The 142,156-nt window shown below is 47.2% G+C and overlaps 1 protein-coding gene and 1 non-coding gene across 3 annotated transcripts; both read left to right on the forward strand.

Moving 5' to 3' along the window:
- Window positions 1–10,841: 10,841 nt before the first annotated feature.
- Window positions 10,842–89,985, forward strand: WNT6 (Wnt family member 6). 2 transcript variants are annotated; one of them, XM_030209345.1, is made up of 4 exons: window positions 10,842–10,995; window positions 55,530–55,750; window positions 79,427–79,722; window positions 88,905–89,985. In XM_030209345.1, the coding sequence occupies exons 1-4, from the start codon at window positions 10,919–10,921 to the stop codon at window positions 89,364–89,366; spliced, it is 1,056 nt and encodes a 351-aa protein (XP_030065205.1). In that variant the 5' UTR covers window positions 10,842–10,918; the 3' UTR covers window positions 89,367–89,985. The 2 variants fall into 2 exon arrangements, with proteins under 2 accessions (XP_030065205.1, XP_030065206.1); XM_030209346.1 differs by having other exon boundaries at window positions 55,535–55,750.
- LOC115475209 lies at window positions 48,922–49,106 on the forward strand. Its single transcript, XR_003942988.1, has one exon. It is a non-coding gene; the product is annotated as a U2 spliceosomal RNA (small nuclear RNA).
- Window positions 89,986–142,156: the final 52,171 nt, after the last annotated feature.

Raw genomic sequence — 142,156 nt, forward strand, 5'->3', positions numbered from 1 at the left:
TGGTGGATGGAGGGGGGAGCGGCAGCGGTGACCTCGGGGGGGGGGGGGGGGGGGGGGAAGGGGGAGCGGCGGTGACCTCAGGGGGGTGGAGGGGGGAGTGACGGTGGTGACCTCAGGGGGAAGGGGGGAGCGGCGGTGGTGACCTCGGGGGAAGAGGGAGTGGCGGTGCTGACCTCGGGGGGGGAAGGGGGAGTGACGGCAGTGACCTTGGGGGGAAGGGGGAGCAGCGGTGGTGACCTCAGGGGGGGGTGGAGGGGGGAGCAGCGGTGATGACCTCAGGGGGGGTGGGGGGGGGAGCGGCGGCGGTGACCTCGGGGGGTGGAGGGGGGAGCAGCGGTGGTGACCTCGGGGGGGAAGAGGGAGTGGCGGTGCTGACCTCGGGGGGGAAGGGGGAGTGACGGCAGTGACCTTGGGGGGAAGGGGGAGCAGCGGTGGTGACCTCAGGGGGGGTGGAGGGGGGAGCAGCGGTGGTGACCTCAGGGGGGGTGGAGGGGGGAGTGGCGGCGGTGACCTCAGGGGGGGTGGAGGGGGGAGCGGCGGTGGTGACCTCGGGGGGGAAGAGGGAGTGGCGGTGCTGACCTCAGGGGGGGAAGGGGGAGTGACGGCAGTGACCTCGGGGGGAAGGGAGAGCGGCGGTGGTGACCTCAGGGGGGGTGGAGGGGGGAGTGGCGATGGTGACCTCAAGGGGGAGAAGGGGGGAGTGGCGGCGGTGACCTCAGGGGGGGGTGGAGGGGGGAGTGGCGGTGGTGACCTGGGGGGAAGGGGGAGTGGCAGTGGTGACCTCGGGGGGGGGGGGGGCGGCCCAGCGGCCCCGAATTGAAGCACCAAAACATCAGGTGCACTGACAGTGTAGTATAACAGGACCCAGGCACCCAGGTTCCTGTACAGAATGGGCCAAAAGTGTAGCCAGACAGCCAATTTAGGGCAGGCTCCAGATCAAAGTGGGTGGGCCAAAAGTTCCTAGCGCCACTGCCTGCCCAAACCAAAACCCAAATTTGACTTCCACCCACCTTTTCAGTGCGCCCTCCCTCCCACCCAAAGTAAATGAAATACCTGCGTTTGTGGGGATCCTAAAACCTGGCCAGCTGAAGACCTTCCTGCCAAACGAGCTTGCAAACACTGTCCCCGAACTGCTGATGCCAGATGCCAGCCTCCGCCTATGCTCAATTTTGCGCATACGTATGGCAGAGGGGCCTGCAGCTAGCAGCAATGCCTTGGGGACAGTGTTTGCAGCTGCCCATTTGGCGGGAAGGAGGTCTTCGGCTGGCGAGGCTTAGAGATGCCCGCCAGCCACACAAAGGGAGGTGAAAGTTTAGGTGGGCCTGAGCCCAAATTGGGTGGGCCCCAGCCCACCCAGGGCCACCATGGCTATTCCACATGCCCTTGGGGTTCCCAAACTCAGGCACCTAGTTCTAGAACTGCCCTCTTTGCCCCCATTCTATAATTGGACCAAACGTTAGGTGCCAGTTTGATACATTGCTTCTGCCTTATATGTTTAATGCTACTGGACTTTAAAAAAACAAAACAGGCATATTCACATTTGACAGCGGTACAATATTGAATATTAGGCCCCTTGGATTTGAAAATTTATTTAATTAGATTTTGCTCACACCTTTTTCAGTAGTAGCTCAAGGTGAGTTACATTCAGGTATTCTGGATATTTCTCTGTCCCAGGAGGGCTCACAACCTAAGTTTGTACCTGGCAATGGAGGGTTAAGTGACTTGCCCAAGATCACAAGGAGCAGCATTGGGATTTGAACTGGCCACCTCTGGATTGCAAGACTGGTGCTCTAACCACTAGGCCACTCCTCCACTAGCAACATTCCATGTAGAAGCCTGCCTTTGCAGATCACAACAGGGCTGCACAGGCTTCTGTTTCTGTGAGTCTGACGTCCTGCACATACGTATGTGCAGGACGTCAGTCTCACAGAAACAGAAGCCTGCACGGCCGCATTGCTAGATCTGCAAGGGCAGGCTTCTACATGGAATGTTGCTAGTGGAATAGCAACATTAACATTCCATGTAGAATCTTTTGCTCACACCTTTTTCAGTAGTAGCTCAAGGTGAGTTACATTCAGGTACTCTGGATATTTCTCTGTCCCAGGAAGGCTCACAACATGCCCAAGATCACAAGGAGCAGCAGTGGGATTTGACCCGACTACCTCTGGATTGCAAGACCGGTACTCTAACCACTAGGCCACTCCACTGCAGGCTTCAAAGTCACAAGTACCTTTACATTGCGGTGCCATGCTAAAAATGTCCCCTCTTATGGGATGCCAAATTCCAATGACTCTGGCCCAGCCTTGGATTTCTGTAGAGGTGCTTTTCCTGCTCCTGTTCGACCCAGCCAGAAGAAAACAGGCGTCCCTGTAGGTCAGGAGTAAAAGATGGCGCAGTCCATAGTCCTTTCCCACAGCAGAGGAAGGAACCTGTTTGCCAAGGAAAAAAGCATATGGACTAGACTAGCAGGAACACACAGATGTAACCGGTTGAGACTGTGCAAGAAAGCTCTTATTCTCTCCCTCAATGTAGAGGAGTGTGGTAGCCGTGTTAGTCCACTCTTAAAGGTTATCAATAGAAATCAAACAAAATAAAACATGGAAAAGAAAATAAGATGATCCCTTTTTTATTGGACATAACTTAATACATTTCTTGATTAGCTTTCGAAGGTTGCCCTTCTTCCTCAGATCGGAAATAAGCAAATGTGCTAGCTGACAGTGTATATAAGTGAAAACATTCAAGCATTACTATGACAGTAAAATAGATACCATTGGAGATTCTACATGGAATGTTGCTACTATTGGACATTCTACATGGAATGTTGCTACTCTTTGAGATTCTACATGGAATGTTGCTACTATTGGACATTCTACATGGAATGTTGCTATTCCACTAGCAACATTCCTGCGCAGGCTTCTGTTTCTGTGAGTCTGACGTCCTGCACGTACGTGCAGGACGTCAGACTCACAGAAGCAGAAGCCTGCGCGGCCACATTGGTGATCTACAAGGGCCGACTTCTACATGGAATGTTGCTAGTGGAATAGCAACATTCCATGTAGAATCTATAGAAATCAAACAAAATAAAACATGGAAAAGAAAATAAGATGATCCCTTTTTTATTGGACATAACTTAATACATTTCTTGATTAGCTTTCGAAGGTTGCCCTTCTTCCTCAGATCGGAAATAAGCAAATGTGCTAGCTGACAGTGTATATAAGTGAAAACATTCAAGCATTACTATGACAGTAAAATAGATACCATTGGAGATTCTACATGGAATGTTGCTACTATTGGACATTCTACATGGAATGTTGCTACTGTTGGTGATTCTACATGGAATGTTGCTACTATTGGAGATTCTACATGGAATGTTGCTACTATTGGACATTCTACATGGAATGTTGCTATTCCACTAGCAACATTCCTGCGCAGGCTTCTGTTTCTGTGAGTCTGACGTCCTGCACGTACGTGCAGGACGTCAGACTCACAGAAGCAGAAGCCTGCGCGGCCACATTGGTGATCTACAAGGGCCGACTTCTACATGGAATGTTGCTAGTGGAATAGCAACATTCCATGTAGAATCTATAGAAATCAAACAAAATAAAACATGGAAAAGAAAATAAGATGATCCCTTTTTTATTGGACATAACTTAATACATTTCTTGATTAGCTTTCCAAGGTTGCCCTTCTTTCTCAGATCGGAAAAATCTCTCCCTCAATGAACATCAATCCCCCATCCCCCCACAGTAAAAATATCAAAGAGCAGTAACCCCCCCCCCCCCCTCACTAGAGTTGATCCACTAGAGACACCCTCAGGCGTGCAGAGATACAGAAAGCAAACAGCTCCAATCACATCCCCTTAACTATATTTACCAAGATTAGAGAGAAGCTCTTGAGACTTTCCCCAGCCAGCTTGCTGCAGTTTGGATAACCTGTCTCAGGGGTGACTGAACTTCGGCACTGTTTGCTCCCCTAGGAAGCCTGGTGCTTCAAAGGCTCAAAGAGATGCTGTCTGTCTCAGCCAAAAGAAACTACCAGCAGGTCCTCACCCTATCCAGAGGGCACCAATAGCCAGGACATGAACCTTCTAGAGGGCACCTGAAGCAGGTCACTGCTCTGTTCCGAGGCCACCAACAGGGCTGCCGAGGGGGGGGCAGGGGGGACAAAAGGGGGGCCTGGTGCCGGGGCAGGCTGCCAGCGCTGCAGTTCCCATTCTCACCTGCCTGCCTCCTTGGCTCCAGGCCCCCTGCATTCGAAGCGGCAGTCACAGATTGCCTCCCTTCAGGCCTTCCCTCCCTGTGTCCCGTCCTCACGGAAACCGGAAGTTACATCAGACGAGAGCGGGACACAGGGAGGGAAGGCCAGAAGAGAGGCGATCTGCGACTGCTGCCTTGAATGCAGGGGCCCCGGAGCCGTGGAGGCAGGCAGGTGAGACTGCGGACTGCAGCAGCGGGGGGAGCGGCGGGGGGGGGGGGGGGGGGGGGGTGGAGGTGGGGCTGCCTTGCCCCGGGCCCGGCCTAGTCTCGGCGGCCCTGGCCACCAATAGCCAGGATATGCACTATTGATATGGCATATTAACTATGGCATATGATATTAACTAAATTGGTAATTTTCCAATGCAGAGGAGGTGATTACTCAAGGCTGATTAAAGCAAGAACTGGAATTAGGACTGGGCACCAGAAGTCCCTGCCCTGGGCACTGAATACCTTGCCTAATGAGCAGCCTGGTTTTGCTTGTTTTATGGACACCGTTCTCTGATCTCTGGGAAGAAACCAGCCTTCCCACTGCTCTCGGGTCATGCCTGCAAGTATAAACATCTTAAACCAGTCCCCGGTTAAAGCAGTCGTTTTTAAAGTTGGTTGTGGGACACTGTTTTTTGTGACCAGAAACCACCATCATTTCCCTGTCTGCAAGTGGGTCCCCCCCCCCCCCCCCCCCACCCCTCCATTCTCTCTTCTTCTCCCTCCCTCTGTCTGGATCACTCTGCTGTTTTCTCTCCTGGTTAAGCCTCTGTGTCTCTGGGTCCTGCTGCTCTTCTCTCTGCTGTCATTCTGGAGAAGCTTTATTTCACATCCCGGGCCCCCTCCCCATACTCCCCTGCTTCCTTCTCGATTCTTAAATGCTTTTTTTTTTCTAAAATAATATTAACAATAATCCCTAAATGTTTCACTTTGTCTGTCTGCAACTGTTGTGTTTCTCAACGCATTCAAACTACAGCAATCATATTTTCAAAGTAAGTAGATCTAAATAAAAGTTAGAAACTGAAATGTTTTTCAAGATGACAACTTAGGAATCAGCCCAAAAGTGAACAAACAGGGCAGGGCACATTTAGAGTGTAACACAACAGCAAAATTTCCCTGGCACTGTTTGTGTTGGACACTTTGTGGTAACAGTGTTTGACGAAGTGTCTTACTGGGGCAACAGGATATGTGTGGCTGGGGTGGGAGGTGTACATGTGTATTTGTGTATGTTAGCAGTATGCATGTGTGTATGTATGTGTGTTGGGGTGGTGTGGCATGGTTGAAGGGATGGTTGTGGGAGTAGATATGCATGATGCAGGGTGAGGGGTATGTGTGTGTGTGAGTGTTTAGGGTGTATTATGTGTGGGTGTCAGAGGCTGTGTGTGTTGGGATTGTGTGTGTGTGTGTTGGAGTGGTTTGGCTGTGTGGGTGGCTGGAATGGCATGCTTCATTCTGTGCACATTGAGAAATACAATTTTTAAATCGGTCACGATGCCCAAATGCCAACCCATTCTAAACCAAACACGATCCAAACACACGCACAATTCCCTCGCAGTCAAAGCAATACACACTTTTTCTTGGAGGCTGTGGTCTTGGCAAGATCCAGAGCAATTCAAATTGTGTCCACCTAGGGCAATCTTAGGTTTGCTGTTCAACACCAGAAGGATTCAAAGTGCCAGTGGCCACCTCAAAACTTCGGCCATGATGGGCTGCGGCCAGATGTGTTGATGTGTTGGCGTGTTGGCTTTGAAAGCCTTATTGAGGTTGATCCCAAGCCAACCCGCTATTGCAGATTCCAGCTACAGCACCATGTTGACCCCTTCACTACCTTTGGGGATGCAGAGTATATTTATATTGTGGCGGTGGTTCCTATTTGCCATTTCTTCACTTCATCCTGTTTGCAGTTTCTTTTTGATCTCAGATACGCAGTCGCAGTTCGAAATGTCTTAGTCCCTTTTGAAGAATCACTAATTCTAGAATCCTTTAAGAACCTCAGGTTTTGTGTCCTTCGTATGAAGGAAACTCCGGCAATTCTTTAAAGTCTGCTAGAATGGCATATTCCAGAAAGTTGGCAGCATCGTTAATCATTGGAGCCAGGACCCGTTCGACCCAGCATACCCCCCCTCCCCCCCCAATTACCTTTGCTTCCCCCCATACCTCATCGCTCAATAACTCTTCTGCACACAATTGTGGGATAACCATAGGCCGCAGCTTGATTTATTAACATTTAAACTTTTAATTAACATCAGTAAAGGATGACCCCACCCCCGAGCTACAGTTGTCAAAGCATAACATCAACAGCTGCCCCACCTCCGCCGCTCGCCATGATAGCAAAGCAGCAACTTCCGCTTCCTGTTGTCAGCGGAACTCTTCCTCTTCTCGGCTCTGCCCTAACAGCAAGAGCCCTGTCCCATGTGGACCTCCACACTTTTATTTCGGGTCGCCCGACCCGCCTTTAATGACCTGGCTGATCCCCATGAGCCATTGCTCCTGTAGCTTGTGTTTTTGCCGCTGCAACAACTCCAACGCCATTCACCTGAAAAACCAATTCCACAACACAACAAAGGAAGCCTCGCCCCCTCAAATTCAATGTGAGGGCGGGAGGGAGGGCAAAGCCGCCTCCGAGGATCAGGAAACGCCCTGAGCCTCGGAGGAATCCCAGCCTTTACTCCCTCCCAATTGCCCCGCCCCCCCGGCAACCTCTCCATCAATCAGAAGCCAAAATCGGGCTCAAGGACTGGCCGGCTTCTTTTAAGCCAACCAATCAGGCCAGCCCTCACTGTGAAGGCCCGACGATGAGGAGAAGGAGAATGGAGATTTACTTCGTTTACAAGCAGGGCAGATGCGAGGCGCTGCCTGCCACGCCGCTTCACACCTTTTTCTTTAAAGGCAGGTGGCAGGAGACGAGGGCTGTCCTCTCTGGACGAAGCTGGTGGTCGGGTCGGGGGCTCAGATGGGAGAAGGGGGGTGGGGAGGGGGTTTCAGATGGGAGAAGGTGGGTGGGGAGGGGGCTTCTCAGATGGGAGTGGAGCTGAAACGTGGGCTGAAAAGGGGGGCAGGTGGGAGATGTGGGCTGGGGCTAGAACTAGGGGCAGGTGGGATAAGGGGGCTGGAACTGGGGGCTGAAAAAAGGTGCAGAGAGAGAGAGAGAGGGGACAGATCTTGGATGGATGGATGGATAGATGGGGGGGGGAGAGGGATAGCAAATGGTGGATTGAAGGGGCAGAGAGAAAGGGCAGACAGTGGATGGAAGGGGGAGAGAGAGAGGGCAGATGGGCAGATGGTGGATGGAAGGGGCAGAGATAGAGAGCAGATGTGCATGGAAGGGGCAGGGAGAGAGGGCAGACATTGGATGGAGGGGACAGCAGAGATGGCAGAGAAAGAACGAAGACAGATGGTGGATGGAAGGAAGCCAATGAAAAGAAGATGAGGAAAGCAGAAGCCAGAGACAACAAACTGTAAATAAAATATACATTTTTATTTTTTTTTTTGCTTTAGGATAAAGTAGTATTGTAGCTGTGTTAATAAATGTTTATAATAGAACATGTAAATAAGGTAAGTTAAGAGGACAGATAGCAGCAGAATCAGATACTGGGCCAGCATGATCAGAAAAACAAAGTCACCAGACAACAAAGGTAGAAAAATCATTTTATTTTCATTATAGTGTTTGGAATATGTCCATTTTGATAATCAGGTGCTCAGCAAAAGTTTATATTTATTTACTTACTTATTTATGGCATTTTATGCTAGACGGGAGGGGGAGGGAGGGGGGCACCAACTGATAGTCTGCAGGGGAGCACCAGAGACCCTAAGCACGGCCCTGCTTCCTCCCCAGCACTGCTCTCTGTCACCTGTTCCCTCTTCCCCCCCCCCCCCCCTCTCATCTTGGCTCTTTTCTTTCCTCTCCCACACCAGCACTGCTCATTTACCCCACCTGGCAAGAAGTGCTGGGTGCTTTATGAGTACCATAGTACTTAGGTGAGCATTAATCTCCACTAGTCATACCCTCCTAGCGATATACAAATACAATTTTAAATCATGTACACCCAGAAATAATATATGGTTTCATGTATCCAAAACTTAAATCAGCAAAACTCTATATAAACGAAGCTAATATGACGTATATATTTCTTACAGTCTCCCCTTTCCCCAAATCTTAAGTAACCCCATTCCTCCCGAGTCCAGATAAGGGAAGTTCCAGATCCCGAGAAAACCGCAGTGGAACCTTATTCCCAGTGACGTCATAATATACTGTTCTAGATCGCCCCGGGGTGGTTCTAGATTCTCTGGCGCCCCTTACTGGCCGTGGCTCTGAGGGAGCTGAGTCTATTTTCTCATCTGCCATCGGTATTTCCCTCCTGGTTGTCGGCTCACGATCCGTCACCGCTCCACAGTTTTAACTCCAGCTGTTCTCCAGGTAGTTCCGGCTCCAGACTTTCCCTCCCTCTCCCCTCCCCCTTCCACCAGCGATGCTGACTCCAAATTCTTAGGGGTGTGACCCTCCCGTCCCGCTGTTGGTTCTGGCATCCTCAGTAGTATGAACCTCACCTTACCTGCTCCACCCCCCCCCCCCCCCACCTCCCCAGTGTTTCTGGTACCGGAATCCTTCAGTGGACCTAATTGCGAATTCCTTTGAGAAGTGTTGACCTCCTGGATGCCGGAATCGGATTCCTCCGGATTCACTCAGAAAGTGATCTTTCGGTTGAAGGCTCCGGATTCTCCCTTGATATGATCCTCTTGGCTCTCTGCCAAGTTTTCAGAGTGATTGGGGGGGGGGGGGGGGTGTCTGCCCAAAGTAAAGGCATTTGCTCAATACTGGAGGTTCTCAAGCACCCACAGAGCTGACAGCTATGGTTCTGGGTTCCCGCGGGCCCTAGCTTCGGTTTCGCCTACCCTGGACCCCGCCCCCTTCTGCTCTGGATGCCCCAGTGCCATGCTGATTTCCATCCTACTTGCTTTTGGATTTCCCTGCTTGTGACTTCCCTCCCCAATGTCTGTCCTGCTCCGGATTCTCCCGAGATGTGACCCTCCCCGCTGCCTGCAAGGATTTCCCTGCCTGCTCAGTGTTCCCTTGCCTTGGTGTGACACTCCTTCACCTGCTTCGGATTTCCCCGCCTGTGACCCTCTCGTGCTGCCTGATCCGGATTCCTCTGCCTGTGATACTCTTCAGGTTGCCTGCTCTGGATTGTCTAGCCTGTGACCCTCTCCCAATTTCTGCTTCAGATTCCTCTGCTGTGATACTACTTGGCTTGTTCAGGATTCCCCAGCATGTGACCCTTTCCTGTCTCCTACTGCCTGCTCTAGATTCCTCTGGTGTGACACTTTTTGACCTGATCCGGATTCCCCCACCTGTGACCCTCCCCTGCTGCCTGCTTCCGATTCCCCTGGTCTGTGGTGTGACACTCCCTGACCCGCCGCGGATCCCCCCCCCCCCCCCCGCCTGTGACTCCCCTGCTGTCACCCTCCCTTGCTGTCTGTTCCGGATTCCCCCACCTGTGACATTCGCTGACCTGCTCCAGCAATTCCTCACCTGTGACCCTCCCCCTGCTATCTGTTCTGGATATCTCTAGTCAGTGTGACACTCCGTCTTGCTCCGGATTCTCCTGCCTGTGACCCTCCCCTGCTATCTGTTCCGGATATCTCTAGTGTGACACTCCGACTTGCTCCGGATTCTCCTGCCTGTGACCCTCCCCGATGCCTGTTCTGGATTTTCCCTAGTGTGACATTTCGACTTGCTCCGGATTCCCCTACCTGTGACCCTCCCCTGCTATCTGTTCCGGATTTCCCTAGTGTGACACTTCGACTTGCTCCGGATTCTCCTGCCTGTGACCCTCCCCGATGCCTGTTCTGGATTTCCCCTAGTGTGACTTGCTCCGGATTCCCCTGCCTGTGACCCTCCTCTGCTATCTGTTCCTGATATCTCTAGTGTGACTCTCCGACTTGCTCCGGATTCTCCTGCCTATGACCCTCCCCTGCTATCTGTTCCGGATTTCCCTAGTGTGACACTTCGACTTGCTCCGGATTCTCCTGCCTGTGACCCTCCCCGATGCCTGTTCTGGATTTCCCCTAGTGTGACTTGCTCCGGATTCCCCTGCCTGTGACCCTCCTCTGCTATCTGTTCCTGATATCTCTAGTGTGACTCTCCGACTTGCTCCGGATTCTCCTGCCTGTGACCCTCCCCTGCTATCTGTTCCGGATTTCCCTAGTGTGACACTTCGACTTGCTCCGGATTCTCCTGCCTGTGACCCTCCCCGATGCCTGTTCTGGATTTCCCCTAGTGTGACTTGCTCCGGATTCTCCTGCCTGTGACCCTCCCCGATGCCTGTTCTGGCTTTCCCCTAGTGTGACTTGCTCCGGATTCCCCTGCCTGTGACCCTCCCCCATGCCTGTTCTGGATTTCCCCTAGTGTGACTTGCTCCGGATTCTCCTGCCTGTGACCCTCCCCGATGCCTGTCTGACCCTCCCTTTCAGTCTGCTCCAGATTCCCCTGGTGTGACACTCCCTGACCTGCTCCGGATTCCCCCTCCCCCGCAGGCGGCGCTTCCCCGCCTCCTCCTCCTCTCTCCTACCCGCCTCGACCGCTTCCTCCCCCGCCTGTGCTGCAGCTGCGGCCGGGCTGCGGCTCCTGCGCCCGCCCCGGGGCTCTGCCTGCTCACTGCTCGGCTCTCAGAGACACCATGCTGCCCCCCTCCCGTGCTCAGCTCGGGCTCTTCTTCATCCTCCTCTTCCCGGCTAACATCATCGGGCTCTGGTGGTAAGTGGCAGCGACCCCCCCCCCAATCGAAAACTGGACCTGCTTATCTACCTGTAGCTTTTTTACCGGCAGCCGCTGCATCCACCTATAGGTGCAGTCCAAGCTGTATCAGCTGCACCTATAGAATGATTGTGCCTCTCATGGGCTCCTATATCTGCATAGGGGGCATAGGGCCCCCCCCCTCTCTTGGAGTCTGCAGAAGTTCTTACCTGCGTCCAGAAAACCAGTTGGGAGCAACACGTGTGGGGTTTGGAGCTCCCCCCCCCCCCCCCCCATCACTAGGGCCAGATGTGTTTGAAGAGAGGGATTGAATGTTCTGCACATCTGGCTGCTGGACTTTTTCTTGGCGATTTCAGGTTTTACCTGGGCTGGATGTGGATGGAAGGGAGGTGGTGGTGGGGGGGGGGGGGGGTGCTGGCTTTTCTCTACTTTCCTTTTCCAGGTTCAGGGCATTTGTAGTGTATGTACTATGTAAGTGTGTGTGTGTGTGTGTGTATGAATATGTGTGCCTGTGTTTCTGGGTGTATGTATGAATTTCGGGGGTGGGGGGCATTGTCTGCAAATGGGTTCGTTCTGGGCGGGGGAGGGGGGAGTAAGGAACCTAACTCCTAAACCAGGTATGTGCAGTATGATTTCAGTTTCTCAAATATAGTGTGTGTGTGTGTGTGTGTGTGTGTGTGTGTGCCCCCCCCTCTGTATGAACATGTGTGTCTCTATGTCTCTGTGTGTGTGGTGTGTGTTTCTCTGTGTGTGGTGTGTGTTTCTCTGTATGTGGTGGTGTGTGTGTTCTCCTAATTCATGAAATCTGGCAGTTGTTGAAAAACCAGAACAATTGAGTTCTGAAAATCATAAGAAGTCCGTGGGGGGGGGGGGGGGGGGGGGGGGTGAAAGAGACGTTCACAAGGCTTGAAATGTCTAGTATTGCATGAGTAACTGCTGTAAAAAAAAATCCTCCAAAGTTAGGTAGACGTCTGTCTTTACACCGCGCGAATTGTAAAAATAGAAAAGATTGGGGGGGGGGGGGGGGGGGGAGGAGGGGGCTTTCTGGAAGAGAAGACGTCCTTCCGTGCAGCTCTGCTGTAGGTAGGGCTAAACAGTACGTGTGGGATTTCGTAGGAGGCAGAACTGAACTCCTGGCCCAGTCCCTTCACAGGTATCTGTCCAAACATGAAACTCCCAAGCAAAAGCTCCTTTATCCGTTTTAAGCAGCTGGATTAAGGCTCCTGCCTGCGATCCGACAGCCAGCGATTCCACCGACCTTTCTGAAGTCAATTTAAGCTCCTTCTTACACCTGAAACCCCTGTGATCCCAAAATGATTTCTCTGAACTGCGCTTTCTTTCGAGCTTCCCAGAGCACCTGGAAGATGCACCAACCACCCACCCATCAGGTCAAAACGGGGACAGAAAGACCTCCTGGGGGGGGGGGGGGGCACGAAATAATGTTTTACCCCTGCGCAATTCGGAACACCAACTTTTTATCTTGTTGGGCAGACTGGATGGACCGTACAGGGCTTTCTCTGCCGTCATCTACTATGTTGCTAATGTAACAAAGAAATCTCTTCATTGGGGTCGACAGAAATTGCGATCTTTCTTCACAGACCCTGCTTTTTATATAAGCGGGCGATTTTTAATATTATAAACGCACTTAAACCCAGCAGCATTAATAGTGAAGAAAGGAAAGGCTTATGAGACTGCGCGGGGGGGGGGGGGGGGGGGGGGGGGGGGGAATATATTTATTACACAATAACATAAAGCTAATTTGAAACATGTTCAGAAATAGTCACGTTCGATGCATTTTCTTTGCCACCCTGTGGACTTAGACGGGTGTAAACCCGTGAAGCCAGTTGTGATGAAGGTCCTGCACCAGTCGGTACAGCACACTCCAGCCCTCCTGAAAAGTACATTTTCTGATAAGAGGGATGGTGAACAAGAAAGAAAGGGAAGAGAGGCATTGTGAGAGAAAGAGAGAGGGCTGGTGAGCGATCAGCAAAACTGATACCGGGGGACAAAGTGTAAACACACATTTGCATCTTAGGCTTCACTTTTTCACTGCCTTTTATTCTCTTTCTTGCTGTTCCCTGTCTTGGTTTTGCCTGTTTTGTTTCTCTCTTTGCCCTCTTCTGTCTCTTTTCCCCCGCTGTCCCTGGGGCTATTTCTTCTAGCTTCCTTTCTCTCTCTATATTTATTTACTTTATTTATTTATTGGGATTTATTAATCGCCTTTATGAACAGATTGGTTTGCATCACCGTGTCCTCTCTCTGGTGCACATTTTCAGTAAGATTATTTACTGTCCAGGCTTCAGAGGTCACACAGAGCTGTGCAATAATAGAGATGGTTATAGTTTCTTTTTCTCCCAGCTGGAGAAAGCCAGATAGAAAAAGAGGACAAAGAACAACCAGACCTGAAAAATAATTTGACCCAAGACAATACTGAACATCATTAGAACCAGGAAGTCTCTTTCTTCTTTCTTCGCTTAGTAATTCTTTCCCTTTAGCAATGTCTTTCATTTGGCTTCAAAGACACAAAGTGCCAGTCCAAGGAAGGTTCTCCAATCCTGAATGGAAAGAAAACTTTGTATTCTGATTTATGCAAAAGTCTGCTGTATCGCATGTCTTAATATCCGATTAATATTCCACTGTAGAGGTTAGATCTAGACTCACCCATACTGTCTCCCCTCAATCCACATTAAAGAACTTACAAACTCTTCCAAATTCTGCCATTCGCCTCCTCTGTCACGCCAATGGAACTGATCGAGCCTCACCCATGTTGAAGGACCATCACCGGTTACCGATTCCCTTCCGGATCCGGTATAAAATTCTCTTGCTGGCTTTTAAAGCATTTCAACCATCTCTGACCTCATGTGCAACTTTCTTTTAAATCAGTCACCTACTTTCGAAGTTTTCCTACTTTCTTACCTATCTATATGTTCCATCTTTGCTTTACCCTTCACCATCAATTAAAATGTTCTATTACGTATTGTGTTGACATTGTAAGTAGTATACTGTGCCATACTCTGTATTGTTAATACTTTGTATTGTTATTTGAATATTTTTTACTGCTGTAATTGTCTATTGCTCATATTTGATCACCAGCTTGAGTGAATTCCTTCAAAAAAGGTGGTAAATAAATCCTAATAAATAAACACCATACCTTAGCACTCTCATGATACCATGCATGTCTTCATTGCACGCTTCGCTCTCTGAAAGATCATCGGATAGTCCTCCCAGGTCCAAGACAGGCCCAACACAAACACACTAGGCATTTTGTTATTCTTCGCCATCCCTGTTCTTTGGAATAGTTTTCCCCTTAAAATTTGGAGTGAATGATCCAGTTTTATTAGGGGGTTTCCTCTCCTGCCTATCGGAGCGTGTGTCTAGGCAACCTGCATGCTAAAAAGTTACATCAAAATAGTTTAGCATATATATGTTGACAATACAGGGAGCGAGAGGGAAGGAGGGGTAGAACTACAATATCCATATAGGAGAGGGGGTGGGGGGAAAAGAAAAGGGAAGGGTGCATTAAACTGTGCTGTCAGCTAGGTTCATTCTCCATGATCACTGAATAGAGGGATATAAGCAGGGCTTTTTTTTGGAGGGGTGCTTGGGGGTACCGTCACCTTTTCTATTGTCTGCTAAAATTGACCCATGGACCCCAAGTTTTAATGAAAGAGCTCAGGCTCTACACACCAATTCTGCCTTGTCATAGATTCTGTGACTGGTTGCAGAGGGCCTGGCTATTGTGGGGTGGGTCCCTCCGTGATCACCCCACCCCTGAAGGGTGGCCTGACATTTGAGTACAGGCATCTTTTTCGCTAGCAAAAAACATACTGTTCTTTAGGATTCTAGAATCTTGCTATTCTTTGGGGTTCTATATGGAATGTTGCTACTCTTTGAAATTCCGCATGGAATCTTGTCACTCTTTAGCAGGGCTTTTCTTGAGGGGGTACTTGGGGGTACTGAGTGCCGGCACCCTTTCCATTGTCTGCTAAAAATGACCCATGGACCCCAAGTTTTAAATGAAAGAGCTCAGGCTCTACACACCAATTCTGCCCTGTCATAGATTCTGTGACTGGTTGCAGGGGGCCTGGCTATTGTGGGGTGGGTCCCTCCGTGATCACCCCCACCCCTGAAGGGTGGCCTAGCATTTGAGTACCGGCACCTTTTTTATTAGAAAAATCACACTGGATATAAGCATAGATGGAAGATTAGGAAAATGCATCTAGGAGATGACCGAAGAGGTCTTATAGGCGAGAGAGGTAGGGCAGTCACCAGATTGATGGGTCTTATATACTAGCAACGGAGTTGTACAGATAATACGATGCCAAAAAGAAGAAGCAGGCCAAACCCTCCGCAGAACAGCAAAGAAAAGCCACAGAGGAGCAGAGGGCGACAAACTGACTTCCAGCCTGGGGGAGAATGTTCAAAGGTTCAGCAGAGAAATGGCCCTACGACACAGGTCCATGTTTTGGTGGTTGCAGCTGCCTGCCTCAGGGGTCACAAGAAACATGAATGTAGATTTCTGGATAAAAGACTGCCCTGGATATACAGTATGCAAACTGTCAAAACAGCTCTCAATCCACAGCCTTCCCCTACCCTTTCTATCCTCCACCCTCCCTCCTTTCTGTAACCACCATGCTTTCCCCTCCCCTCCCCTTTATGCCTTCCACCTTCCCTCCTTTCTGTGATCATCAGGCTTTCCCTTCCTACCCTTTCTGTGACCGCCACACTCTCCCTTCCCCTACCCTATCCTCCACCCTCCCTCCTTTCCATGACCCCCATGGTCTCCCTTCCCCTACTGTTTCAGTCTTGCACCCTCCCTCCTTTCCCACCTTTCCCTTAAAACTGAAAGACTTAGAGGTTTGATCGTTTGTATGCTTGTTCTTACCTGTCTAATTTTATTGTAGTTTTTTTTCAACTGGATTTTAGTCTGTAAACCACGTTGCTCTGCGTGACAGTTAAGGCTGTATAGGACATACAAATAAAGGATAAAGAATATTATGTAGCAGGTAATAGTTGCACAATCTATTACATTAGTAAGGTGGCCTGAGGAGAACGGGATGGGATAGAAGAAGCAGAGACCATCAGAGCTGATGCAAGAGTATTAGGCGTCTTAGATGAACCTTCAGCATCGTGGTTGCCCATCCTTGATTTTGACAAAGACAAGAATCATGATCACCCAACACTGCCCCTCCCAGAACAATCATGTGAAAGTGCATAATTGGTCACCATTCTTTTAAGCATTAACCCTTTGTACTCTATACAGAATATAGGCATAATTTATTTATTTAGATTTTACTCACACCTTTTTCAGTAGTAGCTGAAGGTGAGTTACATTCAGGTACTCTGGATATTTCTCTGTCCCAGGTGGGCTCACAGTCTAAATTTGTACCTGAGGCAATGGAGGGTTAAGTGACTTGCCCAAGATCACAAGGAGCAGCAGTGGGATTTGAACCCACTCTGGATTGCAAGACTGGTGCTCTAACCACTAGGCCACTCCTCCACTCTGAAGAATCTTGTTACTCTTTGGGGTTCTACATGGAATGTTGCTACACTTTGAAATTCTGCATGGAATCTTGTTATTTTTTGGAATTCTAGAATCTTTATTTATTTATTTAGATTTTGCTCACACCTTTTTCAGTAGTAGCTCAAGGTGAGTTACATTCAGGTACTCTGGATATTTCTCTGTCCCAGGAGGGCTCACAATCTAAGTTTGTACCTTGGAGGGTGAAGTGACTTGCCCAAGATCACAAGGAGCAGCAGTGGGATTTGAACCAGCCACCTCTGGATTGCAAGACTGGTGCTCTAACCACTAGGCCACTCCTCCACTAGCAACAGTCCCTGTAGAAGCCTGCCTTTGCAGATCAGAAACAGAAGCCTGCGCGGCTGCTGCATTGCTGATCTGCAAGGACAGGCTTCTACATGGAATGTTGCTAACGGAATAGCAACATTAACATTCCATGTAGAATCTCAAATAGTAGCAACAGAATCTCAAATAGTAGCAACATTCCATGTAGAATCTTTTGCTGACACCTTTTTCAGTAGTAGCTCAAGGTGAGTTACATTCAGGTACTCTGGATATTTCTCTGTCCCAGGAGGGCTCACAATCTAAGTTTGTACCTGAGGCAATGGAGGGTTAAGTGACTTGCCCAAGATCACAAGGAGTAGCAGTGGTTTTTGAACTGGCCACCTCTGGATTGTAAGACCAGTGCTCTAACCACTAGGCCACTCCTCCACTCCTCAGTTGGTAAATTCCATATGCAGGAGTGAATTGTTGTTTATCTGAGTAAATGGACTATTTGCACATTGTCCACCCTGCCTACCTGTAAAATTATGCACTGAGGCCCCAATGCTCAAAAGTAAACCCGGGGAGTTAGAAGCCATTAGTGTCCGCATTTTTACCTGCGCAGAACGTTCTGAGGGGTCTAGAGCGAGAAACAACGAGCACGCCAGGCACTAGCGCAGATAGCGTGCAAATGTAGTCAAGCTCATGTAAATAAGGTCATTTTGTATTGCTCAGAAAAGAGCCCCTGAAACAAAACTGCCTTACCACTGCCAGGTCCGAGCAGGCATTAGGGTGCTGGAAGAGAGGATTTCCCAGGCTTCTCTCATCAATCTTTCTGCAAAATCTGCTGGTTTTGATTGCTTTTGGAATTAGAAGGAAGCTTGTGCGAGCCTTTAAGCACTGCTCATGAGAAACAGCAGACCCGAACGTGAAGCAAACATTGGTGTCTGTTTCCTGTGTCTAAATTTATTTATTTGTTACATTTGTATCCCACATTTTCCCACATATTGTAGGCTCAATGTGGCTTACATAGTACCGGAGAGGCGTTTGCCGGCTCCGGTGAGAACAAATACAAAGTGATGTTGTGGTAGGATAAAGGTCATGTGGCACAACCACAATTAGGGAATCGTAGAACGGAAGAGTTGAGTTATGTCCATTACGTACTTTAGTTTTGTTGTGTCACAGAGATCAGACGTCAGATTCAGAAAAGGTAGGCAACGGCGACGGCGGGTTGGCGGCGGGAGGGGGGGTTCGAGAGGGTCATCAGCAGGGGGGTCCAGGGCCAAATCTATGGGGGCCCAGGCTCCCATGGCCCCACATAGCTACGCCAGTGGTCCTGCCAGCCCTGGATTAACCATTAAGCAAAATAAGGGCACCCAGGGAAGGGGGGCACCACAGAGTTTCTCCCTGTAGCTATCACGCCCTTAACTCTTTCACTGCCGTCTGCCACACTCATTATCCAACAAGTATTATATGAAGGAACGGAGGCACCTCGAATAGGATCCTGGTTATAGAATTATCCCCCAAGTGGGTCATAATGTTCAGATTCTGAAACTTTGAACTGGGTTCCAAGGCCTTTACACTGACGATGTCTATTGAACAATAAAATTATCCAATCTTTTGTATTTCTGATTTTTGGTTTTATTGTTCAGCGTTTCTCTCTCTGTGTTTTCTTGCTCTCTGGTCTCATCTGTTCCTTTGGCTTTTCTCTCTCATGTTGTCCTCCTTTTTCATTTCATTTTCAGCTCCATCTTTTCCTTCGTTGTCTCTTTCCTTCACCAGTGGGTATTTGAATACTTTGTCTCTTCTCTATGGATGTTTCTACCCCTTTCTCATGATGCTTTCCCCATTTCCTATCTTTCCTGCTCTCCTTCCCATTCCTTCTCTCTCTCTTCTCAGGAATTCTCTCTTCTCTTCCACTTCTTCCAACATTTGAATCCCATTTTCTTCACTCCTCTTATGGGCATTCTTCTTCCTTTATACTTTCTCTCCATCCTGAATCACTCTCAATCTATCCTCTCTTCTTCCAGTCCAGCCTTTCCACCTCTCTCCCTCCTCCCCTTCCATTCCAGCATCTCCATTTCTTTTCACTTCCCTCTGACCAGTCCAGAATCTCCACTTCTCTCTTCCCACTTCCAACCCACTTCTAGTCCAGCATCCTGACCATTCTCTCCCACTCTCTCTCTTCTTTCCCTTCCTCTTTCCTGTCCAGTGTCTCCAACCTTCGTGTCCTCTCCCCTCCTACTTCCAGCCCAGCATCTCCACTCTCTCTCTCTTGTGTCCTCTCCCCTCCTCCTTCTAGCCCAGTACCTCCACTTCTTTCCAGTCCCTTCTCTGCTTCAGTCCAGCATCTCCTCCCATCTCTGCACTCCCTTCTCCCTTCTGCATTTTCATTCCAGTATCTCCCCCTCTCCCTTTTCAGTCCAGCATCTCCACTTCTCTGTCAACTGCACATACTTCCTGTTTGCTTGGAGGCGGGATGCTGGCAGAGCCCCATTGAATGCAGGCACCGGAAGCCTTCACAGGGCATCTTAATGTTTTTCTTTAGCACTGTTTATCTTGCTGCCACAGCCTGGCTAGGTAAAGGAGCACCTTGGGGAGGGAGTTTTGAAGAGAGAACTAGCAGCACAGGGGGGAGACCATGATAAAGGGATAAAAAGGTGAACTGGGGAAAGGAAGCACCTATCATCCTTGGAATCAGGGGCATGGAGTCAAAATCAGGGACAGTCCCTGAAAATTGAGATCTTGCGCCAGATGCACTAAACTTAACGAGCCATTAACGAGCAAGTAGTAAACCCTGGCATGCACTAAAGACTTTTTTCCCACGACGGTAGCAGCTAACGAAACCCTATTGTAATGAGATGCACTAACCGTTTCCGATTGCCTTAACGCTGGAAAATCTAACGAGAGGGATTGAAAAACTGCTACAAAAGTAACAAAAACAAAAAATCGGGGGAAAAAAGTCAAGTGCTCGTCAGGGACGTCCTTTATGGACGTCCTTCACTCAAAAACAAACAAAAAATAGTGCTCCGCTTCAAAAAAGACGTTTATTTTGGCCGTCATCCCCCCCCCCCCGAAGACACCGCGCTGCTCACCCCTCCGATGCGGCTCGATCCAGAGGACAGTGCAGTTGAAGACGCCCATCCAAAAAAACCCCGTCCATTTTGGCCGTCATTCCTCCCCCCCCCCCCCCCCGCAAAAATAAAAATGTCTTTTTTGGCCTTGCTTCACTCAGCTGAGAGACCTGGAAGTCTCTGAGCCAATCACAACGCGCTGTGATTGGCTCAGAGACTTCCAGGTCTCTCAGCTGATTGAAGCACGGCCAAAAGGGACGTTTTTATTATTGCGGGGGGGGGGGGGGGGGGGATGACGGCCAAAATGGACGGTTTTTTTTTATGGGCATCCTCAACTGTACTGATCGAGCTGCATCGGAGGGGTGAGCGGTGCGGCGTCTTCAGGCGGCACAGGGAGGTGTAATCGGCATGCGCAGAGCAGCCAGCATAACATTTGGCTGCTCTGCGTATGCTTGACTGGCTGATTGGCCGACTGTTTAACGATGGAATAGAGAATGCAAGTGAACTACAAGGAGCAGCTCATTTGCATTCCCTTAATGCATGCCCGTTCCTTACCGATTCGCTAAGGGAATCGATAAGGGAAGGGCTCTAACGACTGTTTAGTGCATCTGGCCCCTTCTTGTAACTTTAGTCTAAAACTAAGATAATCAGCCTGTAAATGAATTTCTAGTGTCAGTTGGCTCCAAAGCACAGGGGCAGCAGAAGGTTTAAGGGCAACAGAAATCCGACATTTACAGTTAGTTCAGAATACCGCTATCAAGTTAATCACAGGAAAGAAGAAATTTGACCATGTCACTCCTCTTCTCAAAGAAGCTAATTGGCTCTCTTTATCCCGTCGTATAATCTTTAAGATTCTTCTTTTGGTTTTTAAGGTTTGCCATTCAGGTGAGCCACCATGTATCTCTCCCGCTTACTGATCCCCTATTCCACATCACGGATTTTATGCTCATCATTTCAAAATGGAGGAGTGGCCTAGTGGTTAGGGTGGTGGACTTTGGTCCTGAGGAATTGAGTTCGATTCCCACTTCAAGCACAGGCAGCTCCTTGTGACTCTGGGCAAGTCTCTTAACCCTCCATTGCCCCATGTAAGTCGCATTGAGCCTGCCATGAGTGGGAAAGCGCGGGGTACAAATGTAACAAAAATAAAATAGATACTATTGGAGATTCTACTTGGAATGTTGCTACTATTGGAGATTCTACATGGAATGTTGCTATTCCACTAGCAACATTCCATGTAGAAGGCTGCGCAGGTTTCTGTTTCTGTGAGTCTGACGTCCTGCACGTACGTGCAAGACGTCAGACTCACAGAAGCAGAAGCCTGCGCGGCCACATTGGTGACCTGCAAGGGCCGACTTCTACATGGAATGTTGCTAGTGGAATAGCAACATTCCATGTAGAATCTCAAATAGTAGCAACAGTGGAGGAGTGGCCTAGTGGTTAGGGTGGTGGACTTTGGTCCTGAGGAACTGAGTTCCATTCCCACTTCAGCACAGGCAGCTCCTTGTGACTCTGGGCAAGTCACTTAACCCTCCATTGCCCCATGTAAGCCGCATTGAGCCTGCCATGAGTGGGAAAGTGCGGGGTACAAATGTAACAAAAAAAAAAAAAAGATTTGTGACACCCTCATTTCGCAAAATTATCCATGAACACACCAGAGAGACGATGTTCTCTGTCCAAGGTCCAGAACATTGGAACAAATGACAGCAATCACTCTGCTCCCAAACAACTTTACAAACATTCAAGCCTGAACTTAAAAACTTTTCTATTTTTAGACGCGTATTCTTAGGTGTCCGATATTCTGTGCAGTAGCTTGACCTGTTTGACCGGATAGTTCGAGCAAACCTTCCTTCCCAATTACCCCCTTTTCTTTTCTATTTTAAATTTCTTTCCTCAATTATATTTTGTTATTTCTCCTTTCTATGTGTTTTAGACTGTAAGCCGCTCAGATGTTTTTATGACGGGCGGGCTAGTAAATCCCTCATAAACCTTGAACATTTCCTTTGGCCTGCAGATGTGAAGCCTCGTTTTATAAAGAATGTAGAGATCAGATTCAGACCCAGAGCCTTTTCTACAAGCCTGCAAGAGTGCACATACTTGACAGCATGTGCAACCAGAGCAGTGATTTCACGAGGGCAAAATGAAAGGCACAGACCTGGCAGCTTCCACGTGGAGGTGTCAGCTCTTGCACGTGTGTCAGTGCGGTCAATTAAGTAGTGATGCTGCAAACTGGAACCCGAGTTCATTTTGGAGGTGGATAAAACTACAAGAGATTGACTCCCTTAAGCCCTCATGTAAAGATCTGGCTGAAATGAGCACGTTTTAAACCTATATATTTCTATGTAGAAATCGTGAATACGGCTTCTAAAGATAATCCCCTTAACCTCTTTCAAGGATGCTGTAACTTGACAATAGCTTCTGAGTTGAGATTGCAAACCTACCCAGACAATACCAGCCCAGAACACCTGCAACATCTGGCAGGGGCTGCCTGTCCCACTAACTGGAGAGGTGGAGTAGCCTAGTAGTTAGTGCAGCAGACTTTGACCCTGGCAAACTGGGTTCAATTCCCACTGCAGCTCCCTGTGACTCTAGACAAGTCAGTTAACCCTTTAAGTTATGTAAACTCCTTTGAATGTAGTTGCAAAAACCACAGAAAGGCAGTATATCAAATCTCATTTCCCGCGTTAGGAGTTACGGATCAAGAAAGGGATCTGGGTGTCGTCGTCGATGATACGCTGAAACCTTCTGCTCAGTGTGCTGCTGCGGCTAGGAAAGCGAATAGAATGTTGGGTGTTATTAGGAAAGGTATGGAGTCCAGGTGTGCGGATGTTATAATGCCGTTGTATCGCTCCATGGTGCGACCGCACCTGGAGTATTGTGTTCAGTACTGGTCTCCGTATCTCAAAAAAGATATAGTAGAATTGGAAAAGGTACAGCGAAGGGCGACGAAAATGATAGTGGGGATGGGACGACTTTCCTATGAAGAGAGGCTGAGAAGGCTAGGGCTTTTCAGCTTGGAGAAGAGACGGCTGAGGGGAGATATGATAGAAGTGTATAAAATAATGAGTGGAATGGATCGGGTGGATGTGAAGCGACTGTTCACGCTATCCAAAAATACTAGGACTAGAGGGCATGAGTTGAAGCTACAGTGTGGTAAATTTAAAACGAATCGGAGAAAATTTTTCTTCACCCAACGTGTAATTAGACTCTGGAATTCGTTGCCGGAGAACGTGGTACGGGCGGTTAGCTTGACGGAGTTTAAAAAGGGGTTAGATAGATTCCTAAAGGACAAGTCCATAGACCGCTATTAAATGGACTTGGAAAAATTCCGCATTTTTAGGTATAACTTGTCTGGAATGTTTTTACGTTTGGGGAGCGTGCCAGGTGCCCTTGACCTGGATTGGCCACTGTCGGTGACAGGATGCTGGGCTAGATGGACCTTTGGTCTTTCCCAGTATGGCACTACTTATGTACTTATGTACTTATTTGAGATTCTACATGTAGAAGAGTAGCCTAGTGGTTAGTGCGGTGGACTTTGCTCCTGGGGTTCAATTCCCACTGCAGCTCTTTGTGACTGTAGTTAAGTTACTTAACCCTCTATTGCCCCAGGTACAAACAAGTATCTGTATATACTATGCTAACCACTTTGAATGTAGTTGCAGACTATAAAGGGAAATGGGACTTGATCTACTGCCTTTCTGAGGTTTTTGCAACTACATTCAAAGTGGTTTACATATATTCAGGTACTTATTTTGTACCAGGGGCAATGGAGGGTTAAGTGACTTGCCCAGAGTCACAAGGAGCTGCAGTGGGAATCGAACCCAGTTCCCCAGAAACAGAGTCCACTGCACTAACCACTAGGCTACTCCTCCACTCATGCCACCAATAAGAGCCAACCTCATCAGTGATGTCACAATGGCTTGATTGCCCGATACTTGGCTCACTTTGATATTGTGATGTCATAAGGGAAAGGGGGAAAGGGAAATGGGACTTGATATACTGCCTTTCTGAGGTTTTTGCAACTACATTCAAAGCAGTTTACATATATTCAGGTACTTATTTTGTACCAGGGGCAATGGAGGGTTAAGTGACTTGCCCAGAGTCACAAGGAGCTGCAGTGGGAATCGAACTCAGTTCCCCAGGATCAAAGTCCACTGCACTAACTACTAGGCTACTCCTCCACTCATTCCACCAATAAGAGCCAACCTCATCAGTGATGTCACAATGGCTTGATTGCCCAATACTTGGCTCACTTCTGATATTGTGATGTCATAAGGGAAAGGGAAATGGGACTTAATATACCGCATTTCTGAGGTTTTTGCAACTACATTCAAAGTGGTTTACATATATTCAAGTACTTATTTTGTACCAGGGGCAACGGAGGGTTAAGTGACTTACCCAAAGTCACAAGCAGCTGCAGTGGGAATTGAAGCCAGTTCCCCAGAATCAGAGTCTGCTGCACTAACCACTAGGCTTCTCCTCCACTAGCAAAATTCCCTATAGAAGCCTGCCCTTGCAGATCACCAATGTGGTCGCGCAGGCTTCTATTTCTGTGAGTCTGACGGCCGCGTTGCTGATCTGCAAGGGCAGGCTTCTACATGGAATGTTGCTAATGGAATAGCAACATTCCATGTAGAATCTCAAATAGGGAAAAGGGACTTGACATACTGCCTTTCTGAGGTTTTTGCAACTACATTCAAAGCGGTTTACATATATTCAGGTACTTATTTTGTACCTGGGGCAATGGAGGGTTAAGTGACTTGCCCAGGCTCACAAGGAGCTGCAGTGGGAATCGAACCCAGTTCCCCAGAATCAGAGTCCGCTGCACTAACCACTAGGCTTCTCCTCCACTAGCAAAATTCCCTATAGAAGCCTGCCCTTGCAGATCACCAATGTGGTCGCGCAGGCTTCTATTTCTGTGAGTCTGACGGCCGCGTTGCTGATCTGCAAGGGCAGGCTTCTACATGGAATGTTGCTAGTGGAATAGCAACATTCCATGTAGAATCTCAAACGGTAGCAACAGAATCTCAATAGTAGCAACATTCCATGTAGAATGTCAAATAGGGAAAAGGGACTTGATATACCACCTTTTTGAGGTTTTTGCAACTACATTCAAAGCAGTTTACATATATTCAAGTTCTTATTTTGTACCAGGGGCAATGGAGGGTTAAGTGACTTGCCCAGACTCACAAGGAGCTGCAATGGGAATCGAACCCAGTTCCCCAGAATCAGAGTCCACTGCACTAACCACTAGGCTACGCTAGAGAGATGTGTTAGCTCACTTTTAAAGGTAATCAATAGAAATAGAATAAGATAAAACATAGAAATTAAGATGATACCTTTTTTATTGGATTAACAATACATTTTTTTGATTAGCAAAATCCACAGAAAGGCAGAATATCACTTCTCTTTCCTATACAGAGCAACTTAAACTGTATCCTATAGGAGCATCTCTCTGGATACCACCTGAATTGCAGTACTTGTAATCAACACCTGTTTGTTTGAGAGATTCAGCTGTGAAGACTTGCAAGAACTGATATCACATTCAAATCCAAGGCGGAGAGCTAAGGATGCAGATGGTCTGCTGTCCAAAGCTTCAGAGAGGTCTGCCTGGCAGTAGGTTCTGAGTGTAATGGAAAGCTCAAACTTTTTGCCAGGTTTTCTAAAGGATGAAGCATGTTGTTGAGCCCCACATGAGCCAGAGAAATTCTCCCTCACCCCAAAGACTTCAAACATAGTTTGCTCAGTCTCATCATCTCTAGAAAGGCTACGAGGCACCAACTGAACATAGCAACCGATTTTAGGTGACCTGAGTCCAATGGACAGTAAAGCTGAAAATTCAATAATAAAAAAAGAATAAAATTCACATAACAATGAAAAGATATTCCAAATGAAGGGAAGTGGAGGACAGGGAAGATCCTTGTGGGACCCCTTTACTTCAAGGCCTTGGCTTAGAAAAAGAATCCTCTCAGTTCATTCTCTGTTCTGGTCGAAAGCTCAGGCACCTTCCAGGAAGAATGTCAGAAAGAAGGGTGTGGAAGGCTGCTGAGAGATCAGGAAGCCCAGGGACCCAGGAAAGCCTTTGATCATGAGCCACTTAAGCCAGGGAGGGACTGAACTCTGACTTCAATGAGCTATACACTGTATCCTATCCATGAGTACCAGGCAAAGTTAGCAACGGAGGGACATGTCTGTTGGTTTACTTAGAAAACGTACTTTCACATCAGGGCACAAGCTGTCCTGCGCATTCATATGAGATTAATATGTAGCATTCTATAATGGTGACAACTGCTGAATGGGATGAGTCCCTGGACTAAGGAGCTTACAGGCTAAGGGATACTGAAGCAATGGGATACAAATTGGATATAATCTGTGGCTAAGCGTTAGGACAATGTTCATTCCAGTAATCCCAGGATAGCTGGACCTCTGCTTCCAGCCTGTCAGGAGCTGCCTGTCCCAGTAACTCCTGGGGAACTGTATCCCTGCTTCCCAGTGAATCAGGAGCTGCCTGTCCCAGTAACTCCTGGGGAACTGTATCCCTGCTTCCCAGTGAATCAGGAGCTGCCTGTCCCAGTAACTCCTGGGGAACTGTATCCCTGCTTCCCAGTGAATCAGGAGCTGCCTGTCCCAGTAACTCCTGGGGAACTGTATCCCTGCTTCCCAGTGAGTCAGGAGCTGCCTGTCCCAGTAACCCTGGGTAGCTGTATCCCTGCTTCCCAGTGAATCAGGAGCTGCCTGTCCCAGTAACTCCTGGGGAACTGTATCCCTGCTTCCCAGTGAGTCAGGAGCTGCCTGTCCCAGTAACTCCTGGGGAACTGTATCCCTGCTTCCCAGTGAGTCAGGAGCTGCCTGTCCCAGTAACTCCTGGGGAACTGTATCCCTGCTTCCCAGTGAATCAGGAGCTGCCTGTCCCAGTAACTCCTGGGGAACTGTATCCCTGCTTCCCAGTGAGTCAGGAGCTGCCTGTCCCAGTAACTCCTGGGGAACTGTATCCCTGCTTCCCAGTGAATCAGGAGCTGCCTGTCCCAGTAACTCCTGGGGAACTGTATCCCTGCTTCCCAGTGAGTCAGGAGCTGCCTGTCCCAGTAACCCCTGGGTAGCTGTATCCCTGCTTCCCAGTGAATCAGGAGCTGCCTGTCCCAGTAACTCCTGGGGAACTGTATCCCTGCTTCCCAGTGAGTCAGGAGCTGCCTGTCCCAGTAACTCCTGGGGAACTGTATCCCTGCTTCCCAGTGAGTCAGGAGCTGCCTGTCCCAGTAACTCCTGGGTAGCTGTATCCCTGCTTCCCAGTGAATCAGGAGCTGCCTGTCCCAGTAACTCCTGGGGAACTGTATCCCTGCTTCCCAGTGAGTCAGGAGCTGCCTGTCCCAGTAACCCCTGGGTAGCTGTATCCCTGCTTCCCAGTGAATCAGGAGCTGCCTGTCCCAGTAACTCCTGGGGAACTGTATCCCTGCTTCCCAGTGAAACAGGAGCTGCCTGTCCCAGTAACTCCTGGGGAACTGTATCCCTGCTTCCCAGTGAATCAGGAGCTGCCTGTCCCAGTAACTCCTGGGGAACTGTATCCCTGCTTCCCAGTGAGTCAGGAGCTGCCTGTCCCAGTAACTCCTGGGGAACTGTATCCCTGCTTCCCAGTGAGTCAGGAGCTCTCTGTCTCAGTAATCCCTTTGGAAAACTATATCTTTCCATGGATGGCAGATTAAGGTTCAGGCAGGCTGGACCAGGACAGACAGTGGGTGTCTTTGTTCTTGAGTGCAATTCTGCGAGGTATTGCAGTTCAATTTTAGCCAGATTGTACTCGCTGTGCTGTCGCAGCTCCCAACAGTGCGTCACGGCTGAAGAAATTCAGCGAAGCTGATATTTTCTGAAGCCTCGGCTGTTTCTGACTTTCAAGTATTTGCCCAGGCTGCCTCTTGTCTGACGGAATAGCCAGGGAAAGGCACTATGGAATGTACCAGAGAGCTACTTGACATTCTATCGAAACCCAGACTTCAGTCCCTAAGATATTGTCTGTGATGTCATAATACCTTGAAGTGTGATGTCACAATACCTCAGAGGTTTGACCTAACCTCATGCCTTATTTGCTGGTATCAATGGGTTGCTGCCGTTTCCTGTGTCACCCCTGGAGTATCTGGTGGCTTCACCACACTCCTGTCTGCTGTAGCGTGTAAAGGGGGAGTGGGGGGAGGGCAGAAGGAGAGCCTATTTATTTATTTCATATCATTTGATATATCACCTTTCAAATAAAAATATATCTCAAGGCCATTTACAATATAAGAACATACTTGTTCTGAGAAAAAAAAAACCCATAAAAACAAGAAGGTAACTAAGACAACACAAGCCACATAAGCACAAGAGTAGACCATGCAAGATACAATCAGCTCTTCCATGACTCTTCGGGCTTCAGAACAGTTTCTCATTTCAGATCACCTTTTAGTACTCATTTTTATTTTATGTATGCATGCTTGTATCCCTCTATTATCCAAAAACAAATTTTGGTTCAAAGTGGGTTACAATTTACATTTTGGTGGAGTTACGATAGTGTGCAATGTTGAGAGGGCATCTGTAGTTCGAAGAGGAAAAGGTAGTGTTCAGTTGTCGTGTTTTGGTGGTGTTTATTCACACAGTTTTTGAAGAGGTAGATTTGAAAGGAAGGCGACGATATCTTTGTGATTAGCTGTAGAATTTTTTGAAGAGGTAGGTTTTCATTTCTTTTCTGAATTGAAGGAGAATAATTAACCATTCAATCCAGCGGTTTCCTTCTGATCCTTTGAGCTTCCAGCTCAGTCAGACCTAGGGCTGGGTTCTGGTGCCATGAGCCCTCGTTCTCCATCACCTGGGGATTGTCCCGTATGTTATATCCTATTCCAGCTGAGCCCACTCAATGTAGCAGTACAGTGGCATATCCAGAGGGCCACTTCTGGGTAGGCCTGAGCCCAAAATGAGTGGGCTTGAAACTTTCTCTGTGCCCCTCTACTTCCCGTGGTCCGGCATCTTTCCCTCTCTCTTCCACTCCTCAACCCGCCCTCCGAATCATCATCTCTCCCCATCTCTCAACCCTCCCCCCCCCCCCCCTCCCCAGGCACCTTTTAAAACTTTCAGAGGTCACTGGCAGTGAGCAACGATTTACTGCTCACGCGGGCCCCAGAGTCTTCTCTCTGACACGATTCCGCCTAAGCAGAAACAGGAAGTTGCATCAGAGGGAAGGCTGAGCAGTATGTGATTCACTGCTGGTGATCTCTGGAAGTGAAGAGAAGTTTTAAAAGGTACACAGGTGGGGGTGGGGGATGAGAGTCAGGCATAGGAGCCAACTTTTCAAAATTACTGGGGGTGCTAAGCCCAATGGAAATAACCCCTCCCTGGACACATACAAGGAATTTTCTCAATATTGGGGGTGCTCAAGCACCCACAGCACCCACAGAGTCAGCTCCAATGGAGTCAGGGATTGTCAGTGAGGAGAAGGGAGCGAGAGATGCCAATCTGTCCAAAATTCCGCCGCACGTCTTATCTACCGCGTGAACCGTTACTCTCACATCACCCCTCTCCTCAAGTCGCTTCACTGGCTCCCAATCCGCTACCGTATACAGTTCAAGCTTCTCCTATTGACCTTCAAGTGCACTCAATCTGCAGCCCCCCATTACCTCTCTACCTTCCTGTCCCCCTATGTTCCCACCCTTAACCTCCGCTCTCAGGACAAATCACTCCTATCTGTACCCTTCTCCACCACCGCTAACTCCAGACTCCGCCCCTTCTGCCTCGCATCACCTTATGCCTGGAACAGACTTCCCGAGCCCATACGCCATGCGCCCTCCCTGCCCATCTTCAAGTCCTTACTCAAAGCCCATCTCTTCTCCCTTGCTTTTGGCGCCTAACCACCTTCCCCATTCATGATACCTACACTGACTACATAGTTTGTTACCTTTAGATTGTAAGCTCTCCAGAGCAGGGACTGTCCTTCCCCTTGTGAAACTTGTACAGCGCTGCGTAACCCTGGCAGCGCTATAGAAATGCTAAGTAGTAGTAGTAGTAGTAGATGCCAGGAGTTTTCAGCTGGCGAAAGCTACTGAGCAGCAGTCCTCAGCCAGGATTGATTGGAGCTTTGGGCTGGAAATCAGTGTTCAAAACCCACTTCTCCCATGAACACTCCTGACCTTGTTCTCTCAGTTGTCCACATGGATTTTAACCTTTCTGGAACAGGGACATATCGTACCTGAAAAAAAAAAAGTAAACAGCCATGATCTAAAACTGGAAATGTGGATTAGAAATATAGGGAGTCCTTTTACTAAACTGAGGGGCTGTTTTCCTCACACACCAGGGTCCTTTTTTCTGCAGCCGGTAAAAGCCCCCCCCCCCTAAAAAATGACCATGCGGTGGGGAGCCCTTACCACTACCATTTCCAAGGGGAAGAGAAAACCCGGCAGCCTCGTTGGGACAGTGGTAAAGAAAAGGGGCCCTATAAAAACAAGGGACCTCTCACTCCTTCTGGAATTCTGTAATCGTGTGCCCTAAAGTTGACCACTAGATGCCACTATTGCCCAATGCATATGACTCCCTTCTCCCCTCCCAAGGGCTGTGAATGCTCTCTCTGCAGAATCCCCCACCTAGCCCAGGGTACAAAAGAGCAGACCTTGAATCTAATTCAAGTTCTCCACCTAGCAGTGCCATGAATCTACTGGGCTGATCCCCCCCCCCCCCCCCCCCCAAGTCACTTTTTCTTATCTGCATGCAGAACAGAGGGAGTCCCTTGGTGCAAATCTCATTCTGTCCCCTGCAGTTGGTTTCTAGTGATCCTACTGGTCCTGCAGAAGACTGGACCATTTTCAGACTTCTAACCAGAGCAGCATGAGAACTATGCAGAGATGCTGGGATCACACAGAGCTTGTCTGCAGCTCTATTTCCTTCAAAGTTATCTGAAAGCCAACTATTTAACAAAAGACAGCAAATTAAAACTGAAAAGAATGTTATTCTTAGACCTCAAATTACAGTGTACTAAGAAAGAGCCCACAGGCCAGTGTTACCCAAGCTGAGTGGAATCTGCTGCCTGCAGCCTCAGGTTTAGCTGCTGCCCTGTCATGTTAAAAGGCCTCTGATGATGTTTCTCAAGGCCAGAGGCGCACAAGCCTGGCCAAGGGCCACAAACAGACCAGTTTTCCCAGCTAAACAAGCTTTGCAAATTACCCTCCTTGTCTGCTAATATAAATATTTATTATGGCTAACCTGAAAACTGGACTTGGCTGCAGCCCTCTTAGACTGGAATAGCCTTCATGAGAAATGGATTTGGAAGTACAGGCTGTGTAGAAATGGATTTGGAAGTACAGGCTGTGTTCTTCCTTGACTGTCTTGTGCTATGATGAAAGAGTCCCTGGGCAGTTGGACCTGGGGGATAATTCTAGAATCACACGCCTGCTCAGCAGAACCAGCTCCGATTCTGGGCATCACACAAGTCTTAAATAGTGGAACCAATACCTCAATTCTTCTTACACTCAAATTATATATATGCATAAGGAGCAAAAAAAACCCCACAAAAAAACAAACAAACAAAACAATAAACAAAACATTAGGAACATATCAAATTTTATTGTAATAATACATTTCGAAACAGAGGGAAAAAGACCTCAGCTGGTTGTGATCATTCCTTGATGGTTTGATGGCCGGTCCAACATGAAGATCCAGCCGCTTTTTATACACAGCGTCCAGTCTCAATCATTGGTCAAAACCCTGCTTCAAAAGTATTTTAATTCTTTAACTTTTAATGCTCACAGCGGACATTGATTTGGAAGCATCGGCAGGGTGCAAGAATCCCCTGAAGAAGCCTGGGAGGTGAAACGGGTTCCTGTAGGGATCCGCTCCCGATGCCAAAGCTAAGTTTTTCCTGATTTACAAATGAGATGTGATCTTATTCAACAAGCACAGCACTATATAATATAAAAGTACACTGGAATAGAGACAATATTACTGTACTAGTAAACAAAGGCCCGTTTCCGAGCGCAATGAAACGGGCGCTCGCAAGGGGTTCATGGCTGCATGGCTCGTCGTGGTTTTACCTGGTTCGTGGCGTGCACCGCTGCTGTTTCCGTTGTAGCTCTGTGTGGGTGGCGGTTTTCGTGCCTCGCCCTCGACGTCATCGCGTTTTGACTTGAGGGCGGAGCAGAGCTACAGTGTGGAAATCCGGAGTTTGTGGCCTGAGTAGATCATTGGAGGTGAGAATCTGCTCCACCCTCAATGTCATAACGTTTGACGCGAGGGCGGAGCCCAGAGACTGTGATTTTCGTGGCTTCAGAGCTTCGAACATACGAACCTTGGCTTCAGTGACGTCAGCAGACAATAGAACGTTGAGGGTGAGTTTTATATATATAGATGAGTGAGCATTAAAAGTTGAAGAATTAAAATATTTTTGAAGGAGGTTTTTGACCAATGATCACAGCCAGCTGAGATCTTTTTTCCTCCATTTTTAAATTTATTACAATGAAAATTTGATTTGTTTCTAAAGGTTTTTTGCTCCTTATACATATATATAATTTGAGTTTAAGAAGAAGTGAGGTATTGGTTCCACTATTTAAGACTTGTATTTACATAATATAGTGGTTTTTCTCTATTTTTGAATTTTACTTTTTTTTGTATCACAGGAATCTTACCACACCTCGGCCAAATGTCCCCATAGCCCCTCACTGGGATCAGCGGCTTCTGACTCACAATTCTTAGTGACTCTTCATGACTTGGCAAGCTTCCTCCGACTCCTTGCCCTGTGCCCTCCTCTGTACCCATAGGCCATCCCTGGAAAATATCCCCACCCCCATGTCACAGTGTCAGCCTCTCTGAGCTGCAATGTGCCCCTGAAACCCACCTAGTCTTGCTAGTCTCAGTGAATGTCTTTACTCCCTGAGCAGAAAAGAAAGTTTGATGCTCTCAGCCTCTGGAACTAATCCCCTTGCCAAAACAGTAGCAAGCTGGCAAGTACCCCCCCTTCCTTCACCATCCTGAATGAAACCTGAAGGCAGTCATTGCCAGCTGGCATTTACGGCTTCCAGGAGCAAGTGGAAGTTAATAACCTGCTTTTTCCTCTTTTTTTAACTTTTAAATAACTTTCTCGGGCAAAATTTCTGTCAATAATTTCAGTAATTGAACTTCTCTGCTCTCCGAACGATGGCGATTTCTGCCGTAGCTTCTAGTGTTCCCTGGACTTCTATGGGCTTATTATGTGGAAGTGGGCAAAATGCCCAGCCTGGGAAGAAGCAGATAATATAAATCCAACACTAATCTGTGCTGAGAAGGCTGAAGCGTAGGGGTCTGTAAATTCGAGCCCCCCTCCCACTCCTCCAGTAAGGCATTTTTAGCGTATAGGTCATGCTCACTGATCATAGGCTGTGTGGTTCTTTCACCCACATATTCTCTCCTTTGTGCTGTGTGTCACATGATGCTGTGACATCAGACTTTGGGGCTCATTTTCAAAGACTTACAAAGTTCCGTAGGTTACCATGGGGTCCTTACACTAAGGTGCGCTGAAAAATGGCCTGCGCTAGTGTAGGCGTGCCTTTTGGACACGCGCAGATCCACTTTTCAGCGCGCCTGTAAAAAAAGGCGCTTTTTTTGGCCGAAAACGGACGTGCGGCAAAATAAAAATTGGCGCGCGTCTATTTTGGGCCTTACCGCCGTCCATTCACTTAGCGGTAAAGTCTCATGCATTAACCGGGCAATAATCGTCAGCACTCGCACAATCCCGGTTAGCGCAGCACATTACAAAATAAAAAGTATTTTTGGGAGCGCATAGCGGATGCGCATAAAAAATAGAATTACCACCTGGGCCACGCGGTACCCGGCAGTATTTCCCAATTGACGCATGTTGTACATGCGTAAGCAGCTATGCAGCTTAGTGAAAGGACCCCCTAAGTAACATTGTAAGTCTAAGGGGCCCCTTTTACTAAAGGGTTGGTGCGTTGCCAATCCGAAAGTACAGCCGAGATACCGCTGAAGCCTGGCGGTAGTTCGGCCCCCCCCCAGCGCGCCCCATTTCCGTCGCTAGAAAAGTATTTTCTATTTTTGTAGTGCCGGTGTTTACCAGATGGTAATCGGGCAGTGCCACATATGATACAGATATTAAAATATCAGAAAGGTATTAATCCGCAAACAAACCTTTTCCGCAGACGCGAAGGTGATAGAACTAGAGGACATGAATTGAGGTTGAAGGGGGGCAGACTCAAGAAAAATGTCATGAAGTATTTTTTCACGGAGAGAGTGGTGGATACTTGGAACGCCCTCCCGAGGGAGGTGGTGGAAATGAAAACGGCAACAGAATTCAAACATGCGTGGGATAAACATAAATGGAATCCTGTTCAGAAGGAATGGATCCTAAGGAGCTTAGCCAAGATTGGGTAGCAGAGCCGGTGGCGGGAGGCGGGGATAGTGCTGGGCAGACTTATACAGTCTGTGCCAGAGCCGGTGGTGGGAGGCGGGGCTGGTGGTTGGAAGGCGGGGATAGTGCTGGGCAGACTTATACGGTCTGTGCCAGAGCCGGTGGTGGGAGGCGGGGCTGGTGGTTGGCAGGCGGGGCTAGTGCTGGGCAGACTTCTATGGTCTGTGCCCTGAAAATGGCAGATAAAAATCAAGGTAAGGTATACACAAAAAGTAGCACATATGAGTTTATCTTGTTGGGCAGACTGGATGGACCGTACAGGTCTTTCTCTGCCGTCATCTACCATGTTACTCATGTTACATGCTGCCTGGTTACTGCCGGGTTAGCACAGGAGCCCTTACTGCCACCTCAATGGGTGGCAGTAAGTGTTCCCCCCGAAATGGCCACACGGTAAGCGGTTCACTTACCGCACAACCATTTCTTTCTTTTTTTTTTTTTTTTAAAGAGACTCTGTTACCCACTGTGGTAAAAGGGGGTCTCACTGCTTGTTAAAAAAAACATGCACTGACACTAGCAAAGGCAGACCTTAGTGCTTGGAAAATATACCTCCACATCACGTGGTATAATTAGACCATTCTCCAGCTTATAATTGAAAAAGAAAAACGCCTATATTGCGACCCAAATCGGGAGATGGACGTTTATCTCACAAAAACGAATAAAGCGGTATAATCGAAAGCCGAATTTGGACGTTTTCAACTGCACTCCGTCGCGGATGCGGACATAGTTGATGGGGGCGTGTCGAAGGCGGAACTGGGGCGTGGTTATCGGGCGATCAGAGATAGGCGCCTTTCGCCGATAATGGAAAAAAATATGCGTTTTTAGCGAGAATTTAGGGCACTTTTCCTGGACCCTGTTTTTCCACTAATAGGGCCCCAAAAAGTGCCCTAAATGACCAGATGACCACTGGAGGGAGTCGGGGATGACCTCCCCTGACTTCCCCAGTGGTCACAAACCCCCTCCTACCACAAAAATATGCCGTTTCACAACTTTTTATGTTCACCCTCAAATGTCATACCCACCTCCCTGGCAGCAGTATGCAGGTCCCTGGAGCAGTTGTTAGGGGGTGCAGTGGACTTCAGGCAGGTGGACCCAGGCCCATCCCTCCCCTACCTGTTACAATTGTGCTGCTTAATGCTTATTAGTCGTCCAACCCCCCAAACCCACTGTACCCACATGTAGGTGCCCCCCTTCACCCCTTAGGGCTATAGTAATGGTGTAGTGTTATGGGCAGTGGGTTTTGAGGGGGATTTGTGGGGGCTCAACACACAAGGGAAGGGTGCTATGCACCTGGGAGCTCTTTTACCTTTTTTTTTGTTTTTGTAAAAGTGCCCTCTAGGGTGCCCGGTTGGTGTCCTGGCATGTGAGGGGGACCAGTGCACTACGAATCCTCCCACGAACAAATGCCTTGGATTTATTCGTTTTTGAGCTGGGCGCTTTCATTTTCCATTATCACTGAAAAACAAAAACGCCCAGCTCACAAATTGTCGAATAAAACATGGACGTCTATTTTTTCCCAAAATATGGTTCGGTCCGCCCCTTCACGGACCCGTTCTTGGAGATAAACGCCCATGGAGATAGACGTTTTCGTTCGATTATGCCCCTTACTAATATCACTACAGAATGCTCTATGCTATTATTACATGACATATATTAGTATGCGTTAGCATCCATGTTATTTTAATGTTCTAATGTGTGTCTGTTGAGGTGTTTCATTTCTTAGTGAGTCTCATATCTGTGTTATATTTATTTATTAATTAGGATTTATTTACCGCCTTTTTGAAGGAATTCACTCAAGACGGTGTACAGTAAGAATAAATCAAACATGAGCAATAGACAATTACAGCAGTAAAAATATTCAAATAACAATACAAAGTATGGCATAGTTACTACTTACAATGTCAACACAATACGTAATAGAACATTTTAATAGACAGCGTAGGGTATAAGCAAAGAATGAACATATAGACAGGTAAGAGTAAGAGATGTTAGAAAGTAAGGTGACTAATTTAAAGAAAGTTGCACATGAGGTCAGAGAGATGGTTAAATATAATCTCAGCTAGGGTAGGAGTGGATAAACATGTCCCCCTGCAGTATGTGCAGCCCGAGTCAATCCTTGTGTGTGTGAGTGAGACTAACAAGTTAGTTACTTCTTCCATTAAAGGCCTGGTTGAAGAGCCAAGCTTTCACCTGCTTCCTGAAGTAGAGATAGTCTTGTGTTAAGCGGAGCCTTTCAGGCAATTCATTCAGAGTGTGGGGGCTACTCCGGAGAAGGCTCGCTTGCAGGTATCACATCGTATAATGTCTTTTGGAAAGGGTATGGTTAGTGATAGTCCTTGAGAGGACCTTAGTGTCCTTGGCGGTGTGTGGAGGATCATCCTGTTCTTCAGATACTCGGGGCCATGTCCTTTCAGGGCCTTGAACATCAGACATAGAGTTTTAAATTTAGCCCTGTATTGTACCTTTAGCCAATGAAGTTTTTGCAAAAGTGGTGTGATGTGGTCACGTCGCTTGCAACCTTCTATGAGTCTTGCTGCTGCATTCTGAATCAACTGGAGCTGGTGCAGGCCCTTTGTAGTCAGACCGTTGTAAAGTGCATTACAGTAATCCAGTTTTGATGTCTCATGGCATGCGCAACTGGGATATGAATGTTCTGTTATGGTATTATTATGTTTCTGTTATGTCAGTGGCATAGGAAGGGGGGCAGTGGGGCAGTCCGCCCCGGGTGCACGCCGCTGGGGGGTGTCGGCTCCACTGGTTCCCTGCTCCCTCTGCCCCGGAACAGGTCCTGTTCCGGGGCAGAGAGAGCAGGGAACCAGCGGAGCCGACGCAGCTCCCAGCGACATGCACTGGGGGCGAATCGGCCCTTCCGCCCGTCCCTCGCCGCTTTCTGATGTAAGTACGCGCTCGAGGAGGGGAGGTGCGCTCCGGAGGGGTGAGGGTGCACCGCGCTGCACCCGGGGGGGGGGGGGGGCGCAGCGGCGACCCCGCCCCGGGTGTCAGCTGCCCTCGCTATGGCACTGTGTTATGTGATTGTTCTGCAGTGCTGTTAAATGTTTATATAATATGATTTGTATCACACTAGTCCAATTACTAGGTTTCAATTTGTAGTCTTCCAAGTTTACCTCGTTAACAGGCTCTTTTACACAGCGACAGTAAGCCCAACACAGGCTTACTGCTTGCTCTTCCAGGACACTGGCAATAATCCTGCCCTGAGCACGTGCCATTTCCAGGAAATAAAGAAAACTCCTGAAAATGGTTTGCTTGGCAATAACCCGGCAGTAATCGGGCATCAGGTTACCGCCGGGTTAGCGTGGGAGCCCTTTTCGCCACCTCAATGTATGACGGTAAGAGTTTTTCACCGCATGGCCATTTTTGTGTGTGTGTGTGTGTGTGTGGGGAGGGCTTTTACCGGCTACCATAGGGACCTTTTTCCTACAGCTGTTAACAACATTGTAGATTTTATGACAGGCTGTACCTGCTGTACACCATGTGGGGTGAATCTCTTCATAAAGACAGTTAAATCCTAAGAAATATATCAATCAGTAAATATTTTGTTGTTATTCCATCACATTGCATCATGACATCATGGTGCCTCATGTGATACTTTTTAATTCATGTTTTTCGTTTATACAGATGGCAATGTTATGCAAGCTGGGTTTCACAGGGTGTTACATGATGATTGAATGATGGTGAATTGTTATGTGAGGGAGGTTTTGTATGTAGCTGTTTGTTTTAAATTTGTTTTTATTGTATTATGTATTTGAAGAATTGTAATCTGCCTAGAACATTTGCGATAGTGCAGAATAACATTTTTTTAAATAAATCAATAAATCCTTTGATCACACACTACCATGCCGGCTGTATAACACTATCCTGCTTATTTTCGAAAGAGTAGGGCGCCCATCTTCCGACACAAATCGGGAGATGGGCGCCCTTCTCTCAGGTGCGGCCAAATCGGCATAATCGAAAGCCGATTTTGGCCGCCCTCAACTGCAGTCCGTCGCAGGAGCGGCAAAAGTTTAAGGGGACGTGTTGGAAGCGTAGCGAAGGTGGGACGGGGGGGCGTTGTTAAGAGATGGCCATCCTCGGCCGATAATTGAAAAAAGAAGGGCAGCCCTGACGAGCATCTGGCTGACTTTACTTGGTCCATTTTTTTTCAGGACCAAACCTCAAAAAGGTGTCTGAATTGATCAGATGACCACCGGAGGGAATCGGGGATGACCTCCCCGTACTCCCCCAGTGGTCACCAACCCCCTCCAAACTAAAAAAAATTTTAAAAACATTTTCTGGCCAGCCTCTATGCCAGCCTAAAATGTCATACCCAGCTCCATGACAGCAGTATGCAGGTCCCTGGAGCAGTTTTTAGTGAGTACTGCAGTGCACTTCAGGCAGGCGGACCCAGGCCCACCCCCTCCTACCTGTTACACTTGTGGTGGTAAATGGGAGCCCTCCAAAACCCACCAGAAACTCACTGTACCCACATGTAGGTGCCCCCCTTTACCCTTTAAGGGCTATGGTAGTGTTGTACAGTTGTGGGTAGTGGGTTTTGGGGGGTTTGGGGGGAGGGGTGAGGGGGGCTCAGCACCCAAGGTAAGGGAGCTATGCACCTGGGAGCAATTTCTTAGGTCCACTGCAGTGCCCCCTAGGGTGTCCGGTTGGTGTCCTGGCATGTGAGGGGGACCAGTGCACTACAAATGCTGGCTCCTCCCATGACCAAATGACTTGGATTTGGCCGGTTTTGAGATGGCCGGCTTCGCTTTCCATTACCGGTGAAAACCGAGGCCGGCCATCTCTAAGTCCGTCAATCTCAACATTTAGGTCGACCATTTCTAAGGTTGACCTAAATGTTGAGATTTGGCCGGCCCCGACCTTATTATCAAAACGAAAGATGGCTGCCCATCTTGTTCGATAATGCGGTTGGCTCCGCCCCTTCCCGGGGCCGTCCCCGGAAATGGGCGCCCCTGTTTGATTATGCCCCTCCACGGTGCTTATTGCATGGCATCCAAATACGAATTTTATTAAGGCAGGACATGGATGTCTAAAACTACTGTACATCCATATGGCAAGGGGGAGTGGTCTGGGTGTGTTTTGGGTGGGACTAGGGAAGGATAGACTCATAAGTAACCTCTGGAAATACTTCTTTATGGAAAGGGTGGGGAATTTGTGGAACGGCCTCCTGCTGGAAGTGGTGGAGACAAAAACAGTATTTGAATTCAAGAGAGCTTGGGGACAAGTACATAGGATCTCTACGGGAGTGATAGGGAGAGGGGATGGCATGGACGGGCAGACTGGAAAGGGCATATGGGACTAGATTCTATATAACATGGCAAACAAATTGGCGCCAAAACGAAATACGCCTAGGCGTATTATATAAAGTATGCATACTTTATAGAATAAGACTAAATTTCCATGCGGTTTATAGAATACGTCGAGTGCCCGTCTGCATGACTACATTTAGTCACGGGTAGTTACGCTAAGTAAAACTTGGTTATAACTGCCAACACCCAGGGCCGCCGAGAGACTGGGCTGGGCCTGGGGCAAGTCCGCCCCCAGGCCCCCCGAGGTCGCCGCCCCCCCCAGGCTGCCGCGCCACAGTCCCTACCCACCCCCTCCATCCGCCTCGCTCCGTGACTGAAAGCGCAGCAGCAGCAGATCGGATTCGCCTCCCTTCGGGCCTTCCCTCCCTGTGTCCCGCCCTCGCGAAAGTTACATCAGACGAGGGCGGGACACAGGGAGGGAAGGCCCGAAGGGATGCAAATCCGATCTGCCGCTGCTGCATTTTCAGTCACGGAGGTGACAGGTGAGGCGCTGTGATGATTTTAATGCTGGGGGCCCGGACGGTCGATGGAGCCGAGGGCGGGTGAGATCAGGGACAGCAGCACTGGACCCCCCTTGAATGCCCGGGCCTGGGGAATTTTGTCCCCCCCTGCCCCCCCCTGTCGGCGGCCCTGCCGACACCTAAATTACGTGCAGACCAGGCGTATTCTATAACAATACGCATAGATTTTAGAAATGCCCACAACCTGCTCATTCTACGCCCATGGCCACGCCCCCTTTTCAACTATGCGACTTACAATTTACGCGCATCATGTTATAGAATACGCTTAGACAATTCTGCGCGTAAATTCTAATTAATGCACTGATTGACTTGTTAGGTAATTAAGTTGTGCTCACAGCATAAGTCACTCTATATAGAATTCGGGAGATGGTCTTTATCTGCCATCATTTCGTTGTTTCTTTAGCACTATATCTCTCCATCAGCTCTCTGTCTGTATAGCAGTATAGCTCACAAGCAGACCTGTATCTCTTTAAACCCTTTTAGTAAATCTGTTTCTGTAGCACTATATCACTCCATCAGATTTGTACTTTTGTAGAAATATACTTTGCTACGGCTGTTTCTTTATAACATTATATGCACTGTTTCTGTAGCACTATTCTCCTCCCAGAGATCTGTGTCTCCGAAGCACTCACCAGTAGGTGTAAGTCTGCATAACACTAAGCCCTGCCACTTCTTCTGGGTTTCTGTGGCACTATAGCCTACCACGAAATCTGTGTCTGTATGTCTTGTTCTACAAAGAAAACCGCATCCTGTCTGTAGATGAAAGTCCTTCTAGGCATGGACGTGGTTTTTTCATTGTAAAATGTAAGTGGATTGTACTTTTCAAAATCCTTTCTGTAAAAGTTCAGGCCTGGAACAAACAATGAGGGGAGAAGTTATCAAGGATAGCTTCCTGATGAGAGCTGACTAGAAAGGAACCGGGGAAAGAGGCTGCATGGTGAGAGCCAGGTGGAAGAGAGACAGAAGAGATTTCCTGATGAGTGCTGGATGCAAAGAAGTAGCTGGTCGTTTACTAGTGATGAATGTCCTGATGAGAGTCAGATGAGAGGATGTAAACAGAGGTACCACCAGGAAAGAAAAAGCAGCGTCTAGAACTGTAAGGTTGGACTGGTGGAGGCTGAGGCTCTTTTCTCCTCACCTCACCTGCTCGGCTGCCCTTGTTCTGAGCCCCTCTCAACTCCTCACTTTTTCCACTGCTCTTGTGCTCAGTCTCTCTCCTCCCCATTGCCTCTTGTGCTGCCCTTTCCCCCCTCTCTTCCATATGATGGAATGAGATTGATTAGAGAGAGCTGTTGGGGGAAGCTACAGATGGTACTGCTATACACACTTACTGGAAATATTAATGCAGCGCACACTCTGGTGTTACACACTGCGAAGGGAGTGTTAATGCAGTGCACACTCTGGTGTTACACACTTACTGGAAATATTAATGCAGTGCATGCTCTGGTGTTACACACTGCGAAGGGACTGTTAATGCAGTGCACACTCTGGTGTTACACATGCTAGGAGTGTTACTCTGACATTACACATTGTGACGAGAGTGTTAAGACAGTGCACACTCTAGTGTTACATACTGCGAAGGGAGTGTTAATGCAGCGCACACTCTGGTGTTACACACTGCGAAGGGACTGTTAATGCAGTGCACACTCTGGTGTTACACATGCTAGGAGTGTTACTCTGACGTTACACATTGTGACGAGAGTGTTAAGACAGTGCACACTCTGGTGTTACACACTGCGAAGGGAGTGTTAATGCAGTGCACACTCTGGTGTTACACATGCTAGGAGTGTTACTCTGATGTTACACATTGTGACGAGAGTGTTAAGACAGTGCACACTCTAGTGTTACATACTGCGAAGGGAGTGTTAATGCAGTGCACACTCTGGTGTTACACACTTACTGGAAATATTAATGCAGCACACACTCTGGTGTTATACACTGCAAAGGGAGTGTTAATGCAGTGCACACTCTGCTGTTACACATGCTAGGAGTGTTACTCTGATGTTACACATTGTGACGAGAGTGTTAGTGCACACTCTAGTGTTACATACTGTGAAGGGAGTGTTACTGCAGTGAACACTTTGGTGTTACACATGCTAGAAGTGTTACTCTGACATTACACATTGTGACGAGAGTGTTAAGACAGTGCACACTCTGGTGTTACATACTGTGAAGGGAGTGTTACTGCAGTGAACACTCTGGTGTTACACATGCTAGGAGTGTTACTCTGACGTTACACATTGTGACGAGAGTGTTAAGATAGTGCACACTAGTGTTACATGTTGTGATAGAATGAGCACTGCCTGAACACTCTTGGTGTTCAGAAGGGAGTGTTAAGGCACCTGCAGTTTGCATATTTAGGATGCTCTGAGATAGTATCACACATTCTCCCCCCCCCCCCCCCCCAGAGTGTGGTATTTGGGCCTGGAGAGCCTGTCTCTATTACAGCTGTTGGTAGTGAGGTACTGGAGAGAGAGCAGGAGGCCAGGGCAGGGGGATGTAAAGAGGGTCCGAATAGCATTGGCACACTTTATCTCTGGGCTGGGCAGGGTGGAATTCCTGGGCATTCAGCCCTCACTGACCTGCTGCTTCCGCTCTGCTCTGCTACAATTTATTGTTTTCATTTTAGAAGTCAGAAACTTATTAACAGATTTATGCGGGGGGGGGGGGGGGGGGGCAGGAGGAGGGCTCAGGCATCTCTTTTCACTCTGGGTTGGCTCCAGGTGATGGTTTTGTTTCTAGGGCCTTGCTACATGAGGGGGAGGGAGCTCTGCTTGGGAGTGAATGGCAAAGCCGGCTACACAGGGACCTGGAAAGTGTCCCAGAGGCCTTTGGGCTTTTATCTTTTACAAGGTCATTCATACCGTTCTCATCCAGCCATTCCTCCATTGCTTCCCCCCCCCCCCCCTACTTTCTACTTTCCAAGGCATGAAGAATATGCCCTTTGCAGAAACCTGGCAGGAGCGGAGCTTCTGTTTGGCTGTTCCTTCATCTCTTCCTAATTCATCAGTGTGGGTCAGACGATGCTGGTGCTGTTCCTTGTATGAAGGTGCCCTCGATAGACAGGCCCAGGGCTTTTTTTGAGGGGGTACTTGGGGGTACTGATTACCTGCACCTTTTCTACTGTCTGCTAAAATTGACCCATGGACCCCTAGTTTTAATGAAAGAGCTCAGGCTCTACACACCAATTCTGCCTTGTCATAGATTCTGTGACTGGTTGCAGGGGGCCTGGTTAGTGTGGGGTGGGTCCCTCCGTGATCACCCCACCCCTGAAGGGTGGCCTGACATTTGAGTACAGGCATCTTTTTCGCTAGAAAAAAACATACTGTTCTTTAGGATTCTAGAATCTTGCTATTCTTTGGGGTTCTATATGGAATGTTGCTACTCTTTGAAATTCCGCATGGAATCTTGTCACTCTTTAGCAGGGCTTTTCTTGAGGGGGTACTTGGGGGTACTGAGTGCCGGCACCCTTTCCATTGTCTGCTAAAAATGACCCATGGACCCCAAGTTTTAAATGAAAGAGCTCAGGCTCTACACACCAATTTTGCCTTGTCATAGATTCTGTGACTGGTTGCAGGGGGCCTGGCTATTGTGGGGTGGGTCCCTCCGTGATCACCCCACCCCTGAAGGGTGGCCTGGCATTTGAGTACCAGCACTTTTTTTGCTAGAAAAAACATACTGTTCTTTAGGATTTCAGAATCTTGCTATTCTTTGAGATTCTGCATGGAATCTTGTCACTCTTTAGGATTCTAGAATCTTGCTATTCTTTGGGGTTCTATATGGAATGTTGCTACTCTTTGAAATTCCGCATGGAATCTTGTCATTCTTTAGCAGGGCTTTTCTTGAGGGGGTACTTGGGGGTACTGAGTGCTGGCACCCTTTCCATTGTCTGCTAAAATTGACCCATGGACCCCAAGTTTTAAATGAAAGAGCTCAGGCTCTACACACCAATTCTGCCCTGTCATAGATTCTGTGACTGGTTGCAGGGGGCCTGGCTATTGTGGGGTGGGTCCCTCAGTGATCACCCCACCCCTGAAGGGTGGCCTGACATTTGAGTACCGGCACCTTTTTTGCTAGAAAAAAATTACTGTTCTTTAGGATTCTAGAATCTTGCTATTCTTTGGGGTTCTATATGGAATGTTGCTACTCTTTGAAATTCCGCATGGAATCTTGTCACTCTTTAGCAGGGCTTTTTTTGAGGGGGTACTTGGGGGTACTGAGTACCTGCACCTTTTCTACTGTCTTCTAAAATTGACCCATGGTCCCTGAGTTTTAATGGAAGAGCTCAGGCTCTACACACCAATTCTGCCTTGTCATAGATTCTGTGACTGGTTGCAGGGGGCCTGGCTATTGTGGGGTGGTGGGTCCCTCAGTAATCACATCACTCCTGAGTACCGGCACCTTTTTTACTAGAAAAAAGTGCACTGGACAGGCCTGAGGCTGGAGTTCTGGTCTCACCGGAGATGTGATCTTCCACAGACAGACATCTGAAACCCATACACCTGTCCTGAGAAACAAGAAACCTTTTGGCTGTATGGGCAAGACATTCTGCCAGTTAAAGCTGGCTTTGGTTCCTAATGCTTGTATGAACTTAAAGCCACAATCATTCTGACAGCTGTGATGATGCCTTTAATAATGGAAGTGGCAGATGTATTAGAATATTGGCTACCATTCTGGAGACACATCTTCAGAAAGTTATTAACAGGATGGAGTCGATCCAGAGGATGGCTACTAAAATGGTCAGTGGTCTTCCTTCAAAAAGGCGGTAAATACATCCTAATAAATAAATAAATAAAAACATATGATGACAGATTTAAAGCTCTCAATATGTCTACTTTGGAAGAAAGGTGGGAGAGGAGAGATATGATAGAGACTTTTACCTACATGACCTAAATGCAGAGAAGATGAGTCTCTTTTTATTGAGAAGGCTTCATAGGATGAAGGTGAAAGGGGACAGACTCAGAAGTAAATACTTCTTCACGGAAAGGGTGGTGAATTCATGGAACGGCCTCCTGGTGGAAGTGGTGGAGACGAAAACAGTATCTGAATTCAAGAGAGCTTGGGACAAGTCCATAGGATCTCTAAGGGAGTGATAAGGAGACTAGATGATATGGATGGGCAGACTGGATAGGTCAGATGGTCTTTGTCTGCCTACATTTTTCTCTGTTTCTTATTTTTATACAGGGACCTCAAAACCGCAGCCCATGTCTGGGAGGTCCTAGGGTAAGGGGCAGGTGCCATCCACCTGAGTATTCTTTAAGCCTTGGCTGGGCTTGTCCAGAGCATCGGAGAGGTGATCCATCAAAACACCGGTTGGAGAGCCCTATCACTGCACCCCGGCGCTGCTCATGACTTTTGCCACTAAGCCACTCCATCATCTTCCAATTTTAGTACTTATGCTGCTGGGGCACTAACCACCTTATAATCGAAAGAGAAAAACGCCTATATTCCGACCTAAATCGGGAGATGGACGTCTTTCTCTCGCGGGTGCCCAAATCGGTATAATCGAAAGCCGATTTTGGGTGTCTTCAATGGCACTCCGTCGCGGGAACGAATAAAGTTGATGGGGGCGTGTCGGAGGCGTGGTGAAGGCGGGACTGGGGTGTGGTTATCGGCCGAGCAGAGATGGGCGTCTTTAGGTGATAATCAAAAAAAAAAAGGCGTTTTTACCGCGATTTTGGGTCACTTTTTTTGGACCTTTTTTTCATGAACAAGTCCCAAAAAAGTGCCCCAATTGACCAGATGACCACTGGAGGGAATCGGGGATCACCTGCCCTGACTCCCCCAGTGGTCACTAACCCCCTCCCACCAAAAGAAACCCACTTTACAAACTTTTTTTGCCAGCCTGTATGCCAGACTCAAATTTCATACCCACCTCCATGACAGCAGAATGTGTTCTATCCTCTGATAGCCTTTCCCTGGTTCTAATGTGGGTCGCGGGTGAATATGGCACCTTTTCTGTTAAGGGCACTGCAGAGTCACATCAGCAATGCATTGTGGTGGGTGTAGGGTATTGGGCTCCGTGATTCCACTAGTTTGTGTTAAATGCTCACAATGTTGGTAGTTGGTAGGCTCTACTCCCATGGTGCTTTTCCCTCTGCTTACTGGGTCAGAATGTGCCCTGTTTTGTTTCCGGTAGTCCATGAGGTAGTGGCCATTTGTGTAAGCCAGTGTTAGATCTCTTTCATGTGTTAGCCACGTTACAGCACTTAGTTCTTCCCTTGAATGTTGCTGAAAGAGGGCATTGTACACCATTCTGCCAGCTGGGACCTACTGCTAATCTCAGTACCAGGGAGACTCGTTGCCAGTGGGGCACAACCTCTGATCTGCAGTTAACTGTGAGTAAACGTGTTTATTCAAATAAAGGACTTTTTTCAAAGAGATTAGTCTTCAGGTGTCAACTGGTGTGCCAAGGTTCTACAGCAGCAACAAGTCCTAGAGGCCTGCGTGTATGCAGGTCCCTGGAGCACTTTTAGTGGGTACCGCAGTGCACTTCAGGTAGGCGGCCCCAGGCCCATCCCCCCTACCTGTAACACTTGTGCTGGTAAATGGGAGGCCTCCAAAATCCACTGTACCCACATGTAGGTGCCCCCTTCACCCCTAAGAGCTATGGTAGTGTTGTACATTTGTGAGTAGTGGGTTTTGGGGGAGGGGGTGCTCAGCACCCGTGGTAAGGGACCTATGCATGTGGGAGCGTTGTCTGAAGTCCACCGCACTGACCTCTAGGGTGTCCAGTTGGTGTCCTGGCTTGTCAGGGGGGCGAGTGTACTACGAATCCTGGCCCCTCCCACGACCAAATGGCTTGGATTGGGACGTTTTTGAGCTGGGCGTTTTTAGTTTCCATTATCGCAAAAAAAAACAAACCGCCCAGCTCAGAAAGGACCAAATCCATGGGCATTTGGTCCGTTCAAACCGTATTTTCAAAACAAAAGATGGACGCCCATTTTTTTTGAAAATACGGTCTGTCCCGCTTCTTCACGTACCCGTTTTCGGACATAGACGCCCATGGAGATGGGCGTTCGCGTTCGATTATGCCCCTCCACTCCATCATCTGCTTCTGGCTGTAAAGCTCTGTATCCCAACAACCTCCAAAATGGGAGAAAATCCAGAAATACAAACACAAATCCCTATTTCTCAGTAGATACTGGGGTTTATTGTGATGGGCAGAAGCATGCAGCACCCCTCAGTCTCCTATTCTCTGTCAGCGGAAGAGCCGAAGGTGGAGGGATGTGGGCAGAGAGGATGGACAGGAGCCGGGCCAGTCACAAATTCTGTAGAACTAGGACAAAATGAGAATGTTATAATGCCTTTGTATCGCTCTATGGTGTGACCGTACCTCGAATACTGTGCGCAATTCTGGTCACCGCATCTCAAAAGAGATATAGCAGAATCAGAAAAGGTACAGAGAAGGGTGATGAAAGGCTAAAGTGGCTAGGGCTCTTCAGCTTGGAGAAAAGATGACTGAGGGAAGATATGATAGAGGTCTATAAAATACTGAGTGGAGTAGAACGGGTAGACGTGGATCGCTTGTTTACTCTTTCCAAAAATACTAGGACTAGGGGGCACAAAACAAATCTACTAAGTAGCAAATTTAAAACAAACCGGAGATAATGTTTCTTCCTTCACTCAACATGTAATTAAACTCTGGAATTTGTTGCCAGAGAATGTGGTAAAATGAGTTAGCTTAGCAGGGTTTAAAAAAGTTTTGGCTAACTTCTTAAAAGAATAGCTCATAAGCCATTATTAAGGTGGACTTGGGAAAAATCCACTGCTTATTTCTAGGATAAGCAGCATAAAATCTGTTTTTCTTCTTTTGGGATCTTGCCAGGTACTTGTGACCTGAACTGGCCACTGTTGGAAACAGGATACTGGGCTTGATGGACCTTCGATCTCTCTCAGTATGGCAACACTTACGTTCTTATTTAATTCTGAATGGTGAATGTCAGTCACTTATATCATTTCTTTCTTTATGTAATGTCTGCTGCTTTTTCTGAATTGAATCAAAGTGGCTCACGGAAATACAAGAAATAGTATAAGGATAAATATTTAACTGGTGACGGTCAGTGCTTCTTTATTTATTCGGATTTATTAACCGCCTTTTTGAAGAGATTCACCCAAGGTGGTGTACAGCAGGCACAGTTTAACATATAATTTTGTTAACAGCATAACAATAGTAAAATAACCAAGAATAAAGATACAGGAGGGCTATAATTATGTCTGACTGATGAAAACGACTGTCGTTGTTCGTATCTCTTGTATGGATGCTTCGTTTGTGCTATCCTATCAGAAAATGGATTTCCTAGTTTAAATTATATACTTTGTTACTGTATGTTTTTTTTTTGAAGTGTAAAACCATTCTGATTTGCAATGCAATAAGTGATGGTGTAGTAAACAAATAAACGATAAACATAATAAATGAGGTAGACTTGAAAAAAAGTAGAGAGAAACCTAATAATAGAACAGAATCCAAAATCTACACATTTAACAGCACTGGAATTCAAATCAGTGGCGTAGCTACGTGGGGCCTGAGGGGGCCGTGGCCCCCGCAGATTCACCCCAGGACCCCCCTCCCGGCGAACCCGCCCCCGCCTACCTTTACTTTTGCTGGCGGGCTAAAATGTGCCCCCTCCCCCCGGGCTCTGGACCCCTCTCCCACGGAAGGCTGGCTACGCCCCTGATTCAAATACCAGAGATATAATACAATGTCAGCATAATACTAATGAGATACCCTGATCAGGAAAGTGGTTCTCCCAGGGTGAGGCTCATCCATTGCCCTCCGGCTGGGTTGACCCTTGCGATTTCCGCAAATGTGGGAAACCTCGACTGCATAATTTCTGGCTTTTTGGCTAAGATGTAGTATCTGTTCCTATCAGTTTAATATCTGATACGTTCCTTATCTAGGGACCATATATTAAATTGATTTTTGGAACAGGGGGCTGGAATAGGAGCTTGCTTCATCCACTCCACGCATCAACCTGGTATTGCAGCAGCTCCAGGAATGGTGCACCCCCCCCCTCCATACCGCAGTATGGGGCCATTTTACAATGGTGCACCAAAAAGTGGACGCGTGTATTAGACATACGCTGGACCAATTCTCCACCATGTCTGGAAAAAAGGGGTTTTTTTGAGGGGGAGGGGGGCTGGGAAATGGACGTGTGGCAAAATGAAAACCAGCGGGCCTGAGCCCTTAACGCTACCCATTGACTTAGCAGTAAGGGTTGACGCATTACCCAAGGGGTAACCATCCAGCGTGTGCCAACTGCCGATTACCGCCAGGAACGCCCCCATAGTGGAAAATTATTTTCTACCGCAGGTTTTTGGCACACGCCAAACTCGAAATTACCACCAGGTGCAGGTGCTGGCTGGGTGGTAATTGCCAATTTGATGCGTGCTGCACGTGCATAGGCCATTATGCGCCATTGTAAAAGGGCCCCCTATAAAACAGACGATTGCATTTGCTGTAGTTATTTTATTCGTGTTTGGCGATCAGCGGCTAATCAATGCCAAGGGTCATGTCCAGGCAATAATACTGACCAGGGGCGTAGCTACGTGGGGCCATGGGGGCGTGGGCCCCCGTAGATTTGGCCCTGGCCCCCCTGCCGCCAACCCCTTTGACCCGCCACCCGCCGCCAACCCTCCCCCGCCATCGGGTACTTTTGCTGGTGGGGGTCCCCAACCCCCGCCAGCCAAAGTCCTCTTCTCTGGCGCAGCTGCGTTGCTGATCTGCAGGACGTCAGACTCACAGAAACAGAAGCCTGCCCTTGCAGATCAGCAACGCGGCCGCGCTGGAGAAGATCAGCGATGTGGCCGCGTCGGAGAAGAGGACTTTGGCTGGTGGGGTTGGGGACCCCCACCAGCAAAGGTACCTGATGGTGGTGGGGGGAAGAGGGGGTCGAAAGGGTTGGCGCTGGGGGGCAGTCAAAGGTGGTGGTGGTGGCGGCGGGGAGGTCAAAAATGGCGGGGGGGGGGCTAAAATATGCCCCCTCACCTCAGGCTCTGGACCCCCCCTCCCGCCGAAGTCTGGCTACACCCCTGAAACTGACTATCCGTTTATGAGCAGCTGGCTTATCGTTTACTGTTTATCTGGTTATATATCATATTTAGCAGTTAACCCCTTAAACAAAATCAGATAAAGACAGGACTGTGTTTTATGCGTCCAATATGTCTGGTTAACTTAGGGTCTCGTTAACCAAACTACAGTAAAATGTGGCTTTTGTGCATTTTTACACGGGCTATTCCCGTGTGTTACCGCTGGGGTAAAATGGCCAATGTTTCAATTTTCACCATTAATGACCATGTGCTAATTTTTCTATCATGCGTGGCAATTAGCTCATGAGCCCTTACAACCACCCAGTATGTAGGTGGTAAGGGCTTATGCATTAAGCACGTGTTAATCAATTAGCGTGCAGCAATTTGGCTGCACTAAATCAATTAGCGCAGAACACGCCCACTGTCCGCCCCAGATCTAGGTGCAGCATTTAAACCAGTCTATAGCTGATGTAGAGGGTTGGGCCTAAATATTTTACACGCTTAAATGTGCGCACCAGGGGATAGCGTGTAATTCTATGGAGGTGGAGTGTGGGAGGGGCATGGGTGGGGCTTTCAGTTATCTAGGTAACTTAGGGAATACTGTAACTGATTCGTGCCCTGGGTGCAGTTACAGCAGGTCCATGATTGGTATAACTGTGGGCACCTGTGTATGTAAGCCATGTCAATACCAGGCTACAGTAAGGCTGCCAACTGGATCCAGATTCACAGGACAGGGGTGATCCAGTCCTGGGTTCACCCCAGAGCATGCTGGGACTTGTAGTCTTGCTTTTCTTAGGGAATGCAATAGGGGGAGATCAAAATTACAAGTCCCTGCATGCAATGGGGTAAACCCAAGACTGGATCAACCCTGGATCCAGTTGGCAGCCTTACGCTACATTAATATTCTATAATGGAGAGTGAGCACTGGCAGGCACTCTGCTGGACCGCCAGCCCCCCCCCCCCTCGCTTGCTGGGAGGGGGGGGGGGGTTGGCCGGCGGCCACTGGACCACCAGGGACCATTTTTCAGGGGTTTGGGGGGGGGGCTGGAGACCCACCGGATCTCCAGCCCTCCCGGAACCTGGAGGGGTCGTTGGGGGGGGTCTGGAGGTCCGCTGGACCTCCAGCCCCCTGTTGGCAGGTTTGCTTTGGTGGGGGAACGGGAGCCTGCCAGCATGCAACTGCATGCTGGACAGGGCTCACCATTCCTCTCCAATGATCTGCAAACCCTAACGCCAGCTTGGAGCTGGCGTAGGGTTTGCCGCGGCCAGCAACCCAAATTTTGGCGCGCTGACCGCTGATCATCGGCGATGAATGCGCTAAGCCCTGTTTAGCATGCATTAGCATGCTACTTGCGCAAAGAGCCCTCACGCGCGTTGTTTCACGCGCTCGAGGGCTCTGATCATAGGTCGGTAGCAAACGCCGCTGGCGCTAACAGCCTCTAGCGCCGGCGTTTACTTTTGATCAACTGCCTGTGGGTGCCTAAAAGGAGATGCCCACCTATGTAATTATTTCCTTTGTTCTCAGTGAACACTTGGCCACTCCAAGCAGCTTTCCAGGACCCTGTCTGCTTATGGTCTGCCCCAAAATATTTATGACCCTGGTTCTTGAAGCTGCAGCCCCACCTCACTCTGCAGAGGTCAGGAAACGGTGATGCACGGTGGAGGCTGTCCACCCCCTGGATGCATTGTTCCCACAGTGACTTTCTTTTGCACTTAACTTGGTCTGTAATTGTTTCAGCTCCTTGTTCCCTGTTATTTTCTGAAGCTTCAAAGGCTGCCTAATATTTCAAAGCTTTCCCACTCAACTTCTTTGTTCTGTGTCTGTCATCTGGCACAGCAGAGAGACGGCCACCCTCAGGGGAGACTTACTGCAACATGCAGTTAGCACAACTTTTCCACTGTCAAGTTGTCAAGTCGCACAAGGAGGAGAGGGGTGGAGGAGGGACGAGGGAGGGAAAGGTGAGGCTGTGAGAAGATTAGGGAGGGAGGGAAACGGATAAGAAACTGATGAGAGAAGGTAGAGGTGAAAAGGGGAAGGTGAGAGAAGCCAGGCGGTGGGGAAGAGGGAGCTGAAAAAGAGATGTCAAAAGATTGAAGAAAGGCCAAGTGAAGAGAGAGAAAAAGATCAGAGACTGGTCTGAAGGAGAAAGCCCAAAGCTGTGAGAGGCAGCCAAGGACAAAAATGCAGAACTAAAGAAAAGATCATGGAGGAAATAACGGGGGAAGGGATTTGGATTTAGCTCTCCCCTTTCTCAGCAGTAGCTCAGGTAAGGTAGGTATTTCCCCGTCTCTGGAGGGCTCAAAGTGAGACAACGTAGGGTTAAAAGAGCAGTTTTGTAACTGGGATGTTGGGTGAACAGAATGTTGCTAGTTTCACATTAACGGTACACTTAAACGCATAAGTGTTGGCAGGGTGTCTACGCACTATTCTGTAGGGTCACGTGTAAGCGGCATAGGGTGTAAATGCAAGAGGCACCCCCCCCCCCCCCCCGGGCAGAGCATGGGCAGGCACAGGGCAGGGTAACTTACAGAATCCTGTCACTTACATATGTCCCTGGTGCATTTATGTGCTTGCACTTGTGCCAGCTCTATAAGGTCTGTGGTCACCTAAATGTAAAGAGCACCGATACTAGGATCCGAGGCATCCAGGTTCCATTATACAATAGAATCTCCTCACGTGTCCTCTGGGTGCCTAAATGGAGACACCCACTTATAGAATTGCACCCTATGCCCCGATGATCAGAAGCAAACACGGGAGCTAGAGGCTATTAGTGCCATACTAGCGCCCGCGTTTGCTCCGGCCCCATGATCAGAGCTGGTGAGCGCGTGAAACAATGAGCTCGCTGGCTCTGACCGCAAATAGTATGCAAGTGCATGCTAAACAGGGCATTAACTCTTCCTCCCCAATGCTCAGTAGGTAGCGTGCCAAACAAGGGCACTGCTGCTGTGGCAGAGCATTGGGGAGGACGCACTGGGCAGCAAAGGATGCCACCGTTTTTGAGGTGGCACTGGAATCAGGGAGTGCTAATCCCTTTTCCGTCTTCAAGTTACGGGGGTGGGGGCTTCAGGGGGTGCTAGACCATCAGGAAGGGGGCTGGAGATCCGATGGACCTCCAGTCCTCTAGCCCTCTCTGTCCAGGGTGGGGTTGGGGGCCGCTAGACCACCGGGGGGGGGAGCTGGAGGGCTGGGGACAAACAGTGCTGTGAAATTAGCACCAGAACAGTGCGGGGGGGGGGGGGGGGGGGGGGGGGGGGAGGGGGGAACACCACTATGGTCAAAGCTAATAGCATGCAAATTATGTGTGCTATTAGCTTTGATCCTGGGGGTACTTTTGCAAAAGGATTGTGCCTGGGCATGCACCAAGGTCCAGGATGGAGAAACTCCCTTATAGGGTTGGGAAGCCCAGCCCATCCTAGGATGCACTGGACAGGGCAGGACGCCTGCATTTTGGAGGCAGTGCTGGAAGGAGGAGTGGGGAGGGTTCAGGGGCGCTAAACCACGAGGAAGGGTGGAGGACCCTCTAGCCCAGTGATGGCGAACCTTTCGGAGACTGAGTGCCCAAACAGGAACCCAAAATCTAATTATTTATCGCAAAGTGCCATTCCCTCTTCCCCTCCATCATCCCCCTCCCTCATCCCCCCTCCCTCGTCCCCCCTGCGAGTTCTGGGCCCCTCCCTCCCTCCGAGTTCCACAGGGTCCCCTCTCCCTCCCTCCCTTCGAGTTCCAGGCCCCCTCCCTCCCTCCGAATTTTAAAAGTCATCTCTTGACTTACCTCGTCGAGGACGGGTTACGACAGCCGGCAGCAGCGCTAAAATGCATGCAGGCTCAGCCCTTCTCTCTCTCTGAGCTCTGGTCCCGCCCTTGCGGAAATAGGAAATGAGGGCGGGACCAGAGCTCAGAGAGAGAGAAGGGCCGAGCCTGCACGCATTTTAGCACTGCTGCTGGCCGCTGTAACCCGTCCCCGACGAGGTAAGTGAAGAGATGACTTTTAAAATTCGGAGGGAGGGGGCCTGGAACTCGAAGGAAGAGAGGGAGGAAGGGAGGGACGATGACTCTGGAACTCTGAGGGAGGGAGGGGGGACCCTGGAACTGGGAGGCGACTCTTGCTGAGGCGACAGCGTGCGTGCCAACAGAGAGGGCTCTGCGTGCCCTCTCTGGCACGCGTACCATAGGTTCGCCATCACTGCTCTAGCCCTCTCTGTCTGGGGGTTGGGGGTTTTGCATGTTTGATAGATCCAGGCTTTTTTTTTTGATTGCCCAGACCTGTCAAACAACTTCTGCAGGAAGATGGTACCTTGGGCACATGCCCTGGTACAATCCTTCCGCAGAAGTACCCCCATGATCAAAGCTAATAGCGCACATAAATTTGCATGTTATTAGCTTCGATCTGGCGTTATTTCCCTGCACTGTTCTGGCTCTAATTTTATAGCACTGCTTGGAACAGCACGGGAAATTGATCATCGGGGCCTGTGACAATGAACGATGTAAGGTCTGATTTTTAGCATTAAGCACTTGACTAAGGGGGAAATTATCAAGGTGGGCTATTGTTAAAATGTGTAATTTTATGGTTAACCCCAACCCCCAGTTATTAATAATTAGGTCTCATTACATAAAATGGGACCTGTGCTAAAATAGCACGAGTTAGTGGTAAAATAACGTGTCTTTACGGTAGCCCATGTTGATATCTTCCCCCTTAATAAAAGAAAAAATAAGTCCTAGAAATCAAAATCACAGTTATATGTAATAAAAGTGAAGTCAAGTGTAGGACAATCGAGCCAGATACTGCTGAGGTTGGCTCTTATTGGTGGAACGAGGCATTATGACATCATAATACGAGCTCTGGCTAAATCACTGCTGTATGTAATAAAAGTGAGTTCAGTGTAGGACAATCAAGCTATTGTGACATCACTGATGAGGTTGGCTCTTATTGGTGGAATGAGGCATTATGACATCACAATCTCAGCTCTGGTTATCAGAGACTGAAACTCTTCAGACTAGTTACTAATAATTGGGGTTAACAATAAACTTGTTAATGGTTAGTCCATGTTGATAACTTCCCCCCTAGTTTCGGGTACAAAATTAGATTTTTTTTCATGTGCTGATAATACGTTCCTAATTTAGATCCCAGCTTTGTTTGAATAGCATTCTGATAATGACCAGAGAGTTAAAAAGAGAAAGGAACATACCGTGCATTTTTAAAAATCTCAAACCACTTCTTATAAATTGCCCATCTGCCATCTAATGATGGCAAATCAGAAAATTCCAGCCTGGCATCTTGTTCTGGAAAGAGTTACAATAGAGGTGCTCATTGTACTTCTCAGTTCCCTAGTACAGGATAAGAGTGTCACACCTTTCCTGCCCCCCCCCCCCCCAACTGTTTTCAGTGCTTTCCCTTGTTTTCCTAGGGCAGTTGGAAGTCCTCTGGTGATGGAGCCCAACAGTATCTGCAGGAAGATGAAGCGCCTGGCCGGAAAGCAGGCAGAGCTGTGTCAAACAGAACCAGAGATCGTCAATGAAGTCTCCAAGGGGGCCCGGCTTGGGCTGCGGGAGTGCCAGTACCAGTTCAGGTCTCGAAGATGGAACTGCACCAACCACAACAAGTATTTTGGAAAAATACTTCAGCAAGGTAAATCCTGAAGGGAAATGGGACTTGATATACTGCCTTTATGTGATTTTTGCAACTACATTCAAAGTGGTTTACATAGTATATACAGGAACTTATTTGCACCCGGGGCAATGGAGGGTTAAGTGACTCACCCAGAATCACAAGAAGCTGCAGTGGGAATTGAACCCAGATCCCCAGAATCAGAATCTGCTGCACTAACCACTAGGCTACTCCTCCACTAGCAACATTCCATGTAGAAGCCTGCACTTGCAGATCACCAATGCGGCCGCGCAGGCTTCTGTTTCTGTGAGTCTGACGTCCTGCACGTACATCAGACTCACAGAAACAGAAGCCTGCGTGGCCGCGTTGCTGATCTGCAAGGGCAGGCTTCTACATGGAATGTTGCTAGTGGAATAGCAACATTCCATGTAGAATCTCAAATAGTAGCAACGGAATCTCCAATAGTAGCAACATTCCATGTAGAATCTCAAACAGTAGCAACAGAATCTCAATAGTAGCAACATTCCATCTAGAATCTCAAACAGTAGCAACAGAATCTCAAATAGTAGCAACATTCCATGTAGAATCTCAAACAGTAGTAATAGAATCTCAAATAGTGGCAACATTCCATGTAGAATCTCAAATAGTAGCAACAGAATCTCAATAGTAGCAACATTCCATCTAGAATCTCCAATAGTAGCAACATTCCATGTAGAATCTCAAATAGGGAAAGGGAAATGGGACTTCATATACTGCCTTCCTGTGGTTTTTGCAACTACATTCAAAGCAGTTTACATAGTATATACAGGAACTTATTTGTACCTGGGGCAATGGAGGGTTAAGTGACTTGCCCAGAGTCACAAGGAGCTGCAGTGGGAATTGAACCCAGGCTACCAGGATCAAAGGCTGCTGCACTAACCTCTAGGCTACTCCTCCATGCTCTTGCCTTGCCTGTAACATCTGGTGAGGATACACCTGATGCTGCACTCCCACATGGTGAGGAGGTGCCCGAGGGCCGCACTTCCAGGTTACTTGTAATGTATGGCCAGCAGATGCCCGAAGACTGTGAGCTTGTCTTACAGACGCCTGAAGGCCACACTTCTGTCGTACTTGTAATACATGAGGCATATTTTCAAAGCACTTTGGGAGGCTAAGTTCCATAGGTTTCTATGGAACTTTGGGAGGCTAAGTGCTTTGAAAATGAGCCCCCATGGTGAGCAGATGTCTGCTCTAAGATGTGATGAGGGGCTGCAAGATCGGTGTCTCAGAATTGGTTTGTAATTCCTGGGTCAGAACTCTTCGCTTGTGCTCTCCGATAAACCTTGTTCAGTTAACATTTCACCCGATTTGGGGCCTGGTTTAGTAAATTGTGCTACTTCTCACAAAATAACAGTATGTGAGTCGCATATATTAGTAAATCCCACCTTGGCCCTGAGAATACTTGCTAAGGCGGCTGGTAACTATGCAAGTTTCTGGCTGCGATGACAAGTGATCATGACCCCCTGATCTCTGAAGATGCAAGGAGCCCAGAGCTGCCCCCCCCCCATCCTTTGGCTATCCATCAAACATCTATCCCCTTACTACCTCTCTGCCTACCCAGACAGAAGCCCCCTTCCCCTCTAAGGCTACAAACTGCCCAGGTATATTCCCTGCTCAACCCCACCTAAATTTGAAAAGATTCACCCCCCTCTTGACCTCAGTCCCTTTTACCCCTACACATCAAGGTTATTGGCTTCCTTTTCCCTGCAGGTGAACCCGTCCCGAGGAGTAGTTAACATTCAAAGTGTGGACTGCAGAGTTTATCCTGATCCATGTTCCTTCCCTGTAATATTAACAAGCTGTTCAGCATAAATTTGCATGTGACACAGCTCTTCAATATTTTCTTTATTTCATGAGTAGGATTATTAACTAATACATGAACTTTGCATCATGCGTCAGAGATTTTATGATGAAATTTGTTATGAAATTTAGAAAAGTACTTACAGGTGTTTATTTATGATATCGATGACGCTCACATGAAAGTTGTTGAAAGCTTGTGATTACACGGATTTAAGGTGTGCTAAATGCCACATTTGACATGTATCCCTGGATTTTATATATGGGGCCTAGATTTGCATAACTAAGACGTGCTCACAAGTTTATTGAGTAACAAGCCCTTAATTATCAATAATTGGGTGGTAACATCTAAGTATTGAAGTTAATTGGCACTGATTAAAATCTGCACACGCTTCTGGTTGCACACTAACCTATAAGGCAGGGCTCATAACTCTAATAGCCTGGAACTCAAAAGGGGGCGTGGACAGGTGCATGTCAAGGGCGTTCCGTAAAGTTGCACGCATAGAGAATGTGGCCTCAGTGCGATTCTATAATCTGGTGTCTAACGTTTGGTGCAAGAATCAGCACCAAACATGATGTCTGATGCCTAAAGTACAGATGTTTTATTCAACGTGGAAAATTAAACGCTTAAGACCTTACTTTCCGAGGGATATATTCAGTGACTTGACACAATCAATGGTATTGAGCCACACAGATTATTGCAATGGAATATATGAGGGTTGTAAAGTACAGCTTATGAAAAAACTCCAGACAGCCCAAAACACAGCTGCCAGACTGATATTCAACAACAAAAGGTTTGATAGCGCTAAACCTCTTCGGTTGAAACTACACTGGCTCCCTATCAAGGACCGCATTACTTTCAAAATTTGCTCTCTGGTCCACAAGATAATCTACGGTGAAGCTCCAGGATATATGGTTGATTTAATAGATCTTCCAGCCAGAAACAGAATCAGTTCATCACGTGCTTATCTGAACCTTCACTATCCAAGCTGCATTGGACTCAGATACAAATCAACCTATGCATCCGATTTTTCTTACTTAAGTACGCAAATGTGGAACGCATTACCAAAGAGTGTGAAAACGATGAACGACCATCAAAACTTCAAGCGAACTTTAAAGACATATTTGTTTTGCAAGGCCTACCCTATTGATTCTACTTAAATGCCTCAACTCTACAATGCATCTTTACATACATTGCAATGAATATTTTATTTCTTATTTCCTTGTCCCTTATTGTACCCATTTACCCCTACCTTACCTGACCCTTTTTCCAGGAATAACATGTATAGAATGTTTGTACGTTTGGGAAGCTTGCCAGGTGCCCTTGGCCTGGATTGGCCGCTGTCGTGGACAAGATGCTGGGCTCGATGGACCCTTGGTCTTTTCCCAGTATGGCATTACTTATGTACTTAATTGTATTTGTTTAATACCTACCGTACTTGGCGTTCACTATTATACGGTATTTTGTAAGCCACATTGAGCCTGCTAATATGTGGGAAAATGCGGGATACAAATGTTACAAATAAATAAATAAAGTTAGTCGCGGGAATCAGCTCTAAGCATGATTCTATAATCTGGTGCCTAATGTTCAATGCAGGAATGAGTGCCTGCCCTTTATAGAATCGTGGTTAGCACTGATTTTTTTCTTGATCTGAATTTTCAGTTCCATTTATACAATTCCCCCCTTAATATCACAGCTTAATAATTAGGCATCTTAGGGGGAAGTGTTCAAGGTGGACTACCGTTGTGTTCTTTTACTATTATCCTCAGAATGCTACTTTTGCACATCCTTCTATCTCTAACATATCTAAAAACAAGTGTCTTGTCTCCTCTCTGCCCTGTCTGTCCCCTGTGGATTCTTTTTCCCTCTGATTTGACCCTGCAGTCTCTATGAAACCACAGAGCCTGAGAGATTTGTAAAATGACACTGACAGAAACAGTACTAACTGTCTCTGTCATAGATGATAGGCTTTTTTAAAACATCCTTTTGTCATCAGCAAAGTAACTTTCTGAAGCCTCCCCCCCCCCCCCCCCCCCCCCCACAATATCTTTCTGCCACCTTTTCTTTATAAATACAGGAGAGAAAACAATGGAAGATTACTCTGGCTTATACTATTCCTGCTGAGTTGTTGATATAATCAGCCACAGCATTCAGGAGAAGTGAGGCAGGGATAGGCTTGTTGGGCTGCTTGTGAAAAAGCTTGAGAGACTGTGACTCTGCCTCTTCTTTCTTCTTTCCCATAATTCTTTGCTGTGTTTGGTATCCATGACCAAAGTGGTGCCAGATATGAATGGCATGAATGAGGATTCAGCTTATTCTAGCCCATGGTCTTTCGACTTGTTTAAATGGAGAGCATACAAATATGCCTTCATCTGTTATATATGATTAATCAATGTACATTCCTAAATCCACTGTGCTCTTTTTGTGGCTGATTCCTTACCTCGATAATTCTCCTTGTTTACTTATTCCAAGTGCCCTGGGACAAGGGGTCATAGGATGAGGGTGAAAAGGAGACAGACTCAAGAGTAATCTAAGGCAATATTTCTTTATGGAAAGGTTGGTGAATGCATGGAATGGCCTCCCAAGGGAGATGGTAGAGATGAGGACAGTATCCGAAATCAAGAAAGAATGGGGCAAGTACAGAAGATCTGTGAGGAAACGGAAGGGATGGTAGAGCTTAGTAGTCAGTAAGAATGGGGAGACTGGATGGGGCATATGAGGGCTGACATTCAGACTTAATATCCGGTTTATTTTTGGGTGGTTTAAAGATAACTTTCTAAGTCGATATTCAGGGAAAGATAGTAGCTGAACAATGCCCTCCCGCGGGAGGTGGTGGAGATGAAAACGGTAACGGAATTATAAACATAAAGGAATCCTGCTCAGAAGGAAGAGATCCTCAGGAGCTTAGCCTAGAATGGGTGGCAGAGCTGGTGGTTGGGAGGCGGGGCTAGTGCTGGGCAGACTTATACGGTCTGTGCCGGGGCTGGTGGTTGGGCAGCGGGGATAGTGCTGGGCAGACTTATATGGTCTGTGCCAGAGCTGGTGGTGGGAGGCGGGACTGGTAGTTGGGAGGCGGGGATAGTGCTGGGCAGACTTATACAGTCTGTGCCAGAGCTGGTGGTGGGAGGCGGGGTTGGTGGTTGGGAGGCGGGGATAGGGCTGGGCAGACTTATACGGTCTGTGCCCTGAAGAGGACAGTACAAATAAAAAAGTAGCACATATGAATTTATCTTCTTGGGCAGACTGGATGGACCGTGCAGGTCTTTTTCTGCCGTCATCTACTAAATAAGCTCAGCTTGAATATCATGGACTATGTAAACATGAGCCTTTGAATATTGACCTGTTTCCAGGCCTCTCGGACAGATGTGTCTCTGGACATTCCTTTAAGGGCACCTCTGTTTTTAAGGACTGAGCTGCCCAGGGCTGTTCTTTGTTCTCTACATCAGGTGACAGAGTGAGATGGAAGGGACACAAGCGCCTGGGGATGCAGCCTGGGATAGAGTGAGGCAGAAAGGATAGAAATGCCCGGGGAAGGAGCTCTTGAAAGATCTCACCTATACCTACTACTACTACTACTACTATTTAGCATTTCTATAGCGCTACAAGGCATACGCAGCGCTGCACAAACATAGAAGAAAGACAGTCCCTGCTCAAAGAGCTTACAATCTAATAGACAAAAAATAAGTAAAGTAAGCAAATCAAATCAATTAATGTGAACGGGAAGGAAGAGAGGAGGGTAGGTGGAGGCGAGTGGTTACAAGTCAAAAGCAATGTTAAAGAGGTGGGCTTTCAGTCTAGATTTAAAGGTGGCCAAGGATGTGGCAAGACGTAGGGGCTCAGGAAGTTTATTCCAGGCGTAGGGTGCAGCGAGACAGAAGGCGCGAAGTCTGGAGTTGGCAGTAGTGGATGTTTGATGCTTTCTTTTCCTATGATCCAGCAGAACTACCGTGTCCTGCACACTGCACAGAGGCAAAGATTTAGGGAAAGGAAAGGGGCTGAGGTTGTGAGCGTCTGCAATGTATTGTAGGGTTGCTAGATATGCCCTATGTATATTTTTTTGATTTGGAGTGGGTTTTCTGGCTATTTTCACCTTTGTTTAGGATCTGTGCTCTGGAGGACAGCCAAGGACGACCTTTCCAGCATGTAAACTTCCCCCGCAGGCAGTACGGAGGTGCTGAAACATGTTCCCTGGGTGTTGCAATGAAGTCATTATGAACACATCAAGGCAGTGGATGGGTTTAATAAGGGAAGGAATGTCTGCCTGTGCTCAGAGGGATCCGGTGCTTCTCTCCCAGAGCTAGAGGAGAGGCAGAGACCCTTCGCCTGCTTCATCCTCTGCCTACTGTCCGGGCTGTTATTATCCTGCTGCCAACAGTTTTGTCTTCTGTAGAACAATTAGTAAGCAGCAACGAGACAGGGGAAAGGTTTAAAAATTGGCTTTTACACTGCCACTTTTTACCTTTGCCAGCAGCTGAGTACTAGCCAGTTGGCAACCCTGGCAAGGTCAGAGAGAAGCAGAAAAAGCAGCAGAGGTGCTGAATCTCTCATATTTGCCACTTGCCAGATGCACTAAATTTAACGAGCCATTAACGAGCAAGTAGTAAACCGTGGCTTGCACAAAAGGCTTCCCCCCCCCCCCCCCCCCGAGCCATTTCCTGATCACGGTAGCAGCTAACGAAAACGGAATGCAGGTGAGCAAATTAGTACCCCAATGTGTATAAATCATATTGTAATGAGATGCACTACCATTTTACGATTGCCTAACCGTGGAAAATCTAACGGGAGGTCTGTACCTCTCGTTGGGGCTGCGTGGGATTTATTCACCTCTAAAAACTTCTATAAATTTAACAACAAAAAAATTGGGAAAAAATTGGCAGGTGCTCGTCAGGGATGTCCTTTATGGACGAACTTCACTCAAAACAACCAGCCGCAAACCTTTGCCTAGCCACGTCCAAGTGTTCGTCAGGACTGTCCTTCTAAAGTGCCTAACACGGACGTCCTTCACTAAAAAAAGGACGTCCCTGACGAGCACTTGGACGTTTTTCTCCCAGATTTTTTTGTGATGGGTGCGAGGACGTCCAAATCAAAAAACTATTTGGACGTCTCTTTCGATTGTGCCCCACCTCCATGTCTCTCTCAGCCAATCACAGCTAAATGTGCTGTGATTGGCTGAGAGAGACCTGGAGGAGGGGCATCGGACGTGCTGCAGTCATTCTGTTGCTCCCGTGGGTGAAAGCGGTAGCAGAGACTGTCCTTGCTGTTGTGCTTTCTTTCTTATATGTTAGGGATTTTATTTCGCCCCCCCCCCCTATTTTGCGTTTTGTGGATTCTTTCAGAACATCTGTAGAAACTGTCCTGTCTATAACATTTCTTCACTTGAGACCAATCAAAGCGCATCGTCCTTTTTTTTTAATTTGTTTTTTTTAGTGAAGGACGTCCATAAAGGACGTCCTTGGCATGCGCAGAGCAGTCAGCATAATGCTTGGCTGCTCAGCGCTTGCTCGACTGGCCGACTGGCTTCCGAGGGAATAGAGAATGCAAGTGAGCTACAACGAGCAGCTCATTTGCATTCCATTTCCTTGATGCATGGCCGTTCCCTACCGATTCGCTATGGAATCGGTAAGGGAAGGGCTCTTCCGAGGACCTTAGTGCATCTGGCCCTTAGATGCCTTGTGGGGCCGGATGTTCAAAGGGTTTATGCTCCTAACTGAGAGGAGTATCGGAGCAGCACTGATAGTGCAGTGGACTGAGAACCAGCAGAATCGGGTTCAATTCCCACTGTAGCGCCTTGTGACTCTGGGCAAGTCACTTAACCCTCCTTGTGAACATCTGGAAGAAGTTGGAAAGCAGTGGGCAAAACTGAAAGGAGCTATTGTAAGGGCAACAAGCTTTCTTTGTAAGGAAAGTAAATAAAAGTAAGAGGTCAAGGAGGCCACTTTGGTTCTCAAATGATAAGGAAAAAGAGGTTAGTCTTTATAAACTACAAGAGAGCGCAGAAAGAGGAAGACAGGCGAAAATATCTGGAAAAGCTAAGAGAAGCTGGAAGGGTAGTCAGGAAAGCAAAGATGCAAATGGAAAAATAAATAGCCAATACCAGGGGCGTATCTAGACTTTGCCAGTAGGGGGGTCCAGAGCCGAGGTGAGCGGGCACATTTTAGCCCCCCTCCGGTAACCCCCCCAGCGCCACCGCCGCCATTGCCGCCACCCCTGCTGCCGCCAGAACCACCTCCAACAACTGTGGCCTGCCCACCCACCCGCCCAACGACCCTCTCGACCACTGATGGCCCTCTCGACCCCCCCGCCCGCTGTCGCCTACGCAGAAGACCCCAACCCCGCCAGCCGAAGTCGTCTTCCTTCATTCATTTGGGATTCTTCTTTCTGAGTCTGACGTCCTGTATGTACACAATATGCAGGACATCAGACTCGCAGAAACAGAACGAAGCCAAGGCTTTGTTCTGTTTCTGTGAGTCTGATGTCCTGCACGTCAGAGTCAGACTCAGAAAGAAGAAACCAAACGAACGAAGGAAGATGACTTCGGCTAGTGGGGCTTGGGGTCCCCCGCCAGCAAAGGACAGCAACGGCAGGTTGGCGGCAGGAGGGGGGGTTGCGAGGGTCATCGGTAGGGGGGGTCCAGGGCCAAATCTATGGGGGCCCTGGCCCCCGTGGCCACATAGCAGATACGCCCCTGGCCAATACGGCAAAATGGAGGGACAAGACTTTTTTTTTTTTGATATGTAACTGATAGGAGGAAGTATAAAACTGGCATCGTGAGACTCAAGGGTGAAGGGGAAGAGTATGTAGAAGCTGATAAAGATAAGGGGGAATTGTTTAACAAATATTTCTGCTCTGTATTTGCAGCTAAGGCCAGGAGCAGGACTGCAGAACACAAACACAAAAAGGAATGGAGGGGGTGGTAGTCCCTGAATGATTTTTATAGGACTGTGTTTGTGTGGAGCTGGCTAAGCTAAAGGTGGACAAAGCGATGGGGCTGAATGGCAGTACATCTGAGGATATTGACGAAACTTAGGGAAGTTCTAGCGGCTCCACTTGCTGACCTTTTCAGTGATTCTCTAGAGCTGTGTCAGGTTTTCCAAAAGCAGGAACTAGGACTGTGAGCCCTTGAGCCACTGCCGAGGAGCGGCAGTGGCAGGCAAAACCACCCCACGCAGGGATAAGGCAGAACTCTGACAGGGCCAGCTAGACTTCACCTGCACTTGACCACCGTTCCTCAGGAGTTGAGCCCCTGGGTACAGGTGGCCGGCAGGTCTTACCGGACAGGGCAGGAACTGGAAACCAGCAGGATACACACGGGGTCTAGAATACACAGGGAGGCTAGGCAGAATGCTAGACTAGGACTCTCAGACAGACAAGAGACAGAACAGAAAGCTGCAAGCAGCCACTGAAACAGGGAACAAACACTGATAGACAGGAGACAGAACTGAAAGCTGCCAGGCAGCCACTGAACAAGAAACACAGGCAACCAAGAACTAGACAAAGACATACAAACAAGAAACAAGACCGGGAAACAAGCAATACAGTACAAGAAGCTAAACAAAGACTAAACTGGAATCAGGCAAGACTTACTTACGTCTAGTAGTGCTATAGAAATGATAAGTAGTAGTAGTCTTTGGGATTCTGGAATCTTGCTACTCTTTGGGATTCCGGAATCTTGTTACTGTTTGTCCTTATCCCTTATTTGTCTTGTTTGTCCTAATTAGTTTGTAAGCTCTGTTGAGCAGTGACTGTCTCTTCATGTTCAAGTGTACAGCGCTGTGTACGTCTAGTAGCGCTATAGAAATGATAAGTAGTAGTAGTAGTAGAAAAGGTGATGGCGAAAGCTAGAAGGATGCTTGGGTGCACAGGGAGAGGAATGGCCAATAGGAAAAAGGAGGTGATGATGCCCCTGTAGAAGACTCTGGTGAGACCTCATTTAGAATATTGTGTACAATTCTGGAGACCTTATCTTCCAAAAGATATAAACAGGATGGAGTCAGTCCAGAGGGCGGCTACTAAAATGGTCAGCGGTCTTTGTCATATGTCATGTGGAGACAGGCTTACAGATTTCAATATATATACTTTGGAAGACAGTCGGGAGAGGGGGATATGATAGCGACATTTAAATACTTATGTGGCTTAAATGTACAGGAGGTGAGTCTCTTCCAGTTGAAAGAGACTCTGGAATGAGGGGGCATAGGATGAAGGTGAAAAGGGACAGACTCAGAAGTAACCTTCACGGAAGTACTTCTTCACGGAAAGGGTGGTGAATTCATGGAACAGCCTCCTGGTGGAAGTGCTGGAGATGAAAACAGTATCTGAATTCAAGAGAGCTTGGGACAAGTCCATAGGATCTCTAAGGGAGTGATAGGGAGAGTAGATGATATGGATGGCCCATATAGTCTTTATCTGCCTTCATTTTTCTCTGTTTCTACTACTACTACTACTTAGCATTTCTATAGCGCTGCCAGGGTTACGCAGCGCTGTACAAGTTTAACATGGGGAAGGACAGTCCCTGCTCAAAAGAGCTTACAATCTCTCTGTTTCTAATGCTGCTTTTAATTCCTAACTTGTCACCTGCTCGTAACCTTTATCTTGTCTTCCTCTCTTCAGTTGTCCTTATGTCCTATCTGTCTGTCCTACCTTATCCCTTATTTGTCCTGTCTGTCTGTCTTGATTCAGATTGTAAGCTCTTTTTGAGCAGGGACTGTCTTTTCTTCATGTTAAATTGTGAAGCGCTGCGTACGACTGGTAGCGCTATAGAAATGATTTATAGTAGTAGTAGTAGAAATACATTTCTGTTTTTAATTCTCCACTGTTGCAGTACATGCTGAGGTTCCCAGTTTAATTTTTGTCTACATAATTTTATTTTTTAATTTGTGATCCCCTGGTTTGTCAGTCTGATTGTAATGGTAGATTGAGAGACTGGAAGGGAGGCAAGGGGGGGGGGGGGGCTTCATTATTTTCTGCCCTGGTCTTAGCAGGTCTAACACCAGTCAGTGGCGTAGCTACGTGGGGCCTGAGGGGGCTTGGGCCCCCGTAGATTTCCTCTTGGACCCCCCTCCCGACGACCCTCTCGACCACCCCCCCCCCCCGCGAACCCTTCCCCACCGTCGCCTACCTTTGGTTTTGCTGGCGGGGGACCCCAATCCCCGCCAGCCAATGTCCTCTTCGTCTTAGAGTCAAAAAAGTCTTTGTTCTGTTGTATGCTGACGTCAGACTCAGAGAACAGAACGAAGCTCGTTCTGTTCTCTGAGTCTGACGTCCTGCACGTACAATGTGCAGGACGTCAGCATGCAACAAAACAAAGACTTTTTTGACTGCAGGACGAAGAGGACATCGGCTGGCGGGGATTGGGGTCCCTCGCCAGCAAAACCAAAGGTAGGCAACGACGGGGGAGGGTTCACGGGGGGGGGGGGGGGTCGAGAGGGCGGGAGGTTGTGAAAAGTGGCAGTGGGTTGGCAATGGGGGGGGGGGGGGTTGGCGGCGCCGGGGAGGGGGGCTAAAATGTGCCCCCTCACCTCGGGCTCTGGACCCCCCTCCCACCGAAGTCTGGCTACGCCCCTGACACCAGTCCAAGCCCCATCAGCTGAAGACCTCCAGTGAAGACAGCCTGAACACTCCCTTCTACTAAGCTTGGCAGATAGCTGCAGCATCCTTGAACCACTGGCAACTAAGCATGCAATGCTGTGCTGCATCGGTGGCTCACGGAATTGTACTGCTGCTTATCAAGCTTGGTAAAAGTGAGTTCTGGTCACCTTCGGAGGAAGTCTTAAGCTGACAGAGCTTGGGGATCCTTATGAGCTAAAGTACTTACATTTTGAGGTGGGAGGTGCTGGGGGAGGAGTGGAGAGTGGGGAGAAAGCAGGGGCAGAGGAAAAGTGTTGTGCCCACCCATTTTGGGCTCAGGCCCACTCAAAATTGGCTGTCTGGCTGTGCCACTGATAATAGGTGCTGGGCAGATGTCTCTGATGGTAATACAAGTTAATAGATGGAACTGGTGTCTCTTTTAGTGCATAGTAGGCACTGGGAGGGATGTCTCTTATATTGTGTAATAGATGTAGATGGTGTCTCTTATAGTGTATAATAGGCACTGGGAGGGATGTCTCTTATAGCGTGTAATAGATATAGATGGTGTCTATAAAATAATGAGTGGAGTGGAACAGGTGGATGTGAAGCGTCTGTTCACGCTTTCCAAAAATACTAGGACTAGGGGGCATGCGATGAAACTACAGTGTAGTAAATTTAAAACAAGTCGGAGAAATTGTTTCTTCACCCAACGCGTAATTAAACTCTGGAATTCGTTGCCGGAGAACGTAGTGAAGGCGGTTAGCTTGGCAGAGTTTAAAAAGGGGTTAGACGGTTTCCTAAAGACAAGTCCATAAACCGCTACTAAATGGACTTGGGAAAAATCCACAATTCCGGGAATAACATGTATAGAATGTTTGTACGTTTGGGAAGCTTGCCAGTTGCCCTTGACTTGGATTGGCTGCTGTCGTGGACAGGATGCTGGGCTCGATGGACCCTTGGTCTTTTCCCAGTGTGGCATTACTTATGTACTTATGTACTTCTTCTCCCGTTTCATCTCTCTCTCACTCTGTCCTTCCTAGTTCTGCACTGGTATTTCACTCAATTTTACAATCCACAGCCATGGTTGCTCCGGTTGCCCAGTCTTGTGGATTGCTCTGTTCTGGGGAGTGGGAGGCAGGAAGCTACATACTGCCTCCCAGTGTACCATTCAGAACTGGAGGGGGCAGGTTAGAGACCTCTTACTGTGGTAACTTCTGTCTAGAGATCAGGGGTGGAAATGGAGATTACTCATGCTGACATAGTGTACTGCTCTGAGGTGGGAGTAGGGTTGAGGGTGAGGAGGGGGATGACAGAGAGCCTTTCCCTAGGTGCCACAGACAAAACCACACCACAGACCTCCCTGGCGTAGGCTGTGGGTTGGTGTGTTGTGGTGCATTCAAGAAGAGAAAGCTGTGTTAATTCTTCTGGAATCCTGCTGCCGGCAGGTCTGGGCAGGGGCTGGGGGAAAGTGTTCCTTGGAATTTATGTCCTGAAGGAGGAGAAGCAGTGGGAGGAGTGAGGACAGGAGTGTTGAGAGCTGAGAATAACAGACAGGGCAGCTGCTCAGGCACTAGAGAGATTACAGCCTGTGGGTGCAGATGTACCTGTCACTGTTCCCTCTAAGCAGTGCCGTAGCGAGGGCGGCTGACACCCGGGGCGGTTCGCCCCTGCGCACCCTCCCCCCGGGTGCAGCACGGAGCACCCCCCTCGGCACTCACACCCCCCCCCCCCCAGAGTGCGCACCCCCCTCCAGAGCGCATTCTTACCAAAGGGTGGCGGGTGGGAGGGCCGCTCCGCCCCGAGTGCACGTCGCTGGGAGCTGCGTCGGCACCGTTGGTTCCCTGCTCTCTCTGCCCCGGAACAGGAAGTAACCTGTTCCAGGGCAGAGAGAGCAGTGAACCAGCGGAGCCGACACCCCCCCCCCCCCCGCGGCGTGCATCCGGGGCGGACCGCCCCACTGCCCCCCCCTTCCTATGCCACTGCCTCTAAGCTGAGTGGGGGTCATCTGACTGCATTGCTTCCGGTGTGTGGTGGGTTTTCTTTATCTAGGGACAGGCAGGTTCCCTAGAGTCCTACAGAGCTTGCCTGTCCCTCACTGTTGAAAATGTGAGAAACAGCACCCCCCACTGGCAGGATTGTAGGCGGAGTACTTCCGCTCAGCTTAGAGGGAACAGCTCCATTTTTGGGTCAGAGCTGGCACACTTGAAACGCAGTCCTGAGCAGCAATCTTGATCCAGCTTGCATGGCACTCAGGTACAAACGTGTCAGGAATGAAACATGTGACATGTTCCTTCATCCTCTGGTCAGAGGCGGATCCTGTGTTGCACACCCTCAGCCCTGGTATATACCCTTGGGAGCCCGGGAGAAATCTTACATTAGAGCTTGTGCTCTCATGTCTAGTTCATGACGTCCTAACGCAAGGGTAATGCCACAGTTTTGCTCCCCAATTGAAATAATATACAAACTGGCCCTCAGCAAAACGGCAGACTACCATGGGATGTGTGTACTATCGGCAGCTCTATCTTATATATTCCGGCACATGCGCAGATGAATATGCATGCCATGTAAGTGCTGACATCATTTCTTCTGTGCAGACCTGTGTCTCCTCACAGTTCATATGTGTCAAACTATGGGGAGACACGGGTCTACGCAGAAAAAATGGTATCAGCACTTACGTTTCATGTGTATTCATCTGCCCATGTGCCAGAATGTATAAGATAGAGCTGGTGCTAGCACACACAACCCATGGTAGTCTGTCATACCCAGCTCCATGACAGCAGTACGCAGGTCCCTGGAGCGGTTTTAGTGGGTGCAGTGCACTTCAGCCAGGTGGGCCCAGGCCCATCCCCCCTTACCTGTTACACTTGTGGTGGTAAATGTGAGCCCTCCAAAACCCACCCGAAATCCACTGTACCCACATGTAGGTGCCCCCTTCACCCCTTACGGTTATGGTAGTGGTGTACAGTTGTGGGGAGTGGGGTTTGGGGGGCTCAGCACCCAATGTAAGGGAGCTATGCACCTGGGAGCAATTTGTGAAGTCCACTGCAGTGCCCCCTAGGGTGCCCGGTTGGTGTCCTGGCATGTCAGGGGGCCAGGGCACTATGAATTCTGGCTGCTCCCACAACCAAAGGGCTTGGCTTTGGTCATTTTTGAGATGGGCGTCCTCAGTTTCCATTGTGGCAGAAAACCGGGGGGTGATCATCTATAAGGCCAACCATCTCAACATTTAGGTCGACCATCTCTATGGTTGACCTAAATGTTGAGATTTGTGTGTCCCTGACCATATTATCGAAATGAAAGATGGATGCCCATCTTGTTTCGATAATACGGGTTTCCCCGCCCCGCTGGGACGTCCTTAGAGATGGGCACCCTTAGAGATGGTCATCCCCATGTGACTATAAATAGTGTGACTATAAATAGTTCTTGAAAGAAGTGAATAGATAGGGATGGACTGGAGTGTAAATTTTAACGGGCTTTGACGTTAGCTTCAGAACTTTGTACAAGAACAGTACTGGGCAGACTTCTACGGTCTGTGCCCTGAGAAAGACAAGGACAAATCAAACTTGGGTATAAAGTATCACATACCATGTAAAATGAGCTGATCTTGTTGGGCAGACTAGATGGACCATACAGGTCTTTATCTGCCGTCATTTACTATGTTACTATGTTACTATGTCAACCCAGATAGCTGGGTGGCTGGTGGACGTGAGGATCGCCTGGTGACTTGCCTGCCTGGTGCGAAGGTGGCGGACCTCACGTGTCACCTAGATAGGATTCTAGATAGTGCTGGGGAGGAGTCCGCTGTCTTGGTACATGTGGGTACCAATGACATAGGAAAATGTGGGAGAGAGGTTCTGGAAGCAAAATTTAGGCTCTTAGGTAGAAAGCTGAAATCCAGATCCTCCAGGGTAGCATTTTCTGAAATGCTACCTGTGCCACGCGCAGGGCCCAAGAGACAGGCAGAGCTCCAGAGTCTCAATGCGTGGATGAGACGATGGTGCAGGGAGGAGGGCTTTAGATTTGTTAGGAACTGGGCAACATTCTGGGGAAGGGGGAGCCTATTCCGAAAGGATGGGCTCCATCTTAACCAGAGTGGGACCAGGCTGCTGGCATCGGCGTTTAAGAAGGAGATAGAGCAGCTTTTAAACTAGAAATGGGGGGAAGGCCGACAGTCGCTCAAAAGAGCATGGTTCGGGATAAGGTATCTTTCAAAGATATCACCATAACAGGGAAGATAGAGTATCCTGATAGTGAGGTTGCAAAAGAGATTGTAGTAGATCGGGTATCTTTAAATAACAATAAAAATCAGACAAAAGATTGCCAATTAATACTGTCAAGTACTAAGCATGATGTACTTAGGAACAACAAACATAGTTTGAAATGTCTATATGCGAATGCCAGGAGCCTAAGAAATAAGATGGGGGAGTTAGAATATATTGCACTAAATGAAAAATTAGATATAATAGGCATCTCTGAGACCTGGTGGAAGGAGGATAACCAGTGGGACACTGTCATACCGGGGTACAAATTATATCGTAGTGATAGGGTGAATCGGATTGGTGGAGGGGTAGCATTGTATATTAACGAGAGCCTTGAATCAAATAGATTGAAAATTCTGCAGGAAGCAAAACACTCCTTGGAATCACTGTGGATTGAAATTCCATGTGCAAAGGGGAAAAGGATAGTGATAGGAGTGTACTACCGTCCGCCTGGCCAGGACGAACAGACGGATGCGGAAATGTTAAAGGAAATCAGGGACGCAAACAAACTGGGCAACACAATAATAATGGGGGATTTCAATTACCCGCATATAGACTGGGGTAATGTAACATCTGTACACGCAAGGGACATAAGATTTCTTGATGAAATCAAGGACAGCTTCATGGAACAGCTAGTTCAGGAGCCGACAAGAGAAGGAAAAATACTAGACTTAGTCCTTAGTGGTGCTCATGATCTAGTGCAGGGGGGTAACGATACGAGGGCCGCTTGATAACAGTGATCATAATATGATCGGTTTTGATATTGGCATTGAAGGAAGTGAAACTAGGAAATCAAGTACGCTAGCGTTTAACTATAGAAAAGGTGATTACGACAAAATGAGAAAAATGGTGAAAAAAAGACTGAAAGGAGCAGCTCGCAGAGTAAAAAACTTGCATCAGGCGTGGATGCTGTTTAAAAACACCATCCTGGAGGTTCAGGACAAATATATTCCACGTATTAGAAAAAAGGGAAAAAAGACTAAACGTCAGCCGGCGTGGCTAAACAGTAAGATAAAGGAAATCATTAGAGCCAAAAAACAATCCTTCAGAAAGTGGAGAAGAGAACCAACTGAAAGTAACAGGATAGATCATAAGGAATGCCAAGCCAAATGCAAAGCGGAGATAAGGAGGGCAAAAAAGGACTTTGAGAAGAAATTAGCGTTGGAAGCAAAAATACATAGTAAAAACTTTTTTAGATACATTAAAAGCAGGAAACCGGCCAAAGAGTCGGTTGGGCCGCTGGACGAAAATGGTGTTAAAGGGGCGATCAAGGAGGACAAAGCCGTAGCGGAGAAATTAAATGAATTCTTTGCTTCGGTCTTCACCGAGGAGGATTTGGGGGGGACACCGGTGCCGGAAAGAATATTTGAAGCGGGGGAGTCGGAGAAACTAAACAAATTCTCTGTAACCTTGGAGGATGTAATGGGTCAGTTCAGCAAGCTGAAGAGTAGTAAATCACCGGGACCTGATGGTATTCATCCCAGAGTATTAATAGAACTAAAAAATGAACTTGCGGAGCTACTGTTAGAAATATGCAATCTGTCCCTAAAATCGAGTGTAATACCGGAAGACTGGAGGGTAGCCAATGTTACTCCGATTTTTAAGAAAGGTTCCAGAGGAGATCCGGGAAATTATAGACCGGTGAGTCTGACGTCGGTGCCGGGCAAGATGGTGGAGGCTATTATTAAGAATAAAATTGCAGAGCATATACAAAAACATGGACTGATGAGACAAAGTCAGCACGGATTTAGTGAAGGGAAGTCTTGCCTCACCAATCTAATGCATTTTTTTGAGGGGGTAAGCAAACATGTGGACAATGGGGAGCCGGTTGATATTGTATATCTGGATTTTCAGAAGGCGTTTGACAAAGTGCCGCACGAAAGACTCCTGAAGAAATTGCAGAGTCATGGAATCGGAGGTAGGGTATTATTATGGATTAAGAACTGGTTGAAAGATAGGAAGCAGAGAGTAGGATTGCGTGGCCAGTATTCTCAGTGGAGGAGGGTAGTTAGTGGGGTCCCGCAGGGGTCTGTGCTGGGTCCGTTGCTTTTTAATGTATTTATAAATGACCTAGAGATGGGAATAACTAGTGAGGTAATTAAATTCGCCGATGACACAAAATTATTCAGGGTCGTCAAGTCGCAGGAGGAATGTGAACGATTACAGGAGGACCTTGCGAGACTGGGAGAATGGGCATGCAAGTGGCAGATGAAGTTCAATGTTGACAAGTGCAAAGTGATGCATGTGGGTAAGAGGAACCCGAATTATAGCTACGTCTTGCAAGGTTCCGCGTTAGGAGTTACGGATCAAGAAAGGGATCTGGGTGTCGTCGTCGATGATACGCTGAAACCTTCTGCTCAGTGTGCTGCTGCGGCTAGGAAAGCGAATAGAATGTTGGGTGTTATTAAGAAGGGTATGGAGTCCAGGTGTGCGGATGTTATAATGCCGTTGTATCGCTCCATGGTGCGACCGCACCTGGAGTATTGTGTTCAGTACTGGTCTCCGTATCTCAAAAAAGATATAGTAGAATTGGAAAAGGTACAGCGAAGGGCGACGAAAATGATAGTGGGGATGGGACGACTTTCCTATGAAGAGAGGCTGAGAAGGCTAGGGCTTTTCAGCTTGGAGAAGAGACGGCTGAGGGGAGATATGATAGAAGTGTATAAAATAATGAGTGGAATGGATCAGGGTGGATGTGAAGCGACTGTTCACGCTATCCAAAAATACTAGGACTAGAGGGCATGAGTTGAAGCTACAGTGTGGTAAATTTAAAACGAATCGGAGAAAATTTTTCTTCACCCAACGTGTAATTAGACTCTGGAATTCATTGCCGGAGAACGTGGTACGGGCGGTTAGCTTGACGGAGTTTAAAAAGGGGTTAGATAGATTCCTAAAGGACAAGTCCATAGACCGCTATTAAATGGACTGGAAAAATTCCTCATTTTTAGGTATAACTTGTCTGGAATGTTTTTACGTTTGGGGAGCGTGCCAGGTGCCCTTGACCTGGATTGGCCACTGTCGGTGACAGGATGCTGGGCTAGATGGACCTTTGGTCTTTCCCAGTATGGCACTACTTATGTACTTATGTACTTATGGTATTTTACATTATACAAGTTAAGTAAATATTTGGTTAGAATTTACAAACACTGGCCTAGACTTTATTATTGGGTGAAAGAAGTGTGGAAATAAATGTGAAAGGAATTGCTGTGCTATCTGGCCCCCAGCTCTGCTGGTCCCGGCCCTAAACCCCAACAGACAGTCCAAAAATCTGCTTAGAGTAATCTGCCAGATGCTAACCAGGCAAACAGTTGGTTAATTTCTTTCCTGTCTCTGTTCTAAGGTCAAAGAACTTCAGAGAACCTCTAACAAAATGCTCGATGCTTTTTATTTTGTAGTCATATTTGAACTGGTTCAATCAGCAAGATGCCTCAGGGAACTTCTCTTTGTGTTTATATTAGATTTCTACAGAAATGGTGTCACTTGGTATTCAGATAATTTGGTTTGTGTGTTTCTTGTGCATGCGCTGCTAATAATTCTTCAATCTAGATCGGTGTTTTGACAGCTTATTTGCACATCACCTTGCTCAGATATGCTACAACATAATGATTCTTCATCAAGTGTTTAAATTAAAAAGTTACATTAAATCTGTAACTCTTGTCAAGTTTAATGGCAGCCATGTGGAACAAACATGGTACGGAAGCACCCAGAATGCATCAGTGACAGGTACCCACGAGAGATCCCACCCTTCCTGAACAGGCTGGGATAGCTTGTCTAAACCAGTGCTTCTCAACCCTCTTCTGTGGGAGCACACCTAGCCAGTTGGGTTTTCTGGATTACATGAGATAAATTTGTATATATAGGAGACTCATTTACAAATCTGCCCCGTGTATATAAGAACATAAGAGTAGCCATACTGGGTCTGAACAATGGTCAGTCTAGCCCAGTATCCTGTTTTCCAAATAGTGGCCAAGACAGGTCACAAGTACCTGGCAGAAATCCAAATCATGGCAACATTCCTTGTAGAACCCCAAAGAATAGCAAGATTCTGGAATCTTAAAGAGTGACAAGATTCCATGCAGAACCGCAGAGTAGCAACATTCCATGTAGAACCACAAAGAATAGCAAAATTCTGGAATCCTATAGAGTGATAAGATTCCATGCAGAACCTCAGAGTAGCAACATTCCATGTAGAACCACAAAGAATAGCAAGATTCTGGAATCCTAAAGAGTGACAAGATTCCATGCAGAATCTCAGAGTAGCAACATTCCATGTAGAACCATAAAGAATAGCAAAATTCTGGAATCCTATAGAGTGATAAGATTCCATGCAGAAACTCAAATAGTAGCAACATTCCATGTAGAACCCCAAAGATAAGGACGATTCTGGAATCTTAAAGAGTGACAAGATTCCAAGCAGAATTCCAGAGTAGAAACATTCCATACTACAAATTCCAGGGCAAGCAGTTGCTTCCCATGTCTGTCTCAATAGCGGACTATGGACTTTTCCTCCAGGAATTTGTCCAAACCTTTTTTAAACCCAGATACGCTAACCGCTGTTACCACCTCCTCCGGCAAAGAGTTCCAGAGCTTAACTATTCATTGAGTGAAAAAATATTTCCTCCTATTTGTTTTAAAAGTGTTTCCTTGTAATTTCCTCGAGTGTCCCCTAATCTTTGTACTTTCAGAACAAGTAAAAAATCGATTTACTTCTACTCATTCTACACCACTCAGGATTTTGTAGACCTCAATCATATCTCCCATCATCCGTCTCTTTTCCAAGCTAAAGAGCCCTGACCTCTTTAACCTTTCCTCATACGAGAGGAGTTCCATCCCCTTTATCATTTTGGTCGCTCTTCTTAGAACCTTTTCTAATTCCGCTCTATCTTTTTTGAGATACTGCAACCAGAACTGAACGCAATATTCAAGGTGGTGATCACGAAAACCTACCTGATAATTGTAGGAGAAGGTTGAGAACCACTGATCTTAACCTTGCCTGACTACATACCTGTGGTTATATAGAAAGAAATGTAAATCAATAAAAATAACAGTAAGAATATGAGGCGATATTTGTTACTGGGCTAAGAATATATTTAGGACTAGATTCTATTTATCACGCCTAAAAGATTGGTGCCAAAATGAAATATGCCTAGGTGTATTCTATCAAGGGTGCAGGAGATGACAATACCAGGATATAAAACTGAATCATAAGAATATTCTAGTGAGAGTCCGAAGGGGAAACGGTGCGTGTGGGGAGAGTGGAGGAGATGGCTGGGTGATCAGAAGGCGAGAAAGCAGAATAATTTTGTGGTTCAGATCAAATGTGATAGGAACCTGGATCTTTGTTAAGTCCTTTCTTGTTAGTTTCATAGTAACATAGTAGATGACGGCAGAAAAAGACCTGCATGGTCCATCCAGTCTGCCCAACAAGATAAACTCATATGTGTATACCTTACCTTGATTTGTACCTGCCTTTTTCAGGGCACAGACCGTACAAGTCTGCCCAGCAGTATTTCCTGCCTCCCAACCACCAGTCCCGCCTCCCATCACCGGCTCTGGCACGGACTGTATAAGTCTGCTCTCCACTATCCTCGCCTCCCAACCACCAATCTCTCTTCCCCCACCTGCTCTGCCACCCAATTTCGGCTAAGCTTCTGAGGATCCATTCCTACTGCACAGGATTCCTTTATGCATATCCCATGCATGTTTGAATTCCGTTACCGTTTTCATCTCCACCACCTCCCGCGGGAGGGCATTCCAAGCATCCACCACCCTCTCCGTGAAAAAATACTTCCTGACATCTTTTTTGAGTCTGCCCCCCTTCACTGTAGCTGATAGTTTTAACTTTAGAAGGTCTTCTGTTCCTGGATGACTTTAAAGTTCCCTTTTAGTATTCTGATCATAAGGTCATTGTTGCAGTCCTCTGATCTCAAGAACTGCTTCTTCTGAAAGGTATTTCCTTGGTATGTCATGGGACAATGTCTCCAAATAAGTGCTTGATCTTATGTCTATGTGAATAGATCCTTTGCCCCCAGTGTAACCCCCTTCGTCACACTTTCTGATTTGAATGATATATTGTACATTTGAGGAGGAGTATGTAGGATCCCTTAATGCTGAATGTTTCCCCAATGTGACTGACTGCGGGGGGGGGGGGGGGGGGGGGGGGGGGGGTCCTGTGATATGTGCTGGTACAGTTTGCAGCTTGGTATATTGCAGGGACATGTGCCATTCTTTTCTTATTTGAGCTTCTGTTGAGCGTTTGCTTTTCATCAATTTTTGCTTCAGATTAGGTGGTTGTCTAAGGTTAATACTGATGGAGCAGAGAATATCTCTTTCCCTAATTCATCTTCCTTGAGTAGCGGCTGTAGGTCTTTTATGATTTTTGTACAGTTTTCCTGAGCTCTGGATTGTATGTCTCTACAAAGGGGACTGTCTCTGCGGCAAGACTGATATTTGGAAAATCTAACTTTGAAACTGCAAAACCACTCAGAGAGATTCTGCATTGGCTCCCTATAAAAGAACGAATAGCAGTGCCATAGCGAGGGCGGCTGACACCCGGGGTGGGTCGCCGCTGTGCACCCCCCCCCCCCGGGTGCAGCACGGCACCCCCCTTGGCGCCCCCCTCCGGCGCGCACCCCCCACGGAGCGTATTCTTTCTTGCTTGCTTGCTTTAGAAGCGAGGGACGGGCGGGAGGGCCGATCCGCCTCTGAGTCCACGTCGCTGGGAGCTGCGTTGGCTCCATTGGTTCCTTGCTCTCTCTGCCCCGGAACAGGAAGTAACCTGTTCCGGGGCAGAGGGAGCAAGGAACCAATGGAGACGACACCACCCCAGCGGCGTGCACCCGGGGCGGACCGCCCCACCGCCCCCCCCTTCCTACGCCACTGACGAATAGCCTTTAAAATATGTACATTAATCCACAGAATAATCTACGGTGAGGTACCAGAAAACATGCTAGAAACAGAACCGGTTCATCGCGATCTTATCTGAACTTACATTACCCAGACTGCAACGGCTTAAAGTATAAATCAATTTACGCCTCAAACTTCACTTATGTTGGCACTCAACTGTGGAACGCCTTACCCAAATTAACAAAAACTACCCAGAACTACCTAAACTTTAGGAAATCATTGAAAACAGTATTGTTCAAGAAGGTTCAACACAATCAGAATTATCCCTTACTATTATAAGATCCAATAGACTATCTTTCATATTTACTACTGATTAATTTGCACATGCACTCCTGTCCCTCCCTCTACCCTTACCCATCCCTCCTCCCCTCCCTTAACTGAGCCTTTGTAAGCAGTCTGTCCACACCTTCGAGTATTGCTTGTTGCCTGCTTTTGGCTGGTGTGTGAAGGTGTGGAAATGAAAGGTATGCATGAGATGAATAGATGAGGGATATTTGAAAAGCCGATGCAAATACGGTGATGGAATGATTATGTTGTGGGATTTCTTGTTTACTTGGTATTGTTATCAGAAATGTCATGTGCTTGTATTTAATAATACCATTTTGTTCTCTGTGACAAGTGTTTATACATTGTGTTGGCGACAATAAAAATTAATAATAAAAAAAAAACCTACTGATTAATTGTTATTCATATCCTACTTCAATACCCATCACTGTTTTACTGTTATTTTTTATTCTGCTAAATTTGAAAAATTGTACTTCTTGCATTGTAACTTACTACAGTATTATTATTGTAAGCCACTTTGAGCCTGCTATCAGTGGGAAAAGGTGGGATACAAATGTGATAGATAAATAAATAAATAAATTCTCTCTGGGACCTTGGTTGGACATGTTTCAGGTTGTGCTAGGGTATGTTGTGAACCTTTCCTCATAAGAGTGGTCAAGCCTGAAGGATGGGAAGGAATAAGAGTTTTTAGATTGTAAGCTCTTTGAGCAGGGACTGTCCTTCTATGTTTAAATTGTACAGCGCTGCGTAACCTAGTAGCGCTTTAGAAATGTTAGTTAGTAGTAGTAGTAGTAGTTTACTGATGGTGGCAGCTGTAGTAACCTTCTGTGTATTTCTTTCTTCTAGATATTCGTGAGACGGCCTTTGTATACGCTGTCACAGCAGCAGGTGTCATCCATGCAGTGACTCAGGCCTGCAGTATGGGGGAGCTGCTTCAGTGCAGCTGTGAAGTAATCCGCAGCCGGTCTCCCCCACATCCCATCGCTGGAGTGGGTACTGAGGCATGGGAGTGGGGGGGCTGTGGCGATGATGTGGAGTTTGGCTACGAGAAGTCCCGACAATTTATGGACACCAGACAGAAGAAGGGGAAGAGTGACATCCGGACACTCATCGACCTCCATAACAATGAGGCTGGACGCCTGGTAAATACCCCACACTCTACTCATGGTGCAATGCATCAGCAGCCTGGTAAATACCCCACACTCTACTTATAGTATAAGCACAAGCTGTGTTGTAAATACATCACACTCTACTCATAGTGTAATATACCATCTGTAATATAAATACCTCACACTCTACTCATGGTGCAATGCATCAGCAGCCTGGTAAATACCCCACACTCTACTTATAGTATAAGCACAAGCTGTGTTGTAAATACATCACACTCTACTCATAGTGTAATATACCATCTGTAATATAAATACCTCACACTCTACTCATGGTGCAGTGCATCAGCAGCCTGGTAAATACCCCACACTCTACTTATAGTATAAGCACAAGCTGTGTTGTAAATACATCACACTCTACTCATAGTGTAACATACCATCTGTAATACGAATACTTCACACTTTACTCATAGTGTAATATACCATCTGTAATATAAATACCTCACACTCTACTCATGGTGCAATGCATCAGCTGCCTGATAATTACCCCATACTGTACTTATAGTATAAGCGCAAGCTGTGTTGTAAATATATCACACTTTACTCATAGTGTAATATACCATCTGCAATATGAATACCTCTCACTTCACTCACAGTGTAATATACCATCTGTGATACAAATACCTCACACTCTACTGTGTTTGAGAGAGTGTGTGTGAGACAGAGTGTGAGAGAGTACCTCTCCCCTCCCTCTGTGGTCTCAGGACCCCTCCCCCTCTGGTATGAGGACCCCCTCCCCCCCTAGTCTCAGGATCCCATCCCCCCTCTCAGGACCCCCTCCCCTCCCCCCTGCATTCCCCTCCCCTCCCCTGTGGTCTCAGGACCCCCTGCCTCTCCCCCCCTCTGTGTGGTTGGCAGCACTGTGTGAGTGTGTGTTTGTGACAGAGAGAGAGTGAGACTGGGTGCGAGTGTGTCTGTGAGAGAGAGATTGTGTGTGATTGTCCTCTCTCCCCTGCCCCCTCCAGCCACCCAGCAATTCTCCTCTCTCCCCTGGCCCCCCCTCCAGCCACCCAGCTATTCTCCTGTCTCCCCTGCCCCCCTCCAGCCACCTAGCGATTCTCCTCTATCCCCTGCCCCCCATCGAGCTATCCAGCGATTCTCCTCTCTCCCCTGCCCCCCTCCAGCCACCCAGCGATTCTGCTCTCTCCCCTGCCCCCCCCCTTCATCCACCCAGCGATTGTCCTCTGTCCCCTGATTAGCTGCGTCGAAGCGGCGGCGTTATTGAAAGCCCTGGCCATCTCTAGCCTGCTCATCTCCAGCCTTCGAGTTTGTTCCCTCAGTCCTGCCTGACACGAGGGCGGGGCAGAGAGAGAGGTTACACACTTACGAACCTTAGGAACCCTTCACTGAAGTCACGGAGTCAGCTTCAGAACATTGGAGGTGCTTTTTATAATAGTAGATGAGCCCTTCAGGAACAGATGAAAACCTACAGTACCTGAAGGTCCACCAGTACAATATCCTTCACGCTTTTGGGTGTCTTATAAATTCAGGAACAGTAGATATTTCTATGTTCTAGGAAGGGTCACATATTTGTACAGAAATAAGAGTTAAAATGGGAATTACACCTGGGTCCATGGCATTGACCACCAGGCTACTCCTTACACTTGTTGCTACTCTATTAGGAATGGCCGCAATACCTGAAGCTGTCATAAGTACATAAGTACATAAGTAGTGCCATACTGGGAAAGACCAAAGGTCCATCTAGCCCAGCATCCTGTCACCGACAGTGGCCAATCCAGGTCAAGGGCACCTGGCACGCTCCCCAAACGTAAAAACATTCCAGACAAGTTATACCTAAAAATGCGGAATTTTTCCAAGTCCATTTAATAGCGGTCTATGGACTTGTCCTTTAGGAATCTATCTAACCCCTTTTTAAACTCCGTCAAGCTAACCGCCCGTACCACGTTCTCCGGCAACGAATTCCAGAGTCTAATATCCACTGTTGCTTTCACCTCTTGGGGGGGGGGGGGGGTAGGAGAGGGTCAGTAACCATTGGGAGATGAAGGAGGGTTCATGCCTCCATCCCTCCAGTGGTCAGCTGCTCAATTAGGGCACCTTTTTGTACCCTGGATGTGATTTAAACAGGTCTAGATGAAAACATCCTTCTTTTTTGCCTTGGACGTTTCTTCCCATTCCATTATCATTGAAAGATTTCCTAATTTTGAGCCCACCCTAGTCCTGCCCAAAACACGCCTCCAACACACCCCTTTGCTATATGGACAAACTGGAGTGCAAAACATTCAAATTCTGCCTTTTGAAAATCGTCATTTGGACGGTTTGGGCAGATGAATGTTTTTTGGTTATTTTGAGATGTCCATCTGTTTCGAAAATGAGTGCCATAGAGGGGCATTTTCGAAAGAAACGTCTAAGTTGGAATTTGGACATCTTTGTAAGACGTCCAAATCTGGAGGCGGGTAAAAGGTCATTTTCGAAAAAAGATGGACATCCATCTTTCGTTTTGAAAATACCAAGGATGTCCTTACATTTGGACGTCTTTGATTTTCAGCGATTTTCGAAACCAAAGACGTCCAAGTCTATAACGTCCAAATCCAAGCCATTTGGATGTGGGAGGAGCCAGCATTTGTAATACACTGGTCCCCCTGACATGCCAGGACAGCAGTGGGGCACCCTAGGGGGCACTGCAGTGGACTTCATAAAATGCTCCCAGGTACATAGCTCCCTTACCTTGTCTGCTGAGCCCCCCAAAACCCACTACCCCCAACTGTACACCACTACCATAGCCCTTACGGGTGAAGGGAGGCACCTATATGTGGGTACAGTGGGTTTCTGGTGGGTTTTGGAGAGCTTATATTTACCACCACAAACGTAACAGGTAGGGGGGGATGGGCCTGGGTCCACCTGCCTGAAGTGCACTGCAGCCACTAAAACTGCTCCAGGGACCTGCATGTGCTGTCATGGACCTGAGTATGACATCTGAGGCTGGCACAAAATATTTTTAAAGATGATTTTTGAGAGTGGGATGGGGGTTAATGACTACTGGGGGAGTAAGGGGAGGTCATCCCTGATTCCCTCTGGTGGTCATCTGGTCATTTCAGGCACCTTTTTGTGCCTTATTCGCAATAAAAATAGGTCCGGGTGAAAACGTCCAAGTTTTAGTCTTGGACGTCTCTGCTTTTTTCCATTATGGCTCAAAGACGTCCAAGTCTTAGGAACACCCAAGTCCCGCCTTCACCACGCCTCCGATATGCCCCCTCAGATTTGGATGTCCTTGCGACGGACTTCCGCTAGAGATGTCCAAAATCGGGTTTCGATTATACCGATTTGGACGTCTCTGAGAGAATGGACGTCCAAGTGCCGATTTATGTTGGAAGATGGACGTCCATCTCTTTCGAAAATGAGCCCGATAGTGTAATAGACCCTCTGCCTGGTAAATGCTCTGCGTTCTACTTTTAGGGTAATGCAGTGTGTTGTAAATACCCCACTCTCTACTGAAGGTGTAATGCAGTCCACTTGTAGAATAATGCAGCATCTGCCTGGTAACCCCCTCCCCCTCCCACACCCTACTCATGTTTTAATGTATTATCCATAATGTAAATATACCAGTCTCTGCTCATGGTGTAATGCACAATCAAACAAATAGTCCAGAAAAATGCCATCACATAGCTTAATCAAAAATGGCACATGTAGCTGCCTTGGGGCATAAGTTCTTTTTGGGAACATTTGGGCACACTTATATTTGCGTTGCTCTGCGTTAAGTCACACTTTCATACAGTGGAAGACCTATGATATTAAGCTGGCATTTATAGTGGAGTGGAGGAGGAGCCTAATGGTTAGAGCAGGGTCCTTGTGAACTGGGTTCAATTCCCACTGCGGCTCCTTGTGACTCTGGGCAAGTCACTTACTACTACTGCTATTACTTATGATATAGGGGATGGGACGACTTCCCTATGAGGAAAGGCTAAAGCGGCTAGGGCTCTTCAGCTTGGAGAAAAGGCGGCTGAGGGAAGATATGATAGAGGTCTATAAAATAATGAGTGGAGTTGAACGGGTAAATGTGAAGCGTCTGTTTACGCTTTCCAAAAATACTAGGACTAGGGGGCATGCGATGAAGCTACAATGTAGTAAATTTAAAACGAATCAGAGAAAAGTTTTCTTCACTCAAGATGTAATTAAACTCTGGAATTCATTGCCAGAGAATGTGGTAAAGGCGGTTAGCTTAGCAGAGTTTAAAAAAGGTTTGGACGGCTTCCTAAAGGAAAAGTCCATAGACCGTTATTAAATGGACTTGGGGAAAATCCTCTATTTCTGGGATAAGCAGTATAAAATGTTTTGTACATTTTGGGGATCTTGCCAGGTATTTATGACCTGGATTGGCCACTGTTGGAAACAGGATGCTGGGCTCGATGGACTTTTGGTCTTTCCCAGTATGGCAATACTTATGTACTTATGTAGCACTACTAGACGTATGTAGCGCTGTCACTTAACACTCCATTGCTTCAGGTGTAAAATAAGTACCTGTAAATAATATGTAAACTGCTTTTATTGTAACCAAAGAAAGGCAAAACATCAGATCCCATCTCCCTTCCTTTATGATCATCCATACAATACAAAGAATTTTTCTGTATATGTCACTATGTTTGATATGTACTTTTTATTATGATTATTTTTAATCAATCATTTATTCTAATTTCAATTATAATTGCCAATCACATATTTACTTTAATTTTATTTCTACATAGATTTGTTTGACCCCTGATGCAGGCTTTGATGCCATGTTGGGCCATCATTTTATCATTGATAAAGGTTTTTTGGATTTCCTCTTCAACTCATCCTCACTTTTTGTGTCCATTGCGACACCTATCAGTCAGTCAGGTTATGGTTCAATGCTTGTGCTGAGTGGGTATTTCAGCGTTGTTACTTAGAAAAATTAAGTCACTAAAGTCATATGCGCATCCTCACACTCTGAAAACCTTGTGGCAGCTTTAGAACTGAATCATCTGGACTGCTATAGCTTTTTATTAAGTAGCCTTCCTGCATATACATTAAATTGCTTGCAGCTGATTCAAAAACACAGCAGTGAGAATGATTTCAGATGATGTAAGACTTATCTGAGTAACGCTGGCTTCCAGTTTGTAGCAGAAAATAATATAAGACCTGCCGCCTGAGGCAGAGTGAGGATGTCGCCCTCCCCAGGCCGAGATGCCGCCCTCCCCACCCCATGCCGAGATGCTGCCCCCCTTCTTACTTTTAGCCTGTTCGCGGCGTTTACCTCGTCACATTCCAAACCCGGCAGCGCCAGAGATTCCCATACTCTGCCCTGCCTCCAGCACCTGCCTCTTCCCTTTATTGCAGCTGACGAAACAGGAAGCTACATCAGAGAGGTGGCCGTAGTAAAGGGAAGCCTATTGGAATCACTGCCGCTGCCAGGTTTGGAATGTGACAAGCTAAAACGCCGCAAAGGGGGAGTTGCCGCTCCCCGAGATGCAACTCCTGAAGACCTTTCTGATTCCCTGGCTTCTTAGATAAGTACATAAGTATTTCCATACTGGGAAAGACCAAAGGTCCATCGAGTCCAGCATCCTGTTTCCAACAGTGGTCAATCCAGGTCACAGACCCGGCAAGATCCCAAAAACGTACAAAACATTTTATACTGCTTATCCCAGAAATAGTGGTTTTCCCCAAGTCCATTTAATAACAGTCTATGGACTTTTCCTTTAGGAAAATGTCCAAACCTTTTTAAAACTCTGCTAAGCTAACCGCCTTTACCACATTCTCTGGCAACGAATTCCATCATTTAATTACACGTAGAGTGAAGAAAAATTTTCTCCGATTCGTTTTAAATTTACTACATTGTAGCTTCATCGCATGCCCCCTAGTCCTGGTATTTTTGGAAAGCGTGAACAGACGCTTCACATCTACCCGTTCAACTCCACTCATTATTCAATAGACCTCTATCATATCTCCCCTCGGCCGTCTTTTCTCCAAGCTGAAGAGCCCTAGCTGCTTTAGCCTTTCCTCATAGGGAAGACGTCCCATCCCCTTTATCATTTTTATCGCCCTTCTCTGCACCTTTTCTAATTCCACTATATCTTTTTTGAGATGCGGCGACCAGAATTGAACACAATATTCGAGGTGCGGTCGCACCATGAAGCGATACAAAGGCACTATAACATCTTCATTTTTGTTTTCCATTCCTTTCCTAATAATACCTAACATTCTATTTGCTTTCTTAGCCGCTGGAGCACACTGAGCAGAATGTTTCAACGTATCATCAACGACGACACCTAAATCCCTTTCTTGGTCCGTGACTCCTAACGTGGAACCTTGCATGACGTAGCTATAATTCGGGTTCTTCTTTCCCACATGCATCACTTTGCACTTGCTCACGTTAAACGTCATCTGCCATTTAGATGCCCAGTCTCCCAGTCTCGTAAGGTCCGCTTGTAATTTTTCACAATCCTCCCGCGATTTAGAAAAATTACAAGAGGACCATATGAGACTGGGAGACTGGGCGTCTAAGTGGCAGATGACGTTTAATGTGAGCAAAGTATTTCCTGCATCCCGTCAAGGTCTCTTGACTCTTAGGTCTTTGAACTCCAATCTTTTACTTATCCCATCCCTGAATGAATAAAGGCTGGACTCCTCTTATAATGAGGCTTCCTGCACGTATTCGCTCCGCAGTGATCTGTGATTGAAACCTCACAAAGGACATTTACATCCGCCCTCAAATCTTGGCTTCTTCGGTGATGTTTTCAGGGACAGGATATTAGTGTTTTTATTGTATTGACTAGTTATATCCATCCCAGTTGAGTCCCCCTCCCCCCTCCATCCCGTCCCTTGTCTTTATTGGTTATCTTATTTTGTGTTATATAGATACTAGTAAAAGAGGCCCGTTTCTGAGCAAATGAAACGGGCGCTCGCAAGGTTTTCGTCGCCAACACCCCCCTCCCTGCCCAACCCCTTCGTTGTTCTGCCATTGCCCCGCCCTCAATGTCATGACGTTTGACGCGAGGGCGGGGCCCGGAGCGATTTCGCAACCCCCCACCTCCCTCCCTGTGAACCCCTTCGTTGTTCTGCCATCAAGGTTTTCGTTGGCAACACCCCCCCCCCCCGCCTCCCTCCCTCCCTGGCTGCCTGCCAACCCCTTCGTTGTTTTGGCATTGCTCCGCCCTCAACGTCATGACGTTTGATGCAAGGGCGGGGCCCGGAGCGATTTCTCACCCCCCGCCTCCCTGCCTCCCTCCCTGCCAACCCCTTAGTTGTTCTGCCATTGCTCCGCCCTCGAGGGCGGGGCCCGGAACGATTTTGGTGGCTTCACCACCACGAACCTTCGAACCTTTTTGAAGGAAGTCAGGGCTTGGCTTCACTGACGTCACTGTCTTCAGAACGTTGAGGATGCGTTTTATATAGAGAGATTCTTGTGGTGTTTTTCATCCCTAACCCATTGTGTGTGCCCACCCCCCCCCCCCCCTGTTTTTCTCAGTTTTAAATGTATTTTTATCTCCGTTTTTATTATTTATTAATTTTATAAGGGATAATATTCATCTGGCTGGGGTTAGCATTGTTTTAAATGCTGACTGCCACCACCAAAATTTTGATCAGATGTTCAATGCTGGGCCACATCTGGGTATTTGTGGCTGGCTGGCATTTAACCAGATAAATGCTGATTTCAGGCCTTAATCAATCAGATAAGTTAAATTGGACAAAGACAGGACCTGATATCTATGTGGTCCTATTTAACCAGTTAACTTCCACCCCGAGACCACCCACTCAAAAGCCGGCGGTAGCAGTTAGAGGGAATTTTCCGTGCCAATGAATTGTACCTCAGAGCCCATTCGGTGCCAGTGTACTAGGCAAGAGGCTCTCTTACTGGGTTAACTGGGTTTGAATATTTACCCCATGAAGTTTATTCTGTGTGTTGGTTCTGTTGGTTCTGGTAAATGCCCACCACCATGATGTGTTTGAATGGCAGTCCGATAATATTCAAATAAATACAGACAGATAGAAAGCAGTGCAATACATTGGAAGTTCTAAATCCTGTCCTCAGGATACTCCTAGCCAGTCAGGTTTTCAGGATATCCACAATGAATATGCATGAGACAGATCTGCATACTATTGAGGTACAGCATGCAAATTTGTTTCATACATATTCATTTTGGATATCCTGAAAACTTAAGTGATTGGATTTATCCTGAGGACTGGGTTGGGAATCCCTGCAATGGAGACAGGCCAGTAACCCATGGCACAGACTTATGACTCCCCAGACCAACTACCTATGGGTGTGGGGGGGGGGGGGGGGGACAACACGACATATTACTCCTCAGTACACAATTTAAAGCAAACACACAAACACACGGAGACCCAGACATTCACACGGAGGCATTTACACACACCAGCATCACTCAGACAGAAACACACTCAAGGTCACAGAAAGAGACACACACAAAGAACCGTGAGGAGACCTGCATACACACACACACACACACACACACACACACACACACACACACACACACACACACACACACACACACACACACACACACACACACACAGAAAGATACACAAAATCACAGAGGCACACACACACACAGAAACATACATAAAGCAGCAGAAAAATACACCTGACAGAGAAGGAAACAGACACGTAATCATAGAGACACACATATGCACACATAACCACTCTCCCCAACACAGACACAGAGAGACAAAAGCACAGAGATTACCACAGAAAGTAACAGAGCAACACACATTAATATGCACAGATAGCCACAGACAATCACACAGAACCACAGTGACACAACCACTAATAAGCACAGAGAGACACACAGAAACACAACAGGAAGAAACCAACTCAGAACCACACATTCAGACACACACAAACTCACAACTGAAGCAGGAATCAGTGGCAGCATGAATAACCTTTTGATAAGCATCTGGCCTGGCAGGCTGAGAGCAGAGCTTCCCCTGCCTACCTCTCAAAGGTATTTTAATTAAAGAGAAGGTACAGACAAGAGCCTTCCATTAATCATGAATTAATTAGCCAGAAGCCGGGGCTCTGAGTCTCCTCAGTGTTTCACAGCAACATTCCTGGGATGCTGGGACTGCCTGCAGGGGAAGACAGGTGAATTCCTCCCGCTTCTATCTTACCCAGTGATCTCTGTCTCCCCCCCTCCCCACTTCTCTCCTCACTCCAGGCCTTGAAGAATCACATGCGCTCTGAGTGCAAGTGCCACGGCCTGTCCGGCTCCTGCACCCTTACCACCTGCTGGAAGAAAATGCCCCACTTCCGGGAGGTGGGCGACCGGCTCCTGGAGAGGTTCAATGGAGCGATCAAGGTGATGGGGGGGAACGACGGCAAGACGGTCATCCCCGTGGGGCACAGCATCAAGCCGCCAGACCAACAGGACCTCATCTACTCCGCTGACTCCCCGGACTTCTGCAACGCCAACAGAAAGACAGGCTCACTGGGCACCCGTGGCAGGGCCTGCAACAGCACCGCCATGGACCTGGGCGGCTGCGACCTGCTGTGCTGCGGCAGAGGCCACCAAGAGGAGGCCGTGGTCTTCCAGGAGAACTGCTTGTGCCGCTTTCACTGGTGCTGCATTGTACAGTGCAAAAAATGTACTATTCACAAGGAAATCAGCTTGTGCCTGTGAAGCGGAGCTCATGGCTCTGACGGAAGGAGGTCAGGGAATCCAGGGAAACAGGTGGGGAAGAGAAGAGTAACCCGTAGCTCTGGCAGTTGCTAACTCCCCACTACAGCATCTCTCCAGTGACGACCAGGGGTGCCAAGTGCCCACACAGTGCTGAGGGATCCACTGTACTAGGGTAGGACAGCACCCTTGATCCAGTAGCTGCCAGAGGGCCTCCATTCATGGAAGGACGAAACAGGGATGAACTCTGAGCACTGTGTCACCACCAGGGGGCAGGCTTCCCATCTCACTGCCTTCTAGAGTCCCCACTGCTGGTTCTGCCCCTCTGCACTGGGGTAGCAGCGGGATTTCAATGGATTCTGCTCACTGTGAGGAAAAGTGGAGGGGTGGGCTTCTAGCTACAGGGAGCTCTTAATATCTGCATTCTCGTTAGGTGGACAGAGTCTGTGCAGCACAGAGAGCCATTGAATCTAACATGTGGCCTCATCATTAGAAAACCACAGAAAAGGCTTTGAGGGACTGAATCTTGTATGCTTTTTCTTATAGTAATTATTGTTATTACAAGTTGTGTAGCACCTGAGGCTTTTCAGATAGGGCCCAAATTAAAGCTGTGTTTTTTTCTACCAATAAATCTATTTAAAGAATAAGATCAGATTTTGTAGTGAAGTGGGGGGAGGGGGTAAAAGGGGGGGGGGCTTATTGACTGTTCTCTGTCTAGGGGCTCCAGGCTCCCTCGCTCAGATGTGCAGCTGGCCCCAGGATTATAGGGATAGGAGGGGCTGAAGATATTACAAACATCATTTGAGTGACATTTACTGACTGGTTGAGGGCACAGGGTGTGACAGCTGCTGTCCCCGCCACCTCATCCCAAGTACTGGCACTACATAGGGGAGAGGAGAAATCAACAGAACCATGGTCCCATAGCCATAGGCCCACGATACTGAAGGCAGATACCAGGCAAAGGTGGCCATCTATTGTGAAAAACAAGCCAAGGCGAATCCATAGATTTGGGGAGCCACCTGGTCCAGCATACACCCATACCAAAGTTACTGAAAATACATGAGCTAAATTTAAATAAATACACACATAATCCCTCCCCCATCCTTACCACTGCTAACTCCACACATCCAGAAGGAAATGTTCAGTCACTGAAAAGGTGGGGAACACATGGAATGACCTCCTGGGATGGCTGCAGGTAGATAGAATAGTAATGAAGTTTAAAAGGGAGTAAGATAAGCCCCGGAAGATCACTAGCTGCTAAAAATGGATAGAGCAGAGATATGACCTAGGAAGACATTTAAAGTGTTTGTAGCACTGATTCAACAGTGGGTTCAGAGCTGCCAAAAAGTACAGCACAGAAATCAATGTGAAATTTTTGATGGCATCCAGGAGAATTATCCAGCAACCAGGACAGAGTGGTAAGCTGCAGAGGGGACCCATGATGCTCACTGGTAATCAGGATGTGATGCTGAAACAAAATTAACACCTGAAAGTTCAGTAATAAAGTGTAGTTGCTTACCTGTAATGGATGTTCTCCATAGTCATCAGGATAATGCAGACACACTTGGTAGGTTTTCTCTGCCGGTTGGTTGCTTGGACATGCTCTCTCTCTCTAGCTTGCTTGAGTCTTAACATCCAATCAGGAAGTGAGATCCTCTTCCTGCTCAAGGGACGTCTCCCATATAGTCAATTTGATTAAATAGCTAAAGCAATCCACTGGTAGATATGGTTGGAAGAACAAGATGCATTAGGAAAAAGATTGTGATATGGAGTGAAAAACTTCATCTGACTGGTCTTTTTTTCAGTTTTCCTGCTTTGTTTGTAGGGATGGAGGGTGGGAAGGTGTGTCTGCATTATCCTAATGTCTACGGAGAACACCCATTACAGGTAAGCAACTACGCTTTCTCCGTGTCATAAGGATAATACAGACACACTTGTTGACTCCCTAGCTGAGGATTGCAATTCCAGAGGTGATGTAGCCTGCAAACAATGAAAGCATAAGTCTGGGAAGAGGAAGAAAGCATTCAAACAAATATGTTTTGGAGCACTGCCTGACCGAACCTTCCATCATTTCATGTTGCCTTGTCAAGGCAGTAATGTTGAGTGAAAGTGTGTGGCATGGACCAAGTGGCTGCCTTGCAGATATCCATTAGGGTTACGTCCTTGAGGTGTGCTATGGAAGGGGAAATGGCCTTCACTGATGCAAGATGGTGGAGGAAGGGCAGCTTGTTGGTAACAGAATGACCTATCCATGAAGAAAGTATAGATTTGGTTACTGGGTGTCTAAGAGATTTCCGACGAAAGGAAAGGAAAAGCTGAGAAGATTGTCTGATTTGCTTTGTTCAATCCAGGTAAAACAGGAGAGCTCTTCTACAGTCCAAAGTGTGGAGGGACTCATCAACAGGTGAGGAATGAGGTTTCAGAAAAATTACAGAGTACAATACCTTGATTGATGTGAAAAGAAGAGACAACTTTGGAGGAAACTTGGGATGAACTTGTATATGGAGGATAATGAAATAAGGCTTGTATTTCACTTATTCGCAGAGCTGAGGTGAGTGGAATAAGAAACAAGGTCTTCCAAGTTAGGTACTGTAGTGATGCTGAAGCTAATGGTTTGAAAGGAGGGTGGAGTAATTGGGTGAGAACTAAATTCAAGTCCCAAGTGGGTGGAGGAGGAGTAATAGGAGAAATAGGAGGGTATAAGTGAAGCAATCCTTTAAAAAAATCACTTAACTAATGGATGGGATGAGAATGAAGGATGGTGAGATTCTGTATGATGGGAAGAAATGGCAGCCAAATGTATCCAAATGGAAGAAGGTTTGAGACTCCATCTCCCCAACATGCCCTTTTTCTGTTCCTATGTCCCACTCTCCACTCCCCCATCCCCACTGCCAAAACCCTTCATCATCACGTTTAGTGAAGCACTAGCAAAAAATGTTCTTTGGTATTTATTAGGTACCTTTTGTGGGATCAAAAGTACCTGCTTGAGAGTGTCTGTCTGTCAACCTGTCTGTCCATATGCATAGGTTTGTTTACGCAGGTGCATGAACAAAAATTCTAGAAATCAACAGAGGATGAGGAAGTTAAGCCATCACACTGACAAAGAAGAGACAAGTGTGTGATGAAGATCTCAAGCCTGCAGCAGAGGAAGGAGAGGCCATGCCACTGCCGCAGCAGATCGGATAAGAGCAGTGGCCGCTGTCATGCAGAAGAAGAGGAGCTGGCTGAAAAAGTAAGGACCAGTTTGGAGGGAGAGGGAATGAGAAGGGGAGGTAATGAAAGGTAGGAGAGTGAAAGGGAAGGGTAGAAGAAAAGAGTGCAAGGGGAGGAAAAGAGGGCAGGAATGTGGGATGGGAAGAGGAGTGAGGTGATTGTGAAACACCTCCACACCTTCCCCTACCCCCAAACAACCTGACACCTTCCATCTTCTCTATCCCCATAAGGCACCTTCTCACACCACAGATTACCTCCCCACCACCTTCAGATACAACCTCACAACTAAGTCCAATATTTCCCCCCACAGTTCCACAGACTCATACATACATCTTCCCACTGACACAAGTACACAACCGACATAAACAATCAGTTGCAACACAGAGACACCTTATACTTCCCCACACCCATAGGTGCCAGCTGTCTGGATGCCGAATGTAAAACTGAATCATAAGAATATTCCAGTGAGAGCCTGAAGGGGAAAAGGTGCGTGTGGGGACGGTGGAGGAGATGGCTGGGTGATCAGAAGGTGAGAAAGCAGAATAATTTTGTGGTTCAGATCGAATGTGATAGGAACCTGGATCATTGTTAAGTCCTTTCTTGTTAGTTTCACTGTAGCTGATAGTTTTAACTTTAGAAGGTCTTCTGTTCCTGGATTACTTTAAAGTTCTCTTTTAGTATTCTAATCATAAGGTCATTGATGCAGTCCTCTGATCTCAAGAACTGCTTCCTGTGAAAGGTATTACCTTGGTATGTCTCTATCAGACTTGTGAGTTCTTGTATCAAGTAGAGCACTGCTGAGCCCGGTACGCGGACCAGGTTCTGCTTGGCGGCTGGACAACCCCGGGTTTCACCTGCACTGACTGCCGTTCCCCAGAGGTTGAGCCCCTAGATGCGGGCGGCCTGCAGGACTTACGGGACGGAGCTGGAAGCGGGGTGATGAATATATCAGTCAGGCAGGCAGCAGGTCAAGAGAGTAATCCAGGTACAAGCGGCAGTCAGTAGGCAGGCGGCAGGCAAGAGAGTAATCCAGGTACAGGCAAAAGTCAGTAGGCAGGCGGCAGGCAGAAGGGTAATCCAGGTACATGCAAAGTCAGCAACGAGGGACCAGTAGATAAGAAGCAGACTACAGAGTTAGAAACACCTACCAAAGCAGAAGCTGAAGCATGGAGTCCAGGGAGAGCTCAGCTGGTAAAGTGCTGGCATCTGACATTAGCAGGGAGAAGGGGCACAGCCATAGGACAAGAGCAGGGGAAGGAGGAACCGGAAGACCAATAGGAGAGAAGCAAGGGAAGCCAGGCAGAGGAAGAGCAGACCCAGGTGGGTGGAAGCAAAGCAATCAAGGAGCCTGGAAGCCAGGCAGAGGGAGAGCAGACCCAGGTGGGTGGAAGCAAAGCAATCAAGGAGCCTGCAACCACCGCTCTCTGAACAAACCCAGAGAGGACTACACACACAAAACTCAGGCAATGCCAGTCAAGTGCCGAGAACGCCGCTTGCGTTGAGGTAGGGGACATGACAAACTCCCTTCTTCACACTTTTTGCTTTGAATGATATATTGTACATTTGAGGAAGGGCATGATCCCTTAATGCTGAATAATTTCCCAATGTGACTGACTGCGGGGTCCTGTGATATGAGCTGATACAGTTTGCAGCTTGGTATATTGCAGGGACATGTGCCATTCTTTTTTTTATTTGAGCTTCTGTTGAGCGTTTGCTTTTCATCAATTTTTGCTTCAGATTAGGTGGTTGTCTAAGGTTAATACTGATGGAGTAGAGAATATCTCTTTCCCTAATTCATCTTCCTAGAGAAGCGGCTGTAGGTCTTTTATGATTTTGTACAGTTTTCCTCAGCTCTGGATTGTATGTCACCACAAATGGGACTGCCTCTGTGGATAGACATTATTCTCTCTGGGACCTTGGTTGGACATGTTTCATGTTGTGCTAGGGTATGTTGTGAACCTTTCCTCATAAGAGTGGTCAAGACTGAAGGATGAGAAGGAGTAAGAGCTTACTGATGGTGGCAGCTGTAGTAACATTCTGTGTATTTTATCCCTGTAGCTATTCGTGAGCTAGCCTTTGTGTCCTAACTTAAATAGATAAATTATCCAAAGAGTAGCTAGATTTTGCCACTCTTCAAATAACATTTTGGTCAGTCCCCAACCTCCCCATAATTTCACTTCCTGTGATATGAATAACATCTATATGTTTAACATACTATAACACAGTGAATTATATCCCGTTCCAAATGCGTACATTTCAAAATCGGGCCCCATTTGTATTGACATTGGCTTCTCTTATTGGTGTTGTCATTGACCATGGGGTGCACATCCTTGGAGGAACATCTACCTCAAAACAGACTTTGCTTGGATGATGCTAATATTTAAGATTATATTTCTGTTTCTGTAGGGTTATCAATAGAAATCAAACAAAATAAAACATGGAAAAGAAAATAAGATGATACCTTTTTTATTGGACATAACTTAATACATTTCTTGATTAGCTTTCGAAGGTTGCCCTTCTTCATCAGATCAGAAATAAGCAAATGTGCTAGCTGACAGTGTATTTTCTTTTCCATGTTTTATTTTGTTTGATTTCTATTGTTTCTGTAGGGAAAATAATTCCCTCCTGTAAAATGTTCCTCATTGGTTTCTTCAGGTAATTACAGCAGTTTCAAACATTCAAAATGCACTATTTACTTTGGGTTTGAGTTTGAGGTGGACATCAGGCCTTGTGTGGATCACTGGAGCTAACCATGGTCCTGAACAGCAGTGAGCGCAGAGAAACAGGGGGAACGAGTAGAAGCCATGGTTGGTAGAGGTAGGAAGGGAAGTAGGAATGGCAGGGGAGGTTGGATAGCTACATAAAAGGCTGATGGAGGGGGAAGAGAAGGGAGAGAAGGAAGAATAGGGAGGTTGGGTGGGTTATGGTTGTGGATCAGGTTGATGCGAGAACTGGGCAGAAGAAGGTCAAAAGATAAATGAATATGGTTAAATAAACTTTTACTGCTTGTTGGCATTCGTGTTTAATCTGTTTCTTTTGCTATTGGTGGACCATAGATATGGTTACCAATATGTGTGCCAGCATGTTCAAGACTTAGGGTTTCATTCTTAATTTGTAAATGATTTATTTGCAGAATCTACCAGCAAGGCAGTGGGCCACTACCTCTGTCCACAGGCCTTTAGGACAGATGCATCAAACCATCATACCAAGCGTCAGTTGGCATCTTGGCTTCTCCAGCTTTATCATGAGTTGTCTTCATTGCCAGTTCTTTCAGTGTATTATTTTAGTGTGTTGCACCTTTGTCCCAGTGTGTCAGTGGTGTAAGTAAGCTCCTTATTAATATGTTTTCTCAAAAGGCCTGAGCAGAATTTTTCCAAATAGTTTTCCGGTTAATGTAGACTCTTGTATTTTACTGCAAGTATGAGATGCTGATGGGTTGATAAGAGTCTGTCTGCTCCCTCGGGGGTTAATGTCTTCCCATTTCACACCTCTCTGTACCTGAAATAGACCCTGAGTACACTTTCCCTACAAGGCGCTCTGCTACCTTTACTCCTCTCGTAGACTAGCTCCCCCGATGAACATGGGGAATCCATGAAAAGATCTGGAGCTTCATCCTGTGGATCAGTGCTGGGCTGAACAGATACCAACAGGATTCTTAGTACACAGCGGTGACTGGGAGTTTCAGAATCGGTTCTGTTTGTCCACGGGTTAATGGCAAAAGCCTCTGATGCATTTAACTTTGATGAACTCTTGCCTTGTAATGCTAAAAACTTGTGTGGACAATTTTACACATTGAGCACAAAGTATTTTCAACCTATGGAACTTTGTAAGTCTAAGTGCTTTGAAAATGAGCTTCACAGGTACCTGCATAAGTTATACAATAGGATCAGCTGCACACATAACTTAATTTAAGAATTAGATATTAATTGGCATTACTATAATTGCTGCTAATTGTCACGAATCAGCAGTTACACATAAGTGCCTTTGGTTGAGCTGGATGTGGACCTGGGAGGAGCATGTCGAGCACTTACAAGTGTGGGTTAGACAATAACTATCTAACTGACAGTCTTAGCTTAAAGTTAGGCACATGACTTAGGACTTATGGTAGAATTCTATAAAGGTGATTACTGAAATAGGTCATGGTAGTAAAATGAGCCGGTCTGGGTTTTTGCTGTTTATTTCCACCAAACGCTTCCAGACTTTCAATCCATGGTAAAGGTCACCAGAATAATAATTAAAAAAAAGAATCCAAATCTTTACAGAAAGATTCTCAAAGTCACTGCAGTCCTGGCAACAATCCTGTCAAGGTACATTCAATTTGGGAAGTTCAACAGTTGAAACACTCTGCTCCTACCAGTGAGACCTTTCCCTCTGGAAGGGATGCAGCTCACCTCCCTCTACATAGCCTTATTCCTGCTGTGTCCACCCACAGTTGCTCTTACTTCTAGGTATCACTCATTTCAGTGGCTTCCCACTCCATCTCACCATTTCCTCCGTCTGACTCCAGAGGCATTTCATTGCCCTCCTCTGTGTGGTCCATGAGTTCTTTAGCCCTCAGGAAGTCACTGACCTCTTCTGGTTTGGGCTGGGCTGAGAGGAGCTCCTCCTTCTTCCCCTCCCCCTGGAGAGGAGGCATCACGTATTGTCTTTTTATCCATGGGAACTGGGATTTGTCCCTGCTGCCTCCTCTAGTGACCACCTGGGGTAATTGCACTCCTATCCCCAAAGGATTTTCCCTGTGCCTCTCCCCCGGAGTATGCTCTGGGTCTTTCATCTCTCCCTTATATTTAGGATCCCAAAGGTTTTCTGGGGGATTGGATTTCATAGTGCCTTTCCTCCTAGCAGGGATTACTACGCCCACTTCATCACACCAGTTGGTGGGGGGTGTAATTTAAATAGAACCAGCGTTCAGATATTGAAGTTCAAATCAAGCAGATTGTTCAGAAGGAAAAGCCTCAGATTCTCACATCAGGCACTAGAAAGTGTGCTCACCAACAATCCATCACTGGCAAACAAATTAAAAAAAAAAAAACCCTCCTGAATAATCAAAACAAAAATTGGAAGTGCAGCTCCAGAAGCCAACAAGAGGTGGAGCCATTTTAGATCCAGTCCTTATTGGAATGCAGGGCATTATACCTCTATTCAGGAAATCTAGACTGCCCCAATTTGATTGTCTGCACATTTTGTCCATTAGGTTGTAAGCTCCTTTGAGCAGGGACTGTCCTTCTTTGTTAAACTGTACAGCGCTGCGTAACCCTAGTAGCGCTTTAGAAATGTTAAGTAGTAGTAGGTAATCTAGTTAAGGAATGTGATTCTCTGGTGATCTTTCGTTTTAGGATGATCTAATTAGGGAATGTGATTCTCTGGAGCCCTTTAGTTTCAGGATGGTCTCGTTAAGGAATGTGATTATCTGGAGATCTTTAGTTTCAGGATGGTCTCGTTAAGGAATGTGATTATCTGGAGATCTTTATTTCAGAATGATCTAATTAGGGAATGTGATTCTCTGGAGCCCTTAGGATGATCTAGTTAAGGAATATGATTCACTGGAGATCTCTAGTTTTGGGGTGGTCATTTAAGGCCATACACAAAGAATTGTTGAAGTTTTTGAAGAATTAAGGATTTACCCAAAGTATCATTGAAGCTGGATTGAGAAACACCAATCAGAAACCAAAACTTGAAGCATAGATTTGCCACAAGATTTCTCATTACAGAAATACGTGTCTATGGCAAAGCTATTAGAGAGCATCCACATCACTCATTGTCCATCAAACATCTGCTGATGGATATGTATGCTGATAAGTCTAAGGAGAGAAAATGTTCAGCAATGCGGATTTGAACAGCAGGAAGTCAGTGAAGGAACTGTACATATAGAAGCCTTCATCATGCATGGAGGAACATTTCAGGCAAGGTGCCTATGGTCTGGAGTGACAAACGCACTGGGAATATTTCAACAAGGCTGTATATTGATTGACACTGGCACAGTTGTTTCTGTGGAATATTTTCCATTCCTGAAATTGCAGCAAATTAAATCCTTGGCCGGCCAAAAGACACACTGTTTCCAGCTTGTGAAAAGTGAATGTCTTACAGACTCGATGCATGCTTGAAAGTTACATGTGGCTGATGGAACTCAGCGGGATTATCAAGTCTGTAGTCCCAGTTTGCACCTGCATTTAGGAAGAAGAAAAAGCAAGAAAAACATCGTAAAAGTGATTGAATTGCTGCGGAAACATGGAGCGACATAATAAATGTCATTCCATTCCTCTGCAAATTAAATAAAGTGTGTGGTCTGGGAGACAATGAGTTTGGTTTTTCCGTGTCTCCTCAAATCTCATGCATGCTATTTTCTTAGTGGTGCTGCAATGAAGATACTACTACTACTTATCATTTCTGTAGCGTTACTAGACGTACGCAGCGCTGTACAGTTGAACATGAAGAAACAGTCCCTGCTCAACAGAGCTTACAATCTAATTAGGACAGACAAACAGGACAAATAAGGGATAAGGACAAAGAGTAGCAAGATTCCAGAATCCCAAAGAGTAGCAAGATTCCGGAATCCCAAAGACAACTACTTCTACTACTTATCATTTCTGTAGCGTTACTAGACGTACGCAGCGCTGTACACTTGAACATGAAGAGACAGTCCCTGCTCAACAGAGCTTGCAATCTAATTAGGACAGAGAAACAGGACAAATAAGAGATAAGGACAAAGAGTAGCAAGATTCTGGAATCCCAAAGACTACTACTACTACTACTACTTCTACTACTACTACTTATCATTTCTGTAGCGTTACTAGACGTACGCAGCGCTGTACAGTTGAACATGAAGAAACAGTCCCTGCTCAACAGAGCTTACAATCTAATTAGGACAGACAAACAGGACAAATAAGGGATAAGGACAAAGAGTAGCAAGATTCCAGAATCCCAAAGAGTAGCAAGATTCCAGAATCCCAAAGAGTAGCAAGATTCCGGAATCCCAAAGACAACTACTTCTACTACTTATCATTTCTGTAGCGTTACTAGACGTACGCAGCGCTGTACACTTGAACATGAAGAGACAGTCCCTGCTTGACAGAGCTTACAATCTTTCCTCCCCTTCAGTTGATTGGGTTGTTTAAATCCACTCATTTCTTTCAAACCATTTTAGGTAGTATGCTAGTGCAAGATTTTGTGGTTTGAAGATGAATTAATCTCATTTGATAGCTATTTGCTTTTTTTTTTTCAGACAACAACAAGGGGCATATAAACTGAACTGTGTTAGGTTTTTACTGGGCACTTTTAACACAGAGCTAAAAAATAGGTTTATGCATTAATGGCTGCATTAAACACCTAGGGGTAAATGCAACAGAGGCCGCTAAGAGTTAGGCGCTAAGCTAATGTTTTGTAATGGCAGAATCTTTTACAAAGGCGCAGTACCGTTTTTAAACACTAGAGACACTCACAGAACACTAGCATAAATCCGCAGCTTTGTGCCAAACTGTAGGTTAGACCACTGGCGTAAACAGGGGCGTAGCCAGACCTCGGCGGGAGGGGGGTCCAGAGCCCGAGTTGGGGGGGCATATTTTAGCCCGCCTCCCCCAGCCACCGACCCTCCCCTGCCACTTTTGACCCCCTTCGCTACCGCTGACCCTCCCCCACCACTTTCAACCCCCCCCCCCTCACCGCCACCAGGTACCTTTGCTGGCGGGGCTCGTCCCCAACCCCTGCCAGCTGAAGTCTTCTTCAGCGCCGGTCTCCGGCACGTTCGCTGATCTGTTTCTGTGAGTCCTGACGTCCTGCTTGCATGTTCTGCACAGGGCTACATACAGGACGTGCTTGCAGGACGTCAGGACTCACAGAAACAGATCAGCGAACGTGCCGAAGACAGGTGCTGAAGAAGACTTCGGCTGCTGGGGGTTGGGGACCCCCGCCAGCAAAGGTACCTGGCGGCGGTGGGGGAGGGGCGGCAGCAGCGGTGGGAGGGGGGGTCAAAAGTGGCGGGAGAGGGTCAGCGGCAGGGGGGGGGGGGTTGAAAGTAGAGGGGGCCAGGGCTAAATCTGTGGGGCCCATGCCCCCGTGGCCCCACCTAGCTATGCCCTTAGACATAAATGGTGCTGCCTAATGGGCCCTTTTACAGATTGGCGGTAAGCCCAACTTACCGCTCACTCTTTTGGGACTACCGCTGGCCCAATGCAGCCACTGGCACTAGTCCTGCCCCAAGTGCTTGCCATTTCAGGCAGCAAAAGAAAACCCCTGGAAATGGCTTGCGCAGTGATAACCCTGTGGTAATTGGGCATCGCAGTGCGTAGCCAGACTTCGGCGGGAGGGGGGTCCAGAGCCCGAGGTGAGGGGGCACATTTTAGCCCCCCCTGGCGCCGCCAACCCCCCTGCCATTGCCGACACCCACCCCGCTACTGCCGACCCCTCCTGCCGCTGCCACCACCACCAACAACTTTGACCTCCCCCCTGCCAACGACCCTCTCGACCCCCCTCCCGCCGCCAACCCTCCTCCACCATCGCTGTCGCCCACCTTTGCTGGTGGGGGACCCCAACCCCCGCCAGCCGAGGTCCTCTTCTTCCTTTGTTCTGTTTCTGAGTCTGACGTCCTGCGCCAGCAAAGGTAGGCAACCGTGGGTTGACAGTGTGTTGGTGGCGGGAGCGGGGTTCGAGAGGGTTGTTGGCAGGGGGGTCCAGGGCCAAATCTACCGGGGCCCAGGCCCCCGTGGTCCCACATAGCTACGCCACTGGGGCATTGTTGCATATCGCCCAATTAGCGCGGGAGCCCTTATCGCCTCCTCAATGGTCATGTCTGTCTGGGGGCCCTTTTCCCCACAGCTTGGTAAAGGATCCCTATATGCGAACTGCATGCATTAGTAGAATGCCCCTGACATGCCCACGGGTTACCATATGGCTCCAGAAAAAGGAGGACACATTGATCCAGTCCGGGTTTTGCTTCCATTGAAAGCAATGGAAGGAAAACCCAGACTGGTTCAACCTATTCTCCTTTTTCTGGAGCCATATGGTAACCCTACCCATGCCCCTTCCTCTCCCATGTTAACGCCTCCTTTGCATTTTTTACATATTTGTACAAATTTTCAGTACTATTTAATTGGCCAGGAACAGCTCCTGGTCTGTTAAATAGCAATTAACTGGCTAACCGCAAATATTCTGCAGGAGACAGCTGGTTATCTCTGCTGAATATTCACACATAGTGACTACCGGCTATAGGGCGTGATATAGCTGGTTAGCGCTGATTTTCAGTGCTGGGTTAAGTGGTTAAATTCCACTGGCAACTCCTATGTTTAACCTCTCTCCCTTCCTGACTGAACATGGTTATCTGCCGGTTGCTTTGCCCCTATCTTTCACCCCGTGTTTTCCTCTGTTCCATTCCCTGCCTGTCTCAATCTGAAACTAAGTCATCTTTCCATTGTATTTTTTCCTCTTGAATTATTGTAAGCCACATTGCGCCTGCTCCTGTGGGAAAATGTGGGGTACAAATGCACCAAAATAAATAAATAAATAGAACCGCATAAATTGTAGTCTTATCTGTCATGCCCCCTCACCTGTTTCCAGAAGTTCCCAATGGCTCCAACAATCTCCTGTGCCTGAGTAATCTCTTTTATTACTTCCTGGCAATGTTGCCATATAAAAAAAAAAATTCCCACCCAAAACCCGCCCAAAAACCGCACACACCCCACCCCCAATGTCATCACCCCGCCCCTTCCGTCATCACCCCCACCCCGCCGTCATCAGCCCCACCCCTTCCATCATCACCCCGCCCCACCAGCCCCGCCCCCACCGTCATCGCCCCGCCCAAAACGTCACCTCACCCCGCCCAATACGTCACCAAACCCCGCCTCTGTCACCATTAGCCCCACCCCCCGCCAGCCGAAAAACCGCCCAAAATCCGCACAGAAAAAAACAACAAGCCCAAAAAAACGCAACTCGCCGCAGGCAAAAGTTTCCCGCAGCGGGTTGCGGAAAACCGCCCAATTGGGCGGGAAAACCGCCCATCTGGCAACCCTGCTTCCTGGAACTCAGCCTTCCTAGCTGGCACTGATTGATGACATCACATCCTGCCTAGGAATATTTAAGAAAGTTCTCCACTCTCAGCCAGTGCCTCAGCAACAGACTTCTTGGTGTCCTCCTGTCTCCAGTGGTATTATTAGGAAAGGTATGGAAAACTGGTGTGAGGATGTTATAATGCCGTTGTATCGCTCCAAGGTGCGACCGCACCTTGAGTATTGTGTTCAATTCTGGTCGCCGCATCTCAAGAAAGATATAGTAGAATTGGAAAAGGTGCAGCGAAGGGCAGTGGCATAGCGAGGCCGGCTGACACCCGGGGCGGGCCACCACTGTGCACCCCCCCCGGGTGCAGCACGGCGCACCCCCCCGGCGCACGCACCCCCCCGGAGTGCATCATTACCGCTGGCGCTCCGCCCCGCTGAGTGCACGTTGTCTGTGGGAGCTAAGTCGGCTCCGTTGGTTCCCTGCTCTCTCTGAAGTAACCTGTTCCGGGGCAGAGAGAGCAGGTAACCAGCGGCGTCGACACCCCCCCAGCGCGTACACCTGGGGCGGACCGCCCCACCGCCCCCCCTTCCTACGCCACTGGCGAAGGGTGACTAAAATGATAGCGGGGATGGGAAAACTTCCCTAATAAGAAAGACTAAGGAGGCTAGGGCTTTTCAGCTTGGAGAAGAGACGGCTGAGGGGAGTCATGATAGAGGTATATAAAATAATGAGTGGAGTGGAACAGGTGGATGTGAAGCGTCTGTTCACGCTTTCCAAAAATACTAGGACTAGGGGGGCATGCGATGAAACTACAGTGTAGTAAATTTAAAACAAATCGAAGAAAATATTTCTTCACCCAATGTGTAATTAAACTCTGGAATTCGTTGCCGGATAATGTGGTGAAGGTGGTTAGCTTAGCAGAGTTTAAAAAGGGGTTAGACGGTTTCCTAAAGGACAAGTCCATAAACCGCTACTAAATGGACTTGGGAAAAATCCACAATTCCGTGAACAACATGTATAGAATGTTTGTACGTTTGGGAAGCTTGCCAGGTGCCCTTGGCCTGGATTGGCCGCTGTCGTGGACAGGATGCTGGGCTCAATGGACCCTTGGTCTTTTCCCAGTATGGCATTACTTATGTACTTATGTTGTTTTGTTCCTGCATTCTTGCCTGCCTTGTACCTGCTTCCCTGCCTGCCTGCTTTGCCCTGTTCCAGAGTCTCTGCCTGGACTGCCCCTGCCCTTTCCTGTTCCAGAGTCCATCTTTCATCTGTTCCTGCCTTGCCCTGTTCCAGAGTTTCTGTCTGTTCATTCCTGTCTTGCCTTGTTCCTGCCTGCTGCTCCCGCCAAAGGTTCTTTTAAAAACCATCCTCTGGCCTGATCCTGATTTTCTCTGCTTGCTGCCTGCCTTGACCTATGGCCTGCTCCTGACCTTGCCTGTCTAGACCCTGGTCCTGGTTCAGGTTGTGTCTGCCTGCGACCTATCCTTGACTTTGTCTAGAGGCGGCGTCAGCGAGGGCCTCTGCTGTGCTTTCATTGTTGGTATATTTTTGTACCAACCATGCTAGAGCCCATGGGCTCACCTTCCTCACTCTGTGACAGTATCTTTAACCAGTAGGAACTTAACCGGTTAGCACCAGTGGCTTAGCTACGTGGGGCCATGGGGGCCTGGGCCCCCATATATTTGGCCCTGGACCCCCCTGTCGATGACCCTTTTGATCCCCCCTCCCACGGCCAACCCGCCGTCGCCTAACTTTGCTGGCAGGGGACCCCAATCCCCGCCAGCCGAGGTCCTCTTCTTCCTTCGTTCTGTTTCTGAGTCTGACGTCCTGCACATTGTACGAAGGAAGAAGAGGACCTCAGCTGGCGGGGATTGGGGTCCCCCGTCCGCAAAGGTAGACGATGGCTACGGGGGAGGGTTAGCGGCGGGAGGGGGGGTCGAAAGGGTCATCGGCAGGAGGGGGTCAAAGTTGTTATTGTTGCTGGTGATGGCAGCGGCGGGGGGGGGGGGGATAAAACGTGCCCCCTCACCTTGGGCTCTGGGCCCCCCTCCCACCGAAGTCTGGCTACGCCCCTGGTTAGCACTGAATATCAGCTTAACCGGTTAAGTTCTGGTGGCCAAAAATGAAATCAGATATTTAACGCCGGTCACAGGAAACAGCCCGGCATTGAATATCCAGGGTCAGCGCCAACCATGGCACTTATGCGAGCTGCCTTCCGCTGGCTGAACATCGCCCCCCCCCCCCTTCTATAGAATAGGGGCACAAATCTGTTATGTGCCAAATTATTGGTGTTGATCACCGATCTAGTGCCAGTATGTTACGTGAATAACCAACCCTATTCTATAACTGCGCCTCATTTTGTGCCAAATGTGGGTGCCATTTATCAAATTGGGGGGGGGGGCTAATTGAGAGGGTCTTTTACAAAAGTGTGCTAGCGTTTTTAGCGTGTGCTAAATGCTAGAGATGCCCATAGGAATATATGGATGTCTCTAACATTTAGCACACGTATATTTAACACGCATGCTAAAAACGCTAGCGTGCCTTTGTAAAAGGGGTCCTAAGACTTGTACAATAGGGAGTGGAAGAAGATCTAGGAAGAGATGGGGAGGCTCCCTTGCGTGCTAACGCGTGTCTTTAATGTGTGTTAACTGCTAATAAGGCAGATAATGAGGAACAATTAACACCTCTAGAGATATCGATAACCGCATTCAACACACACCGTTGACCTACATTAATGACCCATGTGGCAGGAATCCCCCTCCCCCTTACAATTATCCTGGAGGTTCTGCAGCTTCGTTGGGTTGACTTCTGCAGTTAACACACATTAACTGCTCAACCTTAACATGCTTTAGTAAATAAGGGTGTAATTTTTTTAAATTTTTTGTTACATTTGTACCCCACGCTTTCCCACTCATGGCAGGCTCAATGCAGCTTACATATTGTATACAGGTACTTATTTGTACCTGGGGCAATGGAGGGTTAGGTGACTTGCCCAGAGTCACAAGGAGCTGCCTGTGCCTGAAGTGGGAATTGAACTCAGTTCCTCAGTACCAAAGTCCACCACCCTAACCACTAGGCCACTCCTCCACTGTTCCTGAAGACCTTGGAAGTTCTTTCTGGAGAAAATGCTGTCAGAGTGTGGCTGTACTGTTTTTCATCAGATTGTAATTAACCTCCTAGGGTCTGAATCAACACAGAGCAGCTACTCTCTGGGGCCAGGGCTGCCCTTCACTGTCGATTTGACCTTGTTCATTGTCTGACAGATGAGCTTTGTCCTATGGGCATATGAAAGCGTGTGTGTGTGTGTTTCTAAGTGTTCATATGTGTGGTTGTATTTCTGTGTGCATGTATGCAAATGACTAATATATTATTATTATTTGTTACATTTGTATCCCACATTTTCCCACCTTTTGCAGGTTCAATGTAGCTTACATATAACCCTTAACGGCGTTAGCCGATTACGATCTGAACAAATACATGGTATGAATGAATACAAAGTGATATTCTGGTAGAATGAGGTACATGTATGGTAGCTACAGTTGGGGGGGGGGGGGGACTTAGAGAGGAGTGGCCTAGTGGTTAGGGTGGTGGACCTTGGTCCTTGGTCCTGAGGAACTGAGTTCGATTCCCAGCACAGGCAGCTCCTTGTGACTCTGGGCAAGTCACTTAACCCTCCATTGCTTGCCGCATTGAGCCTGCCATGAGTGGGAAAGTGCGGGGTACAAATGTAACTAAAAAAAAATAAAGGGGGAAGAAGAGTCAGGTAATGTCCGTTACGGTCTTTAGTTGCATTGTGTCGCAAGTGTCCAGGCATTTTTATGTTGGGTCGGTGGGGTGTGCTCTTCTGAACAGGACAGTCTTTAGTGCTTTCCGAAAATGTAGGTGGTCGAGCGTAGTTTTTATTGCTTTTGGTAATTCGTTCCATAGTTGTGCGCTTGGGTAGGAAAAGCTGGTTGCATAGGTGGATTTGTATTTGAGACCTTTGCTGCTTGGGTAGTGGAGGTTTAGGTATGATCGTGCAGATTTTGTGGGTGGCAGGGATGTGGAACATTTTAATTCATTTTCAGACTTTCTTCCACTTTTTCAACATTTTGTTGAGTTTATTTCCAAAATTTTTGAGAATAAAACTGTTTTAATGCACGTTACACATTTTTATTGTGTGGGTTAAATCTGTTTTGTGCAAACTTTTTTTTAAAAGGCTCTTAAATGCACCTCCTTAGTGCCAGGACAAGAGGGTTCACTAGACAACCTTTAGGGGGTCGCTTGCACCATGTGTTCAGTTCGTACAGACCTTATCACTGACACTGTGTCTATAATAATGCTCAGTGTCTTTCTTTTGCATTTTATCATTTGGCATGCCCAGACTTCTGCTACATTTCCTTTAAAAAATTAAAAATAGAAGATTGTTCTTTTTCCAAGCTAAATACTGGAGAAGCCAGGAGCGGCACTGAGGCTTTGGCTGGCTACACCTTTTTAATACTCCCTGCATTCTCCCTTAATTCCGCCCCTCCCCCAGATTGTGCAATCCTGTGAGGGTGAAGAAAGAGAACTTTTTCCGAAGGTCCCGGGGTGGGTGTTGTATCTGTGTTATGTCCCATCACTCACCACACTGAAACCCAATCCTGAGGAGGCCCTGCTGGGCGACAGCTCCCATCCATTCATGCTTGGTGAGTCACAGAATTTCACCAGCCCCCCTGCCAGAAGGAGCTTTAGCAGGCAGCAGGTACAGAACAAGCAGGGAGGGCCAGCCACAGTGTGGGCTTAACCAGTAGGCAAACTAGTTACTCGCCTAGGGTGGCCAAGAGCGACAGCCACAGAAACTCACAGAAGCATTTGCCCGGGCCTTTAACTATTCAGTATTAAAAAGTCTGATGTCCAGTTTGGTGCTTTTACAGGATCATTCTGGAAGGGATGATATTAGGGTACTCATGTATGGGGGTGGCTGGGTACTAGGAGTTTGAGAGGTAATTGAGGGGGTGCAAGGCTAAAGGTGCTTAATCCTCTTTCACCAGGGCTGGGGGAGGGGTGAATGACTGCCCAGTGAACATTAAAATTACACTATAAAATTTCCAGAGGCCAGTTTTACAGCAAAACTCTGAAAGTCAGAAGCATAAATCCTTTGAATTTTTTAACTACATACAGTGAAAAGAAAATGAGAGACTGTTCCCACATAAACCCACAATTCTATATAAGGTGCGGTGAGTAGAGCGCACCAATTTTGCGTGTGTTACATGTGCTACTAAATTAAGTAACAAGCCTAGTAGCCTTGATAATTTGCCGATAATAACCAATTATCAACACTAATTGGGCATAACTCAGGGGTGGACTGCGCATTCGGGCAACCGGGCAGTGCCCGAAGGCCCAGAGGCTCTGCCCGGATGCCCGGCAGACCACTGGTGATCTAGTGTCCACAGCGGTGGGGGGGGGGGGGGGGGGGGGGAAACGACACACATGTTCTTTCCTGCCTGGCCCACTGGGCTGATGCTATTCCCCCCCCCCCACACACACACTCGACACCACGTATTTTAAACATGGTGGCCGAGACTCCCTGCGGAAATCTTGCGAGAGTGTCGAGACCTGCAAAACTACCGTAGGGAGTCTCAGCTGCCAGTTTGAAAATTCAGCTGCACCAGCAGGCGGGGGAATAGTGGCAGCTCAGTGGGCAGGAAAGAACATGCCCCCCCCCGCAGAGGCCACCAGACTACCAGGACCCCTCAGGTAGGACCGGGCCAGCGGGGGCATCAGCTGCAGTGGCTGGGCAGTGGGGGGGGGGGGGGGTGTAGGGGGGCAGCAGATGGGTGGGGGGCCCAGACCACCCTGAGTCTGCACCTGGCATAACTGGACTTGATGCATATTTCTTTTCCGGCATATTCTAAAAAGCAGCAGGCATAAATTGCCATGCATGCAGCCAAAAGAGGGTGCAGTGGTGGGAGGAGTGTGGGTGTGTCAGTCAGCGTCATTAATCACATCTGTGGGACTCACACCTCGACTTAGGCTCAAGCATTTACACCAGTTTTTCATTGGCGTAAATGGTTGCACCTAAGTCTAGGCGCCAGGGGCGTAGCTACGGGGGGCCATGGGGGCATGGGCCCCTGTAGATTTGGCCCTGCCCCCCCACCACCAACCCCTTTGACCCCCCTCCCACCGCCAACCCTCCCCTGCCGTCAAGTACCTTTGCTGACGGGGGTCCCTGCCGCGTTGCTGATCTGTAAGGGCAGGCTTCTACATGGAATGTTGCTAGTGGAATAGCAACATTCCATTAGAATCTCAAATAGTAGCAACATTCCATGTAGAATCTCCAATAGGGAAATGGGACTTGATATACCACCTTTCTGAGGTTTTTGCAAGTACATTCAAAGCGGTTTACATATATTCAGGTACTTATTTTGTACCAGGGGCAATGGAGGGTTAAGTGACTTGCCCAGAGTCACAAGGAGCTGCAGTGGGAATCGAACCCAGTTCCCCAGAATCAGAGTCTACTGCACTAACCACTAGGCTACTCCTCCACTAGCAACGTTCCCTGTAGAAGCCTGCCCCTGCAGATCAACAACACGGCCGCACAGGCTTCTGTTTCTGTGAGTCTGACGTCCTGTAGCCCATCTCTCAGTGAGTGGATAAGAGAACCCTGAGACAGGGGAGGGGTATATAAAAATACATTTGGTAGGAAAGATAAAGCAAAGTAAAGGGTTCTTGTGAATGGAGGAGGCAAAATGTTCCAAGGCCTCTGCAGGAATTCAAAAGGCTCAAAAAGAATGGATAACGTTTCATTCAATATCTTGAACTTATTCTCAAAGGCAAACTTAGGTGAAAGCAAAGTCCTTATCTCATGTTCTCATAAATAACTGGTCTTCTCGGGCTCAGGTAGGAACTCCCTCTATCTTCAAGGTTCAGATTTGTGAACCTTAACTCCTCCTGAAGATCTTTCAAGACAACTCTCACAGGAAAGTTCTCCCCAAACTATGGACCACCCCTCAGCACCACAGGTAGGCACCTACTAGTGGTCATGTTCGCCAGACTATCCAAAGAAAAATCCTAAAACGCAAATCAAGAGGAAGGAGCATTGCTTTTAATCTTGATATTTGTTGGATCAGATGTGGTGAAGTTTGTCATTTTCCACCAGCTGGTAATTTGGCCCCTGACGCAGCCGTTTCAAGGTGAAACGTGGCCATGCCAGGCAAAGATGTGGAAATCTCTGTGAGCCTTTGGATTTTAAATAAAGACTGTTTATGTTCTTATTATGTCTGCCTTTTGCTTTTTTCTTCCCACAAGAGTAAAACATCCGGAATTCCTTTAATGCTTTTTTTTGAAACTCTCCCATTTGTGCACTCAGGATGCACCAGGGATACCAGAGTTAACCTTCTCAGCGGGTAGAGTTGGCATAGGCCTGTGATGTTCCACTCAGCTCTGGAGTAAATAGGAAAACTGAGGAGCTGGGCTCCATCAGGATCTTTAGAACTGAGTCCCTTTGACTTACGCTGCTTGTAGCCTTCTTGCTCCAGAACCTTCCTTGGTCTGTCAATCTCCACTTTCTCCAAGTCCTTCATCTTAAGTTAAACCTGGCTGGCCATAAGAGGGCAGCTCCCACTCTCAGGCTGCCTCTGACCCACCTCTACTACCTTACAGAGAGGCTCCTCTGCAGCTCTCCCCCTCTGGAAGTCCTCAGACGCAGCCTATGCACTGGCCACTGGTTCACAAAGAGGCTGAATCTCCATTACCTCTCCATATAAAGGGGGCAGTTTAGGAACAGAGAGAGTCCAGATTCTTCCTCATGCTGAACACAGAGGGCTCCTGCTACAAACTCTTTGAATCCATGGAGAATGGCTGAAATTCAGACCCTGATCTTAACATTGGACAGGGTTTGTGTCCTTGGAAAGCGAACTGTAAATCCAAAATTAAATTAAATGAAATTAACAAAGGAGCTGCAGTCTGAAAGGGCACCAAGCCTAGAATCGTGGCTACACTGGGCCTCTTGTGTAAGGCTTTGGCTGTTGGGGTCAAGTGATGCCAAGATGCAGGGAAGGTTTTCTTCTCTGAAGCTCTTTGGCTTTGATTCACAGAGTGTCAAAGTTTGTGATGGTCTCACACTCACTACATCACAACTCTGTAGGAGGGTCTGATCGTCTCTGCAGTGTTCCTCAGTTCTGCAGCCCTATAGGAGTGTCTGATCGTCTCTGCAGTGTTCATCAGTTCTACAGCCCTATAGGAGGGTCTGATCCTCTCTGCAGTGTTCCTCAGTACTGCAGCCCTATAGAGGGGTCTGATCGTCTCTGCAGTGTTCCTTAGTTCTACAGCCCTATAGGAGGGTCTGATTGTCTCTGCAGTGTTCCTCAGTACTGCAGCCCTTCAGGAGGGTGAGGAGAAATTTAAGGAAGCATTTCTTTATGGAAGAGTTGGTGTATGCATAGAAGATAGGGGTCTTCCAGCTTTGACCCAGCAGAGGTGGTAGAGATCAGGACAGTATCTCAAGTCAAGAAGGCGTGGGACAATAGAGATTAGTAGATAGCATGGATGATCTATCATTTTCTGTTTCTATGTAAACCGGGGTTTTTCTTGAGGGGGTACTTGGGGGGTACTGAGTATCGGCACCTTTTCCATTGTCTGCTAAAATTGACCGTGGTCCCCAAGTTTTAATGAAAGAGCTCTGGCTCTACACACCAATTCTGCCTTGTCATAGATTCTGTGACTGGTTGCAGGGGGCCTCAGTGATCACCCCACCCCTGAAGGGTGGCCTAGCATTAGAGTACCAGCACCTTTTGGGCTAGAAAACATGCACTGATGTAAACTCATGTGACAGCCCCACACTATTTGATGTTCTCCCAGTAGTACAGACACTGGAGTCCCACAGTCCAAGCCCTTCTCCCCCCACATCTGGATTTCCAGATCTGTCCTTGCCTCTGCTTGTCTTTATCACTAGAAAGGTATGTGTGTGTGTGTGTGTGTGGGGGGGGGGGGGGGGGGGGTTAGGAATTAACAATTTTCAAATGTAAACTGGCTTGACTGGAACTTCCCTTCCCCCTCCCCCCCCCCCCCCCCCCCAACCTTCCTGTGTGGCTTCCACAGCACCCATCTGCTTCAGTATTCTCCTGGCTGTATGTTTAGGTCAAGCATGGAAAAGAGAACTACTTTTAATTAACCTTCCCACTGTACATGTGCCGTTTCGCTCGTGCAAAGCGGACGGACACGTCTAATGCACGTATGTGCCAACTTGCTCGTTTTCAAAGTAGTTTCTGCTTGAAAATCTGCTCAGCCTTTCTGAAATTACAACTGTTTGCGTAACTCCATGTGCTGTTCGAAAATGCCCCTGAACCACACCGAAGAATATTTCCACCCCCCCCCCCCCCCACCCATGACCTCTTTCTGACAAAACAATAATTTATTACACTGTGAAGGAGATGAATGCACCCTCCTACTTACACTCCCTGCTGCCAACATACCTCATTCCTGACCTGGGGCACCCTGCTACTGCACTGCTGGCAGCCTCTTGAGCTGGTTTTCTGTGTATACTTATCAGTACCAATGTTACCAAAGCGGTTAAAAACCCTTGCAATAAGTATGGAAGAATCTCATTTTTTTCCCCAAATCCCTACCAATACGATCAGGAGCCTGAAAACCTTGGCTTTTGACTGTATCTCTGCAGGGTCCTTCCTTCTGTCTTTGCTCCTTCTTTCCAGGGTTAAACCTTGAATTGTTTTTGTGTGTGTGCGTGTTTGTGTGCAAAACCTCTCTTGGTGGGATCTCAGATTTTGCAAAAGAAATCTGTTTGAAAATGCTTTCTACGTTACTTAGGGGGTGGTGGAGGTGATGGGGGCAGGGCCGCTGAGCAGGGGCGTAGCCAGACAACAGATTTTGGGTGGGCATAGGCAAGAAATAGGTGGGCGCAAAGTGTTCTTCCCAACCCCCACCAGAAAAATATCTGTGCTGGCGGGAAAACGCTTCTTTCTACCTTGGCAGTCTGCGCTGAAAACTGAGCATGCGCAGGTGCCAGTATCGTGGAGAGCAGCGTTTTAATTACTATCAGGGGGAAGGTCTTCAGCTGGCGGAGCTTGGGATCCCCACCAGCTACCGTTAAACGTGTGCTACTGTTGGGTGGGCCTGAGCCCTAAGTGGGTGGGCCCTGGCCCACCCAGGCCCACCTGTGGCCATGCCACTGCTGCTGAGAGGGGGGGAAATTCCCCGGGCCTGGCTTCCAAGGAGGGTCTGGGCCTGGCACCAGCAAGCTTCTTCTTGTTGCCTGCTTCTGGGTCTGTCCTGTCCCGCTCCTACATGCCACGCAGGACCCAGATCATTGCATTAGCGTGATATTGCATTAATGCAATCATCCGTGTCCTGACTCCCAGCACGGACAGGAGCAGGAGAGGACAGATCGTAGGAGCAGGCACACAGGAAGTGGCTTGCTGGCACCGGGCCCCCCCTTGGAGACAAAGACAGAAAGGTAAGGGGCAGGAGCAGCGGTGCGAGTAGGGGGTGACTTGCGGTGGTCCAGTTCAGCCCCAGGCCCAGCTTGGCGGCCCTGGATGTGGGGGGAGGGGGCAGTTAAAAGTGAAACAGGATGTGACAAAAATTAGGAACTACTTACCATCATTTGGCATTGAGGAAGACCACTACCCTCCCCCACCCTTCAGGAGCATTTCTTCATATTTTAAAGAAGGGCTAATGGATTTCTCTGTCCTTCACTAGTTACAATGGCTGATCCTGGCTTTCTTCTTTCTCTCCCAGTTCACATTTGTTGACCAGTTTGCATGGCTGCCTGGAGACACTGGCCGGACGGTGGGACAAAAGTAGCAGGGTTACCATATATGTGGAGACAAAAAAGAGGATGCAAAAATTAAAAATGGTTGCTACATTTACTAAAGAAATATTTAATCATAGCAAATGTGTAAATGGCTTTTAGTTAATGAACACATCAAACAGTGAGTGACTTACAGTAGAACAGTAGAGAATAATCTAGTTTTCAAAACCTTCTGGATTTGAGTTTGAGTCTGAGCCCAAATGTATCTGTCAAAAGAGCTCATATCCCTCAACAACTTTGACTGTCTTCTGAGATACCTGCAAAAGTCTTTTCTTTGCATATGCTTAAATTTGTGCTACAGGGACAAAATTCCTTTGACAGATTCAACAGAGATCAGCAATGTCTTTCTTTCTCTTTAGCGCCCCCATGTGTCCAGATGGACTAATAGGCCAGAGACAGTTTCATTCTGTGGGTAGGTATGTTGGTCATAGGTATGTAACCCAGGTCTCACCCATAGGCTAGCTCCAGACCCGGACCACAAAACAGATCCCAGTTCAGTTTCACATTCAGGGCCAATCCCCCCTCACTCATCAGTTCCAGCACACATGCAGTAGAGCTTAGGAGTGGGTCAGTGGTCCAGGATAGTGATCTGGGGATTTGGGAGACGCCTTTCCAGTTCTGGGTTCCACTCAGCTCTTCAGTTCAGGAACCACACAGCACTCCAAAGGGTTTAATAACAAAGTGAATTTTATTGCAACTGGCAGACTTCACAGTTTCACTTAATAAACCAGCACAACTCAATCCCTGACTTCTGTTATTCCCAGAGGGAACACCTTTTCCACTATTCTCTTCAGGCATATTTACAGGGACACTTTCTTTCAGGGACTGTATACATATTCATAAGACTCCTGTTCATGTCTATCATGTAGAGAGATTTTATTTCTAAAGGCTGCACCTCCTCACAGCATAAATTCTCTGTATTGGGCTCAGACCCTCCTCCAGCGATGACCTCACTGGATCCACCTGGTCCTGGGATGAGCTTTCCCTAGCTCCAGTCAAGCTCCCAGGCTGGACCTTTCTCTACCCAGCCGTAGCACACTCCACTCCTGGTTTGCCATTTTATGGAGGTACAGAGCTGAATGGGGCTTAACCAACCCAACGTGTTGAAAGTATGTGGTATCAGTTTGAAGGCTCTTCTGTTTATAGTGGAGAAAAAGACCTCAGTAGTCATTGCGTGGCGATAGAACAGTAAATGTACTCAATGCCCGCATTTCATTGACTCAGTTATTATCACTGGTCATAAAAAAAACTCCACTTGTGTGTAAATGTGGGCTGAGAATGAAATAAACTATAACCCATTAAAGATAGTCAGAATCGTGATGTTTAATACTTGCTTAAACCAGGGGCGTAACCAGACACCCACATTTGGGTGGGCCTGGGCCAAAGATGGGTGGGCAGAAGAACTCTGCCCTGTCCCACAAGTGATTTGGTCTCTCACTCTCTTGCCTGCATGCTGTATGGTTTCTCAAACATCCCCCCCCTACCCCGCATACCTTTTAAATAGCAGATTTTCACCGGCAACGAGCAGCAACTAATACACACTACTACTACTATTTAACATTTATATAGCGCTACAAGGCATACGCAGTGCTGTACACCATACACAAAAAAGACAGTCCCTGCTCAAAGAGCTTACAATCTAGATAAGACACTGCTCATGTTGGCCCCACAGTCTTCCCTCTGATGCAACTTCCTGTTTCCACATAGGCGGGAATACATCAGAAGGAAGGCTGTTATGCAGGAGGGACAGTTGTTGGGAGTTTTCGGCTGGTGGGGCTTGGGGATCCCTGCCAGCCACATCATAGGTGTGCTGCTACTGGGTGGGCCTGGGCCCATCCAGGCCCACCCTTGGCTACGCCACTGGCTTAAACAAATAATGTTACTTAGCTTTCGCAGTTTTGCCCAACGGGGCTCTCCGTTTCACTCTGCAATACAGCTTCCTCAGGGGGCCAAGTAACTCATGGCGTCCTTTGCTCATATGACACTGGCTTTCACTACCGGTGTCATATGAGCAAAGGGCGCCATTGCTTAAGGCATCGTGATTTGCCATGAGTTACTTGGGTGGGCACCAAGTGCTCTCTCTCCCCCCCCCCCCCTCTTCCCAACCATCACCCAAAAAATATCTCAGCTGGTGAGAAAACGCTTCTTTCCATCTTAGCAGTCTGCAGCAGGCATGCGCTGAAAACCGAGCGTGCACAGGTGCCGTTATTGTGGAGAGTAGCGTTTTCGTTACCATCAGGGGGGAAATCTTAAGCTGGCCGAGCTTGGGATCCCCACCAGCTACCGCTAAACGCGTGCTACTGTTGGGCGGGCCTGAGCCCTCAGTGGGTGGGCTCCGGCCCACCCAGGCCCACCTGTGGCTACGCCACTGCGCTGCACTTTGCAAAGAGTCAATAAGGCAGGTCAGTCCATTCTGAATCAACAGTTTTCTCAACGTATCTTCAATAAGTAATTTGGGGGGACTAAGAGCTGTGGAGGCAGAATGTAAACAGTATGTAAATATTCTCTGATTCTGCTTCTCAACCCTTCTCCTCCTTAGACTATGCGAATATTCCCTCATTGGCCTTCTTCAGCAATAATGTAGCAAATATAAAAAGTATATTTCAAAGAAGATGATCACTTAGGCCTCCTTTTACAAGGCTGCCCAGCAATGCCAACACAGACCGTTCAAAGTGAATGGGCTGTGTCGGCATTACCTCCCAGACAGTTGCTAGCATGGCTTCGTAAAAGGGGGCCTTTCTTGAGACTCAGTGCAGGAGTTCCTAAGCAGTGCTTTACGTAGCTCAGTCCTGGTCTGACGTGTGATGGTCCCCTGGGAACCTAAGACATAAGACATAAGCATCGCCACACTGGGACAGACCAAAGGTCCATCTAGCCCAGCACCCTGTCTCCGACAGTGGCCCATCCAGGTCACAATCACCCGACAAGATCCACGGAGCAAAGCATTTTGTACTGCTCGTCCCAGGAATAGTGGATTTTTCCCTAAGTCCATTTAATAACATTCTATGGCCTTTTCCTTCAGGAAGCCGATCCAACCTTTCTTAAACTTTGCTGAGCTAACCGCCTAACCACATTCTCCGGCAACGAATTCCAGAGTCGAATTACGCGCTGAATAAAGAAACGTTTTCTCTTATTTGTTTTAAACTTACTGCACTCCAGCTTCATCGCATGCCCCCTTGTCCTAGTATTTTTGGAAAGCGTAAACAGACGCTCCATATCTATCTTTTCCACTCCACTCATTATTTTATAGACCTCTATCATATCTCCCCTCAGCCGCCTTTTCTCCAAGCTGAAGAGCCCCAGCCGCTTTAGCCCATCCCCTTAATCATCTTTGTCGCCCTTCTCTGCACCTTTTCTAATTCCACTAAACAGTTCTTGTTTCTTCAGCCAGGAATCCGTGTAGTCTACTGATGGTCATTAAGCCACCTGAGGCGGGGGCCTCAGGCAGCACTCTTTAGGAGCGGCATCTCGGGGGTGGCTTCACGGCGTTTTACCTGGTCACGGTGACTTTCCAAACCCGGTAGAGGCAGCGATGCCCATACGCTGCCCTACTGCCGCCGACACCCGCCTCTTCCCTTTTCTATGGCTGCCTGAAGTAACTTCCTGTTTTGCTCATGCAGCTGCTGTAAAGGGAAGAGGCGGGTGGCGGCAGTAGGGCAGCATATGGGAATCACTGCCGCTGCTGGGTTTGGAAAGTCATAAGTACATAAGTATTGCCATACTGGGACAGACCAAAGGTCCATCAAGCCGGGTATCCTGTTTCCAATACTGGCCAATCCAGGTCACAAATACCTGGCAAGATCCCAAAAAAGTACAAAACATTCTATACTGCTTATCCCAGAAATAGTGGATTTTCTCCAAGTGCATTTAATAACGGTCTATGGAATTTTCCTTTAGGAAGCCATCCAGACCCTTTTTAAACCCCGCTAAGCTAACCGCCTTTACCATGGCCAGGTAAAATGCCTGAGGGGAGTGGCATCTCAGCCGGGGGAGAGGGTGGCATCTCGGCCGGGGGGGGGGGGGGGGCATTTTGCCTTGGGCCGGCCCTGGACACAGGGTAAACTCTCTCTAGCAACCAGTAAAGGTAAAAATGTATTATTCTAATAGATCCTCTAGGTGTCACTGTGAGCACTCATAAAGCAGGTCACACTACACAAATCTCAGCAGTTTGTGATTAAAGGCTGTCAGATTACGCTGCTCAGTGCTCTGTTGTAACTCAGCAGGTGGTAAGTGACTCCGTGATGCTCAAAAGTCCATTAGCGCCATTCTAGCGCCTGCATTAACCTGTGCAGAACATTCAGAAGGGTCTAGCGTGAGAAACAATGAGTGCACCAGGCACTAGCACAGATGGCATGCAAATGTTGTCAAGCTCATGTAAATGAGGTGATTTTGTATTCCTCCCCCAATGCTCAGAAAAGACAGCCCCGAAACAAAACAGCGCTGCAAAAAATAACGCCTGGTCAGAGCAGGCGTTAGGGTGCCAGAAGAGAGGATTTCACAGGATTCTCAAACTTCTCTCATCAATCTTTCTGCAAAATGTTATTTTTAGTCTTTTTACCACCACCCCAAATTATTATGTACCAGCCACCCACAATTTGGAGTGATAAAAGACCAAGGCCACGTATGAGAAAAGCAATTTTTATTACTTACCAAATACAGATACAATTAATAGTTTCTCATGGGAGAACAGCTCTGCTATACATCAGTACTATCTGAAACTATCTCTCCAAAGTAATGCTCTGATACAGCTACTTAATATATCTTTTTTCAAACAATGCTTAGCATAGCTTCAGAAGGTTATCTTCCTCAGAGATCATCTTGTTTTCTTTTCTCACCATCTGTTTCCCCTCTGTTGCTAAACCACATTTTTTTGTCTATTCATAATTACTCCTTTCTCATGCCTGCTTGCACACAAGAATGTCTTATCAGATCATGAGTTTCTGGTTCACATGCTTATCAGTTTTTGCCCTTTGGCCCTGTTCCATGGTGCATAACCTGTGCTCATTATTTACAAAATTCTGCCGGTTTTGATTGCTTTTGGAAACAGAAGGAAGCTCGTGCAAGCCTTTAAGTGCTGGTTGTGAGAAACAGCAGACCCAAGTGAAAGCACACATTGGCGCCTATTTCCTGCAGTTAAATATAAGCATCCAAGCTAAAAATATAAATAAATAAATTAATTAATTAAAATGCTTATATTTAGGCTTCACAAAACAGACAGTAATGTGTGCTTCACGTTGAGCTTTTACCAGATGCATGAGCACAGGAGCCGAGCTTATCGCTGAACTTTTCTGCGCATGCGCCAATCACAATCCTCCCATCAATCTCCCTAATGCTGAACGCTATTGCATCTCATTAGCATTGAGCATTAGGGCGTTGTCCTTCTGTGCTGTTCTGGCAGTAGTTTCACCACGCTATTCAGAACGGTGCTGAAGTTTTGGGTATCGGGCCTTTCGGTATGTAACAATTGTGCCTGTGACCCCATGATTGTGGCCAAATAAAACCGTGTGATCCCCCTAGATATGTAGAATAATGATGCACCTATGCAGAACCCATCTAGGTTGTGACCCTAAACTTAGGTTTGAGGTTCTGGAAGTTCTGTAGTAGCTAATTTTTGTAGTCTCAGGCTGCTGGAGCGGGGAGGGACAAGGCAGCACAGTTGGTATCTGTAATTTGATCCTGTTGTTCACTACAAGAGCACAGATCTTACTGGTTAATTACACGCTCTTATCACCTCTCGCTTAGACTATTGCAACTTGCTTCTTACAGGTCTCCCACTTAGCCATCTCTCTCCTCTTTAATCTGTTCAAAATTCTGCTGCACGACTAATATTCCGCCAGTGTCATTACGCTCATATTAGCCCTCTCCTCAAGTCACTTCACTGGCTTCCTATCCGTTTCCGCATACAGTTCAAACTCCTCTTATTGACCTATAAGTGCATTCACTCTGCAGCTCCTCAGTACCTCTCCACTCTCATCTCTCCCTACATTCCTTCCCGGGAACGCCGTTCACTGGGTAAATCTCTCTTATCTGCACCCTTCTCCTCCACCGCTAACTCCAGACTCCGTTCCTTTTATCTTGCTGCACCATATGCCTGGAATAGACTTCCTGAGCCGGTACGTCAAGCTCCATCTCTGGCCATCTTCAAATCTAAGCTAAAAACCCACCTTTTTGATGCTGCTTTTAACTCCTAACCCTTATCCACTTGTTCAGAACCCTTATTTTATCATCCTCACCTTAATTTTCCCTTATCTAGTTTGTCCTATTTGTCTGTCCTAATTAGCTCTGTCAAGCAGGGACTGTCTCTTCATGTTCAAGTGTACAGCGCTGCCTTCGTCTAGTAGCACTATAGAAATGATAACTAGTAGTAGTCTTTGGGATTCCGGAATCTTGCTACTCTTTGGGATTCCGGAATCTTGCTACTGTTTGTCCTTATCCCTTATTTGTCCTGTTTGTCTGTCCTAATTAGATTGTAAACTCTGTCGAGCAGGGACTGTCTCTTCATGTTCAAGTGTACAGCGCTGCCTTCATCTAGTAGCACTATAGAAATGATAAGTAGTAGTAGTCTTTGGGATTCTGGAATCTTGCTACTCTTTGGGATTCCGGAATCTTGCTACTGTTTGTCCTTATCCCTTATTTGTCCTGTTTGTCTGTCCTAATTAGATTGTAAGCTCTGTCGAGCAGGGACTGTCTCTTCATGTTCAAGTGTACAGCGCTGTGTACATCTAGTAGCACTATAGAAATGATAAGTAGTAGTAGTAGTAGTAATTCTGGAGCCGCTTCTGTTTCACATTGTTGACTAGTTTCCTTTTCAGTAAACTTTTCACTTGACCCCCACTAATTTCGGGACGTCTTTTTGCTGGACCTCATGAATAATATGCTGTTTTCACTGCTGTGTCCTTACTGAGTAGTGATGGCAGAAAGTTAAATACCTGATTCATCTTCAGATAGGCAGAAACTCACTTTTTAATTCTGAAAATGACTCATTCTCTGAGCAATTTGAATAAATAAAGGATTTTCTCCAAGATGGAAATAGATTAAAGGGTAGCTATACAGAGCCTGAGTCCACACAACTGTGGCTTCTTTAGCTGAATTCAGGATAAAAATATAATGCATTCATAGGGTCTTAGGGAGATAGTGGTGCAGAGGCAGCTCGGGGCTCTTTGAAATGGAGACTCGATCCTGAGAAAACAACTACCACAAGATGCCTTGCTTGTAGACGTGACTATATAATAAACCATAACTGGGACAGAGAATGAATTTTGAGTCAGGAAATAACGGGAGGTGGGGAATTAACCATAAATGCAACTCCTGATATATTGGAGCAAAGGTTTCAGGCTCTCAATGCCATCTGGGTCAACAAATAATCACCTGCCACAGAGTAGCAGTATAACATAAGCGTCCAGAATGCAAATCATCACAAGATGGCAATATAACAGAACAGTACAGAATGCAAATAATCACAATAACAGAAGTATCCACAATGCAAATTATCACATGCCACAAGGTGGAAGTATTACACAAATCTACAGAATTCATATAATCAGCTGCCACTGGGTGGCAGTATAACACAACAGTACAAAACGCAACTTGTACGAAGAGAACATTAGTGTATGTTTTATTATTAATTCTAACCACCTTTTTGGATTGTCTTCTGTAAGCTCCTGTTTCAGTGGTTCTCAGTCGTTCCTTGTTACACACACAGCCAGTCAAAGTTTCAGAATGCCCACAGTAAATATGCACAATGGAGGGAGTATAAGCAAGTTTCTCACATGCATATTCGTTGTGCATATTCTGCAAACCTGACTGGCTTATGCGTCCGAGGACTGGATCGAGAACCTCTGGCCTATTTCAATGAATACAAAGATCAATCCAGTTATATTACGTTTTTTTTTACACTGAGGTGAGGTAACCTGGGGAGTCAGATATGTGTCTGATCTCATGATACTGGCATGCATCGTCCTATATTATTTCCATAATGTTCTATGATGCCAGTGTTAAATACAGAGTTTAAAAACCTTGTTATGACAAAGTATTCCTGAGCAAGGAGGAGAGGACAGATAATGGGAGAGTGCACAGAGGCAGAGAGCAGGACAGATGGAATGGGCACAGAGACACAGAAATAGGAGAACAGAGAATAAAGAGAGTGGACAGAAGGGGGTGAGGAGGGCACATAGAGGGGAAGAAGAGAGGGAGATAACAGGAGGGGGAACAGAGGCAGAGAGCAGGAAAGAGAACAGGCAAAGAGAGAAAGAGGGAATGAGCATAGAGACAGAGGGAGAGAGGACAGAGATAGGACAGAGGCTGAGAACCCCCCCCCCCCCCTTATCCCTTATCTCTTATTTGTCCTGTTTCTCTGTCCTGATTAGATGGTAAGCAATGTTGAGCAGGGATGGTCTCTTCATGTTCAAGCGTACAGCACTGCGTACGTCTAGTAGCACTACAGAAATGATAAGCAGTAGTAATAGTAATAGTCTTTGGGATTCTGGAATCTTGCTACTCTTTGGGATTCTGCATGGAATCTTGTTACTCTTTGTCCTTAACCCTTATATGTCCTGTTTGTCTGTCTTGATCAGATTGTAAGCTCTCTGTGGAGCAGGGACTGTCTCTTCATGTCCAATGTAGAGGGCTGTGTACGACTAGTAGCGCTATAGAAATGATAAGTAGTAGTAGTCTTTGAGATTCCGGAATCTTGCTACTCTTTGGGATTCTGCATAGAATCTTGCTACTCTTTGTCCTTATCCCTTATTTGTCCTGTTTGTCTGTCCTGATCAGATTGTAAGCTCTCTGTGGAGCAGGGACTGTCTCATCATGTCCAGTGTACAGGGCTGTGTACGTCTAGTAGCGCTATAGAAATGATAAGTAGTAGTAATAGTAATAGTCTTTGGGATTCCGGAATCTTGCTACTCTTTGTCCTTATCCCTTATTTGTCCTGTTTGTCTGTCTTGATCAGACTGTAAGCTGTCTGTGGAGCAGGGACTGTCTCTTCATGTCCAGTGTAGAGGGCTGTGTACGACTAGCAGCGCTATAGAAATGATAAGTAGTAGCAGTAGTAGTCTTTGAGATTCCGGAATCTTGCTACTCTTTGGGATTCTGGAATCTTGCTACTCTTTGTCCTTATCCCTTATTTGTCCTGTTTGTCTGTCCTGATCAGATTGTAAGCTCTCTGTGGAGCAGGGACTGTCTCATCATGTCCAGTGTACAGGGCTGTGTACGTCTAGTAGCGCTATAGAAATGATAAGTAGTAGTGGTAATACAGAGACACAAAAATCAGGAATGATGGAATGGGCACAGAGATATGGAAACAGGAGAACACAGAACAGAGCTCACAGAGACAGAGGAGGGAAAGAGGGAAGAAGGTACAGAGAAAGACGGAGAGGCAAAAAGTGAGAGCAAGAGTGAAAAGCACTGAGACAGACAGACAGACAGAGAGAGAGAATGAGAGGGGGCCGAGGAACAGATTGGGGAAAATAAATAGAAAGATTAGGAGTGGGATTAGCAGAGTCGGGTGTCATGTTCTGTTTTCAGTCTCTCTTTTTCATTAACTTCGTACTTTTCCTTCTCTTGAGTCTTCAGTGGGATCTGATAACCCTGGTTTTGGTAAAGGAAACCGCTGGCCCATCAGAGCTATTACAGAACGTCAAGCCCCAGATCTGGAAACTGACTCTGCTCAGTTTAAGGCATGTGCTGGCCGGGGGCAGCCGGAGAGCCTGGGGATGGAAAAGCATATCATGTGGGGGATTATTGAACAGAGCCTCGTGCCAGAGTCAGTGCAGGCTGCAGGTCTGCTGGGGGGGGGGGGGGGGGGGGAGCTTTTCTGTGGTCTAAGCAATAATTACACCTCTCTGAGCCCAGGGATTAGCTAAGCCAGATGTTCTCTTGCATCAAAAAGAGGAGAAAGCAGCAACTGTTCAACCTAAAGCATGCTGGTTTTAAAATTAAAAACGTACGCCTTCCATTAGGGGCTGCAATTGAGAAAAGGGAGCATGACCTGGCAGAAGAGATTCACTGCCAGTGCCCCCGGCTGCCAAGCAACAAGCCTGGCCCTGGCTTTGCCCTATGCATGAAAGGAATTGGAGGTAAAGTCCTGTTCCCAGCTTGGACGCTGACCTAACAGCTTCGCTGAAGTTGCGTTTTTGTCTCATCTAGGGAAAGCGAGATGCACCACTAGGCAGAGAATCACCCAGGGCCCATTTCGGAAAGGAGAAAATACTGCATTGTAATCATAGTAGCTCCCTGATGAGATCCCGAAAGGACATAAGAACATAGGAATAGCCATATTGGGTCAGACCAATGGTCCATCTAGCCCAGTATCCTGCTTCCAACAATGGTCAATCCAGGTCACATGTACCTGGCAGAAACCAGGTTTTCCTGACTCTCTGTGTGATATTTGGACATAGCACATAAAAGACCTGAACAGTCCATTTTATCTGATCAACAGTCACATTCATTATTAATTTATGATTAGAAACATAGAAATGTGATGGCAGATAAAGGCCAAATGGCCCATCCAGTCTGCCCAACCTCTGTAACCCCTAACTCTTCCTTTTCCTAAGCGATCCCACGTGCTTTTTTATTTGTTACATTTGTATACCACATTTTCCCACCTCTTTGCAGGCTCAATGTGGCTTACATAGTACCGTAGAGGCGTTCGCCAAGTCCGATAAAGAAACAAATACAGGTGGTATTGTGGTTGAGTAAGGAACATATGTTTCAGTTACAATGGGAATCAAGGAGAGGAAAGATTATTTAGTGTCCATTACAAGTTTTGGTTATGTTGTGTTGTAGAGTGCAGGTATTTATGTTGGGTTGGTGGGTTATGCCTTTTTGAACAGGTAGGTCGTTAATGATTTCCTGAAGTTTAGGTGGTCGCAGGTTGTCTTCACAACTTTTGGCAGTGCGTTCCATAATTGTGCGCTTATATAGGAGAAGCTGGACGCTTAGGTTGCTTTGTATTTAAGTCCTTTGCAGTTTGGGTAGTGGAGGTTTAGGTATGTTCGAGATGATCTGGTTGTGTTTCTGAGTGGTAGGTCTATAAGTTCTGTCATATATCCTGGGACTTGGCTGAAAGTAATACGTTCTTTGATTGGCGGCCAATGCAGTTTTTCACGGAGGGGCTTGGCACTGTCGAATCGCGATTTGCCAAATATTAGTCTGGCTGCTGTATTCTGAGCGGTCTGGAGTTTCTTTGTGAGTTGTTCTTTGCATCCAGCGTAAATTCCGTTGCAATAGTCTGCGTGACTTAGCACCATTGATTGTATTAGGTTACGAAATATTTCCCTCGGGAAGAAAGGTTTTAAGCATATCCCATGCCTTTTAAAATTCTGGAACAGTCCTCGACTCCACCACCTCCACCGGGAGGTCATTCCACGCCTCCACCACCCTTTCTGCGAAATAATACTTCCTTAGGTTACTCCTAAGCCTATTCCCTCTTAACATTGTCATATGCCCCCTCAATCCAGAGCTCTCCTTCATTTGAAAAAGGCTCTCTTCCTGTACATAATGTCCTTGAGATATTTAAACGTCTTGGTCATATCTCTTCTCTCCCTCCTCTCTTCCAGCGTATACATGTCGAGCTTCATAAGCCTGTCCCTATAATTTTTGTGTTCAAGACCGTTTACTAATTTTGTAGCCACGCTCTGGACCGACTCCATCCTGTTTATATCTTTCCGTAGGTGCGGTCTCCAGAACTGCACACAGTACTCCAAATGGAGCCTCACCAGAGACTTATACAATGAATGTGGTATAATATATATATATACTTGATCCTGATCTTTCTTTGCCATTTTCGGGACACAGACCATAGAAGCCTGCCTGGGACTGTGAAGTCCAGGCCAAGGAAACCAAAAAGTCTCATAGACAACACAATAACTTCTGTTTATTCTGAGTAAAAGATAAAAAGGTCTTCTGACAAAATTAAACCTTGCAGTTGACGAAGCATGACTCGACACGGCATCAAGAATCCAAGTAACTAGTGCGCTCTAGAACTCAAGTCACGGACAGATAAAAAAGACAGAGTGCATTGAACAATTCCAAACAAAAGAAAGGTACATAGGAATGGGAAACTCCTGTGACCACAAGAACAGCTTAAATGAAACTACTGGAGCTGCCATCAAAGTCCGCTCCAGTCCATTCTGATCCGTGAAGTCCGCCTGGCGTTGTCCTTACATTCCAACTACTGGACGAGTTACTTTATCCCCCTATGTCTCAGTTCTAATCCCAGTTCGGTCACTGATTCTCTGTATGACCCTGGGGTGAATCACTTTATCTCCTCCCTATGCCTGAGTTCTAATCCCAGATCTGTCACTGACTCTGTGAACCTGGGTCAGTCACTTTATCTCCCTTTACCTTAGTTTATTGTTTATTGAGAGCTCGATATACCGACTAATCCCAGTCAAGGCGGTTTACAAAGATAGAGGTAGCATAAACTATTGAAAAGACCACCTTGAGTATTGTGTTCAATTCTGGTCGCCGCATCTCAAGAAAGATATAGTAGAATTGGAAAAGGTGCAGCAAAGGGCGACTAAAATTATAGCAGGGATGGGACGACTTCCCTTTAAAGAAAGATTAAGGAGTCTAGGGCTTTTCAGCTTGGAGAAGAGACGGCTGAGGGGAGACATGATAGAGGTATATAAAATAATGAGTGGAGTGGAACAGGTGGATGTGAAGCGTCTGTTCACGCTTTCCAAAAATACTAGGACTAGGGGGCATGCGTTGAAACTACAGTGTAGTAAATTTAAAACAAATCGGAGAAAATGTTTCTTCACCCAGCGCTCAATTAAACTCTGGAATTCGTTGCCAGAGAACGTGGTGAAGGCGGGTAGCTTGGCAGAGTTTAAAAAGGGGTTAGACGGTTTCCTAAAGGACAAGTCCATAAACCGCTACTGAATGGACTTGGGAAAAATCCACAATTCCAGGAATAACATGTATAGAATGTTTGTACGTTTGGGTAGCTTGCCAGGTGCCCTTGGCCTGGATTGGCCGCTGTCGTGGACAGGATGCTGGGCTTGATGGACCCTTGGTCTTTTCCCAGTGTGGCATTACTTATGTACTTATGAGTTCTAATCCCAGCTATGTCACTGATTCTCTGTGTCACCCTGGGGTGAATCACTTTATCTCCTAAGGGGATCAATAGAAATCAAACAAAATAAAACATGGAAAAGAAAATAAGATGATACTTTTTTTTACCACACTCCTCTCCTAAGGGGGAATTTTATGCTAATGGTAAGAAGGGGAGGGGGGGGGGGTAGGGGGAGAGCAGCACAGAGGTGTTATACCATAAATGTGTGTTAACAGCTAGCCAGGTTGTTAGAGTGCAAATGCAGCTACAATGCAGGGGTTTAGTTAACGAATCTCTCTGATAACACACCTTAATGTCATGTAACGACACCCCCTTTAACTTGAAAATATTAGAACAGAAGAGTTTGACATTAATGGGGATTAAAATTTGTCACTTAACACACGCTAATGATAAAACTCAACCACAGGGTGACATCTATGCGCTATTATCTGATTCTGCCCTAAGCACAACCCTGAGACCCCCCCCCCCTACAGTACATGTTGCTGACCATTGTACAGGGTTTCCACTAGACTGCCATATGGGTTTTCCTGACTGCCAGCCAGCACGTTATTACATATTAATTGTTATTCACTAGCATAAATAGCTTTGAAAATGTGGTTTCAGGTCTTCAAAGCCCCCCCCCCCCCCCCCCCCCCCCCGTGGGTCCTCAGCAACAGCCACACAGCCTGCAGCGCTGAAAGGAGCCGTGACATGATGCACCTCTGAGGTGGCTGCAGGCTTCTTTCTGTACTGCTGCTGTTCAGGTGTGAGGCTCTCTGGAAATCCCGAGCAGGAGTATAGTGTTGCAGGGACCTGGAGGCAAAAGCAGGATCATCTCCTTGTTCCAGCTCTTATGGAACGGTCAACGTTGTTGTCACTAAGGGTTGCCAGGGTTTCTGACGTGGGACTTACTACTACTACTACTTAACATATCTAGAGCACTACTAGAGTTACACAGCGCTGTACAGTTTAACAAAAAGGACAGTCCCTGCTCGAAGGAGCTTACAATCTAAAGGACAAAATGTCAAGTTGGGGCAGTCTAGATTTCCTGAATAGAGGTAAAGTGGTTAGGTGCCGAAATCGACATTGAAGAGGTGGGCTTTGAGCAAGGCTTTGAAGATGGGCAGGGAGGGGGCCTGAGGTATGGGCTCAGGGAGTTTATTCCAAGCATGTGGTGAGGTGAGGTAGAAAGGGCGGAGCCTGGAGTTGGCGGTGGTGGAGAAGGGACTTAGAAAACTGGAGGTGGAATTCCTGCTTTTTCTGACCTGGACCTGTGGGGAGGGGGAGGGGGGGTGGAGGTTCAACTGGTATAACTGTAATTAACAATAGCATGAAATGAAAGATGGACTGGTGGGTTCCCCCTACTCCCACCCCAACACCTTGGGAGGGTGTAGCCAGGGCACATGTGCAAACACTTAGCAAAGCCACTGCTTCTCCATAATTTGGGGTCATTATCTGTGCCAGTGGAATTGAAGGAGCTTCTCTTCTGATGACAGAATTGAATTAACCATGAGAGCGAATTCCCTAATGTTTCTTTTCTAGCATCTGGATACTGTCAAGACAGGTAAAAAAAAAAAAAAAACTGAAAAGCAAGAAGGGATGCTGAAGTGAGAACACCACCAGTTCCTAAGGATAAAGGGATCTCTCTGTTTTAAAGCATGTAATGACACAGGGAACAGTGATAAACTGACCTTTTAATCCCCTAAAGACTGAGATCTTTGTATTGCTAAGATGTCAGATAATACCTCTGATTTGCAGATTAAACTAAATGGGTTTATGTAAGAGCCTGGTGCAGCCCTAGATTTTTGACTTAATCTAGAATACCACAGTGCTTTGGTTTCTTTTTAGTACAGAAAGCCTGGCATAGGTAAAACGTGCTACATCTTAATCTTGAAGCCCTACCTCACTACTTCTCCATTAAAGATAGTTTAAGGGGCATCAGGTTCAACTCCAAAGAAAGAGAGACACGCTTAACCTGCCTGGAGCTGCACCTTACTAGGAAGACTGGATAGACCTCACTGGTCTTTATCTGTCATCATTTACTGTTACATACATGAGTACATAAGTGTTGCCACACTGGGACAGACCGAAGGTCCATCAAGACCAGCATCCTGTTTCCAACAGTGGCCAATCCAGGTCACAAGTACCTGGCAAGATCCCAAAACAGTACAATACATTTTATGCTGCTTAGCCTTGAAATATACAATACTTTAATTAGTGGAAATTGAGGAACTGAGTTCAATTCCCACGTCGGGCACAGGCAGCTCCTTGTGACTCTGGGCAAGTCACTTAACCCTCCATTGCCCCATGTAAGCCGCATTGAGCCTGCCATGAGTGGGAAAGCGCAGGGTACAAATGTAACAAAAATAAAATAGATACTATTGGAGATTCTACATGGAATGTTGCTACTATTGGACATTCTACATGGAATGTTGCTATTCCACTAGCAACATTCCATGTCGAAGCCTGCGCAGGCTTCTGTTTCTGTAAGTCTGACGTCCTGCATATACGTGCAGGATGTCAGACTCACAGAAGCAGAAGCCTGCTCGGCCACATTGGTGATCTGCAACGGCCGACTTCTACATGGAATGTTGCTACTATTGGAGATTCTACATGGAATGTTGCTATTCCACTAGCAACATTCCATGTAGAAGGCTGCGCAGGCTTCTGTTTCTGTGAGTCTGACAGGACGTCAGACTCACAGAAGTAGAAGCCTGCGCGGCCACATTGGTGATCTGCAAGGGCCGACTTCTACATGGAATGTTGCTAGTGGAATAGCAACATTCCATGTAGAATCTCGAATAGTAGCAACAGTGGAGGAGTGGCCTAGTGGTTAGGGTGGTGGACTTTGGTCCTGAGGAACTGAGTTTGATTCCCACTTCAGGCACAGGCAGCTCCTTGTGACTCTGGGCAAGTCACTTAACCCTCCATTGCCTGCCGCATTGAGCCTGCCATGAGTGGGAAAGTGTGGGGTACAAATGTAACAAAAATAAAATAGATACTATTGGAGATTCTACATGGAATGTTGCTACTATTGGAGATTCTACATGGAATGTTGCTATTCCACTAGCAACATTCCATGTAGAAGGCTGCGCAGGCTTCTGTTTCTGTGAGTCTGAGTCTGATCTGCCCCGCCTCCTAATCTCCGCTAAGCTTCTGAGGATCCATTCCTTCTGAACAGGATTCCTTTATGTTTATCCCACGCATGTTTGCATTCCGTTACCGTTTTTATCTCCACCACCTCCCGCGGGAGGGCATTCCAAGCATCCACCAGCCTCTCCGTGAAAAAATACTATTTAACATGGTTATTTCTCCTTCAATGAAAGTGGATGATACCCTATGTATTTAGCTATATGCGCTGTTAAAGATCTTTATGGAATGCTAGAGCACATGTATTAGTGCTGGGTGGCGGTATGCAAGGTTTGTATGAGTGAGTTCCGTGGGTACCTTATCTGTAGATGATATATCTTTGTGTTTTGGTACTTTGTATTAAACAATAAGTGTTATAAATTGATGCAGGGTACTTTTCGTGTGTAATGCAATCAGTTTTTGTACCCTAATATAAGCCATATATCCCCCATTGTGTAATAGACATGTATTTGTAACCATGTTTGTTCTGTGATCACTTTTGGTTTTAAAAATGGCTTTGGTACTTTGAGAGATAGTTAGGCAAAACAATAAGCTAAATGAAATGATTAGACAGGGTTTAAGGGAGAAGCTGCAGGTACGTCTGAGAGCTCCTAGCTTCTTCCTCTATAATATTAGCAAAATTTGCCCATTCCTCTCTGAACAGACCACCCGAACCCTCGTCCACTTGCTCGTTACCTCTCGTCTTGACTATTGCAACCTTCTCCTCGCTGGCCTCCCGCTTAGCCACCTATCCCCCCTTCAATCTGTCCAAAACTCCGCCGCACGTCTTATCTACCGCGTGAACCGATACTCTCATATCACCCCTCTCCTCAAGTCGCTTCACTGGCTCCCGATCCGCTACCGTATACAGTTCAAGCTTCTCCTATTGACCTTCAAGTGCACTCAATCTGCAGCCCCCCATTACCTCTCTACCCTCCTCTCCCCGTATGTTCCCACCCGTAACCTCCGCTCTCAGGACAAATCACTCCTTTCTGTACCCTTCTCCACCACCGCTAACTCCAGACTCCGCCCCTTCTGCCTCGCATGACCTTATGCCTGGAACAGACTTCCTGAGCCCATACGCCATGCGCCCTCCCTGCCCATCTTCAAGTCCTTACTCAAAGCCCATCTCTTCTCCCTTGCTTTTGGCGCCTAACCACCTTCCCCATTCATGATACCTACACTGACTACATAGTTTTTACCTTTAGATTGTAAGCTCTCCTGAGCAGGGACTGTCTTTCCCCATGTTTAAACTTGTACAGCGCTGTGTAACCCTAGTAGCGCTTTAGAAATGCTAAGTAGTAGTAGTAGTAGTAGCAAGGGTTGCTGCTTGAGTTTATGCTGGCATATAATGTATAATCCTGCCCATCTATCCTCAGTGTTAGCCCCTTATTCTTCCAATAAACAACAGAGGGATGAAATGAATTTGATCAGTAGGAAGAATGATGTTTGACTTGCGAAGTGTAATTTCACCACAGGGAGCCCCAATAACAAAGCTCTCAGGATGCCTTGCCACTGTAGTTCTTGCTTCTTGCCAGCAGAGGGGGCTCATTTCCTGCTCTTCATTCCTTTAACGTACCACAAGTATTGCCCCACGGTGACAGTTTCTGCTCTGCCTGTCCTGCACGTGCTGGACTGAATTACTTCATTGCTGTCACACAGGCGAATCTCTGCTCTAAGAGGCACATGTGATGAACTAACTCTAGTCAGGGAACCTTTAGGCTGCAGAAAGTGGATAAGCTGGGAATTCTCTGGAGACTTTGAAGCCGAGTCCCGCAGGGTAGGGAGGCTTCGGGATTAGGAGGAAATGTGGGGAGATTGCACAATTTTATCTGAATATAAAAGCTGTGTCCCAGAGCTACTTTAGACTGAACCAGACTAAAAGTGTGGTGATTTATTTATTTATTTTATTGCATTTGTATCCCACATTTTCCAACCTATTTGCGGGCTCAGTGTGGCTTACAATACATTGTAAATAATGGAAATGCAGTTTGTTACAATCAGTTATGGATTCCATTGTGAGAAGTTAAGCGAGACAAAGTCAAGGTGTCGTTAGGGAATAGGTCAAGGAAAAGAACAATGGAACAATGGAAAGAGACAACTGGAAATTGGTAGGGTGATAAAACCTTAGCAAAAAAACATTCAGGCCCACAGGAGAGTTAGGATGACCATGTTTCCTTGGGGTCTCTTCAGGGATACTCTGTCCTGGTGGAATACTCTGGTAATAGGGGTAGGTGGGTATGTTTTTATCACAGGCCCCAGGACCAGCTCAAGGGACTGTGGTGCCCCCAGCAAACTTCTTCATGGATGCTTCCCCCTTCCCCCAACGCATTGACGCTCCCCCTGCCCATGATATGGTATCTCCCCCTCCTCTTCCCCCCTCCCCCCATCTATCTTTAAACTTGTCTTTACTTCTACAGGTTGCTGGTGACAATGGCAACAATTTGCATATCACAACGGCCCACCACCTGAACTTTAGTACATTACTGTTTTCATTGTTATTCCATCATTGATCTCGCTATACCTATGTTACTCATATTCTAATGTTATTATTAATTGTATCTCTATTCAGCCATGGCAATAGCCAGGGCGGAATATTGTAAGCCACATTGAGCCTGCAAATAGGTGGGAAAATGTGGGATACAAATGCAGTAAATAAATAAATAAATACGTTCTCTGTGCCCTCCCCTGGGACCTGCCGTCTGCCACGTGCAACACCAGGAATTGGGAAGCGAAGCCAGTGCTGGACAAATCAAGATCAAATATGCGTATCATACCTTATACTATGAATTTATCTTGCTGGGCAGACTGGATGGACCATACAGTCTTTATCTGCCGTCATCTACTATGTTACTATGTGCAGCTTCACCAGAAACAGGAAGTTGCTTTGGAGGGGGTGGGACATGGCAGGGGGAAGGCTCTGGTCTGGCTGAATGCAGTGTTTGTAAATTGTTGCCATTACTGGCCACCTCTAGGAGTGAAGATAAGTGTGAAGGGTAGATTGTGGGGGAGGTGTTTGAGAGATGGAGGGGATGCTGGACTGTGGTGGGGATGGGGGGGGGGGGGGAGAGAAAGAGGGAGAGCTGTTGGACTACAGGGGACCTAGAGGGAACTATGATTTTGACACTATATCATCACTGCTCTGAGCTGGGATCTCTTCTGGTCCAAAGGTGAAGTCAGCTCTACTACTTATAATTTCTATAGCGCTACTAGACGTATGCAGCGCTGTACACTTGAACATGAAGAGACAGTCCCTGCTCGACAGAGCTTACAATCTAATTAGGACAGACAAACAGGACAAATAAGGGATAAGGACAAAGAGTAGCAAGATTCCGGAATCCCAAAGAGTAGCAAGATTCTGTGCGGAATCCCAAAGAGTAGCAAGATTCCGTGTAGAACCCCATAGAGTAGCAAGATTCTGGAATCCCAAAGACTACTACTTATCATTTCTATAGCGCTACTAGACGTATGCAGCGCTGTACACTTGAACATGAAGAGACAGTGCCTGCTCGACAGAGCTTACAATCTAATTAGGACAGACAAACAGGACAAATAAGGGATAAGGACAAAGAGTAGCAAGATTCCGGAATCCCAAAGAGTAGCAAGATTCCGTGTAGAACCCCATAGAGTAGCAAGATTCTGGAATCCCAAAGACTACTACAACTACTTATCATTTCTATAGTGCTACTAGACGTACGCAGCGCTGTACACTTGAACATGAAGAGACAGTCCCTGCTCGACAGAGCTTACAATCTAATTAGGACAGACAAACAGGACAAATAAGGGATAAGGACAAACAGTAGCAAGATTCTGTGTAGAACCCCATAGAGTAGCAAGATTCTGGAATCCCAAAGACTACTACTACTACTTATCATTTCTATAGCGCTACTAGACGTACGCAGCGCTGTACACTTGAACATGAAGAGACAGTCCCTGCTCGACAGAACTTACAATCTAATTGTAAGTTCTGACAGGCCCATACTGCTGATAGAAGCTAGGGTGCAATTGCAAAATTTCAAAGTATGTACCCCCAGCCTGCGGCCTGTGAGAAATTTTAGGAAGACCTTATGAGTTTGGAAGACTGGGCATGCAACGGACAGATGAAATTTAATGTGGACAAATGCAAAGTGATGAACATTGGGACAAATAACTGAAATGATAGCTACATGATGTGAGGTTCCACATTAGGAGTCATCACTGAAGAAAAGGAGTTAGGTATCATCATGAACAAAACTTTGAATTCTGCTCAGTGAGCAGCAACAGGAGCCAATAAAGCAAGACAGCATGCTAGGAATTATTAGGAAAGGAACAGAGGATATCATAATGCCTCTGTATTGCTCCATGGTGTAAATGCACCTTGAGTACTGGTTACCGCATCTCAAAAAGACGAAGTGGAACTGGAAGAGGCTCAAAGAAGGGCAACCAAAATGATTGAAGGGATGGAAGGACTTGGATATGAGAAGGACTAAACAGGTTGGGGGTCTTCAGCTTGGAGAAGAGACGGCTGAGGGGAAATAGGATTGAGGTTTATAAAATCCTGAGTGGAGTGGAACAGGTAAATGCGAATCAATTGTTTACTCTTTCAAAAAGTTTAAAAGCTAGAGGACACTTCACGAAGTTACATAGTAGCACTTTTAAAGTAAATAGGAGAAAGTATTTTTTCACTCAACCAATAGTTTAAGTTCTGGACAGTGTTGTAGTCATGGGTGGGCCCAGGAAGGCAGGGTTCCACCCACTTTGGGCTCAGGCCCACCCAGCAGCGGCATACCTGCGCTCAGTTTTCATGCATGTGTGTCACTGGTAGCAGTGGTGGTGGCTCAGGGACACTGAAACCAACCAGGACTGCCAAGGGGGGCCCAGCGCTGGGGTCTCTCTCCTGCTTCTGTCAGGACCCAGGTGATTGCGTTAACGCGATAGCCTGGTCCCGACACACAGGAGCAGGAGAGAGACAGATCCCAGTGTCAGGCCCCCCTTGGAGGCTGGGGAGGAGCAGACACACTGATACAGGAAGGTAGGGGGGGCGGTGGCAGTCTGAGTGAGTGAGGAGTGGTGGCAACAGCTGTGTCCCGAGTGAGGAAGTAGCGACTGCGTCACAAGTGGGGGGGGAGGGGGTGCCCGACTCTGTCTCTCAGTGGCTCTGCTACCAACTGCCAAGCTTGGTAGGGAGTTCTGGTTGCTGGAGGAAGAGGTGAGGTTTGGAGATGCCTACCAGCTAAGATATTTATATTTTCAGGTGGGGAGGGGGTCGCCAGCAAGGAGGATTGATCACAGTAGACGGTATGAGCCTATCTGACCTATTATGAGAACTGAAGCCAGTAGGCGGAGCTTGTCGCCCTATCAATTGCATTGTTTTAAGTGTACCAAGATGGCGGCAGCTGCATTGATGAGAATTAAAACCTCCTTGGGTGGAGTGGGTAGAGACAGACTTCAGCCTTGTGACATTATGCCGTCTCCTGTTATCAAACCTCCTAGGTGGCCAGGGAGACAGAGAGGTGGCAGAGAGAAATGTTTGAGCCCACCACTTTGGTCTTAGGCCCACCCAAAGCTGGCAGTCTGGCTTAGATTGTGAGCCTACTAGGGACAAAGAAAGTATGTGAATATGTTCAACAGAAAGGCGATATATCGAGAATCTAATAACAAAGATAAACATACTGGATTTGGAACTTATTGCTGGAGATGTGGTAAAAGCAGTTAGTGTAGCTGGGTTTAAAAAAGGTTTGAACAAGTTCCTGAAGGAAAAGTCCATAAACCAGAAGCTACTATTGTCCCTGGGATTGGTAGCATGGAATCTTGTTATTCTTTTGGGTTCCAGAATGTTGTTACTTTTTGGGACTGTACTGGGTATCTGTTACCTGGATTGGCCACTGTTGGAAACAGGATACTGGATTAGATGAACCCTTGGCCTGACCCAGTATGGCGATTCTCATGTTCTTATGTTCAGCACAAATCTTTAAAAGGGTTTTCAGAGTGGGGGGAGGAGGAGCCAAACAGAGAAAATTAAGGAGAAGCTACAAGTAGACCCCTTGTCCCTGAGGGGACCCCCTGCATCACAGGGGCTACTTGGGCAGAATTTATGCTCCTGGTAGGGTGGGTGTCTCCTGCATGGGCCTCAGGACATATTGTACTGGCTCATGAGGATAATATCCCACAAACAAGCAGACCAGTGCTCCCAGCCAACCCTTCTTAAAGGGGCTGGTGTTGTAAAATAGAAGTGAGGTCCGTATCTCCCTCTCCCCGTAAACACATCACTTCTAGAAGACACATTCGGTATCCACATCGTGTTGGCCATCACTGCACCCCTGACAAAGACCTCCATCATCTCCTGAGCCTACCTGAAGCAGTTAATTGTGGCCTGGGATACGGGGCAGGAGCAAACTCCCAATCATCCAGTCCCTACCAGTGCCAAATTCAAAATGGCATTTGCGACTCCTAGGGTTAGCCTTCTGTACTACCTTAGGTGTCAGGATCAGATTGCCTTTAAGAAGGGCTTCCCAGGAAGCATCGGTCCAATGTTCTTGGGTTGCAGAATAATGCAGCTCATGAGATTCAGAATCAAAGAAGGGGAAACCACTCCATGGGTGGAATCAATGACGTCAAAATGAAAGTGGAACACACAATCCACTAGTGGAACCAGAGAAAACTTTATTATCAGCATTAAGTAACATCCGCGAGAAGACCCGACAGACACAGCTGCGTTTCGGCACATGCAATGCCTGCGTCAGGGGTCAAATGAATTCTCACTAAAATGACAAGTGAACACAAGTCGAGAATCCTCAGGCTGTTCATGGATACGAACTCCATCAGTTCTGAGAAATCTGTGCTACTGCATTACTGCAGATTAGAGACTCCTGCAGTAAAATGAAACTGCAGGATGAATAAAGCCATATTTTACTGCCGGTTAGTAACTTCCCTCCTCTGTGAGTACCATGCAGAAGTGAGTAATTATGAGAAGCAGGCGAGATCGTGGCTTCAAAACCATTTTCTACTCTGCTACTAGCTCTCTCTGTGACCCTGAATGAGTCACAATATCTCTCTGTGTCTCAGTATTAATCCCAGCTCTGTCACCAAATCTCTGTATGAGCCTGAGTGAGTCACTTTATCTCTCGGTGTCTCAGTTCTAATCCCAGCTGTGCCACTGACTCTCTGTGTGACCCAGGGTCAATCACTTTATCTCTCCATATTTTAGTTCTAATCCCAGCTCTGTCACTGACTCTCTGTGTGACCCTGAGGTCGGTCGCTTTATCTCTACATATCTCAGTTCTAATCCCAGCTGTGCCACTGACTCTCTGTGTGACCCCGGATCAGTCACTTTATCTCTCGGTGTCTCAGTTCTAATCCCAGCTCTGTCACTGACTCTCTGTGTGACACAGGGTCAGTCACTTTATCTGCCCATATTTTAGTTCTAATCCCAGCTGTGCCACTGACTCTCTGTGTGACCCTGGATCAGTCACTTTATCTCTCGGTGTCTCAGTTCTAATCCCAGCTGTGCCACTGACTCTCTGTGTGACCCAGGGTCAGTCACTTTATCTCTCCATATTTTAGTTCTAATCCCAGCTCTGTCACTGACTCTCTGTGTGACCCTGAGGTCGGTCGCTTTATCTCTACATATCTCAGTTCTAATCCCAGCTGTGCCACTGACTCTCTGTGTGACCCAGGGTCAATCACTTTATCTCTCCATATTTTAGTTCTAATCCCAGCTCTGTCACTGACTCTCTGTGTGATGTGGGGTCAGTCAATTTATCTCTCCATATTTTAGTTCTAATCCCAGCTGTGTCACTGACTCTCTGTGTGACCCTGGATCAGTCACTTTATCTCTCGGTGTCTCAGTTCTAATCCCAGCTCTGTCACTGACTCTCTGTGTGATGTGGGGTCAGTCACTTTATCTGTCCATATTTTAGTTCTAATCCCAGCTGTGTCACTGACTCTCTGTGTGACCCTGGATCAGTCACTTTATCTCTCGGTGTCTCAGTTCTAATCCCAGCTGTGCCACTGACTCTCTGTGTGACCCCGTATCAGTCACTTTATCTCTCGGTGTCTCAGTTCTAATCCCAGCTCTGTCACTGACTCTCTGTGTGACCCTGAGGTCGGTCGCTTTATCTCTACATATCTCAGTTCTAATCCCAGCTGTGCCACTGACTCTCTGTGTGACCCTGGATCAGTCACTTTATCTCTCGGTGTCTCAGTTCTAATCCCAGCTCTGTCACTGACTCTCTGTGTGACCCTGAGGTCAGTCACTTTATCTCTCCATATTTTAGTTCTAATCCCAGCTCTGTCACAGACTCTCTGTGTGACCCTGGATCAGTAACTTTATCTCTCCATATTTTAGTTCTAATCCCAGCTGTGCCACTGACTCTCTGTGTGACCCTGGATCAGTCACTTTATCTCTCGGTGTCTCAGTTCTAATCCCAGCTGTGCCACTGACTCTCTGTGTGACCCAGGGTCAGTCACTATATCTGTCCATATTTTAGTTCTAATCCCAGCTGTGCCACTGACTCTCTGTGTGACCCTGGATCAGTCACTTTATCTCTCCATATTTTAGTTCTAATCCCAGCTCTGTCACTGACTCTCTCTGTGACCCTGGATCAGTCACTTTATCTCTCGGTGTCTCAGTTCTAATCCCAGCTGTGCCACTGACTCTCTGTGTGACGCAGGGTCAGTCACTTTATCTCTCCATATCTTAGTTCTAATCCCAGCTCTGTCACTGACTCTCTGTGTGACCCTGGATCAGTCACTATATCTGTCCATATTTTAGTTCTAATCCCAGCTGTGCCACTGACTCTCTGTGTGACCCAGGGTCAGTCACTTTATCTCTCCATATTTTAGTTCTAATCCCAGCTCTGTCACAGACTCTCTGTGTGACCCAGGGTCAGTTGCTTTATCTCTACATATCTCAGTTCTAATCCCAGCTGTGCCACTGACTCTCTGTGTGACCCTGGATCAGTCACTATATCTGTCCATATTTTAGTTCTAATCCCAGCTGTGCTACTGACTCTCTGTGTGACCCAGGGTCAGTCACTTTATCTCTCCATATTTTAGTTCTAATCCCAGCTGTGCCACTGACTCTCTGTGTGACCCTGGATCAGTCACTTTATCTCTCCATATTTTAGTTCTAATCCCAGCTCTGTCACTGACTCTCTCTGTGACCCTGGATCAGTCACTTTATCTCTCGGTGTCTCAGTTCTAATCCCAGCTGTGCCACTGACTCTCTGTGTGACCCAGGGTCAGTCACTTTATCTCTCCATATCTTAGTTCTAATCCCAGCTCTGTCACTGACTCTCTGTGTGACCCTGGATCAGTCACTATATCTGTCCATATTTTAGTTCTAATCCCAGCTGTGCCACTGACTCTCTGTGTGACCCAGGGTCAGTCACTTTATCTCTCCATATTTTAGTTCTAATCCCAGCTCTGTCACAGACTCTCTGTGTGACCCAGGGTCAGTTGCTTTATCTCTACATATCTCAGTTCTAATCCCAGCTGTGCCACTGACTCTGTGTGTGACCCTGGGTCAATCACTTTATCTCTCCATATTTTAGTTCTAATCCCAGCTCTGTCACTGACTCTCTGTGTGACCCTGGATCAGTCACTATATCTGTCCATATTTTAGTTCTAATCCCAGCTGTGCTACTGACTCTCTGTGTGACCCAGGGTCAGTCACTTTATCTCTCCATATTTTAGTTCTAATCCCAGCTGTGCCACTGACTCTCTGTGTGACCCTGGATCAGTCACTGTATCTCTCCATATTTTAGTTCTAATCCCAGCTGTGCTACTGACTCTCTGTGTGACCTAGGGTCAATCACTTTATCTCTCGGTGTCTGAGTTCTAATCCCAGCTGTGCCACTGACTCTCTGTGTGACCCTGGATCAGTCACTTTATCTCTCCATATTTTAGTTCTAATCCCAGCTGTGCTACTGACTCTCTGTGTGACCTAGGGTCAATCACTTTATCTCTCGGTGTCTGAGTTCTAATCCCAGCTGTGTCACTGACTCTCTGTGTGACCCTGGATCAGTCACTTTATCTCTCGGTGTCTCAGTTCTAATCCCAGCTGTGCCACTGACTCTCTGTGTGACCCTGGATCAGTCACTATATCTGTCCATATTTTAGTTCTAATCCCAGCTGTGCCACTGACTCTCTGTGTGACCCTGGATCAGTCACTTTATCTCTCCATATTTTAGTTCTAATCCCAGCTCTGTCACTGACTCTCTCTGTGACCCTGGATCAGTCACTTTATCTCTCGGTGTCTCAGTTCTAATCCCAGCTGTGCCACTGACTCTCTGTGTGACCCAGGGTCAGTCACTTTATCTCTCCATATCTTAGTTCTAATCCCAGCTCTGTCACTGACTCTCTGTGTGACCCTGGATCAGTCACTATATCTGTCCATATTTTAGTTCTAATCCCAGCTGTGCCACTGACTCTCTGTGTGACCCAGGGTCAGTCACTTTATCTCTCCATATTTTAGTTCTAATCCCAGCTCTGTCACAGACTCTCTGTGTGACCCAGGGTCAGTTGCTTTATCTCTACATATCTCAGTTCTAATCCCAGCTGTGCCACTGACTCTCTGTGTGACCCTGGGTCAATCACTTTATCTCTCCATATTTTAGTTCTAATCCCAGCTCTGTCACTGACTCTCTGTGTGACCCTGGATCAGTCACTATATCTGTCCATATTTTAGTTCTAATCCCAGCTGTGTCACTGACTCTCTGTGTGACCTAGGGTCAATCACTTTATCTCTCGGTGTCTGAGTTCTAATCCCAGCTGTGTCACTGACTCTCTGTGTGACCCTGGATCAGTCACTTTATCTCTCCATATTTTAGTTCTAATCCCAGCTCTGTCACTGACTCTCTCTGTGACCCTGGATCAGTCACTTTATCTCTCGGTGTCTCAGTTCTAATCCCAGCTGTGCCACTGACTCTCTGTGTGACCCAGGGTCAGTCACTTTATCTCTCCATATCTTAGTTCTAATCCCAGCTCTGTCACTGACTCTCTGTGTGACCCTGGATCAGTCACTATATCTGTCCATATTTTAGTTCTAATCCCAGCTGTGCCACTGACTCTCTGTGTGACCCAGGGTCAGTCACTTTATCTCTCCATATTTTAGTTCTAATCCCAGCTCTGTCACAGACTCTCTGTGTGACCCAGGGTCAGTTGCTTTATCTCTACATATCTCAGTTCTAATCCCAGCTGTGCCACTGACTCTCTGTGTGACCCTGGGTCAATCACTTTATCTCTCCATATTTTAGTTCTAATCCCAGCTCTGTCACTGACTCTCTGTGTGACCCTGGATCAGTCACTATATCTGTCCATATTTTAGTTCTAATCCCAGCTGTGCTACTGACTCTCTGTGTGACCCAGGGTCAGTCACTTTATCTCTCCATATTTTAGTTCTAATCCCAGCTGTGCCACTGACTCTCTGTGTGACCCTGGATCAGTCACTTTATCTCTCGGTGTCTGAGTTCTAATCCCAGCTGTGTCACTGACTCTCTGTGTGACCCTGGATCAGTCACTTTATCTCTCGGTGTCTCAGTTCTAATCCCAGCTGTGCCACTGACTCTCTGTGTGACCTAGGGTCAATCACTTTATCTCTCGGTGTCTGAGTTCTAATCCCAGCTGTGTCACTGACTCTCTGTGTGACCCTGGATCAGTCACTTTATCTCTCGGTGTCTCAGTTCTAATCCCAGCTGTGCCACTGACTCTCTGTGTGACCCTGGATCAGTCACTATATCTCTCCATATTTTAGTTCTAATCCCAGCTGTGTCACTGACTCTCTGTGTGACCTAGGGTCAATCACTTTATCTCTCGGTGTCTCAGTTCTAATCCCAGCTCTGTCACTGACTCTCTGTGTGACCCTGGATCAGTCACTATATCTGTCCATATTTTAGTTCTAATCCCAGCTGTGCCACTGACTCTCTGTGTGACCCTGGATCAGTCACTTTATCTCTCGGTGTCTGAGTTCTAATCCCAGCTGTGTCACTGACTCTCTGTGTGACCCAGGGTCAGTCACTTTATCTCTCCATATCTTAGTTCTAATCCCAGCTGTGTCGCCCACTCTCTGTGTGACTTTGGGAAAGTCATTTTATCTCCCCATGCCTCAGACATGCATATCCCCTGTCCTGAAAACCCTTCAAGATTTCTGTCACAGGGCACTGAGCGTGTTCCCTTTGGGATGGAAGGAAGGAGGGTGAGAGGGAGGGAGGGAGGGAGGGAGGGATGGAGGGATGATGGTGGATAACCTCATGTCTGAACCTGTTCTGACTGCTTGCTGGGAGAAGTGAGTGGAAGCTGGTTGCAGCTCTGCTGGTGTGTAATGGGGACAGTTTGCACACCGGTGTCCTGGATCCTATGTACCTTCCCAGACATTCCTGCTTCTGTGCCGTCTCTGCCTCAGAGCTCCCATATTGAGGTGTATGGATATATCATTTTCCAGTTTCTCTGGTGACATCAGTAGAGGGAAAGCAGAGAGGACTCTGGCAGTTGTGTCTGGGGTGGGGTGCTGCTGGCGGTGGGGGGTGTAATTATGAGTGGGAGGTAGAAAAATCAGTCCAGTGGCTTTGGATGCAGGAGGTGGGGACAGAGAGGGGTTTCCTCACTCATACGTGAAGGACCCAGTGCTCAGACACTGCT

Source organism: Microcaecilia unicolor, chromosome 7 (genome assembly GCF_901765095.1).
Source record: "Microcaecilia unicolor chromosome 7, aMicUni1.1, whole genome shotgun sequence".
Classification (NCBI taxonomy): Eukaryota; Metazoa; Chordata; class Amphibia; order Gymnophiona; family Siphonopidae; genus Microcaecilia; species Microcaecilia unicolor.

What these genes read in the sequence shown, in the direction of transcription:
- WNT6 (XM_030209345.1), top strand. Translation starts at nt 10,919, where the DNA reads ATGCTGCCCCCCTCCCGTGCTCAGCTCGGGCTCTTCTTCATCCTCCTC. An exon ending in AACATCATCGGGCTCTGGTG is followed by an intron (nt 10,996 to 55,529) that starts GTAAGTGGCAGC and finishes TTGTTTTCCTAG; the next exon opens with GGCAGTTGGAAGTCCTCTGG. An exon ending in ACAATGAGGCTGGACGCCTG is followed by an intron (nt 79,723 to 88,904) that starts GTAAATACCCCA and finishes TCCTCACTCCAG; the next exon opens with GCCTTGAAGAATCACATGCG.